Source organism: Pleurodeles waltl, chromosome 4_2 (genome assembly GCF_031143425.1).
Source record: "Pleurodeles waltl isolate 20211129_DDA chromosome 4_2, aPleWal1.hap1.20221129, whole genome shotgun sequence".
Lineage (NCBI taxonomy): Eukaryota > Metazoa > Chordata > Amphibia > Caudata > Salamandridae > Pleurodeles > Pleurodeles waltl.
Genome location: NC_090443.1, coordinates 997,619,761 through 997,763,939, shown reverse-complemented (window position 1 = coordinate 997,763,939; position 144,179 = coordinate 997,619,761).

Genomic DNA, 144,179 nt, shown 5'->3' with positions numbered 1-144,179 from the left:
ACTGTATTCCACCAATAAACTACATATCTCACCTGTAACACTGTCCCCTGTCTTCAATGTTGAACAAAGTGGAGTAATGATGCAACAGGCAGGGATAAACTTTATTGTCAAATTGTGCATGCTGCTGGTACAGTGTGTTTCTAAAAAGTCAATAAGGGAATGCTTATGTTGTCTGTCTGTACTATGCTGAAGAGGTCCATGACTCGCATATCATGACCAAATCCCCCTAGTTGACATGGTACACCTACAGTATCAGTCACTAACCATATATACATGCTGAAGTCCCAGACAGTTATTGGAAGTAGAGTTGTATCAGTTGGTTTCTGGAATTTACATCTTCCCCTTCCTCATCCTCACCATCACTCTCCTCACCTCTCTGAGGTAACAGACCAGGACCTATAGCACCCTACACCTCCAAAAGGGGGATTGAATGTCTCACTGGCACGCTGTGCAGCATGCAGCAAGGCACCACTATCCTACACACCTTATCAGGCCCATAGGCCAGGGAACCCCCAGAGATATGTAGGCACCGGAATCTAGCCTTCAGGAGACCTATAGTATGCTCTATCACCCTCCTAGTACGTCCATGGGCCTCATTGTATTTCCTCTCTGCATCCGTCCTGGGATTCCTCACTGGTGTCAGGAGCCAACGCAAGTTTGGATTGCCAAAATCACCTAGAGAAATGGTCAATACAGAGTCGTCATTGGAATGTCCTAAGTATGACAGGCTGTTTTTCAGCAATGTGTCAGTTTGTGACAGGCACACTTACCTATGATCAACCCTCTGTCCTCTTGGAATTGTTCCATATTTTGTGGCACACTACTGTTCCTCAGCACAAATGAATCATGGACTGAACTAGGAAACATGGCATTCACATTGGAAATGTACTGGTCTGCTGTACATACCAATTGGATGTTCATGGAGTGAAAGTTATTCCTGTTTCTGTACACCTGTTCACTGACTCTTGGGGGGATGATGGGTATGTAGGTTCCATCGATGGCACCAATAACATGGGGAGTGTTTGCAAAGGCATAGAAGTCTGACTTGATGGCAGGGAGCTCAGCACTTTAGGGGAATCGCACATAGGATTGCAGATGTTGTACAAATGCATTTAGAAATCTTGTAAGTACCTGGCTGAACATTGGCTGTGAGAAACCAGCACCCATGCCCACTGTCACTTGAAATGAGCCCATGGCCAGGAAATGGAGTGCGGAGAGCACCTGCACCTCAGTTGGAATGGCATGCTGATTACAATTTCCGGGAGTCAGTGCAGGATCCAGTAATGCACATAGGTCCTGAATAATTCCACATGTGAGTCTGTAAGTGATAATGATCTGACGCTCCACCATGGTCCCCATATCCACAAGTGGTCTGTACACAGAAGGTACCTTCCTCGCCATGAGGGTCTGTATCTGTGAGGGGTAGGAACAAGGAGTCATGTGCACACATACACAGGCATATTTGCTAAACACATTCACTGCATTCTTCATAGTAGTGTCTGTACAATATATGCAACCTGACAGATGTACATTGTCATCACTAAGAGGGAACGGAGTAAATCATGTGTGATAATATACTGTATGGATAGAGACATATGTGATTCATGTGGCTAGTAGGCCCAGCATTGTGACTAAATTGAATTTCGAGATGTGTAGGTGATGGCAAAATGTCTGCCAACTGTAGTTCTGCCCCTGCGTTGTGGAAGTGACCTAAGACCGCTAGCGGTTGACGTCACAGCGTTCAGCGGTTTTTACCGCTGTTCGCACACTCATTGGATAACATGTTTGCCAATGGGGAATCTTGGCGTATCATGATCGCCGCCGCCGGTGACTGTGCATTCCGCCGCGGAACATCCGCACGTTCGTCATCGTGTGGTCACTTGACTCCCTGATCTTGTGCGGAATAGTACTCCACTCTGTGTACTGCTGTGGCCTGCCTCTGGCTATGGATGTTTCACGTGGTGCAGGGGAAAGGGCCCCACCTTCACCCAGGAAGAACTGGAGAAACTGGTGGAAGGGGTCCTGCCCATGTAAGGCAGACTCTACCGCCGGCCAGAGGTACAGGTTACTCCATGTTTGGGGAGCACTGTGTGTGTAATGGATGGAGTGGATTGCTCAGATGTGTGTTCCTGTGAGCCAGGATGGGGCTTGGTGCATGGAATGCTGCGTGCCACTGTCCTGCATGTCTGGGAGTACTGTCTGTCCTATGTCTAACAATCAGCCAGCTATTGCCATTGTGCAGGTGCCTGACCTCTGTGTTTCTTCTCTGTGTCTCCCTACTAGGTCAGCGCCCACCAGAAGAGGGCACATTGGCATGCCATCACCAAGGAGGTACGAACCCTGGGGGTCTACAACCGGCGGAGCACCCACTGTTGGAAGAGGTGGGAGGACCTTCAGCGCTGGGCACGGAAGATCAGTGAGACCCAGCTGGGGAAGTCCTCCCAACGTGGAAGGGGTGCCTGTCGGGCACTGACCCCCTTAATGCGAAGGATCCTGGCGGTGGCGTACCCAGCCTGGATGGGCGCTTGAAGGCTGCACAGCAGTCACAAGGGGGTGAGTACTCACAGCCCATACTTCAGCCTGGAAGGATGAGTGTGTGTGCCATAGGGCTCATGGGGCCTAGAGCGGAGTTTTGACTGGTGTCCAGCTACTGTCTGCTCCCCAAAGGGTGTAGGGGTGTCCCTGTCAGGTTTCACCTACCTCAGCTTCAATGCAATGAACAGGATATGGGTATAGGTCAGTATACTGCTGAGTAGTCAGGGCCATGGTCATGGTACTAGTGCACAGTGCTGCCTGTTGGGTGTGTCTGCTGGGTAAGTGTACGTCTGGCCATTGTGTATCAGCATTCAGCTACTTACAAGTGTCTCTTCTGTTTTGTCTCCCCATACCTGTTCTCTTTTGTGTGTCTGGTACAGCATCAACATCAGGCGAGGGAGCTGAGGCATCGGCTAGTGGGGAGGCAGCGGCCCACAGATCCTTGGAGGCAGAGATAACGGATGCCCAGAGAACAAGTTGGTGGGAGGGGACTTCCATGGGGGAGGCTACTACCACCGGTGGTAGTGACTCTGAAACCTCCTCCGATCGGGGTCCTCCGGCAGTGGCGGACACTAGTGGACAAATCACGACCGTGAGAACTTCCACCACCACCCATACCATCAGTGCCCTCCCTTCTGCTCCCCACAGAGTTGGCCGTGCCTGCCCACCCAGAAAGGTGGGCGTCTCCTTCGCCTCAGGCACCTCCTCCCCTGCCCCAGTCAGCCCTGCTGCCCTCACAGAGGAGGCTATTGACCTCCTGAGAACCGTCTCTGTAGGGCAGACAACCTTTGTCAATGCCATCCAGGGGCTAGCATCAGAGGTGCAGCGGACTAATGCCTATCTCCGATGGCATTCACGGTGCTGTGTCTGCCCTACAGAGATCATTCCAGGCTCTGGCCTCCTCTTGGATGGCAGCCAGTTTCCCTGGCCATTCCGTCCCCCCTCCAACCTCCTCTACCCCTTCCAGCACCCCACTCCCTTCACCCGTCCAAGGCACACATTTAGACATGCAGTCAAGCTCTTCAACACACAAAAACACACTTCCAAACACAAGCACCACACCTCCCACCACAAGCATTCACACAGCCAACATACACCTGCACACATAACAACGTCCACTTCCCCCAGTGTGCCCGCCTCTTCCGCCTCCCGGTCTGTCCCCATTAGTTGCGCACCCTCATTCACTGCACTGTCACTCACTGTTACTGCTCCTCTTCCTGCACTCACCACAATAGCAGACAGCCATACATGCACCCCATACACCACACCTGCACTCACCACCTCCACTGTAGTTGACACATGCAGCACACTCACCCGACTTGCAGACACCCACCCAACATACATCCACACTAGCTGTCTGTCTTCTCCCACTGTGTCCACCCACCCACCTCCCAAAACTCTCAAACGCAGCAAGATACCCACCCATCAGACATCCACCACACCACAGCATACTGAGCAGTCACCGGCACCCACAACACGCACACCTACATCCCATACATCATCTCCCTCTGCCTCCACTCCCACGCCCTCATCCACGCCCACCCCAATTGCTCCCAAGAAACTTTTCCTCTCCTGTGTAGACCTGTTCAAACCCACTGGCCCACCCCATCTTGTCCCGAAACGTGCCCACCTCCTTGCCCTTTCTGCTCCTTCCACATCGCAGCCCACCCCGGTCCAGCCTTCCCATTCCCGTGCCCCTTCTCCACTTAAGAAGAAGGCCCGCTCTGAGCCTAAGGCATCCAGCTCCACCCGTGTGGAAGCAGGTGGATGAGACTGCATCTACTTTTTTCTTCATGGATCGTTGGCTATCTAGAATGATGCTGAGGTTGCGGGCTTGGTCTGTTGGGGCGGGGGAAGTGCCATCATTTGCCAGTCTATGGTGAGGTGGTGTTCTCCAAGATGAGGACGTCAGTTTGTCAGTGTTGACTTTGAGACAGTTGTCTTTCATCCAATACGCTACTTTCATCATGCATCAGAGGAAGTTAGCCTTTGTGGTGGAGGGATCGTTGGACAGTGAAAGGATGAGCTGTGTGTCATCGACGTAGGAGATGATGCTGAATTTGTGTTATCTTACGGTGATGGCCGGGGGTCATGCAGGTGTTGAACAGGGTCGGGCTGAGGGACAATCCTTGGGGGACTCCACAGATTATCTTCTTGGGTCTGAGGTGAACGGTGGAAGACTGATCCTTTGTATTCTCCCAGGGAGATACGAGGCAATCCATTTAAGGGTGTTCCCTTGAATCCCTACCTGGTGGAGTCTGTTGATCAGGATGTGGAGGAAGACGGTGTCAAACAGAGTGGACAGGTCAATGAGGATGAGGGCTACTCATTCCCCAGAGTCCAGGAGTGCTCTGATGTCATCTGTGGCTGCACTCAGGGCTGTCTCAGTGCTGTGGTTAGCTCAAAATCCAGATTGTGAGGGTTCCAGCAGTTTGTGTCTTCCAGGTGTTGGATGAATTGCTGGTTAATCACTTTCTTGAGGACGTTTTCTAGGTGGGAAGCAGAGAGATGGGGCAGTAGTTCTTTAATTCTGCTGTTTTTTTCAGGAGAGGCCTCACTTCAGTGTGCTTCCAAACCTCCAGGAAGGAGGCCATAGTGATAGAGGTATTCAGAACCTCCTGAGCTCATTGCCGATTGTCCTGATTCTGAGTTTGAAGCCCTGGTGGAGGCAAGGGGCCGTGGGTGGTCCTGAGTGTACAGAGCTCATGATGGAGATAGTATTTGGTGTGATGAGGAGTTCCCAGTGGGTGATAAGGTGTTTGTGCATGTGAGCTGGTTGATGCTGTCTGCAGCAGTGAATTGGCATTCAAATGTTTCATAGATAGCCGAGATCATGTCGTGGAAGAAGTCTGCAAGGTTTGCTGCACAGTTCCTGGGAGGGAGTGATGTCATAGTCGGTGGCTGCAGGTTTAGTGAAGTCCTTCACGATAGCGAAGAGTTCTTTGCTGTAGTTTGTGTTGGCTATGATGCTGTCTGCTAGTATGTTCTTCTTGGTTTCTTTCAGGAGGCAGTGTTACTGGTTGGGGGCGGCCCTGATGGTGGTGAGGTCTACTGTTTTTTTGCTTATGCACCACTTCCTTTCAAGTTGTTGGCAGTTGCATTTGGAGGAGTGCAGTTCCTCAGTGAACCAGCTTGCTCTTTTGCTTTGTTCTTTGACCTTCGCTGTCTTGGAGGGGGTGATGCTGTTGGCACATCCTGCGATCCACTGGGAGAAGCTCTTTGCTACTTGTACAGGATTGTGTGTAGAGTCTGGGAGGTGGGAGCGGAGAGTGTCAATCAACTGGTCTTCTGATACCTTTTTTCAATTTCTTAGCGTGGATCTGGGAAGCACGGTGCCAGGCTAAGTGAAACCGGAGATGCTGTGGTGGTCAGGCCAGGTCAGTGGTGTAGTGTAGATGTACCTGACTGTCACTGGAGGTAAAGATGGGGTTGAGCGTGTGTCCTGAGATGTGGGTAGGATCAGTGATGAGCTGCTTGAGGCTGATGTTGCTCAAGCTTTCCAGGAGGTCAGAGGAGTTTGAATCGCTGGGGTCGTCAAGGTGGTCCTTTAGGAATATGTAGTGCTCTGAGCCGATTGCTTCCGGGGCAATGAGTTCCGGAATGGCATTGCAAAAGCTGGGGCATGTTCCAGGTGGTCTGTAGGCAAGGGTCCCTCAGATAGTGCTTTTTTTGTCTGTGTTGGAAGTTGAGGTTTGTCATTACTGGTGTGGGGTCATCAGGGATATCATGCAACAGATGGTGCCCCTGTAGATGATGGCTATTCCGTCTCTATTCATGTTGGTTCGTCCTGGTGTGTAATCTTGTAACCTTGGGGGATGGGAGTGGTGAGGAGGGAGGTGCACTGGGAGGTGGTGGGCAGGGCTAGGTGGGAGGCGGGAAAACAGACGGCAGATAGACTGGGGAAAAAGAAATGAGGGAGAAAACAGTGAAAATGAGGTAGGAGAAAGCACTCAGAAAAACTGAAGGAAAGGGGGAGAAAGTAGTGAACATGAGGCAGAAAGCAAGAGAAAGAAGCCAGAAAAACAGAGCTAAAGGAGTGAGAAGGTAATGAAAATGAGGCAGAAGGCAGGAGAAAGCACTCAGAAATACAGAGGGAAAGGGGAAGGAAGCAGAGAAAACAAGGCAGAAAGCAGGAGAAAACACTAAGAAAAACAGAGGGAGATGAGTAGAAGGGAGTTAAAAAGAGGCAGAAGGCAGGAGAAAGCACTCAGAAAAATAGGCAGAAAGGGGAAAAAGTATAGAAAATTAGGTAGAAGGCAGGAGAAAGCACTCAGAAAATGGAGGTAAAGAGGAAAGAGAGCAATGAAAATAGGCACAATCAGGAGAAAGCACTCAGGAAAACAGTGGGAGAAAAGGATAAGGTATCAAGAGTGAGGCAGCAAACAGGAGAGAGCAATACAGTAGTAGATGAGAACTGGCCTGGTACCTGACAATGTCCTTTGTGCTAAACTCCAATCTGTAACTTCTCTTTAAGGTCTTTGGGCACTGATTTATACTTTCTGACACAAAACTGCGCTAACGCAGTTTTCCGTCAAAAGTTTAGCGCTGACTAGCGCCATAATTTAACGCCACCTGGGCGTAATATTTATACTATGATGCTGGGTGGCGCTAAAAATAGTTTAGAGTCATTTTTCTCAATGTTAACCATTGCGTCTTGTTGTACGGCAAAATGTCTTAATGCAGGCAAATTTACTCTAATCCATTTTACAACATGTAAATATGTTGCAAAACGGAAATGCACCATTTGTACCTGTAAGAGCGTCAAATACAGACGCTAACAGAGAAAACAGTGCAAAGGAGAGGCAAAATGGACCCAGGAAGCCAGGAGAGACCCCAGGGAGACCCCAATCAACCAGCCAGGAGGACACCGACAAGACCCAGGGGAGGGAGAAGAAAAAGAGAAAGTGTTGTTTCAGGGCGGAGGAGCATGAAATACAGGTGAGAAAGGTGACGGAGCATCAAAATCAACTCTTTGTCACCTCAAAATTGCCAATTGGAAGGAGAGAGGCAATTTCCTAGCAGATAGTAGACAAGATTAACAGTGTGGCAGAGATCACAAGAACCATAACAGAGTGCAAGAAACACTGGCATGACTGCAAGCAAGGGACAAAGGAAAAAATGACAGGGAACAGGAAGGCAGCACTGCACACCGGAGTCCAGCACCACAAGCAGACTTGGACGAGATGGAGGAGATGGTTGCAGCTGTCATCCCGGAGGAATTCGTCACAGGAATTGCAGGACAGCACAGACTACAAGAACACACCACAAATTCAGGGTAAGTTGCATGGGGGAAATTTATGCTGAAATGTCAAGTGCAAGAAGGGGGAGGCACATAGGACTCACACAATGCATGTCAAAGGAGTGCAGAGGGACACAATGCGCATGAAGTAAGTTGCACAATGCTGACGTAAACTACACATATACCTACGCCTTGGTAGTGCCATGCACCATTACACATACACAACCTGGACATATGTTGATCACCAGGCCTAAATACCTACATGTACATATGCAGCACAGGGGATGGGTGGCATGGGTAATCACTGTGCCTCTGGTTGTGTCATCACAACATCCCTTGCATGTAGTAATATCAAACCCTACCAACACAACCAAGACTTCAGAGACTAGGTAGTCAGTCAATACCATTCCTGGGGTAACATCATGGTGGTGTCCCTTGCAGTAACACCTTGCAACTGCCTTGCCTCATTGCCCAAAAACATGTGTGCTTCATCTCATACCACACAAGTCATTGCAGCTGTCCGAAACAGTACCCAGATATGTGCCGGTAGCACCACCACCCCACACATTGACAACACGTTCACATAAGGCAACCACCACTTCATCATGCAGTCAGGGGTGCCCCCTGGGTGCAGGGAACAATCAACTAAACAGGCGCTGGGGGAATAGGAGGCTGGTCCTGTATCATTGGTAACATGCCACTACCCAGGCCAACTAAACTGCTGTAGTGTTGAACCACACATCTTGATGCTGAACTGAAATGTGCCACTATAGAAAATATGTACCACAGATAGCAAACAGTATGTCACAACAGTCACAGTCTGAGGCCACGACTACTCTGACACAACCAACACATATGAATGGGGAAATAAACACACACATACAACACATGGGGTATGTCTTTGAACAAAATGGCGTATAATTCCACATCGACAGGTGGGGAATGGTGCATGGGCAAGTCTTATGTTGGTAATATTGCCAGCTCAGTGTACACTTTGCGGTTGGCAGTATGAGTCACACGTTGGGAGGGTGGGTAGAAATCTGTCTGCTCATGGTACCTCTGTGGGGCACTTAGTACAACATTGTTGATAGATGAAATAGACTCAGGGCCTGATTCTAACTTTGGAGGACGGTGTTAAACCGTCCCAAAAGTGGCGGATATACCACCTACCGTATTACGAGTCCATTATATCCTATGGAACTCGTAATATGGTAGGTGGTATATCCGCCACTTTTGGGACGGTTTAACACCGTCCTCCAAAGTTAGAATCAGGCCCTCAGTGTCAGTTTTGGGATGCATTGGGTGTGACAGGACATGCTGCACTGCAAATTAGGCAGTCGGACGGACCGAGGGCCAGGGCATGGTACCCCCTGCACTGCCCATGCAATAGGCTGTGCAGGGGCACCTAGGAGCACACCATACCATGGGGCTTTCACCACCATTCAAAGGCTGGTGGAAATGCTGAAACAGACCTGGAGGATAGAGTTTAACGAAATACTGGTCTGGTGTCACAAGTCAGCTGGCATTACCAGTCTGTAAGCTGCTGGAAACCTGCAAGTGCCATGCATTTGGCCCATATGGCATTCCACATTGACAACAGTTGCCACTACCACCTGTGCTGTTGGGGGTGGTCAAATAGACAATGGCAGTCAGGTACACGCACTTGAAATGAGGGACCAGTATGACTACCTGCAGAATAACCATCAAACTAGCTTCAGGCCCCGACCTAAGTACAACTCCTGTTAATTGACTGTGTCCATAGACTCATATACCATTAGGCACTGTCACATACACAATGATATACACAGCAGAAAGTTCATACCTATGCTGTCCATTCCTGGGTCCAACCCTGTTACTGTGTCAAATTAGCTGCACTGCCACCATGCTGCACTCATGTATCATAGTGCAAGGAGGGCTGCACTGAGGGGGAGGAAATAGATCTGTAGAAAGGCAAACCAACCTGCACAGAAAGAAGATGAAATTGAACTCTGTTAGGTCCATGAGTGCTATGCAATGTAGCACACATACACAAACATCAACATGAGGAGCCATCAATGGTAACAAGAGCATAGTGTCCTTGCAATGCGATCCCTGGGGTGATGCAAGGTCTCAGCATTGCATTGGTGTATGTGAAACATGTAAGACTGGGAGAGGGGGAAATTGCCATGTGTGGTGCTGTGGCATGAGCACAGCAACACCCACTGCAAGGTCTCACCATGCAAATGGATGCATAGAGAGGGTTGACAGCGACAAGATGGTGCCCAGCCACAAAAAGGTTATACATTACACCAAGAAGATATGACACAGCCAATTGTGCCAACTGGGCTTCCCTTCATGTGACACACAGGTGGGGCATAGGGCTGATAGACTGCAGCCATGATGTACTGAAACAATGTTTGAGAACTAAAATGACAATGAGCCTCAAATAGCAAGTCAGTGACGTGACATATCAATGGCCACAACACAGAAAGACTGATTTTACACCATCTCATTGCAGAGGATGATGGCTCTCCTTCGGATCTGCCTGTCCAGGAGTATCCCGAAGAACTGGATGACCAGCTGACAACCATCAGCCAAGAGACCCTCCAAAACACCACACTGAGCTACAGTGTTTGTTTGTTTTTTATTATGGACTATCAGGGAATGCGAGGGATCCCTTAAGGGCCCCCACGTGGCCCCTCCTCATTTATTTGAAAAAAAAGTGGGCTCCCCCACAGTCCCTCCTTATTTGTAATATATCATTATTTTCTTTACAAAACAATATTTTAATAAAATGCCCTCTTTATGGGCTACCTCACATAAATTTGACAGCAGCTCTATGCTTGCTGAAGCCTTTCATCCTTGTCCCCTGCGTGCATGCAGGAGACAGATATGCAAGCTCTGCTGTTTGACAGAGGACCTGCTTTAAAGGTCTCTGTATCAAACAGGAGAGTGTTTGCTGTGACTTGGCTGCAGCTGCAGGTCTGAAGCCAAGCCACAGCAACTATGTCCCAGGGAGGTGGTGGTCCCCAGGGCTATCAGAGGCTCAAGGGCCATGCAGCCCTCTCCAATGGGATTAGCCCTAGATGGTGATGGTCCTCAGGGCTCGGAGGTCCCAAATGAGTGAATTCCACCCACCCCTACTTTCTGTTTTTTGATACTTTGCTCCAGGGAGGTGGTGGTCCCCAGGACGCGGGGGCCTGCAGGCCCCCCTCATGTTTTTAACAAGGCAGTCCTGGGGAGATGGCAGTCCCCAGGGCAGCTGGGGGCTGTGGGACACCCGCATATTTTAGAAGAAAGCCCTTGGGAGGTGTCAGTCAGCAGGGCAGCGGGGGGTCCATGGGCATACCCACATGTATAAAAATGAAAGCCCTGGGGAGGTGGCAGGCCCCAGTCTAGCAGGAGGGTTGCAGGCCCCCCTCATATAAAAAAAAAATTAAAGCTCCGGGAGAGGTGTTGGTCCCCGGATCTGTGGGGAAGGGGCGGTTGAACCCTCACACAAAATGTATAATGCCCCCAGTACCTGGACCACCAGGGGGCCTATAAAAAAACAAGCACAGGAGCACACGCTTGTTTTTTAAAACATTTCTTGCACTGAATTCGCGAAAATCATGAGCTCGCGGCAAAACAATAGTTTAAAAAAAAAAGTTATATTGCTCTGGGGGCTTTCCTCAGGGACCCCACCCACAATTGCTAAGGGATCAGGGTGTCCCAACCCTGGCCCCTTTACTTTATTTTTACTTTATTTCTGAAACTCGCATTAAGCTAAGAACCAAGATGGCTGCCAACACTTCCTGGTTTGAAGTGTTGGCAGCCAGTCAGAGCTTGGCATTTCACTGCACAAGCTCATCTTTATTCACGGATATTTCGCGGACAGAGATAAACACATTTTAATTTCACAAAAATTCTCAAAAACTGCTGAACAGATTCATACCAAATATCCAAAAGTGTGATCTGTGTGCAGACAGGAAGCATTAGGCCACATTTGGTGGAATTCCATCAAGTGCTTCGGCCTCTAGATGGGTCTAAAAAAATTCTAGGGAAATTAACATGGGTAACGCCTCCTTTTTTCAGCTCCCTTTTTCTTGGCCTCAGAGCAGGCGTTAAAATGACGTGCCCATCACTTTCAATGGGCCTCTGTTAGAAATGGGGTCTCTAGTTAGCTGTGTGCACGTATGTCCAAATAGGGACCACAATCTTCAACAGGGTAAGTCACAACACAATCCAAATTAACCATCTGGTAGCTTGGCACTGAGCAGTCAGCCTTAACTTAGAAGGCAATGTGAAAAATATTTGTGCAATAAATCAAACAGTAACACTGTTAAAACACCACAAAAATACACCACACAGGTTTCGGAATAAAATCAGGTTAAAACAACAAAGATCCGATAAGCACAAGTTTAAATATCACTTTTTGGTTAGCAGAGCCTCAGTGATACAGTTAGGCACCACACAGGGAACACATACAGGGCATACATTATGAGCACTGGGGTCCTGCTAGCAGGATCCCACTGACACATGGGCAAAAACAAACATACATACAGTGAAAATGGGGGTAACATGCCAGGCAAGATGGTACTTTCCTACATCTTATGATAGGTCTTGAGTGCACTTTAAGAAAAATTCTAAACAGCTATTTCGAGCTCTTCACACATGTTTGTGCATTTCCCTTATTTAGCGCGCTGCCCGCTCACAATAGGTACATGACCGCTGCTCATCATCACTTTAATTGTCTTCATTTTGCCTGATCCATTTTGGGGTTGTTCTAAGCGTGTTTGTATAGAACCGCAAATGTAAATTCTAAATATAATGTTTCTTTTCTGCCTTATGACAGATCTTGAGTGCCATACGGTATTTTGCATTCATATGATTGATAGTGTAATATCATATTAGTTCAGCCTGTCCGTCCTTTTTTGCCACTCAGCTTAAGCCCTCGGCATGTTTTGCGTTGGCAGTGTGCTTTTTGCATGATGGTTACATGGCTTAATGTGACACTGTAGTGTATCCCAATCAAAGCAATTATATATATATATATATATATATATATATATATATATATATATATATATATATATATATTGTTACTTCTGAAACGTACACCCTCTTGTACAGTGGCCGCTTGTGGCAGGGACTAATGAGAACACCACTGGATGCTGGATAATTTATTCCACGAATGATAGTCCTTACGTTTTGTGTTCACAGCCCATTTCTTTTGGTGGCCAGAAAAGAGAGGCTGCATACTTCAAGAGCACCAGCATGTAAAACTCCAGCCGCTGCACATTGAGGTTGTAGTGCTTAGGAGCTTGTCTATTTTGTGTTTTAGTATTTCCCATTCATTTGTTATATTTAGTCTATTTTATTTATCTGTTCTTATTAAGGTAACATAGCCGAAGGTACTTTAGAGCTTTATATGAGCACGCCCTGTGGCGGTGTGAAGGGATGATTTGTTTTACATATTTTTTTACTTCTGTATAATATTACCACGACAGACAACTGCTTGGATGTAAACATGGCAATGTGATTGCAGCCCATCCCTTCTGCTAATGTAACGGATACATCCAACAAATTCTAAAGAAAGTACCAAGAGGTATATTTATAAGCCCGTAGCGCCACCTTGCACAACATTAGCATCATTTTTGTTTAAGCTAATGTGGCCCAACAAGGCCAAAATCCTAGCACCATAATAATCCTAGCACCATATTTACGAAATGGTGCAATGCATACATTGCGCCACTTTGTAACCCTTTGTAGCCCTTTGTGCTACATTATACCTGCACCAGGCATAATGTATGCAAAGGGGGCATTTCCCCGCTAGGGTGGGGCCGAAAAAATGGCCCTTCTATTCCGCAGGAGTAGCGCCACTATTGTGCCTGCAGAGTACATCAATAGCGTCATGAAAAATGACGCTACTGCCCCCTACCCTGCGCCATGGTGCGCCATAGTTTAGATATGGGGCAACCATTGTGTCCTTAGGTGGGGCGGGGCAACGCAAGAAAAGTGGCGCATATGGAACAATGCGCCACTTTCTTGTAATTGTGCCCCATAGTCTTCAACACCGCTGGACACCGATCAGTTAATTTAATGAACTTCACAGCTCTTCTCTAATGGGCAGCTGGGAGATCCGTTTTGGGTACATAAAGGGCCCCTGACAAGCTCAGGAGAGAACAACAAGGGGAAATCAATCTAGAGTGACTAGAGCGTATCTCCAAATTTACTTGATACAAGTACGTGTGTATCTTATTTAAATTCATATAGGATAAAATGAAATATTCTGGGAACTACACATAACTCTTGAAGCATAGGAATGTAAATTCAAAGATATAAATTTAATATACAAAAATTAAGAATCAATCTCCTTATTTACCTAATATTTGGAATACTGTCTTTTGGAACACATTATTGAAAGGATATAATTACAGTTATTTTCAATTTTTCTACTTTTTGAGTCATAATTTTGATATGATTTTTCTAATTACTGCCACAATGTAGATTATGTGATGTCTATAACTGGTATTTCATTCCTTAGCATATATTGTCTGTTCTGTCTATAATTATTGTGTTTTGTTTATAATCAATTGTTCTTTATGTGTTTATCTAGCTTTTTTCCCACAAAAATAATCCGTCTAGGATGATATGTATAATTTGTACATTGTCTTGTATGAATGATGGAGTGAGTGTTTGTTTTTTGCTCCAAAGGACTGCATATAATGGATTTCCACCTGATTCTTAGGGCCTTATTTATACTTTTTGGTGCAAAACTGCACTAAGGCAATTTTGCCCCAAAAAGTTTTGCACCGGCTTGCACCATTTGTTAGCACCACCTGGGCACCATATTTATGGAATGGTGCAAGCCGGTGCAAAGGGTAGGCTAGCTTAAAAAAAAATGACGTTAGGCAGTTTTGAGTCAAAATAAATGATTCTGACCAGATTAACATCATTTTTTGACGCTAAGGGGCATATTTATACTCTGTTTGCACTGAATTAGCGTCATTTTTGTTTTACTCTAATTCAGTGCAAAACTAACTCCATATTTATACTTTGGTGCTAGACCCGTCTAGCACCAAATTTATGGAGTTAAAGTCATTTTTTGGAAGTGGAAACCTACCTTGCCTTAATGAGATGCAAGGTAGGCGTTCCCGTGCAAAAAAAATGACTCTATGGCCTTAACACCATATTTATACTCCCATGTAAAAATGGTGCAAGGGAGGAAAGAGGGGTCAAAAAATGGGGCAAAGCTTGCTTTGCCCCATTTTTTAAGACCTGGTCAGGGCAGGTGTTAGGGGACCTGTGGCCCTATTTCCATGGTGGAACACCATGGAATAAGCCCAGAGGTGCCCTCATTAGGCCCTAGGGGCACCCCCACCCACACTAGAGGGACTGCGAGGATGGGGGACCCCATCCCAGGTAAGTACAGGTAAGTGTATTTTATTTTTGAAAGTGCCATAGGGGGCCCTGAAATGGGCCCCCATACATGGCACCGGGTGCAATGGCCATGCCCAGGGGAACCCTGTCCTCTGTGCTGGCCACTGGGGTGGTGGGCATGACTCCTGCCTTTTCTAATACAGGAGTCATGTGGCATGGTAGATTAAGCACCATAAAATGACGCTAATCTGGTTAGAGTCATTTTTTTTAACTCTAACCTGCCTAAAGCCATTGTTTGGTGCTAAACCCTCTTCTTCCATGCTGCCAGCCCCACCCGACTAAAGTCATTTTTTTAAACTCTAGCCTACCCTTTGCACCGGCTTGCACCATTCCATAAATATGGTGCCCGGCTGGTGCACAGAAATGGTGCAAGCCGGTGCTAAACTTTTTGGTGCAAAACTGAGTTAGTGCAGTTTTGCAGCAAAAAGTATAAATAAGGGCCAATATTTTGTAAGTTTGCGCCACTTTTGTGTCATAAAATGACGTTAATGCGGTGCAAAAAAAGTTTAAATCAGGGCCTTGGTGCTAGATGGGTCTAGCACCAAAGTATAAATATGGAGTTAGTTTTGCACCGAATTAGAGTAAAAAAAAATGACACTCATTCGGTGTAAACAGAGTATAAATATGCCGCAGAGTATAAATATGCCCCTAAATATGGCGTTAAGGCCATAGAGTCATTTTTTGCACGGGAACGCCTACCATGCATCTCATTAAGGCAAAGTAGGTCTCCACTTTCAAAAAATGACTTTAACTCCATAAATTTGGTGCTAGAGGGGTCTAGCACCAAAGTATAAATATGGAGTTAGTTTTGCACCAAATTAGAGTAAAAAAAAATGACACTAATTCGGTGCAAACAGAGTATAAATATGCCCCTAAGTCTTTGGACTGCCAACCTCCATTAGGAGTGTGAAAACACCCCAGGAGATCGGCATCAGCCTCAGAAACGTTTTTTTTTAGGAGGAGGAGAGCATGGGGGCCGGGTGGGAGCAAAAGTGCCTCATAGGTACTTCTCTGTGACAGGCCCCACCCCTCCTCACACGGTGAGCTTTTTTTAGGTTGAGCATAGCTAGCAGTTCGCCCTTGCATATATTTTTAGAATACTTCTTAAGGATTAAAGCGATTTCATTTGTTGGTTGCAGTGTCCTTTAAAAATTATAGTTCGCTATGGTCAGTTCTGCCTTTTTCTCCCTCTTTTTTCTGTGTCAGAGCACTGTCCAACTACTGTATTATTCCATTTTGGTTTCTTTATCTGTTACTGTGACAGACTTGTTTGTTATTTCTTTGTTGCTGCCTTTTCACTGTGGGTGTTTTAGGCTGGTAGCTACCTGTTTATTGCAGCATTCCGTTACTTCCACCTCCTGCCATGTCCCTGACATTTATTTTGACTTTATTCCAGGTTTACCTCTGGCTCCTAAAATAAGCTTATTTTACAAAATAAACACACAGTCATTTAGCTCACTGCTCACAAAAGCCACAAAATACCCTTTCTGAGAGAATATAGCTAAACCTAGAGCAATCATGTGTAGGAGGCTGGCCTGGCTTATAGTGGGTACCTTGTGGTACTTACACCTTGTGCCAGGTCCAGTTATCCCTTATTAGTAGATTAGTAGTGTTCTAGCAGCTTAGGCTGATATAGGTAGCTATAGCAGGGCAGCTTATTCTGAACTAGGAGACATGCAAAACTCCTACTAGACAACTTATATCACTTAGCACTATATCATAAGAAACACAATACTCAGAGTTACTAAAAATAAAGGTACTTTATTTTAGTGACAATATGCCAAAAGTATCTCAGCGGACATACTCCCTTAGGAGGTAAGAAAAATACACAAAATATACACACAAACCAAAATCAGGTAAGTAAACAGTTAGAAAAGTAGGGCAAACACTGTAGAACACAATAGAAAGCCATAGGAGACAATAGGCCTAGGGGCAACACAAAGCATATACTCCAAAAGTGGAATGCGAACTACAAATGGACCCCAGGCCTAGTGTAGTGTGTGGAGGGTCACTGGGAGTGTAAGAAAACACTAAGGGTGTCCAAGATACCCCACCTCAAGACCCTGAAAAGTAGGAGTAAAGTTACCCTACTACCCCAGAAAGACAGTAAAGTCGAGATAGGGGATTCTGCAAAGACAACAACTGACTGCAAAGCACTGAAGACGGATTCCTGGACCTGAGGACCTGCAAGGGAAGGGGACCAAGTCCAAGAGTCATGCAAGTGTCCAGGGGGGCAGGAGCCCACTAAACCCCGGATGAAGGTGCAAAAGGGCTGCCTCGGGTGGAAGAAGCCAAAGATTCTGCAACAACAGAAGGTGCCAAGAACTTCTCCTTTGGTTAGAAGATGTCCCACAGTGTGCTGCAGGATACAGAGTCGTTTCCATGCAGAAAGACAGCAAACAAGCCTTGCTAGCTGCAAGAGTCGCGGTTGAGGATTTTGGGTGCTGCCAGGGCGAAGGAAGGACCAGGAGGTTGCCCCTTGGAGGAGGAGACAAAGGGGGTGCACAGCAATAGAGAGAGCCCACACAGAAGCAGGCAGCACCCACAGAAGCACCTGAACAGGCATTTAGAAGATCTGAGCACAGCTGTCGTCTCAGCACAACAACAGAGGGTCCCACGAAGTCGGAGTCCAACTCAGCTAGTTGGACAATGCAGGACAGAGTGCTGGGGACCTGGACTAGGCTGTGCACAAATGAAGTCTTTCAAAAGTGCACAGAAGCCCCAGCAGCTGCAGTTCATGCAGTACACAGGATTACTGTCTGGCGTGGGGAGGCAAGGACTTACCTCCACCAAATTTGGACAAAAGGGCCACTGGACTGTCGGGGACACTTGGATCCAGCTGCTGTGTTTCAGGGACCACGCTCGTCAAGATGAGAGGGGACCCAGAGGACCGGTGATGCAGAAGTTTGGTGCCTGCGTTAGCAGGGGTAAGATTCCATCGACTGACAGGAGATTTCTTCTTGGCTTCCAGTGCAGGGTGAAGGCAGACAGCCCTCAGAGCATGCACCACCCGGAAACAGTTGAGAAAGCCATCAGGATTAGGTGCTACAATGTTGCTGGTAGTCTTTTTGCTACTTTGTTGCGGTTTTGCAGGCGTCCTGGAGCAGTCAGCGGTCGATCCTTGGCAGAAGTTGAAGAGAGAAGTGCAGAGGAACTCTGATGAGCTCTTGCATTCGTTATCTGATGAGAAACCCACAGGAGAGACCCTAAATAGCCCTCAGAGGATTGGCTACAGAGAGAGGTAAGCAACTATCAGGAGGGGTCTCTTACGTCACCTGCTGGCACTGGCCACTCAGAGGTCTCCATTGTGCCCTCACACCTCAGCATCCAAGATGGCAGAGGTCTGGGACACACTGGAGGAGCTCTGGGCACCTCCCCTTGGGAGGTGCTGGTCAGGGGAGTGGTCACTCCCTTTTCCTTTGTCCAGTTTCGCGCCAGAGCAGGGCTGGGGGGATCCCTGAACTGGTGTAGACTGGCTTATGCAAGGAGGGCACCATCTGTGCCCTTCAAAGCATTTCCAGAGGCCAGGAGAGGCTACTCCTCTCGGGCCCTTAACACCTATTTCCAAAGGGAGAGTCCTGCCAGCACTCAGCACATCACACATAGGGCATTGCTCATCTCCTTTATTGGGGACATACACCTTCCCAGGCTGCTTCGCTATTAACTTTATTACAGCTTTGTTGAAATGTGAGGCAATAACTTTTGCAAGACTTTTTATTCTTTTAAAATAAAAATAAAATAATTTTCCAGTCTTATTTTCCAATTACTGTTCAGACAATTCTGATATCAGTAGCCGTCAATCACCACCAAAACGTGGCAGGAAAATACAAAATTCTGAGACATGGTTGACCAATTTACGTGGCAAGAAAAGTCCAGTTCTGAATTTATAATGCCAATAGCTCTAACTCAAGAAAATGCGAGACCAATTGCACTGCAAACGCTTGTGTTCAAGTTGGCAGGATTAATGATCTTTCTGCTGAATATGTACATATGGACTTTAATAGTTTAATATATAGTTTATTTTATGATGCAAATGACAAACTCTTGCATCCAGAAAGTATTATCTTTTTTGTATTTAACTGCATGTGTGTATGTGAAAGACTTGTTTAATGTTTAATGCCATTGTTGTACATTTGTTTTTTGTTTAACAGTACGATCAGGTTGTAAGGGCACTAGGCTAGTTCCTTTCCATTTCTGGTGCTTTGCATTTGTTTTAAGATCTTATTAGAGTTTCTGCTTGCTCAAATGGGTGTAAGTTCTAAGATGTATATGTTTCCTTCATCTTCACTGCTTGATTTTACTCTTGAGAGAAAGTGGCACTTTTAGTCGTTGAAATGGCATAATTAAGCTGAAATTATAAAAATGTCACACATACCAATCTGAAACCTATGGCATCTATGGCCACTGTGCAGGCAAAACCTAGGACAAAATACAATCGTGCAACAGTGCTTTTTAGGGTCGAGCCTACGAGTGCATTCGATTGCGCATGCTTCTTGCATGCGAGACACTCTTGTGTTTAGTAAGGGGTTCGTCAAGGCATGCCTGGCATAATTTCCTGTGTGGAGCAGGGATCAAGCACTAATTGATTTCAATGTAATTAGTGCCTGTCCACTGCTCCAGACGTAATCGAGGTACTATTTTGTTCTTACTTCCAGTGCCCTGCAAACAAAAGGCTTCTGAGTGGCAAAAACATGCCGAGCAGGACAAACAAAATTGCAAAGTTTTATTTTTTAAAGTTAGCATTATTTTATTTTGTGAAGTAATCTTTTCTCAGTTTCCACTCATGTTTTTGTTTCTGCTTGCGGGCTCTGTTGTCAAAAGATTACTTTTAGGGGCATATTTATACTCTGTTTGCGCTGAATGTGCGTCCAAACATTTAGACGCACATTCCGTCCAAACCTTTCCCCATATTTATACTTTGACGCTCAACCCCGCGGACGTCAAAAATCCACAGTGTGCGTAATTTTTTGGATGCGGCAAAAAACCGCCTTGCGTCAATGACATGCAAGGTAGGCGGTCCCGTCCTAAAAATGACTTCATTTTGAAGCACAGGAGGGGGCGGGCCTTAAAAAACGGCACCCAGCCTGTTGTGCGCCGTTTTTTAACGCCTGGGTGAGGGCAGGTGTTAAGTATTTTTTTTTTAAGTGGCATAGGGTGGCTTAATTGGGCCCCCTACATGCCACTGTGCCCAATGGCTCTGCCCAGGGGACATAAGTCCCCTGGGCATGGCCATTGGGCAGGGGGGCATGACTCCTGTCTTTGCTAAGACAGGCGTTATTTCAATAGGGATTGTGCGTCAAAAAATGGCGCAAGTCCAGTTTGAGCCATGATTTTTGCCTCATACCTAACTTGCACCATTTTTTGACACACAACCCCCATTTTCCCCTACGCCGGCTAACGTCAGTTTGGATGCAGGAAACTGCCTTGCGTTAATGACATGCAAAGTAGGCGTTCCTGCCCAAAAAATGACTTTAAGGCCTGTGTGCCTTATTTATACTCCTGCATCATTTTGACACACAGGAAGGGGGGGCCTTAATAAAACGGTGCACAGTCTGATGTTAAGGGACCTGTGGGCTCCCTTCCATGATCTCTGACCATGGAAGCAGTCCAGTGGTGCCCTTCCCTGCCCCAGGGACACCCCCTGCCACCCTTGCCCACCCCTGGAGGACACCCTTGGATGGGGGACCCATCCCAGATAAGTACCGGTAAGTTCAGGTAAGTATTAATATTGTTTTTTTATAAAGTGGCATAAGGGGGCCTAATTTGGGCCCCCCTACATGCCACTGTGCCCAATGGCCATGCCCAGGTAAATTTATTTTACGCAAACCAGCGCCAGCGCTGGTTTGCGTCAAAAAGTATAAATATGGGCCTAGGTTTCATATTTATGGATTTTGCTAAAAAAAACTGCAGGTTTGCATCAAAATCCATAGCTCCTGCTAGCGCCATTCCATTCCAGCAGGGCACCATAGTTATGGAATGGCGTACAGTGGCACAAAGGACATGCTAGCATCTAAAGAAAAGAAGCTAGCAGGGTGGGCAGGAGGGCAAAAGGCACTCGGCCAGAAATTACGCTAGGCTGGTTAGCGGCAATAAAAATGTCGCTAACCAGCATAGAGTCATTTTCTGACGCACCACAACAGAAACATCACTCCTGTCTTAGTAAAGATAGGAGGCATGCCCACCACCCCACTAGCCAGCCCTGGGGCCCAATGTCCCCTGGGCACGGCCATAATACCTAGTGCCAGACAGGAGGCCCTATCTAAGGCGCCCCCAATGGCACAGATTTTTTTTTTTTAACTTACCTGTACTTGCCCAGGATAGGGTCCCCATACTATGGTGTCCGTCTGGTGTGGGTGGGGGTGTTCCTGGAGCTTGAGGTGGTCATCTGTGGGCTCATTCCATGGTATTTAACCATGGAAATGGCTCTACAGGTCCCCTAACGCCAGATCACACCCAGGCGTTAAATAATGGCACTAAGCACCATAATTTTGGTCCGCCTACTCCGTGTGCGTCATTTTTGCCATTGGAGTATAAGGCTTTATGGGGTTAGCGTGATATTGTTGACGGGAACGTCTACCTTGCATCTAATTATCACAAGGTAGTTTGCCGCATTCATAATATGACACTAACCCCTATATTTTGGTTAGACAGCGCTAGCATCAAAATATAAATATGGAGTTAGCTATACGCTGTTTTAGCGTCAACATTTTTGACACTAAAATGACCCAAGCCAAGTTTAATATACACCTAGGAGTAAGGTGACGTCTCACTGTGCAGGGGTCTCAGATCCAACAAACATCTCCCAACCTCTGAGAAGGGATGGAGTTGGTGTGTCCATGTGCCTACGGAGCAACAGTACAGTCTGACCGGTGGGTGGATCTGAAATACAAAAGTTTAAGGCCCGTATTTATACTTTTTGACGCTAAACTGCGCTAACGCAGTTTAGGGGCAAAAATTTTTGCGCCGGCTAACGCCATTCTGAAGCGCCATGCGGGCGCCGTATTTATTGAATGGCGTTAGCCGGCGCAAGCAGACCGGCGCTGCCTGGTGTGCGTGGAAAAAAACCACGTACACCAGGCAGCGCCGGCGTTGGGAAAAATGGCGCTAGGGCGTCTTAAAAATGGTGCAAGTCAGGTTGACGCAAAAAATCGCCTCCACCCGATTTGCGCCATTTTTAACGACGCCCAGACGCCATTTACATGACTCCTGTCTTAGTAAAGACAGGAGTCATGCCCCCTTGCCCAATGGCCATGCCCAGGGGACTTCTGTCCCCTGGGCATGGTCATTGGGCATTGTGGCATGTAGGGGGGCACAAATCAGGCCCCCCTATGCCAAAAAAAAATTATAAAAAAAAAAAAATTATACTTACCTGAATGTCCCTGGGGTGGGTCCCTCCAGCCTTGGGTGTCCTCCTGGGGTGGGCAAGGGTGGCAGGGGGGGGTCCCTGGGGGCATGGGAGGGCAGCTGTGGGCTCATTTTGAGCCCACAGGTCCCTTAACGCCTGCCCTCACCCAGGTGCTAAAATCCGGCGCAAATGCGGGGTTTTTTGCCTCGCCGACTCCCGGGCGTCATTTTTGCCCGGGAGTATAAATACGACGCATTTGCGGCGCAGTCATTTTTTTAGACGGGAACGCCTACCTTGCATCTCATTAACGCAAGGAAGGCGTTCACGCAAAAAAATGACGCTCTTTACTCATAGTTTGGCGCTAGACGCGTCTAACGCCAAAGTATAAATATGGCGTTAGTTTTGCGCCGAATTTGCGTCGAAAAAAACGACGCAAATTTGGCGCAAACAGAGTATAAATATGCCCCTAAGTTTCTCCCCTTAAACAAGATATTAAATTTGATATGAGCATCAAGTCGGGTTTAGTGCAATGATTCTTTTAATACTTTGAGGTATCATATTTAGTGGTCCCATTTAGAAGTTAGCATTGCTGGGTTGTCATTATTTAACCATGTACTTGACAATCGGTATATAAGCCTTTGCAAAGTAAAAATGACAATACAGGGTTTTTACAATGAGAACATGTAAATGTTAGAGAACACATGCCCAACCCTTCAATAGATTGCACATCGCCTTTAGGGCTCAGTAGGCCTGCCTTAGGAGTAACTTACAAATATTAAAAGGGAAGGTATGGGCTTTGCAAAGCTCAAACCTTTCCCTTTTAATATTTGCAAGTCACTCCTAAGGTAGGCCAAGCTTATTAATGCAATTTTGAGTGCACCAATCAGACATAAATCTTTTAAGGGTCAGAGTACTGCCACTGAGGCCTCTTTGGCTGGATCTAGTGCATCTTCAGAGTAAAAAAACAGCATCATTAGTGCAAATCCTTGGGGTAATCATGCAAAAGGAGGCATTTGCTTGAGCATGAAGTCAATATTAATATGGTGGAAGGACCAAATGCTTAATATGGCTTATTGAATGCTGTTAGCAAGCCATAAACAATACACCCTCTGGCAAAAATGAGGGGAGACTAGTGAGAAAGTGCTGCTGCTGTAAGTATCACGGAGGAAACAAGAAAAACTACTGCCCACTTATTTTTATTAATGGTGCCAATCAGAAAAGTGAAATTACCTGTGATGCCAGTGAAATAGTGGTCAGGTGGCAACACTATCCGTTGCTCATTTATCGTTACTGCACATCCCTCTTACTTCAACCTCTGTCCCAAATTCCTTCTTCCTCAACTCTCACTCCTGATCCATCACTCATTACCCCTAATACCTTATATGTTTCTCTTAACACATTAATTTTCACTCCTTAACCTTTGTCTCTCACTCATATTCTCTTATTCTGCTTCACTCATATGTTACTCCTCACCCTTCAACTTACTTTCGTCATTCATCATCTTTTACTCCTTATCCTTTTCTCCTCATTTTGCATCCCTCAGTTTTTTTTTTTTTTTTTTTTTTTTTTAAAGTTTCAAAAGTTTTATTAAGAATATATAAGGCGGTACATACAGCATATAAACAAACTGTTTAGCTTTCAAAACATTGTTTTTGTTCGTTTACCACAATTATTTCCATTGTAAGCATATATACATGTACTGTCAGGTAAGTAAAAATTCCCAGTTGCATAGTTGAGTTGTGTACCCTTATTTTGAAGAAGAGTGGAAAACAGGTGGGGGGGGGGTGGTAAAGGGAGGGGGAGCGAGGATAGGGTTGTGTAGGAGGGGTTGGTCTTGGTATAGGGGAGAGGCAAAATAGTCATATGAAATGGGGAGGGGGAGAGAAGGGAAAGAAAGAGGGAGAAAGAGGAAGGGTAATCGCGGGGGAATGTAGAATGAAGAGACTCGAGGTAGGCAGGGGGTCTTTGTATCCTGAGACTAGCTTGTTCAGGCCTAAGAGTAGATCGTTCTGTACTTCTCCGTCTGTAGCAAGTTATTATCTAGGGGTAGATAATATGTATGATAGATATGGTAAGGTCGGTTAGAGAGTGTCTACGTCTTATATGAGTTGATTTCTCAGTCCTTGTTTGTGTTAGGAAGCGACTTGTATTACTATGTTGGGTAGTTCAGGGTCTCGGGCATGTGACAAAATTAGAGGCCTGTGGATTGATAGAGAGAGAGAAAAAAGAGAGAGAGAAGAGAGGATAGCGTAGCTAGGGAGAGAGAGAGGGGGCAGTAGGAGATTAAATGTGTTTCCGGAGTCTAGGATTCTCAGAGGGTGATTGGTAATTAATATTCCCTAATCATTGATCATTGAACATTGATCATCCGTTGGTCATCCACCAGCCGCTTCATGGTCTCTTCAAGAATGGGCGCCAGACCTCCTCAAATTGTTCTGCTTGGTCCTGTAGGTTATAAATCACTCGTTCATGGGTAGCCGTTTGATACATGGCCGTCATCCATTCCATGGGTGTGGGGGCAATGCTAGATCTCCAGTGCCGGAGTATGCATATTTTGGCCGTGGCTAGCGCCGTGTGGATTAATCGTTTATGTGCCCGCGATAGGGAGGGATACGGGCGAATGTCATGTAGAATGATAAATGCTGGTGGGGTCGGTTTTGGTATCTGTATGAAGTCCGATAAGGCGAGGCGTACCGCGTCCCATAGTGACTGTACCGTGGGGCAGTGGCATAAAATATGAAGTTGGTCGCAATATGGCTCTGTGCATCTCCAACAGTTCGCGTGAGGTATCAACCCTGCCCTGAAGAGTTTAACGGGGTTCCAGTACCATCCCTGGAGGATTTTAAATAGGCAAAATTTCAGGCGTGCTTCACGTACGCCCCTGTCGAGGGCTTCTAGTATGTCTGGCCATTCTTCGTCCGTGTAGGTTATCTCTAGTATGTCCTGCCACTTTAAGCGTAGTCGTTCAAGTAAAGGCTGAGAGTAAAGGTGGTTAGTTAATTCGGCATAGAGGCCAGCCAAGACGCCTTTTTGTCGGCCCCATTTCTGAAGATAGGTGACGATGGGTGAGGTTTTGAGCAGCCACGGGGGGGTTCCTAATGTTCTCCGCATACAGTGTTTGAGCTGTAGATATCGCCACTCCTGGTTACTTTGGATACCGAATTCTTCCTGGAGGGAGGCGAATGTGCGGAAGCTATCTCCATCTATTATGTGAGATATATTGTGGATACCTGCCTCGGACCATTGGGGCCGTCTAAGAATAGTCCCTCCTATTTTAATGCTTTTATTCCCTGCTATGGGAGCCTGAGTATGCAGGGAGGGGTGTACTCCTAGTAGTCGATGAGCTCTGCACCACGCTGTGTTTGTAGCCTTGAGGATGGGGTTAGTTAAGGGAACGTGGTCGGCGTATGTTCCTCCCATCTCCGTATACTGTCCATATAGGAGTTTCTCTGTGATCACCCATTGCGGTGGATCGGCTATATCCGGAAGCGTATATATTAGCTGTGAGAGTTGTAGGGCCAGAGAGTATTGTTCTACCGAGGGTAGTCCTAATCCTCCGTAGAGCCGTCGTGCCAGTATTATTGCAGGTTTCAGTCTTGGGCGTGAGGAGCCCCAGACAAAGGCCCTTATGGATGCGTCTATTAATCGGAGTGAGGAAAGAGGTATCTGTAGGGGAAGCATGCCTAACACGTATGTGAAGCGTGGTAAGGTGACCATTCTGACCGCCTGTGTCCTGCCCCACATGGACAGGCCTAGTAGGGACCATTTGGCAAAGTCTTGTTTCATTTTAGATATAAGGGGGTCTATGTTGTCCCTGACCATATGTTCTAGACCTCTGTTAATAAACGTTCCTAAATATTTAAGGCGGGTCGGGGTCCATTTGAATTGAAGGCCATGTATCGCTGCCCTCGTCGTTATGCAGGATAATGGTAGTGCCTCACTTTTATCCCAGTTTACCCGATATCCGGATAGGGATGCAAAGTCTTCTATAGTGGAAAGTAGTGCTGGGAGCGAGGTTTCTAGATCGGACATTGTTAACAGAATGTCGTCTGCGTAGAGATATATTTTGGATATGCCCCCGGTGATATGGATCCCTTTTATTTGATGAGAATTTCGTATGGTGGCAGCTAGGGGTTCCATGGCCAATAAAAATAGAAGTGGCGACAAGGGGCATCCCTGGCGTGTGCCCCTTCCGATAGGGAATGGGTCTGACATGATGCCCCCACAGTTAACCTGTGCTGTGGGGTGGTCATATAATAAACGTATTTTAGAGATAAATTGTTCCCCCAGGCCAAAATGCTTCATGGTTGTGAATAGGTAGGGCCACTCAATGCGGTCGAATGCTTTCTCCGCGTCTAGGGACAGGGCTAGGGCTTCGTCAGGTAATTGTATGGATTCTAACAGTGTATGGCAAAGAGTTCGCATATGATTTCTGGAGGTACGGCCTGGTACAAATCCTACTTGGGTATTGTGAATCAACGATGGTATCACCTTGCGGAGCCGCGCTGCTAGAACACTGGCTAGGAGTTTGACATCCCCATTCAAAAGGGAGATAGGACGGTAACTGCCGCAAAGAAGGGGGTCTCTCCCTGGCTTAGGCAAGATGACAATCGTGGCTTTATTGGATAGAGCGCCCAGGAAGCCTTCTTGACATGCTTCCGTCAGTGCTTCATGTACTGCGGTTATTGCCTCCTCCCCAGCCCATTTATAGAATTCCGCAGGGAATCCGTCCTCTCCTGGTGATTTATGGTAGGGGAGGCTTGTTATAACTTGGGTTATCTCTTCTTTGCTTATGTTACCGTCCAAGAGGGCCCTGCCTGCCTCAGACAGACGGGGTAGATTGGCCGCGGCAAGGAATGTCTCCATTTGTGTTTGATCTGTCTTTGTTTCAGGAGTGTACAAATGTCGGTAGTACTTGGCGAACTCGTTTACAATGTCTTGTGGGCGAGTTAGCACTGCTCCTGAAGAAGATGTTATGGCCGCAATGGCAGAGGCTGCCTCTCTTTGTCGGAGCTGCGCCGCTAGGAGGCGACCTGCTTTTTCCCCTTGTTCGTAATGGCGGCCTCGCAATTTTTGCAGTGCGTATTCCGCCTGAGATGTATAGAGTTCATTGTGTGCCATGCGGGCCTGTTCTAAGGCGTGTCGCAGCCTAGGGGATGGTTGGGCGGTATATTGTTTAGTGAGGTCCTGTATCGTGGTCTCTAAGGTGGTTTGGCGGGCTATTCTGTCTTTGTTGGCCAGTGCTGCATCTCGCATCATATTCCCTCTTAGGGTTGCTTTTGCTGCCGCCCATAGGATCCTTTTTGAGGATACAGTGCCTGAATTCTCGGCCATGTATGTGGTTACATGAGCTTTTAATTGTTCCTTCCCTTGTGGAGAGCGATATCTGTGTACAGCCAATCGCCATGGTTTACGACCAGAGAAGGAGAGTCCCACCTGGATCCGGATTAGTATTGGGGAGTGATCTGAGAGCCCACTGTCTAGGATACAGGTGTCTTGTATATGAGGGATTACAGTGTGTGATACTAAGAAATAATCCAGACGCGATTGGGTGCCATGGACGGTGGATAAGAAAGTATATTCCTTATCTTTCGGGTGTTGTATTCTCCAGCAGTCCACCAGACCGACGTCAGTGGTCAGGTCTGTCAGAAGCGCTCTGTCGTGATTGTTACATACATCGACAGGGCCTGTCCTATCCATTATGGCGTCTTGGACGAGATTCCAGTCTCCCCCGATTATGTATCGAGTAGTTCCGATTTCTGTCAGGAGGCGATTTAGCTGTAGAAGGAATGGGCGTTTTGGGCCGGTTGGTGCGTAAACGGATCCCACGCATAAAACAGTGTCCCCTAGTTTTAATTTAGCAAATATATACCTTCCTTCCGTATCATTCCAGGTTTTAATGATAGTGACCGGGAGGGATTTACGCACTAGTATCGCCACTCCACATTTGCGGGGTCCGTTACTTCCAGATTCCTGACTCGTTGGACGGCAGCTGAAGGCAACCCTCCCTACCCAATCCCGTTTAAGTTTACTGGATTCCAGAGTGTCAAGGTGAGTCTCTTGAATCAGAGCTATATCTGTTTTTTTGGATTGAAGATAGGACAGTATCTTTTTCCGCTTAACATAGCTCGTTATGCCGTGTACATTCCAAGAGAGTATGCGTAATGGTCGCGTTGCTTGAGGGTGGGGCTTCGACATATTGGATAATTGTGAGTAAGGAAGCACCCTCAATCCGGGGTTGGTGTTGGTGGGGGGGTGGAGGGAGGGTGGGAGATATTGACTTAGTAGTTAGAGTGGGAGTTGTGTTTCGATATGATACGGTGATTTATTTTATTTTATTTTATACGGGGGTTAGTAGCTGGTGGAGGCCAAGGGAATCCTCTGGAGAAGAAAGAGAAGAGAGAGGAGAGGGTGAAGGAAGAGAGGTAATATAAGTAGGACGAGAGCCAGATGGAGGGGAAATATGAGGGAAAAAGAAGGCAAGGAGAAATGAGAGGGAGAAGAAAAGAGGGAGAAGGGGGGGAAGGGATGGATGCGTGTGCTGAAGTTGAGATTGAGAGTATAGCAAGAGAGCGTGCAATTTGGGGGAAGAAGTGGAGAAGGGTAGGGATGAGGGAGGTTAGGAGTCCAACCTCCTTCGTTCGTTAGGTCTGTAAACGGCGGGACTGATTTCTCTCGGAGCTCTCGTGCCGTTGGGCGGTCTCGATCGGGGGGCGGCGAAGGGGGGAAACAGCAGACAGCCAGTTATCGATATGTCGGTGATAAGGAGGGGTGGTGGGGGGGCACACAGCAGTGCTTATGTTTATGTATCGGGAAGTGGGTCTGTTCATCGGTGGTTAGTGGCTAGTGTATTAGTTATATAACTAAAGTGTATATTGGCAGAAGTAATGATCGGTTAATAACTATAGTACCTGAGCGGCGCTGGAGAGGAGGGAGGGGGTGTCGGGTGTTGATGGGGTATGGTGTTTAGGATGTTGTGCCTAGTACTTGATGTTGTATGGTATTGTAGGGTGTTTAGGAGTTCATAAGATAGGGTCGTAAATTAAAGTAGGGACTGGGCAGACAGAAAGACCGAGACCGGCTGGCGAGGGGAGGGGGGGGGCAGGGCAGAGGAGGGGGGGAGAGAGCTCAAACAGAGTATTATAGTTCTCGCGTATGCATGGGTACATAAAGATACCAATATACAGTATAATATAATACTTCCTGAGCATTTCTTTTCAACTATAACACTGCCTCGTCTCATCTCGCCTTACAACTGTTCAATGACATATTAGGTTGATCAACATAACATATCCTGGCATCTTATCACATTATCATGTTAGGATCCATTATGCCAAACGTCTCTCTATTAATCGTAGGATAGGTAATGAGTGTAGCTGAGCCCCGGGTTACGCGAGGATAGTGCGTATCTCATCCTATTACTAACTCCTTGCCGTGTATTATTACATCATAATACTGACCTACTAAGGTCTTACTTGGTATGTGCCACCATCATAGTCGTTCTGTTGTTGGTGATAGTTTAAGATAGTAATAATGATTAGGATGGGGGTAGGTACGAACATCTGGGGAAAAGAATAGCTAATAGTTTATAATTTACATTGTGATGTTATAATGTGGTGTGGAGTGGCAGTGTAGAATGTCATAATATTTCGCTTTGTTATGCGGTATTATGTTGTATTATGTCCTCGTGTTCTATTTTTTTTCCCCCAGTTTCTTATTGTAGAATAAGGTAAAGTCAAGTAGTGGGAGCTTTGATATGTTTCAGGTTATATCGTATTGTGTGTCCCTGTATTGGAATTAATTTATCTTTACGTTGTCTAGTCCCATCCCTTGGGGTGATAATGGGGGCTAAACGGTTCTAATGTCGGCGCTGGTCGAGTGTGGTGTGTATTAGGAAAGTTTCACATACTTTGTTGTTTACTACCATGAGATACTTTGTAGTGTGTGGAATGTAAGGTAAGTTCCATGATAGTTAATTAGTGTTTATTTTTTGTTATCTGTTTAATGCCCCTGTTACCTTGTTACCTTGTTATAGGGTTATAGGGTCGGGACCGGGCCCTTATTCAACATACAGTGAGTTGGTGGGGTCTGATCCCTGTTCTAGTAATCATCATCTGTTGTGTACTGAGGGCAAATAACGATTTACTGGTAGTTTCCATTATAGGGCCTCGGCTCTAGTCATAAAGAGCATATATTTTTCATGTATCTGGTTTTAACATTGATACTAGCAGTCTTAGACAATTACAATAGTAATACACATATGATCTGGAAAGGTACTCATCCTTCCGCGGAGTCTATAGTTGTTATTTTCGACTCTCTGGCGATAGTCCCATAAGTCGTCTTGTTGCGTTACCTTCTCAAGAAGACCCAGTTGTAGGCTTTAAAGGGGAGCGGGATTTGTCTCTTTCCGATAATTGGGTGTGGGTTACTACTGCGTGTAAAATCTGACCCCTGTCATCATATGATCTAGTTAGTCTCTCCATGTCTCTTCCTCTATGACTGGCTCCGGTGTCGTGTAGAGCCGTCTTCACCTTTTCTATTCCCGAGTGGGGGGTTTCGGCCCTATCACTGCCTCCTACAATGTCATGCTCACTGTCTGTGTTGTAAGAGTCCATAGGCTGGGATTGGAAAGAGTCAAGGAAGAGTCTCAATTCGTCGGGGTTATAAAAGTCCTTGGATACTCCATTTTTTGTAACCCACATTCTTGCAGGGTCAAAGAGACCGTATTTCATCTCTAGTTTGCGAAGCCGGGGTCGTAGGGCTAGGAAAGCCTTTCTACGTTCGTTGGTTTCCTTGGAGTAATCGGCGGTTATTCGGATCTCGTGCTGGTCTATTCGGAAAGGGCCGTGGTTGCGTGCTACTTGGAGTATTTGTCTGGTTTGATTATGCCGCAGCAAGCATGCGATGATTGGGCGGGGCCTTGAGGAGTTGTCAAAGCGTTTTGGGCCTATCCTGTGTGCCCGTTGGAATTCTAGCGGCGGGTCAAAGTCCAATGAAATCATTTTTGGAAGAGTGGAGGTCAGAAAAGTCTGCATATCCGAGCCTTCTTCGTTTTCCGGGATCCCAAGTATGAGGATATTGTCTCTCCGGCTCCTGTCCTCCATGTCCGTTAGTTTGCTCCTGAGGTAGATGAAGTCTTGTTCTCGCACCTGAGACGTGTTGATCTGCGTCTCTTGTGATCCCATGCGTTGTTCTAGCCCTGTCACTCTAGATTGAAAGCCGGCAATGTCAGATCGCATGGATTTGGTTTCTAGTGTCAATGAAGTTATAGAGGCGTCCATCCCCTCTATGCGGCGCCTGACGGTGGTGATCTCTTGTAGTATCCTGTCCATAGTCGTGGATTGATCTTTATCAGGCATCGTGGTGAACTCGTTTAAAGGTGGCGATGTTTGAGGGTTTATCTTCGTGGGGGTTAGGCGTTTGTGTTGTAGCGCTTCTGAGAATAATAGTTGTCGTGCAGGCTTGCTGACAGGTTTATGGTTCGGTTTGTTGCCGGGCATCGCCTCAATTGTCTACAGAGTCTGACCACGTGGGGCCCGAGATTCCCTCCGTAGATTCCGATAAGGATATAGATGTTCGGTGGCTTACACTGGTGTCAGTCCACTCCCTTCTCCTGTATCTCTGTTCTCTTGGCTCCCTCTGGCTCTCCTCATCCCCGGTGCCCCCCCAGTCGCTCACCCCTCTCGTCCCCTCGCCTCCACGTGCCTCCCGTCGTGCCCCTCTGCCCTCCTCAGTATTAGTTGTCTGGAGGGGGGGGGAGAAAGTTTATTATCTCAGCGGGAGGGTTTTTGTTGTCCCTCTGTGATGGAAAAGAGGGGAGAAGTCGTGCCTCTGCCTCCGGCGATGCCGTTCTTATTTTGAAGAGATTCAATCCTACCTCTCTTTGGGTTTCTCTCCCGGCTGTCGAAGGGGCCGCACCCCTTTGCTGTGTCTTCCCGTCTCCCTGTGGGGGGGGGGAAGGTCCACGGGTGTTTGTTGGCGTTGTAGGGAGATGGATGCGGGTCGTCACGACTCCCGCAGTCCCTGTGGCCTGTTCAGCTTGCTCCTTGCCGCTACGGGCACGCCGTCCGCGGTCTTCCGAAGACGCGACTCCGCCCCCTTTCTCCAGGCCTTATCGGCCTGGGGCGAGTCGCGAGTTTCCTGCCTTGCGTCCCGCTCCTACGGGGTCCCCGGACATGGTTCCGTGTCGCCGCTGTTGTAGGGGTGGAGGGGCACCGAACCCGGTGTGTTGTCCGGCTGTCTTCTCGCCCCCGTCGCCCCTCCGGGACCGCCTCGGCGCGGAGCTCTCGCTCTAAGCGGCCATCTTGTTTCGTGGCCCGGACACGCCCCCGCATCCCTCAGTTTGAGTCTCTCACTTCTTACTCCACACTCATAATTCAATGCTTATTATTATTATCCCTTTCCTCATCCTTTACACCTCATTTTGCCTCGTATCCTTCTTGCCTCATTCCTTATACTTCACTCATCAGTCCCCAGCTTTCACTCCTGATTCTCTCCCCTGACTTCTTATCCTTCACCCACATACATTACTTTCATGGTTAACTCATATCTCACCTTATTTCTTAACTATCACCCCTCATATATCACTCCTCATCCCTCATCTCTCCACATCTTTTACTCCTCGTGTATCCCCCTACTTCACTCCTGACATTTAATCTCTCAGCCTTCTCCTTTTTCTTCATTCCTCATTCTTTACTTCTCTTCTGTCACACTTAATACCCAACTTCTGGTTCCTCACTTTTTAGCCTCACCCCTTCCTACTCTACCCTCACTCCTCATCTCTTACTATCCATCAGCCATCCTCCGTTCCCAATAGGTGTCATCTCTCACCTCTCATCCCTAATCACCCCTTTACATTCCTCACTCTGCATCACTCTGTTTTTTATGTTCATTCTTCAGTTCTCAGTTGTTCCTCCATATCCCTCATCCATTATTCCCTCTCTTTATCTCACACTCTTCTACACTCACTCTTCATCACTTATTTGTCACGCTTCATTCTTCACCTCTCTCTATTTCTCTTTCCTCCTCCATCACTGCTCAAACCTCCCCCTCTGTAAGGTGAGTAAAATGGACAAATATTGATGCTTTAAAGCGTATACCACACTGTCCATTTGATGACATCCTGACCCCTTACTTCTTGTGCCTCAGTTGTCATTATTCATTCTGTATTCTCTTGCACTCCCTCCTTTCTTTGCTTCCTGTCTTTTTTAATCAATCATCATTCATCATTACTCACCCCTCACTTGACAATGCTCAACTCTGACATATAGCTCCTTATCCTTCATTTCTCATTTGTAAACTCTCACCCCTCATTGTAATCACTCTTTCTTGCTGTCTCATTCCTCACTTCTCATCCTTTCTCTCATCCTTCACTCATCTTCTCCTACTATCTCAACCATCATTCTCACCACTCAATCCTCAAACCCCATTCATCTTTCCTAATCCCTCACTTCCTCACCTAATTCTCTCACTCTTCACTCCTAATGCCACAATCTTAACCATGATTTATACTCTACATCCCTCACCAATAATTACTGACTCCCCCTCACTTCAGAAGTAATAATGGAACTAGATGAACGATGATTTCTTAAAACGTCCACCACCCTGAGCACTTTAGGATATCTTTATCACTTCCTCTTCATGACAGAATTCTCAATATTGAATATTTCTCGCTCATCACCCTTCACTGGTCCCTCATTCGTCATCCCTCACTGAAGCCTCACCAATCAACCTTCTGTCCCCAGCCCTCACACTTCATCTCTCAAACCTTAATTCCCATGTCCCACTCTTCATCCATCATTCCTCATTCTTTATCCCCCAAATGTTCAATACCTAAACCCTTTTAAGACATCCTCATTGCTCACTTGTCATCTCACAGTCCTCACCCCTCATTCTTCAGCCACCATCCCTTAGATCATATTAGTCAAACCCTCCTCCTCATGCCTCAGGCTTCATTTGCTACTCTTTTTCCACATAACACATAATTTATTCCTCACCTCTAATCCCTCATCTCTCAGTAATCACTCCTTACCTCATTCTTCTCCTCTCACTCTTCTTTCATTATCCTTCACCCCTTATTGTTCATTTTATATCTCTTGGGGTTCACCCTTTCATGTCATTTTGTGTCATTAATGAAATTGTAAAGTGATGATGTCCTGTCATGTACACAGACCTGTCTATTTTAGGACAATCTAATCGCTCACACCTCATGCCTCTGTTCTGATTCCTTATCATTAATCCCTATCTCTAATTTGACCTCTCCTCAATACTCACTCATCACATATCATTCATCAAACTTCTGTCTTCTTGTCTCTTGCCCTTTACCCCTCATTTCTTATTTTTTACTCCTCGTCCATCATCTTTCACTTTTCATCTTTCCTTTCTCATCCTTCATGCCTCACTACTCATGCCTCATTCATTTCTCTTCACTCGTTTTGCTCTTTGATCCTCAACCCTTGGTCCTCATCCTTCACCTCTCATCACTCACTCTTCGTTCTTTACCTCTCATCTATCACTCATTGTCCAACACTCTGCCTCTCTTGCTCTTCACCCTTCACTCTTTACTCAGTACCCTTTGTCCCGTAATCATCTTTGAAACCTCAGTCTTACTCACTCACATCCTGTAGGAAAGTACCATCTTGCCTGGCATGTTAGCCCCATTTTTACATGTATGTAAGTTTGTTTTTGCCTGTCTAACTGGGATCCTGCTAGCCAGAACCCCAGGGCCCATAGTTTGTGGCCTGAATGTAAGTACCTGTGTAGTGACTAACTGTGTCACGGAGGCTCTGCTAACTAGAACCTCAGTGCTTATGCTCTCTCTGCCTTTACAATTGTCACTATAGGCTAGTGAGCATTTTCACCAATTCTAATTGCCACAATGGAACACTCTTATAATTCCCTAGTATGTGGTACCTAGGTACCCAGGGAATTGGGGTTCCAGGAGATCCCTATGGGCTGCAGCATTTCTTTTGCCACCCATAGGGAGCTCAGATAATGCCCACATTATTTCATAGCCATTTTACACTGCACTTAAGTAACTTATAAGTCACCTATTTGTCTAACCCTCACTTAGTGAAGGTTAGGTGCAATGTTACTAAGTGTGATGGCACCCTTGCACTAGCAAAGGTGCCACTGCATAGTTCAGGGCCATTTCCCCAGACTTTGTGAGTGCGGGGACACCATTACACGCGTGCACTACATATAGGTTAATACCTATATGTAGCTTCACAATGGTAACTCCGAATGTGGCCTTGTAACATGTCTAAGATCATGGAATTGTCCCCCATGCCAAATCTGGTATTGGGGTGCCAATCCCACGCATCCCCGGGGCTCCACTATGGACCCCGGTACTGTCAAACCAGCTCTCTAGGGTTTTCTCTGCAGCTACCTCACCTGCCAATCCACAGACAGGGTTCTGCCCTCCTGGGGTCTGGGCAGCCCAGTCCCAGCAAGGCAGAACAAAGAATTTCCTCTGAGAGAGGGTGTTACACCCTCTCCCTTTGGAAATAGGTGTTAAGGGCTGGGGAGGAGTAGCCTCCCCCAGCCTCTGGAAATGCTTTGAAGGGCACAGATGGTGCCCTCCTTGCATAAGCCAGTCTCCACCGGTTCAGGGATCACCCAGTCCCTGCTGTGTTGCAAAACTGGACAAAAGAAAGGGAAGAGACCACTCCCCTGTCCATCACCACCCCAGGGTTGGTGCCCAGAGCTCCTCCAGTGTGTCTCTGACCTCTGCCATCTTGAATCCAGAGGTGTGAGGGCACACTTGAGGCCTCTGAGTGGCCAGTGCCAGCAGGTGACGTCAGAGACCCCTCCTGATAGGTGCTTACCTGACTAGGTGGCCAATCCTCCTCTGGGGCTATTCAGGGTCTCTCCAGTGGGCTTTTCCTCTGATAACGACTTGCAAGAATTCACCCGAGTTCCTCTGCACCTCTCTCTTCAACTTCTGCCAAAGATCAACCGCTGACTGCTCCAGGACGCCTGCAAAACCGCAACAAAGTAACAAGAATACTACCAGCAGCATTGTAGTGCCTAATTCTGCCGGCTTTCTCGACTGTTTCCTAGTGGTGCATGCTTTGGGGGCTGCCTGCTTTCATCCTGCACTGGAAGCCACGAAGAAATCTCACGTGGGTTGACAGAATCTTCCCCCTGCTCCAGCAGGCACCAAACTTCAGCGTCACTGGTACTTTGGGACCCCTCTCATCCGTTCGAGCGTGGCCCCTGGAACACAGGTGGTGGACCCAAGTGACCCAGACTGTCCAGTGGCCCAACTGTCCAAATTTGGAGGAGGTAAGTCTTTGCCTCCCCTCTCCAGACAGTAATCCTGTGCACAGTGTGAACTGCAGCTGCTAGGGCTTCTGTGCACTTTTGCAAGGAATCATTCATGCACAGCCTAGCCCAGGTCCCCAGCACTCTGTCCTGCATTGCTCAACTCCCTGAGTTGACCTCCAGTTTCGTGGGACCCTCTTTTGTGGTGTTGAGACGACCGCTGTGCTCAGTCATCTTGAACCCGTGTTCAATGACTTCTGCAGGTGCTGCCTTCTTCTGTGTGGGCTCTCTGTGTTGCTGAGGGCCCCCTCTGTCTCCTCTCCCAAGTGGCGACATCCTGGTCCTGCCTGGGCCCGGGCAACACCCTTTTCCTTCAACGCAACCTTTTTAGCTAGCAAGGCTTGTTTGCGGTCTTTCTACAAAGGAACAACTTTGTATCCTCCAGCAAGGGCAGCCATTTTGCACCTTAAACTGGGGTTTAGTGTGCTCCTGCCCCCCTTGGACACTTTCACGACTCTTGGACTTGGTCCCCTTCCTTTGCATGTCCTCTGGTCCAGGAATCCGTCTTCAGTGCTTTGCAGTCTGTTGTGGTCTTTGTAGAATCCATTTTCATGAGTTTAGTGTGTTTCTGGGCAAGTAGTAGCACTTTACTCCTACTTTTCAGGGTCTTGGGTTGGGGTATCTTGGACACCCTTAGTGTTTTCTTACACTCCCAGCGACCCTCTACACACTACACTAGCCTAGGGGTCCATTTGTGGTTCGCATTCCACTTTCAGAGCATATGGTTTGTGTGCCCCCTAGGCCTATTGCATCCTATTGTATTCTACAGTGTTTGCACCATTTTCTGACTGTTTTACTTACCTGATTTTGGTTTGTGTGTATATGTTGTGTATTTTACTTACCTCCTAAGGGAGTATATTCTCTGAGATATTTTTGGCGGGTTGTCACTAAAATAAAGTACCTTTATTTTTAGTAACCCTCAGTATTGTGTTTCTTGTGATATAGTACCTATATGAGATAAGTGGTATATTAGGAGCTTTGCATGTCTCCTAGTTCAGCCTAAGCTGCTCTGCTATAGCTACCTCTGTCAGCCTAAGCTGCTAGAATATTACTAATCTACTAATAAGGGATAACTGGTCCTGGCACAAGGTGTAAGTACCATCAGGTACCCACCATCAGCCATGCCAGCCTCCTACACATCCAGTGCCTCACTCGTTAATTCTCATCCCTCTCTCCTCACTTATGATTCCTCACGCTTCATCTTTAGTTCCAATGGGCATATTTAAGAAAAGTGGCACTGCACACTTTAAATATGATCCTAAGTTTTTACTCTTCAGCCTCCATTCCTTGGCCTCAACTACTAATCACTCATTTCCCATCCTGCACTTGTTATCTCATCTACGTTATAGCTCATTCAGCACTCCACATCTCTCACTGGTTAATCCTCATGCCTCACTCCCAGTCCTTTTCCACATCCATCACTGCTTCACTTCTGTTACCTGTCGACTCATCCTTCACTAATCTTCCCTAACATTTCATCTCCACACTGTGCATCTATTACCTATGATAAATTAAAGAGTTTTGTGTTCCTTTTGGTGTTTTTATGGTTACAACACATGCCTTTACCACAGATGTAATACCACACGCTGACCTTTATAACACAACATATAGCATTATATCATAGGCCTTTACCACACATTTTTGTGGCATGCATTTGTTTATACGTTCACATTTATACGTTCACATACACACACATATTTATATATGTTTGTGCATAAATATATTTATATCTATGAGTGTGTTTGTATGTGTGTATGTGTATGAATGTGTATGTCTTCTTTGTTATTTTCTGAGTGGGAGCACCCTTTTTTAATTCCTTAGCTCCCTTTACCTTTTCAAACTCCCCGAACCCTAAAATCTCCATTCCTCCCTTTACCTCCACCCACCCCTGTACCGTAAAGTTTCCCTTACCTCCCTTTACTGCTACCCACCTCTAAACCCAAACATTTTCCCTACCTCATTTAACTTTACCCACCCCTAACTCTAAAGTTACACTACCTCTTGCCTCTATCCACCTTTAAACCCTAAAATGGCCCTTACCTTCCTTTACTTCTACTCACATCATAAAAAATGTTATTTAAGTAAACTGTTTACCTGTGTAGTACAGTACTGTGTTCTAAAGGTTTACCTCTACCCACCTTTACCCCTATACTCACCTCTACCTCCCTTTTCCTCTACTCACATCCTAAAAAATGTTATTTAAATAAATATTATACCTGTGTAGTACAGTACTTTGTGGTACAGGTAAAAGTATTTACCTGTGTGATATATACCTGTGTGATACACACTTCTGTGGTAATCTGTGCATTATAAAGGTTGTTTCCTTTTTAGGTAGAGGGTAAGAGTTTGCCCTGGTGTATACGTTAAGTATTCTTCTTATGGCTTAAAGCAATTTCATTAGTCAGTTGCAGTGTCCTTTAAAAATTATTGCTCTCTAGTAGTTAGTTCTGCCTTTTTCTCCCTCCTTTTTCTTTTTCTGAGCAGTGACCAACTACTGTATTACTCCACTTTGGTTTCTTTATCTTTTGCTGTGACAGATTATTTATGTTATTTCTTTGGTGCCCTCTTTTCACTGTGGGTGTTTTAGGCAGACAGCTGCCTGCGTTTTATTGCAGCATTTCTTTCCTCCCACCTCCTCCCATGTCGCTGACATTTGTTTTGGCTTTATTCCAGTGCTGTCCTTGTTACCTCTGGCTCCTAAAATAACCTTATTTTACAAATGAAACACCTGGTTGTTTAGCTCACTGCTCAGGAAAGCCAAAAAATGCCCTTTCTGGTAGAAAGTAGCTAATCCTAGAAGCAATGATGTGAAACTAGCTGGATTCTCCCTCTCTCCAGGGCCCCTCCTTGCCAGCATTCAGGACATCGCACACAGAGCATTGCTTCTCTCCTTTATTGAGGCAATAAATCTTCTCAGGCTGCTCTGCTCAGTGAAATGTGAGGCAAGAATGCTTGCAAGACTTTTCATTCTGTTAAAATAAAAAGAAAATACTTTTCCAGCCTTATTTTCCGATTTCTGTTCAAATGGCAGGAAAAGTCCAAGGGGTAGTTTATACTCTGTTTGTGCCGAATTGTTTACACAAATTCAGAGCAAACTTAACTCCATATTTCTATTTTGAAGTAAGATATGTCTAACGTCAAAATACAGGAGTTTGTACCATTTTTTGGATGCGTGCACTTACCTTGTATCAATGAGATTCAAGGTAGGCGTTCCCATCTAAAAGAATGGTGCAATCCCATTAGCCCCATATTTATGCCTCTGTGCTAAAATGACACATGGGTGGTAGGAGGGGCCAAATAATGGTGCAAAGCTTTCTTTGCACCCTCATTTAACGCTTGGGTCAGACCAGGCTTTAGGGCACCTATGGACCCATTTCCATGGTTAAACACCATGAAATGGGTCCACAGGTGCCCTCCCCAAGCCCCAGGAACACCCCCAGCCCCACCAGAGGGACACCAGAGGATGGGGGACCCCATCCCAGGTAAGTCTGGGTAAAGATTTTTAATTTCTATTTTTTTTTGCCATCGGGCCCTTACTTGGGTCCCCTGCATGGCACAGACTACAATGGCCATGGCCAGGGGACACTTGTCCCCTGTGCTGGTCATTGGGGTGGTGGGCATGACTTCTCTGTTTTCTAACACTGGAGTCATGTTTTTGGTGGGTGTGCGCCAGGAAATTGTGCTAGTCTGGTTGAAGGAATTTTTTGCCTCAAACCAGGAAACCGTCAGTTTTTGATGAACAAGCCCCTCCTTCCCTACCGTCAATGCCACCGACTAGCGTCTTCTTTTAAGATGCTAGCCCAGGTTTAGCATTGGCTTGCACCATTTCTTTAATATGGTTCCCGGCTGGCGCTGTGGAATGGCGCAAGCCAGCGATATAATTTTTGCCTCAGAACTGCATAGTTTTGTGCAAAATGTGTAAATCAGGCCTTACGGTGCATATTTATAATGCTCTAACGTCACCTTGTGCCACATTAACATAATTATTTATGACTTTAATGTGGCCCAATGTGGCGGAAATCCCCAAGCCATATTTACAGGGTGGCGCACTGCATGCATTGCGCCACCCTGTAACCCTTTGCACTACATTATGCCTGCGCCAGGCATAATGTATGCAAAGGGGGCGTTCTCCCGTTAGGGGAGCCAGAGAAATGGCGTAAGAAAATCTATGAGATTTCCTTGCAGATCTATGAGATTTCCTTGCGCTATTTTTTACTGCACTTTTAACGCCTGCTCAAGAGCAGGCGTTAAAAGGGGGCTTCCATTCTTTAGAATGGGGCCCTATCTACTCTGCAGGAGTAGTGCCAATATTTTGGCGCTACTCCTGTAGAGTACATCAATAGCGTCATAAGAAATGACGCTAATGCCCCCTACCCTGCGCCATGGTGTAAATCTTGTTCTTATCTTGTCACATTTACTGTGCATTCAAAGACCAGGCCAGATGCCAGGTGCTGTCTTCCAAGGGCGCTGTCTTGCTGGATAGTGTGAGTACAAAAGAGTTTTCTTCTAGTACACAAGAAATTTCAATGAACTGTGTAAGTATTTCTACACATTTTCGGTTGTGCACTGTATAGTTTTATTAGTAAAATTGTATGTCTGTGCAAATGCAATTGTCATTTCAATGAAAAATGCGTTGTCTGTAATTGCTACCACACCATGAACACACCACTCCACACCACTGCACTCTACTCTGTACTACTCTATGTCCCTACACTCTGCGCCAATCCACTGAATGCCATCATAATCTACTCTGCACCTAATCTAGCCTGCAGGTTCTATTCTACACCACTTCACTCTACTCTGAGACAATCTACTTTACACCACTTCACTTTACATCACTCTACTCCACTCTGTACCACTCCACTCAATACCACTGCACTCTACGTCATTCTAGCCTTAACCACGGCACTCAATGCCAATGCACTCTCCACAACTGCACTCTGTCACTGCACTCTACTCCAGGTAATTATACTTTACACCACTTCTTTTTATGCCACTCTACTACACTCTTCTTCACTGCACTCTGACACTCTACTCTGCAACACTGTACTCTCTGCCACTGAACTCCACACCTCTAATCTGCACCTCTCCACTCCACGTTATGCTACTCTTTTCTACGCCAATGCACTCTATGCCTTGCACTGTATGGCACTGTAGTCTACTCTGCATCACTCTATGCCACTGCACTCTATGCCACTCAACTCTACTCTGCACTCTGTGTCACTTGACTCTACTCTATGCCACTGCCCTCTGCATCAATCAGTTCTACACTACTCTACTTTGCACTACTTTATGCCATTGTACTCTACCCCACCGCACTCTGTGCTACTCTACTCTGCACCACTCTACTCGGCATCCCTCTACTCTGTGCCACTCTACTCTGTCAACACAAAAGGGTGATGGATGGAGTGCTGAACAATGCAAACACTCACCCCCAGTCACAGATCTGAGTTTAATCCATCATTCTTTTGCTTACCATGCCACCCCTGTTTGGACCCAGACATATGCAAATCAGTCTTGACCCTGTTCATCATGGAAACAGTCCAGCCCGAACTGCCAAGCCAGGTCCTCCCTGGACCAGAAGCAAGCATCCTGGAACCAGTTTCAGGGTCTCAAGGAGCTGGGGGGTGGGGGAGGTGGGTGTTCAGACCGAGCCTCAATCGAAGAGCCACGTCTTGAGGCTCTTCCTGAAGATTGTGAGCGATCGGTTTTGTCTGAGGTGCAGGAGTAGGTTGTTCCAGCTCTTTGCTGCAAGGTAGGTGAAGGACCTTCCTCCGGTGGTGTTTTTCCGTGCCCGTGGCATGGTGGCCAGTGCTGGCTGGTTGGAGCGGAGGGATCTGGCGGGTTGTGGAAGGAAACGCAATGGTTCAGGTGGGCTGGTCCACCGTTGTGTATGGCTTTGTACGTGTGGGTGAGTACCTTGAAGGTGATTCGTTTTTCTAACGGGAGCCAGTGGAGGCCCCTCAGGTGCTGGGAGATATGTTCTTGGCGTGAGGGGTTGAGGACAAGTCTGGCGGTGGCATTCTGGATGAGTTGCAGCTTTTTGATGTTTCTCGTTGTGGTGCCGACGTAGAGAGCGTTGCTGTAGTCAACCTTGCTTATGACTAAGGCGTGGGGGACTGTCCTGCAGCAGTTTGCTGGGATCCATTTGAATATTTTCCGGAGATTGCAGAAGGTGTGCCAGCAAGAGGAGGTGAATGAGTTTACCTGACTGGTCATACAGAGGGAGGAGTCAAGGATGATGCCTAGGTTGCGGGCGTGCTCAGTTGGTGAGGGCGGGGTGCTGACAGATGTGAGCCACCAGGAGTCGTACCATGCTGAGGTGGCTTTTTCCGAAGATGATGAGCTCTGTCTTGTTAGAGCTAAGATTTAGGGAGCTTTCTTTCATCAAGGTGGCAACGGGTTCCATTCCTGAGTGGAAATTACTTTTGGCTGTGTCCGGGTTTTCGGTGAGGGAAATGATGAGTTGTGTGTGATCGACATATGACACAATGTTCATTCCGCGGCTTCTAATGATGGCTGCTAGAGGGGTCATGTATTTGTTGAAAAGAGTTGGATTCAGAGAGGATCCTTGGGGAACTCCGCAGCTGACTCCTGTGGGTTTAGATGTATTGCCAATCCTTATCATTGTACTGTCCAACTCTCCATGCCACTCTTCTCCATGTCACTATCTTAGAGCCATACGGAACACCAGCCACCCTGGTTTACAGCATGGCTAAAACACATTGCCATAGCCATGTGGTCTGGTACTGTTGATGTCTCAACCCCCACCCCACAGTTAGTTTATCCAACATCAGTTTCAGAACAGGCAATGATACACACAATCTTTGTTCTAGGGGTCATCAACCCCCAGCCATATTTTATTTGGACAAACAAAACAAAACCGTGAGTCAATCAACATTCCAATATTATGTGCAGTAACCCTTGATATTTACGGTTTTATTTCTATGTGTAAATGTCTAGCCTTTACAGAGACGTTAATACATCTGGGGGGCATTTAAAATACAGTGCTCCATGGTGCAGGGCAGGCGGCAATAGCATAAATTGTTTGACACTATTGATCTACTCTGCAGGACTAATGTCGGCACTACCTCTGCAGAGTACATAGGGGTCCATTGTATTTAATGGCATGCCCCCTTTTAACGTTTGCTCTGAGTAGTGGGGTATGGCTGCCAACCTAGGCAGTCTGAATAGCTTGGCAATTTTATTATTTATTCGCTTTATCAAGTTGTTCAGAACCCTGACCGATTAATCACCCCTCCACTATAGCCGAGGGATGATATTGGACCATGCTAGCACCGCCTGAGGAAATTTCTTGGACAGCCCACTGAGCTCTGAGCACACCAGTTCAAATAGAAGTCGCCAGCCAATATGCACTGTCATTACCACCTAGCTGCAGAATGATGACAGAAGAGGGCGAGCATCCCTTAGGCAGCATTGTCTTCAGCACAGACCTCAATTGAGCAAGCTACAATCCTCTATGACTGCAGAAGGTGAGGCAGTAACCCGTCTGCTGAGCCCGGGACACAAAACAACTTCTTGAAGACAGCTGGCATGCTTGACACACATAGGAACGGCCGAGATGACCCAGACATCTGTTAAACTGTTTGCTCCTGCAGGAACTGGAGCCTCCAGAACTTCCAACTGATCATTTCGCTCTCTACACATAACGCCTGCATTTGGAGAAAGAGAAGATGAGGAAAAGGAAAAACAAGGGATAAGACAGAGAGCTTATAACATATGTTATCTCACATAATACTTATAACAGTCAGAAGGCCACCTGCCTATTCTTTGCACAGCCACACCCGAAAGCCCCATTGCAATGGCTGCAGACACTGCCCTAATTTGAAAGGAATGGGTACCAAACTCAGAAGAGGTCAAACCTACCACCTGCAGAGCACCCTTCAGTATCCTGCAGAACTACTACTTGGTCAGGAGGGTGCCATCAGAGTGGATTAGTAAGGGATCCCCCATTCCCTGTGGCCAACGAGCCATGAAGACCTCTAAATTATGGACAGGACATCACTTTTTACCGGGGGGTCCTATGTAATAGGTCATGGTCACCCCTCCCTACCTGATCAACCTTAAAACCAGGAATGTCAATTGCCAGGGATCGACCCATCATATAGCCATTGAACATCGGTCAGCTGCAGGCCCTCCCTAGTATCCTTCCTGCTCCTGTCCAACAGCTCACTTGAGCCTGGGAGCTCCATAAAAGGGAAGAGTAAATGCTGCCCTAATTAAGCTATCCTCCCCCAGGGGGCTACATATGCCCTAAAGAGACTGAAGAAGAGCAGCCAGCTTGACCATGTCAATGGGGCACCTAAAGGCTAGTCTAGACCCTTCAAGTAGCTGCCAAACTTCAAAGCCCTCCTCACTAAGAAAGCTTTTGGGTCTCATTTATGAAGCCCGTGGTGCAGGGTGGCACAGCAAGTGCCTTGCTTCACCCCCCTTCGTTACTGGGAAAGGGCAGAAATGTACCATATCTACAAGATACAGTGCATTTCTGTCCTCTCCCCATGTGCTGGCGCACAACTTGCTGCATAGCACCAATGCAGGAACCCTTGCACCATGGTGCAAGGATGCCTGCATTGCAGAGATGATTGTTTTTGTGCAGGAAGGTGTCCATTCCTCTTTCTAAGAGGAGAAAAATGGGAGAAATAAAGACATTTTCCCGGTTGCATCATTCTTACGCTATCCCTGAAGTGGCATAGGAATCTGATGCATTCCCGGACTTTGTAAATCTGGGACAGCATCAGATTCCTTTGGGTACCCTGGGTGATGCGTGGGAACACCGCAAGCAACACCAATGGAACACCCCTTTGACCAGTATTATGCATGAAAGGGATCCATATTTAGAAGGTAATGAAAAGCCACACAAGGTGGCTTTGCTTGTCCTTGTAAATATGAGTTCGCACACTGCAACACCGGAGCACCAAAAATAATTTTGTTCGGGTGGCGCAGTGTGATGCTAGGGCATAACAAATGAGGCCCTTAGGTCCAGATTTATGAGGGCCTAGCGCCATTCCAACACCACATAAGCATCACTTTTTTTATGCTAATGTGGCGTGGGAAGGCCAAAAACGCACCACCATGTTTAGAAAGTGGCACAAAGCTTTCCTTGCGCCACTTTGTAACCCCCTGTGCCACATTATGGGCCTGATTACAACTTTGGCGGAGGGGCTAATTTGTCCCAAATATGACGGATATCCCGCCCACCATATTACAAGTCCATTATATCCTATGGAACTCGTAATACGGTGGGCGGGATATCCGTCACATTTGGGACAGATTAACCCCCTCCTCCAAAGTTGTAATCAGGCCCTATCTCTGCGTCAGGCTTAACCCCTTCGCTGCCAGGCCTTTTCCCCCTCCTGTGCCAGGCCTTTTTTTGCCTATTTGGAACAGTTCTCGCTTAGGCCCTCATAACTTTTTTTCCACATAAGCTACCCACGCCAAATTTGTGTCCTCTTTTTCCAACATCCTGGGGATTCTAGAGGTACCCAGACTTTGTAGGTTCCCCAGACAGAGGCCAAGAAATTAGCCAAAATACAGTGAAAATTTCATTTTTTTAAAAAAAATGGGAAAAAGGGTCTGCAGAAGAAGGCTTATGGTTTTTCCCCTGAAAATGGCATCAACAAAGGGTTTGCGGTGCTAAAATTATCAGCTTCCCAGCTTTCAGGAACAGGCAGACTTGAATCAGAAAACCCAATTTTCCAACACAATTTTGGCATTTTACTGGGACATACCCCATTTTTACGATTTTTTTGTGCTTTCGGCCTCCTTCCAGTCAGTGATAGAAATTCTGGATCCCAGAAACCTAAACATTTCTGAAAAGTAGACAAAATTCTGAATTCCGCAAGGGGTAATTTGTGTAGATCCTACAAGGGTTTCCTCAAGAAAGTAACAACTGAAAAAAAAAAATATTGAAATTGAGGTAAAAGAACAGCAGTGTTTCTCGACGTTTTACTCTGTAACTTTTTCCTGCAATGTCAGATTTGTGAAAGCAATATACCGTTACGTCTGCTGGACTCTTCTTGTTGGGGGATATATAGGGCTTGTTAGTTCACAAAGAACCCTAGGTACCCAGAGCCAATAAATGAGCTGCACCCAGCAGTGGGTTTTCATTCTCTACCGGGCATGCAGCAATTCATTTGCTGAAATATAAAGAGTGAAAAATAGCTATCAAGAAAACCTTTGTATTTCCAAAATGGGCACAAGATAAGGTGTTGAAGAGCAGTGGTTATTTGCACATCTCTGAATTCCGGGGTGCCCATACTAGCATGTGAATTACAGGGCATTTCTCAAATAGAAATCTTTTTTACACACTCTCTTATATTTGGAAGGAAACAATGTAGAGAAAGACAAGGGGCAATCACACTTGTTTTCCTATTCTGTGTTCCCCTAAGTCTCTCAATAAGAATGATACCTCACTTGTGTGGGTAGGCCTACCGCCCGCAACAGGAAATGCCCCAAAACACAACCTGGACACATCCCATTTTTTTACAAAAAACAGAGGTGTTTTTTGCAAAGTGCCTACCTGTAGATTTGGGCCCCTAGCTCAGCCCGGCACCTAGGGAAACCTACCAAACCTGTGCATTTATTAAAACTAGAGACCTAGAGGAATCCAAGATGGGGTGACTTGTGGGGCTCTGACCAGGTTCTGTTACCCAGAATCCTTTGCAAACCTCAAAATTTGGCTAAATAAACAGGTTTTTCTCACATTTCGGTGACAGAAAGTTCTATAATCTGAGAGGCGCCACAAACTTCCTTACACCCAGCATTCCCCCAAGTCTCCCGAAAAAAATAATACCTCACTTGTGTGGGTAGGCCTAGTGCCCGCGACAAGAAATGTCCCAAAACACAACGTGGACACATCCCATTTTTTGACAGAAAACAGAGGTGTTTTTTGCAAAGTGCCTACCTGTAGATTTTGGCCTCTAGCTCAGCCTGCACCTAGGGAAACCTACCAAACCTGTGCATTTTTGAAAACTAGAGACCTAGGGGAATCCAAGATGGGGTGACTTGTGGGGCTCTGACCAGGTTCTGTTACTCAGAATCCTTTGCAAACCTCAAAATGTGGCCAAAAACAGGTTTTCCTCACATTTTGGTGACAGAAAGATCTGGAATCTGAGAGGAGCCACAAATTTCCTTCCACCCAGCGTTCCCCCAAGTCTCCCTATAAAAATGATACCTCACTTGTGTGGGTGGGCCAGGTGCCTGCAACAGAAAAAGGCCACACACTTGTAGAGATTATGGAGATAGCACAGCGAGTTAATAAGCACATATTCTTCTTTAATACATCTTTAGGCTGACTCTGCTTTGGGGACCCACACAAGTGAGGTGTAATTTTACTTGGGAGGCTGGAGCAGTGATCGTACAAACGAAAGTCAGGAAAATATGCTTTTTTAAGCAAATTTTGAGGTTTGCAGAGGAGTCTGGGTAAGAAAATGTTGGGGGATCCACGCAAGCCACACCTCCCTGGGCTCCTTGGGGTGTCTAGTTTTAATAAATGTCTGGGTTTGGTAGGTTTCCCTAGATGAAGGCCGCACCCAGGACCAAAAACATAGGTGCCCCCTCCCCACCAAACACAGATAGTTTTGTAATATATCATTTTAATGTGTCCACATATGTCTGATGTGCCAAACACTAGAAAATTGTGAAAAGAAACGTACTTAGGTTATGTGAAAAAGACCCCTCACCCACCAACCAAGTTGGTGGCATGCTTCATCATTGGGGTCCCACCTGAGACACCTAGCGTGTCACAATTGTGCTGTGACGCCTGATTACAGCGGGCAGGTTTTGTCATTTGTACCACACATACTGGTTGGGTTTGGCACGAGGGTGAGTGATGGTTCAGTAGATCAAATTTTATTACCAAGAGATGTCACAAAAGTGAAATGCACTGGTAATAACTGAAAGGCCAAAAAACTGAACCAATGACTCACAGCTTGTGAGCTGTAAAGCCACGGCAAGGCACCAACTGCTTTACAGTCCATTCACACCCCTTTCATACATGACATGCACAAGACCATTCATGCCGCCAGCCACGGGCCCAGCACATTACAACACTCGCATCGACAGACAGTGCCAGTCAAGGGCCTATCACTTTCATACGCCCACATGCCTGATGCAGGAATCACACCAGCTGATGAGTGTGTGGACTGGCGTTTGGCTGGCACCGCTAGCCAAGTGCCACCCCACCCATACCGCCAGCCAAGCGCCACCCCAAGCACAGCACCAGCCAAGCGCCACCCCATCCATACCGCGAGCCAAGCGCCACCCCAAGCACACCGCCAGCCAAGTGCCACCCCACCCATACCGCCAGCCAAGCGTCACCCCAAGCACACCGCCAGCCAAGCGCCACCCCACCCATACCGCCAGCCAAGCGCCACCCCAAGCACACCGCCAGCCAAGCGCCACCCCAAGCACCGCCAGCCAAGCGCCACCCCACCCATACCACCAGCCAAGCGCCACCCCAAGCACACCGCCAGCCAAGCGCCACCCCACCCATACCGCCAGCCAAGCGCCACCCCAAGCACACTGTCATCCAAGCACCACCCCACCCATACCGCCAGCCAAGCGCCACCCCAAGCACACCGCCAGCCAAGCGCCACCCCACCCATACCGCCAGCCAAGCGCCACCCCAAGCACACCACCAGCCAAGTGCCACCCCACCCATACCGCCAGCCAAGCGCCACCCCATGCACACCGCCAGCCAAGCGCCACCCCACGCACACTGGCATCACTTTTTTTTTGTTTATAAACAACAAAGAAACCACTAACTAATTATAAAATAAGTACAAAACTACAAACACAAAAGCTCTAACTAAATACATGACAGTAATGCCAACCATGAAACTGAACATATGAAAATATAAAACAGGCAGTTTACGCTCATGGTATTTCCCAAAACTTTTTCCTTGGGTGGTAACTTCTAAAACAGCCGGGCACACACAGCACAGGCTTTGAAGGGCAATCTGGGCAGTACATCCGGCTCTCCCTCCGGATTGATCTCCGGGCACATACTCTACATTTCTTTGTGGGCAAGTCTTTTTTGGGAGTGGGAGGAATGTGATCTAGAAAGTGGCGATCTTTCAATCTAGCCACTTCCTCCACCACTTCTACTCTAGGAACTCGTGCCCGTTCCACCACAATAAGGCTCTCTATCACTGACTCCTGAAATTTAACAAATGTCATCCTTGACTCAGGTGAACAATCCTTGAACACAATAAAAGCATTAAAAGTTGCCAAATGAAATAAATGTTGGGCCAACTTTTTATACCACACTAAAGACTTACGAAGAGCAGTGTAAGGTTCCAACCTCTGATCTACTCTATCAACACCACCCATGTGCCTAAGGTAGTCCAAAATGCACGCAGGTTTGCGCACTTCCGCAACCTGACCCCAAGCAGTCACATGGGAAGTACTCTCATCATGGATGGTAGATAGAATGTACACATCCCTCCTGTCTGAAAATTTAAGAGCTAGCAGCTCATTATTCAGCAAAGCACTGCACTGTCCCCAATCAAGTTTTTCACAGACAAGCTCCCTTGGATAGCCTTTCTGGTTAGAACGGATTGTGCCACAAGCAACAGTGTCGTCTCTAAACAACTCCTTGAACAACTGCACTCCAGTGTAGAAATTATCTACGTACAAATGGTGACCTTTGTTAAACAGTCGTCTACCAAGATCCCACACAATTTTTTCGCTAACTCCAAAAGTGGCCGGACAACCAGGAGGGTCAATACTGGAATCCCTACCAGTGTAGACCCGGAAATTATACACATATACTGTACTGCTTTCTGACAGCATATACAATTTAATCCCATACCGTGCCCTCTTACTAGGAATGTACTGCTTAAAAACTAAACGCCCCTTGAAAAGGACCAAAGACTCGTCCAAACTTATCTCTTTGCCTAGAACATAGACCTCTGAAAACCGATCTACAAAATGATCAAGGACAGGCCTAATCTTAAAAAGACGGTCACAATGAGGGTGATCTTGTGGCAAGGCTAAAGCATTGTCTACAAAATGCAGCATACGAAGAAGAAGCAGATAGCGATTACGTATCATAGTTGCAGGAAATATTGCCGTTGCCATCAAGGGACTAGTAGACCAATAAGAAGCCAGTGACGGCTTCCTGATCAACCCCATCAAAAAAGTCAAACCTAAAAACTTTTTCATCTCTTCCAGATATGTGGGAACCCACTGAGTAGCTCTAGACTGAGACCTAAGTATGGCAGCGTTGTCCCTCAAATATTGCTCTGCATACAAATTAGTCTGCTCTACAATCTCTTCCAAAAATACATTGTCCATAAACAAATGAAAGAAATGGACAGGCAAAAAGTTTTCCGTATTGACTCGACACCCTGGGAGACCAGTAAATGCAGTTAACTGTGGCTGTTCCATGTTTGGGGCAATCCAGGTGACAGGTCTTCTAATGGGAAACCCTTCAGCCCCAAGCTGCTGCACTCTTGGCACACCAATGTCCTCCTCTACAACAGGCCCTTCACGTGCACTGAGAGTAGCTTCTTCATCAGAAGAATAGTCTTGGACAGAAAACTCAATGCCAGAATCTCTCACTTCCTCCTCTGCCTCAGATGCAGAGTCAGTCTCGTAATCATGGTCTGAAGATGACTCAAAGAGCATGCCAACAACCTGCCGAGCAGTCACTCTGTGGCTAGCCATGATCCTCACTAACAACAAATGGATTGCCAATAACACCTAGCACTACAATGAGTAATAAACAAAGTGTAGCTTTATAACAAAGAGTTATGTACTAAAAAAACTATACTACTCACTTGCCTGAAAAAGCTACTCACCAGCAACTACTCTGCACAGACACAGCAATCACTAATGATATCCCACTAAAAAGAAAAAAGGAAAAAGCAAATTAGACATATGACAACACAAATATCATTGTGCTCATATCTAAGGACAATTTCACACACAATACTGCATTTAGTACACCACCTACAAACATGTCATTTGTGCATGTCAACAATATTCCTTTGGAGTAAATTGCTTTCACTTACCTAAAACCGCAAGGATCCACAGCAAAGGAAGCAAAAGCTTTGAACTAGAACAAAAAGAAGAAATAAACTATTATAATCACAAATACAGATACTTCGCCAGTTAACAAACACCCCGCCACCAAGAACTTAGAAATTGTCCCTGGTGCCTAAGTGGCTTCTGCCCAACTAGGAGGCAGATGGGCCTAAGAAAAATAGGCTGATCTGCCCCCAAGTGGGGCAGATATTGCCAATAGCGCTGTACCCTGTTTGGGGGCGGCTCTTGCCAAAGGGGGCAAATGGGGGTGCCCCCAGCACAAAAAAATCAAAGGGAACCAAAAAAACAAATCTCTGACATCTTGGTGCCTTCTGCCCCCCTTGGGGGCAGATGGGCCTAACAAAAATAGGCTGATCTGCCTCCAAGGTGGGCAGAAATGGCCATCACTAATGTGCCCCTTGCCAAAGGTGCCGCCCCATCCTCCACACACACAAAACACACACGAATCCTGGGGCCTAAGTGGATTCTGCCCCCTTTGGGCCCCCTTGGGGGCAGATGGGCGTAAAAGAAATTGGCTGATCTGCCCCCAAGGGGGGCAGAAATTGGCAACAGCTCTGTGCCCCCTTTAGAGGGCGACCCTTGCCAAAGGGGGCACCCCAGCACAAAACAAAAAAAGGGGAAAAAAAAATCCCTGGCGGTTTCTGCCCTCCTTGGGGGCAGATGGGCCTACAAAAATAGGCCCATCTGCCCCAAGGGGGGCAGAGATAGCCAATACGAAATTTACCCACTTTGGGGGGGCGACCCTTGCCCAAGGGGTGCCCCCAAACACACAAAACACACACACCACAGAATCCCTGGCGCCTAGTGTGTTTCGACCCCCCCAGGGGCCAGAACGTCCAAAAACATGCCCGATCTGCCCCCGGGGGGGGCAAAATAGGATAAAAAAATAGCCCCCCGTGGGAGCGACCCTTGCCCAAGGGGTCGTTCCCAAAATGATCATAAAATCTAAATCCCTGGTGTCTAGTGGATTTCGTCACCGTCCACTCCCAGGGGCAGATCGGCCGATTTTTTGGCCGATCTGCCCCCAGGGGGACGAAATATGGAATAAAATAGCCCCCCAGGGGTCGCTCCCAAAATCTTACAAAATAAAAAATCCCTGGTGGCTAGTGGGGATTCCTGCTCGACGATCGCGGGCCCTGCCCGCGATCGTGGAGCAGGAATCCAGTGAAAACAGGCACAGGGGGAAAGGAAAAACCCTTTCCTTTCCCTCCCGTGTCTGTTTTCCCCCCCAAACCCAAAAAGTGAAGGACTTTCCTGAAGGAAGTCCTCTTCCCTCTACGCGCTGAAAGCAAATGGCTTCCAGCGCATCCCGGCAATACTTGATCACGTTGGCGCACTGTGAGCGCGCTGACGTCATCAGATTGCCGCGGGGGGGGTCGGGGTGGAAGGGGAAGGGATTCCCCTTCCATCCACAACCAAGGGGTGTGGGTGGGGGGCCCCTGGGAGGAGCGCTAGCGCTCCCCCCGTTTCCCGGGTGCAGGACGAGGTGATCTTGTCCAAGGCACCCAGGAACTGGTGCCTTGTCCGAGATCACCTCGTCCAAGGCACTCTACGGGTTAATGTATGCAAGGGGGGTGTCTGGCTCTAGGGGGCCGAAAAAATGTCGCAAAGAAATCTAAGAGATTTTTTAACGAAATTTTTAGCACCATTTTTAACACCTGCTAAGAGCAGGCATTAAAAAGAGCCTCCTATTGTTTTCAATGGGCCTCTGGATGCTTTGCAGGATTAGTGTCATCATGTTTTTCGCTAATCTTGCAAAGCGCTTGACTACCTTCAAAAATTCTGATGCTAGTCACCCTGACTACCGTCATGGTGCCTCATATGTTAAATATGGCTTGCACATGATGTCATTAGGGGAGGGCTAGGGGGTGCAAGAAAAGCTGCACTGCACTATGTACAGTGCTACCTTTCATAAATCTGCCCCTTAGTTCCATCAGTGTGCCCAAACTCTGCACAAAAAAGGATATTGCTGCTGTCTGGCGTCTGACGTAAGCAACCGACCAGCCCTCATCGCTGGGAGACTCCAGGAATGCCATGACCAAGTGTGGAGCAAACCAATCCTTGGCCCACTTGAGCCCCGGGAATTCTGAATAAGCACTAAAGGTCCCCTCATAGGCCCTCCTGGTCTGGGGCACTAAGTTCGCTGCCACAGGGTCTGGTAATCTTGGGCACCAATCTGCCACATATGCTCCATAAAAGGTGTGGAGAATTTGTCCACTCCTGGATGGTGATACCTGAAAACCTGCATCCTACAATGAGACAAGGAGTCAGCAGCATTGTTCAACACACCAGGTACATGTTCACCTTTAAAGAGTATGTTCAATGGCAAACACAGGAGCACAATTCCCTTCAGAACCCTCAAAATAATTTTCAATTTCGCAGCTTGCTGGTTGGTACAGTCCACCACTGTCATATTATCCGACCAGAAGACCACAGACAGATTGCGAAATGCTCAGGCCAAACTGACAATACCATGAGGATCAGGAAAGCTCTAGAAAACCAATGTTCGCAACCATTCCTTGAGCCACCCCTGTGCACACCATGCATCTCCAAAAAAGGCACCGACCCTTTGCTGCCCGCTGCATCTGTAAAAAGACCCAGCTCCACATTGGTCCTAGGCTGCCCTAGATCATAACATGAGGAGAAATGAAAGCATTTCTCATTGTTGTACCATGCCAACGCCCCCCCCGGGGGTGGTGCTAGATTCGGGCACTGCCTCAGGTTTTACAAAACCCATGAATCTTGGGCTGTGTCAAAATGCAATGGTTGTTGCTGTGGCACGCCCACAGCAAAACCCATTGCACCCTTCATCTACACAAAGTGCTGCATGTAAAGAGGCTGTATTTACAAGGTGGTCTTAAGCCATAAAAAGTGGCTTAACGGCACCTTGTAAATCTGGCCCATAGTTTTCTGCTGGGATCCTGAATCCTTTCTTAAGACTCAAATTCAAAGTCTGAGCCGCTGACTGGGTAGAGTAAGTGAAAAGCTAAGGAACCATTGGCATCAATTTGACTAGGGAGGAAGCTTTGAAGAAACCAAAATGGTCATTCCTGTTTCTTAGTGCCCTTCTCTCTGTTTTTTTTTAAACATCTAGCTTCCGGGTGGGTCACCTAACCATAGAACGAACAACAATGTTTGAATCTGTAAGTTCCTGGTGGTCGGATGCAGATACATCGGTTGAAATCCCATCAAGCCTCCTTCCTTATTCCCCATGCCAGGCCACCAGCGGGCCCAGTCCCCACCCGAAAGGGCTGGCTGCTGCTACCGTCTGGACGGTTCATATAATGCAACCATGTGATGATGTCAATCTTATCCCATACCAGGGTGGGCCTGTTGGCTTTAATCCTCCTGAACTCCTCATCATAGTCCTTCCAAGCTGTCCCACCATACTCGTCATGAGCCCTCACTGTTTTGTTCTGATTACAAGCCAACTGTACCCTCAGATCATTAAAATACTCTGTTATAATGGCCTGATTGATCGAAAAAAAACCGAATCTAATTTACAAGAGTCTTGTCAACTTTTTCTTAAGTCCAATTATCACGGTCCCTAGGGTGTGAACATTCCTTACAATGCTTAGGGGCATATTTACAAGAAAGTGGCACATCAGTACTGATACGCCACTTTTCTTGCGTTGCCCCTGCCCCACCAAACGACACCATGTGTGCGTCATATTTATCATACGGCACACCATAGTGGTTGTTAGGCCAATAGCATCAAAAAATTTTACGCAATTGTGGAGCTTTGCTACATTAGCGCCAAATATTTTTATGCTAGTGCAGCAAGGTGCAGAGAGGCCTGTAGGTTTCTATGGGTGCGTAATTTTAATACCTGCTTTGAGCTTTGAGGAAAAATGATGCACTTTTTGGGGGCCTCCCAACGCCAGAATGCTCACCCTCGCTGGACACAGGCATAATGTGGCACAAGGGGGGCAAAGTAGCACAATCTATATTTTGCGCCACTTTGAAAATCGGGTGCAGCAGAAATTGCCTCCTTGTGCCACATTAGCGTGAACAAATTATGCTAATATGGCACAAGGAGGTCCTAGGGGCTTGCAAAAATGCCCCTTAGCCTCTTCTTTCCTAGACGTATCTACTGATAATGCAAAAAGATTACACCCCCTTCCAAATTTTTTCCTTCACCTCTATTGACACATGCAAACCCAGTTGCTCGTGCTCAGAGCAAATATTGTTCAAACCCATAGGCGGTAACGAGGGTGCAGTACCTAAAGTTGTTGTTCCCTGAGCATGGGAAGACATCACTCTAGTAGTGCTGGCACTCAACAAGGTACCAGGCAGGGTAGGAGTAGTGGAGGAGGCTCCCTGATGCCCCCAGTGGGCCTTGGTTTAGTCACCACCTGTGATCCTTCACTGCTCTTGGCATTACCGAGGTGATCCACTAAGCGTCTCACCACTTCTAAAACATCATTGTCTCCAACCCCAGCCAAGGCGCCCACACTTGGGGCTGCTGGCGCATCTGACCTTAATAAGTAAACTTACAAGGGGACATGAGTAGGCTGATGAACCTTTTCACTGCACTGAAGATGTTCCCACCATGTATCCAGCACATGCAGATCAATAATCAATGACAATCAGTAACATTAGCAATCAATAGGAGTCAGTAAATTCTCATGCACCATGACCTTGCAGTCATGAACAACCACGTCTTTATGTAAAAGTTAGAACATTTATTTTCCTTTATTAATAATGCTAATGTCACGTAAAATAATCTCAGAATCAAATGGTAAACATACAGAAACAACACTGGCTGACCAAAGCGACAAAAGAATTGCAATCTACTCAAGGCTTGGATTACTATACACGCTAAGTTTACAGTGCAAATTAATAGCAAGAATAACTGTGCAAACGATATTACATACATTTAGACTCAGCAAAGAAAAGACATCAAGGCCCATATTTATACTTTTTTAGCACCGCTTTTGCGTAATTTTTTGACACAAACTTACAAAATACAATTGTATTTTGTAAGTTTGTGCCATTTTTGCATCAAAATGCGGCGCAAATGCAGCACTAAAAAAGTATAAATATTGGCCCAAATGTTACTCCATGTATTAAACTTCATTAGTGAAAATCCTAAATAACACCAGATTACAATTAGCATGTTGGGCTTCATGCAAAACAATTTAGTCAACACAAATTTGAAAAACATCTATTTATGGCTCTATCAAAGTAGCGCGGTTAGTACCTAGAAAGAAAATCAAATAGACATAGCAAACAATCTCATAGTCAATATACCTATCCTCAGTTTGGATCTGCAAGCTGTGACTGTCTTCGTCATCAGGACATCAGTCTGGTCAGCAAGGCATCAGGATTCAGCATCAAAGTTCAGAAAAGGCAAAGGGACATATTTATACTTTTCAACGCACAACTGCGCCAACGCAGTTGTGCGTCAAAAAATCTAACGCCGGCTAACGCCATTCTGAAGCGCCATGCGGGCGCCGTATTTATTCAATGACGTTAGCCGGCGTTAGCCGGCGGAGCTGCCTGGTGTGCATTAAAAAAAATGACTTACACCAGGCAGCGCCGGCGTAGGGGAATATGGAGCTTGGGCATCAAAAAATGGGGCAAGTCAGGCTGAGGCAAAATTTTTGCCTCAACCCGATTTGCGCCATTTTTTTTTACTCCCAACCCCCATTGAAATGACTCCTGTCTTAGCAAAGACAGGAGTCATGCCCCCTTGCCCAATGGCCATGCCCAGGGGACTTATGTCCCCTGGGCATGGCCATTGGGCACAGTGGCATGTAGGGGGGCACAAATCAGGCCCCCCTATGCCACCAAAAAAAAAAATTACTTACCTGAACTTACCTTAAGTTCCCTGGGATGGGTCCCTCCATCCTTGGGCGTCCTCCTGGGGTGGGCAAGGGTGACAGGGGGTGTCCCTGGGGGCATGGGAGGGCACCTCTGGGCTCCTTCCGAGCTCACAGGTCCCTTAACGCCTGCCCTGACCAGGCGCTAAAAAACGACGTAAAAGCGGCTGGACTCCCGCCCGGGAGTGTAAATACGACGCACATGCCTCGGAGTCATTTTTTAGACGGGAACGCCTACCTTGCATATCATTAACGCAAAGTAGGTGTCCACGCTAAAAAATGACGCAAACTCCATGAACTTTGGCGCTAGACGCGTCTAACGCCAGAGTATAAATATGGAGTTCGTTTTGCGTCGAATTTGCGTTAAAAAAAACCGACGCAAATCCGGCGCAAACGGAGTGTAAATATGGCCCAAAGTCTTTTAAGCATTAAAGTTAAGCATGTCTCTTCTCAAGATGAAAACTGGGCAAACGCCTCTAAACTCTCAAGAAAAATGGGGAAAATAGCTAATGGCAAAAGGTGGCTTCTTCTCAGTGCAGTCCTGGCTAAGTTAGATTTCCTAAAACTCCTTCCCAAGTCCCTCTTAGTCAAGGGATTGTATGTTCACGCTTTGTCTAATAAAACTAAAACTTCAAATCCACATTTTTACTAGTACATGGTTCACATGTCGATGATTGTCTCCTTCCGTCCTGTTCTCATCATCCAGCTCATCAGATAACAATATTGTTGTAGTTTGTACTCTAGTCAGAGTTTCCATTGTATTCTCCTGAGAAAGTAAGACTTACACACACTACATTTACAATGTTGCATTAGCTAGAACAGTATCTTCTAGGAAGCAGTTCTCATGAAAAACACTTTTAGCTACGAGCACATTAGGTCAGCACAGTGGAAAATCACAATTTAATTCTCTAAGCAGACATTCTATTAAATGCCTAAGAAATACAGCTTGACATGTGGCCGTGTAACTAGGCCAAGACCTCCGCTAAGTTTAGGCTTTCAATTAATAAAGTTAATATATAATCTAAAACCCTCAATATGACATATTACTACATTAATCAAACATAAACTCGTAATTTCATATTAATAAGCCATTAAGAAGTACACTTCGTGAATAATGGTGAATAATGGTGGCCATTCATGTGGTCGCACTTTCAAAAGAGTGCATTATTTTTGCCTATGTTATTCATTTTCTACACAAATTCAACACTTGGGATACATGAATAATCATTAATAATTTTGTTAAAACATCAGTGTTAGCAATCCCTCCTCTGATGACTAAGGCCCTCATTTTGAACACAGTGGGATTTCCCGCCGTGTTCAGGCTGGCAATCTTTTCATCAACTGCCAGCCTCCTGGAAAACCCGCCGGCCGTATAATGTTTTCCCCGCCAGGCCAGCGGGCGGAAACAGTGTCTCCACCCGCCCGCCTGGCGGGGAACACGGCTGCAACATTGAGGGCGGCTCCATTAGGAGCCGCCGTCAATGTTGGTGTGCGGCGGGTGCAGCAGCATCCGTCACGCATATCACTGCCCGTAAATTGGGAAGTGACATGCGCGATGGGGGCCTCCACGGAGGCCCCTGCACTGCCCATGCAAAGTGCATGGGCAGTGCAGGGGCACCCCCTCCACCAGCCTTTTCCTGGCGGGATATCCCACCAGGAAAAGGCTGGCGGCATATGAAACATTATCCGCCAGATGGCGCAGCATAGCGGTGGGTGACGGCTGCCGCTGGCGGCCATCATCCTGTTCATTATGTGGCGGTTCGGCCCGCCATGCCGGGTGGCGGCTTTAGCCAGGTTCATAATGACCACCTAAATGTGTCATCACACTAAACTTTCATTCACAAATTTTGCGTTCATTTCAATCCCTTCAAATTTTTGTCACCCTTTTCGAATTTTCCTAAACATTTTTCCCTTTTCTTCCCTCCTCTGATCATTCTTTGTCTTCTTCAATTTGAAACCCTTTATACAATTTACATATTACCAATGTTCCCGGTAAGGCGCACGCGCACCTTTCCTTTCCCCATCGCGCAGGCCCCTTTGGCAAGCGCGCACGTTGTGCTGTTATCGAATGTTCCACCATTCCTATACTTTGTGGTAGTTTATATGCGTTATCACTTTCTAAGCCTAAATAAGCCTTTTAGAGCAATATATGTGCTCCCCTAAGGCAGATAATGCTCATATTTGAATCTGGATTGAAGTCAATGAAAACAGCGTTTAAATGCCGCGGGGAGTGTTTTAAACATCATTTGGCGTACTTTAGCATACAAGCGAGCAAGTGATATTTGTCTTGGAAATTAATGGTTAATGAGCTAGGAAATGCTTCAGAACAGTAGAAAATGTGCTGTTATCGAATGTTCCACCATTCCTATACTTTGTGGTGGTTTATATGCGTTATCACTTTCTAAGCCTAAATAAACCTTTTAGAGCGATATACGTGCTCCCCTAAGGCAGATAATGCTCATATTTGAATCTGGATTGAAGTCAATGAAAACAGCGTTTAAATGCCGCGGGGAGTATTTTAAACATCATTTGGGGTACTTTAGCATACAAGCGAGCAAGTGATATTTGTCTTGGAAATTAATGGTTAATGAGCTAGGAAATGCTTCAGAACAGTAGAAAATGTGCTGTTATCGAATGTTCCACCATTCCTATACTTTGTGGTAGTTTATATGCGTTATCACTTTCTACGCCTAAATAAGCCTTTTAGAGCGATATACGTGCTCCTCCAAGGCAGATAATGCTCATATTTGAATCTGGATTGAAGTCAATGAAAACAGCGTTTAAATGCCGCGGGAGTGTTTTAAACATCATTTGGGGTACTTTAGCATACAATCGAGCAAGTGATATTTGTCTTGGAAATTAATGGTTAATGAGCTAGGAAATGCTTCAGAACAGTAGAAAATGTGCTGTTATCGAATGTTCCACCATTCCTATACTTTGTGGTAGTTTATATGCGTTATCACTTTCTAAGCCTAAATAAGCCTTTTAGAGTGATATACATGCTCCCCTAAGGCAGATAATGCTCATATTTGAATCGGGATTTAAGTCAATGAAAACAGCGTTTAAATGCCGCGGGGAGTGTTTTAAACATCATTTGGCGTACTTTAGCATACAAGCGAGCAAGTGATATTTGTCTTGGAAATTAATGGTTAATGAGCTAGGAAATGCTTCAGAACAGTAGAAAATGTGCTGTTATCAAATGTTCCACCATTCCTATACTTTTTGGTAGTTTATATGCGTTATCACTTTCTAAGCCTAAATAAGCCTTTTAGAGCAATATACGTGCTCCCCTAACAGGTCATGTCCTTGGGGTGTGCAACCAGGTCACAAAACTGCCTTGATGCCCTATTGCATGGAGCAATGATATCCCTTTTTTGCTTTAGTGGTATGGAGAGGCTAATGCCAAAGATCTTGGCTAGTTATGCACTGCGCGCGCGTGAATGGTCAATTTCTTGGCGCAAGTATCCTTGGCTGCAGCGCACAGAGACCGCACACTGCCGCACACAGTGGAAAAAAATTAGAGGGAACATTGCATATTACTCATATTCTAGTTAGGCAAACCACAATAATCAATATCCCATGTATTATTTTTTAATAAGATCCCTTTCCCAATGTTGCTGAGCCATTTTCCCACTGAAGCAAATCCCTTGCCAACTTTCTCCCAAACACCTGGGGCCTTATTTATACTTTTTGGTGCAAAACTGCACTAAGGCAGTTTTGCCCCAAAAAGTTTTGCACTGGCTTGCACCATTTTTTAGCACCAGCTGGGCACCATATTTATGGAATGGTACAAGCCGGTGCAAAGGGTAGGCTAGCTTAAAACAAAATGACGTTAGGCAGTTTTGAGTCAAAATAAATGATTCTGACCAGATTAGCATCATTTTTTGACGCTAAGGGGCATATTTATACTCTGCACTGAATTAGCGTAATTGTTTTTTTACTCTAATTCAGTGCAAATCTAGCTCCATATTTATACTTTGGTGCTAGACCCGTCTAGCACCAAATTTATGGAGTTAAAGTCATTTTTTAGAAGTGGAAACCTACCTTGCCTTAATGAGATGCAAGGTAGGCGTTCCCGTGCCAAAAAATGACTCTATGGCCTTAACACCATATTTATACTCCCATGTAAAAATGGTGCAAGGGAGGGAGGAGGGGTCAAAAAATGGGGCAAAGCTTGCTTTGCCCCATTTTTTAAGACCTGGGTCAGGGCAGGCGTTAGGGGACCTGTGACCCTATTTCCATGGTGGAACACCATGGAATAAGCCCAGAGGTGCCCTCCCTAGGCCTTAGGGGCACCCCCACCCACACTAGAGGGACTGCGAGGATGGGGGACCCCATCCCAGGTAAGTACAGGTAAGTGCATTTTATTTTTGAAAGTGCCATAGGGGGCCCTGAAATGGGTCCCCATACATGGCACAGGGTGCAATGGCCATGCCCAGGGGACCCCTGTCCTCTGTGCTGGCCACTGGGGTGGTGGGCATGACTCCTGCCTTTTCTAAGGCAGGAGTCATGTGGCATGGTAGGTTTAGCACCATAAAATGACGCTAATCTGGTTAGAGTCATTTTTTTTTACGCTAACCTGCCTAAAGCCATTTTTTGGTGCTAAACCCTCTTCTTCTATACTGCCAGCCCCACCCAACTAAAGTCATTTTTTAAAACTCTAGCCTTCCCTTTGCACCGGTTTGCACCATTCCATAAATATGGTGCCCGGCTGGTGCACAGAAATGGTGCAAGCTGGTGCTAAACTTTTTGGTGCAAAACTGAGTTAGTGCAGTTTTGCAGCAAAAAGTATAAATAAGGGCCAATATTTTGTAAGTTTGCGCCACTTTTGCGTCATAAAATGACGTTAATGCGGTGCAAAAAAAGTTTAAAACAGGGCTTTGGTGCTAGATGGGTCTAGCACCAAAGTATAAATATGGAGTTCGTTTTGCACCGAATTAGAGTAAAAAAAAATTACACTACTTCAGTGCAAACAGAGTATAAATATGCTGCAGAGTATAAATATGCCCCTAAATATGGCGTTAAGGCCATAGAGTCATTTTTTGCACGGGAACGCCTACCTTGCATCTCATTAAAGCAAAGTAGGTCTCCACTTTCAAAAAATGACTTTAACTCCATAAATTTGGTGCTAGAGGGGTCTAGCACCAAAGTATAAATATGGAGTTAGTCTTGCACCGAATTAGAGTTAAAAAAAAATGACACTAATTCGGTGCAAACAGAGTATAAATATGCCCCTGAATGTACTCCTGGTTATAGAACCTTGTTGGTAACAGACTACAATTTATCCCATAAGTTAGAGGCAAGCTATAATAGGTGACCACTTCTTCAACTGATGAAGGAATCTGCATACACACAAAACAATTATTCGCATCCTTCGAACATACTCAATCAATAAGCAATAGAAAACATTAGATGAAAGTTCCCCTTGTGCAGTAGTACCCTCATGCAGATACTTTTCATCTAACCTAAACTTCTCTACAGCTGTTGATGTAGTGGTTGTCTCTAAAGCTGCAGTATGGTAAGGGCTTTACCCTTGTCAAGAACAGTCATACCCACAATCAATATCACAAACAATATCCCACACACAATAGCCAAACCAATGCTCATGTATTTACAGCACCTATTCTTCAATGAATTTCGAAAACCTACATGCATGGAAGGAAGTCATCCCACTACTCAAGATTTCACAAACAAATTGGCAACTCACTACACAACCAAGGCAGGCACATTGGACTCCTATTTAAAACAGAAGAAAAACATCAGCACCAACCCTTTTCCTAAAATACCCTCTAAGAATAAACCAACCCAACCTCTACAGTCCTTCAAAAAATATCCCAGGATGAATTTATGGATTTGGTCAAAGCAAGCAGACCTTCTGGTTGCCCTTCTGACCCTTGCCCACCACAAATCTTCAAAAACATTATTCTATCTACTTCTGCTGCCACACCTGTAAGAAGAATCATCAACAACTCTTTAACTTCAGGAACTTTTCCTGTAGACCTGAAAAAGGCATATATACGACCTTTATTAAAGAAAACAAACCTAGACTCGCAAGACCCCAACAACTACAGACCAATCACAAATGGACCTTTCCTGGGCAAATTGATAGAAAGAGCAGCATTCGCCCAGATGTCACAATTCATTGAAGACAGTTCTATACTTTCAGACTTCCAAACTGGATTCCGCCCAGGAAGAAGCACTGAATCGGCACTCGTAGCAATCTGGGATGATCTTAAAAACACAGTCGACCGAAATGGAGTTGCTGCACTACTTCTCTTGGACCTCTCGGCTGCCTTTGATACGGTTGACCATGACACCCTAACTCAAAGACTCCACAAAGCCGGCATACAAGGGATTGCTCTAGACTGGATTACTTCCTATCTTCAAAAAAGATCTAATATCATCCACTCGCCCCCTTTTTCATCCGAACCCTACCTCACAAAAGCAGGGGTCTCCCAGGGGTCAATAATCTCACCTTTGCTTTTCAACATCTACATGATATCTTTACCAGAACTGATCAATGATTTCCATCTCACATGCTACAACTATGCAGATGACACACAAATACTACTTAAATTAGAATGCCCCGAAAACATTGAAAACTGACAAATCTTTAGTTGCCTCAGATGCGTTGATCAGTGGATGAACCGGAGCCATCTCAAACTAAATACCTCCAAAACAGAAATACTTATATGTGGTGACTGGAAAAATTATGACCCTCTGTGCGTCTGGCCTGTCGATCTCGGACCACCTCCTCAATTATCCAAGGAAGTTAAAAACCTAGGAATCACCATGGATTCCAAGTTAACTATGAATGCCCAAGTGGACAAATTAGCACGAACAAGCTTCATCACCTTGAAGACTCTACGACGCATCTTCAGTCCACCTCGGATTTCCACACAAGGTGCAAGCTACTATCTCGCTTGTACTATCCAAACTGGATTATGCCAATGGCCTCTACTATGGGTCATCTCTATCTGTTATGAAAAAACTACAACGTATCCAGAATTCCGCAGCCAGGCTACTATTACATGTAAAGCCGCAAGCCCACATCTCCCCTGCCTTGAGAGCACTACACTGGTTACCCGTTGCCAGAAGATGTACTTTAAGGCTGCTTTGTATCACCCACAAAGCTATACATGGAACAGGACCACTTTTTATCAGAAACAAAATTACCAAATACATCCAACAAAGAAACATCCGCTCAAGATTGGCACCCGCCTTAGAACACCACCATACAAGAAAAAGACTATAGGTGGTACATCCTTCTCCGTTCAAGCAGCCAAACTATGTAATTCATTACCCCCAACTATAAGAGCCACAGATAACTTTCTTGTCTTCAGAAAACTACTCAAGAGTTGGCTCTTTCCTTCATAACCACAATATTCAAACACCTATGGACTGCATGTGCCTATGTTGATAAATATTTTTTTCAGATTATGTGTATGTAGGAGGCTGGACTGGCTTGTAGTGAGTACCAAGGGGTACTTACACCTTGCACCAGGCCCAGGTATCCCTTATTAGTGTATAGGGTGTCTAGCAGCTTAGGCTGATAGATAATGGTAGCGTAGCAGAGCAGCTTAGGCTGAACTAGGAGACGAGTGAAGCTCCTACAGTACCACTAGTGTCACTTGCACAATATCATAAGAAAACACAATACACAGATATACTAAAAATAAAGGTACTTTATTTTTATGACAATATGCCAAAGTATCTCAGTGAGTACCCTCAGTATGAGGATAGCAAATATACACAAGATATATGTACACAATACCAAAAATATGCAGTATAGTCTTAGAAAACAGTGCAAACAATGTATAGTTACAATAGGATGCAATGGGGACACATAGGGATAGGGGCAACACAAACCATATACTCCAAAAGTGGAATGCGAACCACGAATGGACCCCAAACCTATGTGACCTTGTAGAGGGTCGCTGGGACTGTAAGAAAACAGTGAGGGTTAGAAAAATAGCCCACCCCAAGACCCTGAAAAGTGAGTACAAAGTGCACTAAAGTTCCCCAAAGAGCACAGAAGTCGTGATAGGGGAATTCTGCAGGAAAGACACAAACCAGCAATGCAACAACAATGGATTTCCAAATGAGGGTACCTGTGGAACAAGGGGACCAAGTCCAAAAGTCACAAGCAAGTCGGAGATGGGCAGATGCCCAGGAAATGCCAGCTGTGGGTGCAAAGAAGCTACTACTAGGCATTAGAAGCTGAGGATTCTGCAGGAACGACAAGGGCTAGAAACTTTCCCTTTGGAGGATGGATGTCCCACGTTGAGAAGAGTCGTGCAAAAGTATTTTCCCGCCGAAAGATCGCCAACAAGCCTTGCTAGCTGCAAATCATGCAGTTAGGGTTTTTGGATGCTGCTGTGACCCAGGAGGGACCAGGATGTCGCCAATTGCGTCAGGGGACAGAGGGGGCATCCAGCAGGACAAGGAACCCTCTCAGAAGCAGGCAGCACCCACAGAAGTGCCAGAACAGGCACTACAAAGAGGAGTGAAACGGTGCTCACCCGAAGTTACACAACGGAGTCCCACGCCGCCGGAGGACAACTTAGGAGGTCGTGCAATGCAGGTTAGAGTGCCGTGGACCCAGGCTTGGCAGTGCACAAAGGATTTCCGCCGGAAGTGCACAGAGGCCGGAGTAGCTGCAAAAGACACGGTTCCCAGCAATGCAGTCTGGTGTGGGGAGGCAAGGACTTACCTCCACCAAACTTGGACTGAAGAGTCACTGGACTGTGGGAGTCACTTGGACACAGTTGCTGGATTCAAGTGACCTCGCTCGTTGTGCTGAGAGGAGACCCAGGGGACCGGTGATGCAGTTCTTTGGTGCCTGCGGTAGTAGGGGGAAGATTCCTTCGACCCACGGGAGATTTCTTCGGAGCTTCTAGTGCAGAGAGGAGGCAGACTACCCCCACAGCATGCACCACCAGGAAAGCAGTCGAGAAGGTGGCTGGATCAGCGTTACAGAGTTGCAGTAGTCGTCTTTGCTACTTTGTTGCAGTTTTGCAGGCTTCCAGCGCGGTCAGCAGTCGATTCCTTGGCAGAAGGTGAAGAGAGAGATGCAGAGGAACTTGGATGAGCTCTTGCATTCGTTATCTAAGGAAATCCCCTAAGCAGAGACCCTAAATAGCCAGAAAAGAGGGTTTGGCTACTTAGGAGAGAAGATAGGCTAGCAACACCTGAAGGAGCCTATCAGAAGGAGTCTCTGACGTCACCTGCTGGCCCTGGCCACTCAGAGCAGTCCAGTGTGCCAGCAGCACCTCTGTTTCCAAGATGGCAGAGGTCTGGAGCACACTAGAGGAGCTCTAGGCACCTCCCAGGGGAGGTGCAGGTCAGGGGAGTGGTCACTCCCCTTTCCTTTGTCCAGTTTCGCCCCAGAGCAGGGCTGAGAGGTCCCTGAACCGGTGTAGACTGGCTTATGCAGAAATGGGCACCATCTGTGCCCCTGAAAGCATTTCCAGAGGCTGGGGGAGGCTACTCCTCCCCTGCCTTAACACGTTTTTCCAAAGGGAGAGGGTGTAACACCCTCTCTCTGAGGAAGTCCTTTGTTCTGCCTTCCTGGGCCAAGCCTGGCTGGACCCCAGAAGGGCAGAAACCTGTCTGAGGGGTTGGCAGCAGCAGCAGTTGCAGTGAAACCCCTGAAAAGGCAGTTTGGCAGTACCAGGGTCTGTGCTACAGACTCGTGGGATCATGGGATTGTGCCAACAATGCCAGGATGGCATAGAGGGGGCAATTCCATGATCTTAGACATGTTACATGGCCATATTCCGAGTTACCATTGTGAAGCTACACATAGGTAGTGACCTATGTGTAGTGCACACGTGTAATGGTGTCCCCGCACTCACAAAGTCTGGGGAATTTGCCCTGAACTATGTGGGAACACCTTGGCTAGTGCCAGGGTGCCCACACAGTAAGTAACTTTGCACCTAACCTTTACCAGGTAAAGGTTAGACATATAGGTGACTTATAAGTTACTTAAGTACAGTGAAAATGGCTGTGAAATAATGTGTGCATTATTTCGCTCAGGCTGCAGTGGCAGGCCTGTGTAAGATTTGTCAGAGCTCCCTATGGGTGGCAAAAGAAATGCTGCAGCCCATAGGGATCTCCTGGAACCCCAATACCCTGGGTACCTCAGTACCATATATTAGGGAATTATAAGGGTGTTCCAGTATGCCAATGTAAATTGGTGAAATTGGTCACTAGCCTGTTAGTGACAATTTTGAAAGAAATGAGAGAGAATAACCACTGAGGTTCTGATTAGCAGAGCCTCAGTGAGACAGTTAGGCATCACACAGGGAACACATACATATAGGTCACAGACTTATGAGCACTGGGGTCCTGGCTAGCAGGGTCCCAGTGACACATAACAAACATACTGAAAACATAGGGTTTTCACTATGAGCACTGGGCCCTGGCTAGCAGGATCCCAGTGAGACAGTGAAAACACCCTGACATACACTCACAAACAGGCCAAAAGTGGGGGTAACAAGGCTAGAAAGAGGCTACTTTCTCACACAACCCCCCCCCCAAATGGAGGACAATAAGGCTAACCTTGGCCAGTTGAGACTTTATTGTCTAAGTGGTGATAAGTAGAGAGTAGCTCTGCAATAGGCTGGTTACTCCCTTTATCATCCACTATATGGTTACTTCCCTGTGGGGATGTAAACCACCCTGTTTGAAGTTTTTTAGCTAAGCAACAATGTGAAGATGTATTTTCAGAGTTTCTATCAGTAAGTTTTAGTTTAGAGCAGTGGGAGTTATCCACTGAACCTATTTCTAGTGATGAGAATGCCAGACAGGGATGCTGTCTCAGTAAAGCTATAGCTGGGCAAAAACTTTGTCCATATGGCTGGAAGAGAGAACAGGGATGCTGTCTCTCTTGATTTGGAGGAGGGCAGGGATGCTGTCCTATGAGCTCCACACTAGGGCAGGGATGCTGTCCTAAGTGTTGTGAGGCAGTGCAGGGTTTCTGCACTAACGTTTCTCTGGGAGGGTTGGAGGGATGCTCCATGTTAACCAAAATGGTGCTCTTTTTCTCACCAATGTTAGTTATCCCACAAAGAGGTACTTCCACCTCAGGGAGTACAGCTTTGCCAGCTGAGGATTCCCTTGGAACAGGTGCCACCCCAGGAGAGGTTTCTCCCACCACAGGAATGGTATCCTGAATGGTAGGGTGGTTAGGGGATACTGTGATACCCTTTTTACTTGTTGTTGGAGAGGGATCCTGAGTTTTCCGGCCTTCTCTCCTTTGCTTTTTCATTTCAGTAAAAATTAGAGGGAACAATTCCTCTGGGATGCCCAGCATGGCTGCATGGGCATAAAACTCTACATCAGCCCAACCTGAAGCCTCTAGGTCATTACCTAAGAGACAGTCTACAGGTAAGCTAGGTGATACTACCACCTGCTTAGGGCCAGTAACTCCACCCCAACTAAACTGAATTATAGCTAAGGGAAGAAACTTAGTGGAGTTATGGACATCAATAATCTTGTACTGTTGTCCAATGATGTGTTGTTCAGGATGCACTAGGGCCCGTATTTATACTTTTTAACGCTAATCTGCGCTAACGCAGTTTAGCGTCAAAAAAATTTACGCCGGCTAACGCCATTCTGAAGCGCCATGCGGGCGCCGTGTTTATAGAATGGCGTTAGCCGACCGGCGCTGCCTGGTGTGCGTGAAAAAAAAACACGTACACCAGGCAGCGCCGGCGTAGGGGAAAATGGCGTATGGGCGTCTAAAAATGGGGCAAGTCAGGTCGAGGCAAAAAAATCGTCTTAACCCGATTTGCGCCATTTTTTTACGACGCCCATCCCCCATCAACATGACTCCTGTCTTAGCAAAGACAGGAGTCATGCCCCCTTGCCCAATGGCCATGCCCAGGGGACTTATGTCCCCTGGGCATGGTCAATGGGCATAGTGGCATGTAGGGGGGCACAAATCAGGCCCCCCTATGCCACAAAAAAAAATTAAAAAAAATACTTACCCCAACTTACCTTTGCTTCCCTGGGATGGGTCCCTCCATCCTTGGGTGTCCTCCTGGGGTGGGCAAGGGTGGCAGGGGGTGTCCCTGGGGGCAGGGGAGGGCACCTCTGGGCTCCTTCAGAGCCCACAGGTCCCTTAACGCCTGCCCTGACCCAGGTGTTAAAAAGAGGCTCAAATGCAGGGTTTTTTGCCCCGCCCACTCCCGGGCGTCATTTTTGCCCGGGAGTATAAATACCACGCACATGCCTCGGAGTAATTTTTTAAGACGGGAACGCCTCCCTTGCATATCATTAACGCAAGGGAGGTGTTCACGCCAAAAAATGACGCTAACTCCATGAACTTTGGCGCTCGACGCGTCAAACGCCAAAGTATAAATATGGAGTTAGTTTTGCGTCGAATTTGCGTCGAAAAAAACGACGCAAATTCGGCGCAAACGGAGTATAAATATGCCCCTAGGTTTTCAGTCACCAAAGTGATACTGGCACCTGTGTTCCTGTAGGCCAAGGCCTCAACACCATTTATTGAAACTGTCTGCCTGTACTTATCCATTGTAAGGGGACAAGCAGCCAGTGTGGCAAGGCCAATGGCACTAGGTGTGACAGAAACTGTCTTGGGACTAACTACCCCAGTTTCTATTATGGAGCCATAAGTGAACCCAACTACACCCTTAACTTGACTGTTGCCAGCAGTCCCACCACTAGTACCACTACTGCTAGGGGCACTAGAGCTTGATGTATTAGTGGTGGTAGGCTCAGGGGGTTTACCTGGACAGGACTTATCCCCTGGCCTATGGCCTCTGTTTTTACACACAAAGCACCAAGGCTTTTTAAATTGTGTAGGTTGAGAAGAAGAGGAAGAATTTGTATTATCCCCACCCCCTGAAGAGTGTTTAAGATTTGAAGTGGGTTCTTTGGTTTTACCCTTATCCCCATGCTTATCTTGAGATTTCTCACCATCTTTCTTCTTGCCATCCTTGTCACCACCTGTATGAACTTTTCTGTTCACTCTTGTTCTGACCCATTTGTCTGCCTTCTTTCCCAATTCTTGGGGAGAGGTTAGATCTGAGTCCACTAGATACTGGTGCAACAAATCAGACACACAAATATTAAGAATATGCTCTCTCAGGATTAAGTTATACAGGCTTGCATAGTGAGAAACTTTACTGCCATGTAACCACCCCTCCAAGGCCTTCACTGAATGGTCAACAAAGTCTACCCAGTCTTGTGAAGACTCCTTTTTGGTCTCTCTGAACTTCATCCTGTACTGTTCAGTGGTTAAGCCATAACCATCCAGGAGTGCATTCTTAAGAACTGTAAAATTATTGGCATCACTTTCTTTCACAGTAAGGAGCCTATCCCTACATTTTCCACTAAATGATAGCCATAGGATAGCAGCCCACTGCCTTTGAGGGACATCCTGTACAACACAGGCCCTCTCAAGTGCAGCAAACCACTTGTTAATGTCATCCCCCTCCTTATAAGGGGGAACTATCTTGTGCAGATTCCTGGAATCATGCTCTCTTGCAGGATGACTATGGGGAATACTGCTGCTGCCACCATGGGTTTCAAACCCAATTTTCTGTCTTTCTCTTTCTATCTCTAAGGACTGCCTATCTAAATCCAGCTGTTGCTTCTTGAGCTTCAGCCTGGATTCCTCCACTCTTAATCTATTGAGCTCCCTTTCTAACACTCTGTCATCAGGGTGGGTGGGAAGGACATGCCTTGAAACAGAGGTATGGTGAGAATGAACAGAAGGAGACCTGTCCCTAACTGATGGCACCCTAACGGCTTGGCTAACAGAAACAGCACTTCTACTATGATGAGAAGGAATACTCTTACTGTGATGTGAGACCACACTATCTGTATGATGTGACTCAACATCAGTACCAACTATGCTAGGTTGTCTGCTAATGGGCAGGCTAGGAAGTTTCCTTTCTAAATATTTTGCTAGGGGTGCCCCAGGATCAGATTGGGAACCATCAGCTAACTTTTCAACAGAAGTGCCACCTCTGGCCTTATCCTGTTCAACAAGCATGTTAACCAACAGTTCTCTAGAGGGATTCTTCCCTACACTTAAACCTCTTTCTATGCAGAGACTCCTTGCTCCTTTCCAGCTAAGGTGATCATAAGCAAGTTTGGACAGATCAACAGTTTGGCCTGTGCCAGACATTTTAGAAAGTGTTTAAGTGACAGAAAAAGTGAGAAAAAAGTTATTCAGAACTTTTGGAAAGACAGAAAAAAACTTTTTTAACTTTTTAAGAACTTTTTTGTAAGTTTAGAAGTACTTTTCAGCACTTTAGTAAAGAAGTGAAAGGAGAAAAGCAAAACTTTTTGGTTAGGTGTACATACACTGAACTTGTTTTGTATATTTTTCTCTTATGAAAAGTACAGTGACAAAAGTGGTAAGTAGTTGCAAAGTACTTATCCCACCGCTGCACAACTAATGTAGGAGGCTGGACTAGCTTGTAGTGAGTACCAAGGGGTACTTACACCTTGCACCAGGCCCAGGTATCCCTTATTAGTGTATAGGGTGTCTAGCAGCTTACGCTGATAGATAATGGTAGCTTAGCAGAGCAGTTTAGGCTGAACTAGGAGACGAGTGAAGCTCCTACAGTACCACTAGTGTCACTTGCACAATATCATAAGAAAACACAATACACAGATATACTAAAAATAAAGGTACTTTATTTTTATGACAAGATGCCAAAGTATCTCAGTGAGTACCCTCAGTATGAGGATAGCAAATATACACAAGATATATGTACACAATACCAAAAATATGCAGTATAGTCTTAGAAAACAGTGCAAACAATGTATAGTTACAATAGGATGCAATGGGGACACATAAGGATAGGGGCAACACAAACCATATACTCCAAAAGTGGAATGCGAACCACGAATGGACCCCAAACCTATGTGACCTTGTAGAGGGTCGCTGGGACTGTAAGAAAACAGTGAGGGTTAGAAAAATAGCCCACCCCAAGACCCTGAAAAGTGAGTGCAAAGTGCACTGAAGTTCCCCAAAGAGCACAGAAGTCGTGATAGGGGAATTCTGCAGGAAAGACACAAACCAGCAATCCAACAACGATGGATTTCCAAACAAGGGTACCTGTGGAACAAGGGGACCAAGTCCAAAAGTCACAAGCAAGTCGGAGATGGGCAGATGCCCAGGAAATGCCAGCTGTGGGTGCAAAGAAGCTACTACTAGGCAGTAGAAGCTGAGGATTCTGCAGGAACGACAAGGGATAGAAACTTTCCCTTTGAAGGATGCATGTCCCACGTCGTGAAGAGTCGTGCAATAGTATTTTCCCGTCGAAAGACCGCCAACAAGCCTTGCTAGCTGCAAATTGTGCGGTTAGGGTTTTTGGATGGTGCTGTGGCCCAGGAGGGACCAGGATGTCGCCAATTACGTCAGGGGACAGAGGGGGCATCCAGCAGGACGGACAAGGAGCCCTCTCAGAAGCAGGCAGCACCCGCAGAAGTGCCAGAACAGGCACTACAAAGAGGAGTGAAACAGTGCTCACCCGAAGTTACACAACGGAGTCCCATGCCGACGGAGGACAACTTAGGAGGTCGTGCAATGCAGGTTAGAGTGCCGTGGACCCAGGCTTGGCTGTGCACAAAGGATTGCCGCCGGAAGTGCACAGAGGCTGGAGTAGCTGCAAAAGACGCGGTTCCCAGCAATGCAGTCTGGCTTGGGGAGGCAAGGACTTACCTCCACCAAACTTGGACTGAAGAGTCACTGGACTGTGGGAGTCACTTGGACACAGTTGCTGGATTCAAGTGACCTCGCTCGTCGTGCTGAGAGGAGACCCAGGGGACCGGTGATGCAGTTCTTTGGTGCCTGCGGTAGTAGGGGGAAGATTCCGTCGACCCACGGGAGATTTCTTTGGAGCCTCTAGTGCAGAGAGGAGGCAGACTACCCCCACAGCATGCACCACCAGGAAAGCAGTCGAGAAGGTGGCTGGATCAGCGTTACAGAGTTGCAGTAGTCGTCTTTGCTACTTTGTTGCAGTTTTGCAGGCTTCCAGCGCGGTCAGCAGTCGATTCCGTGGCAGGAGGTGAAGAGAGAGATGCAGAGGAACTCGGATGAGCTCTTGCATTCGTTATCTAAGGAAATCCCCAAAGCAGAGACCCTAAATAGCCAGAAAAGAGGGTTTGGCTACTTAGGAGAGAAGATAGGCTAGCAACACCTGAAGGAGCCTATCAGAAGGAGTCTCTGACGTCACCTGCTGGCCCTGGCCACTCAGAGCAGTCCAGTGTGCCAGCAGCACCTCTGTTTCCAAGATAGCAGAGGTCTGGAGCACACTGGAGGAGCTCTGGGCAACTCCCAGGGGAGGTGCAAGTCAGGGGAGTGGTCACTCCCCTTTCCTTTGTCCAGTTTCGCGCCAGAGCAGGGCTGAGAGGTCCCTGAACCGGTGTAGACTGGCTTATGCAGAAATGGGCACCATCTGTGCCCATGAAAGCATTTCCAGAGGCTGGGGGAGGCTATTCCTCCCCTGCCTTAACACGTTTTTCCAAAGGGAGAGGGTGTAACACCCTCTCTCTGAGGAAGTCCTTTGTTCTGCCTTCCTGGGCCAAGCCTGGCTGGACCCCAGAAGGGCAGAAACCTGTCTGAGGGGTTGGCAGCAGCAGCAGCTGCAGTGAAACCCCTGAAAAGGCAGTTTGGCAGTACCAGGGTCTGTGCTACAGACTTGTGGGATCATGGGATTGTGCCAACAATGCCAGGATGGCATAGAGGGGGCAATTCCATGATCTTAGACATGTTACATGGCCATATTCGGAGTTACCATTGTGAAGCTACACATAGGTAGTGACCTATGTGTAGTGCACACGTGTAATGGTGTCCCCGCACTCACAAAGTCCGGGGAATTTGCCCTGAACTATGTGGGAACACCTTGGCTAGTGCCAGGGTGCCCACACAGTAAGTAACTTTGCACCTAACCTTTACCAGGTAAAGGTTAGACATATAGGTGACTTATAAGTTACTTAAGTGCAGTGAAAATGGCTGTGAAATAATGTGTGCATTATTTCACTCAGGCTGCAGTGGCAGGCCTGTGTAAGATTTGTCAGAGCTCCCTATGGGTGGCAAAAGAAATGCTGCAGCCCATAGGGATCTCCTGGAACCCCAATACCCTGGGTACCTCAGTACCATATACTAGGGAATTATAAGGGTGTTCCAGTATGCCAATGTAAATTGGTGAAATTGGTCACTAGCCTGTTAGTGACAATTTTGAAAGAAATGAGAGAGCATAACCACTGAGGTTCTGGTTAGCAGAGCCTCAGTGAGACAGTTAGGCATCACACAGGGAACACATACATATAGGTCACAGACTTATGAGCACTGGGGTCCTGGCTAGCAGGGTCCCAGTGACACATAACAAACATACTGAAAACATAGGGTTTTCACTATGAGCACTGGGCCCTGGCTAGCAGGATCCCAGTGAGACAGTGAAAACACCCTGGCATACACTCACAAACAGGCCAAAAGTGGGAGTAACAAGGCTAGAAAGAGGCTACTTTCTCACACAACCCCCCCCCAAACGGAGGACAATAAGGCTAACCTTGGCCAGTTGAGACTTTATTGTCTAAGTGGTGATAAGTAGAGAGTAGCTCTGCAATAGGCTGGTTACTCCCTTTATCATCCACTATATGGTTACTTCCCTGTGGGGATGTAAACCACCCTGTTTGAAGTTTTTTAGCTAAGCAACAATGTGAAGATGTATTTTCAGAGTTTCTATCAGTAAGTTTTAGTTTAGAGCAGTGGGAGTTATCCACTGAACCTATTTCTAGTGATGAGAATGCCAGACAGGGATGCTGTCTCAGTAAAGCTATAGCTGGGCAAAAACTTTGTCCATATGGCTGGAAGAGAGAACAGGGATGCTGTCTCTCTTGATTTGGAGCAGGGCAGGGATGCTGTCCTATGAGCTCCACACTAGGGCAGGGATGCTGTCCTAAGTGTTGTGAGGCAGTGCAGGGTTTCTGTACTAAAGTTTTTCTGGGAGGGTTGGAGGGATGCTCCATGTTAACCAAAATGGTGCTCTTTTTCTCACCAATGTTAGTTATCCCACAAAGAGGTACTTCCACCTCAGGGAGTACAGCTTTGCCAGCTGAGGATTCCCTTGGAACAGGTGCCACCCCAGGATAGGTTTCTCCCACCACAGGAATGGTATCCTGAATGGTAGGGTGGTTAGGGGATACTGTGATACCCTTTTTACTTGTTGTTGGAGAGGGATCCTGAGTTTTCAGGCCTTCTCTCCTTTGCTTTTCCATTTCAGTAAAAATGAGAGGGAACAATTCCTCTGGGATGCCCAGCATGGCTGCATGGGCATAAAACTCTAGATCAGCCCAACCTGAGGCCTCTAGGTCATTACCTAAGAGACAGTCTACAGGTAAGCTAGGTGATACTACCACCTGCTTAGGGCCAGTAACTCCACCCCAACTAAACTGAATTATAGCTAAGGGAAGAAACTTAGTGGAGTTATGGACATCAATAATCTTGTACTGTTGTCCAATGATGTGTTGTTCAGGATGCACTAGGTTTTCAGTCACCAAAGTGATACTGGCACCTGTGTTCCTGTAGGCCAAGGCCTCAACACCATTTATTGAAACTGTCTGCCTGTACTTATCCATTGTAAGGGGACAAGCAGCCAGTGTGGCAAGGCCAATGGCACTAGGTGTGACAGAACCTGTCTTGGGACTAACCACCCCAGTTTCTATTATGGACCCATAAGTGAACCCAACTATACCCTTAACTTGACTGTTGCCAGCAGTCCCACCACTAGTACCACTACTGCTAGGGGCACTAGAGCTTGATGTATTAGTGGTGGTAGGCTCAGGGGGTTTACCTGGACAGGACTTATCCCCTGGCCTATGGCCTCTGTTTTTACACACAAAGCACCAAGGCTTTTTAAATTGTGTAGGTTGAGAAGAAGAGGAAGAATTTGTATTATCCCCACCCCCTGAAGAGTGTTTAAGATTTGAAGTGGGTTCTTTGGTTTTACCCTTATCCCCATGCTTATCTTGAGATTTCTCACCATCTTTCTTCTTGCCATCCTTGTCACCACCTGTATGAACTTTTCTGTTCACTCTTGTTCTGACCCATTTGTCTGCCTTCTTTCCCAATTCTTGGGGAGAGGTTAGATCTGAGTCCACTAGATACTGGTGCAACAAATCAGACACACAATTATTAAGAATATGCTCTCTCAGGATTAAGTTATACAGGCTTGCATCGTGAGAAACTTTACTGCCATGTAACCACCCCTCCAAGGCCTTCACTGAATGGTCAACAAAGTCTACCCAGTCTTGTGAAGACTCCTTTTTGGTCTCTCTGAACTTCATCCTGTACTGTTCAGTGGTTAAGCCATAACCATCCAGGAGTGCATTCTTAAGAACTGTAAAATTATTGGCATCACTTTCTTTCACAGTAAGGTGCCTATCCCTACATTTTCCACTAAATGATAGCCATAGGATAGCAGCCCACTGCCTTTGAGGGACATCCTGTACAACACAGGCCCTCTCAAGTGCAGCAAACCACTTGTTAATGTCATCCCCCTCCTTATAAGGGGGAACTATCTTGTGCAGATTCCTGGAATCATGCTCTCTTGCAGGATGACTATGGGGAATACTGCTGCTGCCACCATGGGTTTCAAACCCAATTTTCTGTCTTTCTCTTTCTATCTCTAAGGACTGCCTATCTAAATCCAGCTGTTGCTTCTTGAGCTTTAGCCTGGATTCCTCCACTCTCAATCTATTGAGCTCCCTTTCTAACACTCTGTCATCAGGGTGGGTGGGAGGGACATGCCTTGAAACAGAAGTATGGTGAGAATGAACAGAAGGAGACCTGTCCCTAACAGATGGCACCCTAACAGCTTGGCTAACAGAAACAGCACTTCTACTATGATGAGAAGGAATACTCTTACTGTGATGTGAGACCACACTATCTGTATGATGTGACTCAACATCAGTACCAACTATGCTAGGTTGTCTGCTAATGGGCAGGCTAGGAAGTTTCCTTTCTAAATCTTTTGCTAGGTGTGCCCCAGGATCAGATTGGGAACCATCAGCTAACTTTTCAACAGAAGTGCCACCTCTGGCCTTATCCTGTTCAACAAGCATGTTAACCAACAGTTCTCTAGAGGGATTCTTCCCTACACTTAAACCTCTTTCTATGCAGAGACTCCTTGCTCCTTTCCAGCTAAGGTGATCATAAGCAAGTTTGGACAGATCAACAGTTTGGCCTGTGCCAGACATTTTAGAAAGTGTTTAAGTGACAGAAAAAGTGAGAAAAAGGTTTTTCAGAACTTTTGGAAAGACAGAAAAAAACTTTTTAAACTTTTAAAGAACTTTTTAGTAAGTTTAGAAGTACTTTTCAGCACTTTAGTAAAGAAGTGAAAGGAGAAAAGCAAAACGTTTTGGTTAGATGTACATATACTGAACTTGTTTTGTATATTTTTCTCTTATGAAAAGTACAGTGACAAAAGTGGTAAGTAGTTGCAAAGTACTTATCCCACCGCTGCACAACTAATGTAGGAGGCTGGACTAGCTTGTAGTGAGTACCAAGGGGTACTTACACCTTGCACCAGGCCCAGGTATCCCTTATAAGTGTATAGGGTGTCTAGAAGCTTAGGCTGATAGATAATGGTAGCTTAGCAGAGCAGCTTAGGCTGAACTAGGAGACGAGTGAAGCTGCTACAGTACCACTAGTGTCACTTGCACAATATCATAAGAAAACACAATACACAGATATACTAAAAATAAAGGTACTTTATTTTTATGACAAGATGCCAAAGTATCTCAGTGAGTACCCTCAGTATGAGGATAGCAAATATACACAAGATATATGTACACAATACCAAAAATATGCAGTATAGTCTTAGAAAACAGTGCAAACAATGTATAGTTACAATAGGATGCAATGGGGACACATAGGGATAGGGGCAACACAAACCATATACTCCAAAAGTGGAATGCGAACCACGAATGGACCCCAAACCTATGTGACCTTGTAGAGGGTCGCTGGGACTGTAAGAGAACAGTGAGGGTTAGAAAAATAGCACACCCCAAGACCCTGAAAAGTGAGTGCAAAGTGCACTAAAGTTCCCCAAAGAGCACAGAAGTCGTGATAGGGGAATTCTGCAGGAAAAACACAAACCAGCAATGAAACAACGATGGATTTCCAAACGAGGGTACCTGTGGAATAAGGGGACCAAGTCCAAAAGTCACAAGCAAGTCGGAGATGGGCAGATGCCCAGGAAATGCCAGCTGTGGGTGCAAAGAAGCTACTACTAGGCAGTAGAAGCTGAGGATTCTGCAGGAACGACAAGGGCTAGAAACTTCCCCTTTGAAGGATGGATGTCCCACGTCGTGAAGAGTTGTGCAGAAGTGTTTTCCCACCGAAAGACTGCCAACAAGCCTTGCTAGCTGCAAATCGTGCAGTTAGAGTTTTTGGATGCTGCTGTGGCCCAGGAGTGACCAGGATGTTGCCAATTGCGTCAGGGGACAGAGGGGGCGTCCAGCAGGACAAGGAGCCCTCTCAGAAGCAGGCAGCACCCACAGAAGTGCTGGAACAGGCACTACAAAGAGGAGTAAAATGGTGCTCACCTGAAGTTACACAACGGAGTCCCACGCCGCCGGAGGACATCTTAGGAGGTCGTGCAATGCAGGTTAGAGTGCCGTGGACCCAGGCTTGGCTGTTTACAAAGGATTTCTGCAGGAAGTGCACAGAGGCCGGAGTAGCTGCAAAAGACGCGGTTCCCAGCAATGCAGTCTGGCTTGGGGAGGCAAGGACTTACCTCCACCAAACTTGGACTGAAGAGTCACTGGACTGTGGGAGTCACTTGGACACAGTTGCTGGATTCAAGGGATCTCGCTCGTCGTGCTGAGAGGAGACCCAGGGGACCGGTGATGCAGTTCTTTGGTGCCTGCGGTAGCAGGGGGAAGATTCCGTCGACCCACAGGAGATTTCTTCAGAGCTTCTAGTGCAGAGAGGAGGCAGACTACCCCCACAGCATGCACCAGCAGGAAAACAGTCGAGAAGGCGGCAGGATCAGCGTTACAAGGTCACAGTAGTCGTCTTTGCTACTTTGTTGCAGTTTTGCAGGCTTCCAGCGCAGTCAGCAGTCGATTCCGTGGCAGAAGGTGAAGAGAGAGATGCAGAGGAACTCTGATGAGCTCTTGCATTCGTTATCTAAGGAATTCCCCAAAGCAGAGACCCTAAATAGCCAGAAAAGAGGGTTTGGCTACTTAGGATAGAGGATAGGCCAGCAACACCTGAAGGAGCCTATCAGAAGGAGTCTCTGACGTCACCTGCTGGCCCTGGCCACTCAGAGCAGTCCAGTGTGCCAGCAGCACCTCTGTTTCCAAGATGGCAGAGGTCTGGAGCACACTGGAGGCGCTCTGGACACCTCCCAGGGGAGGTGCAGGTCAGGGGAGTGGTCACTCTCCTTTCCTTTGTCCAGTTACGCGCCAGAGCAGGGCTGAGGGGTCCCTGAACCGGTGTAGAGTGGCTTATGCAGAAATGGGCACCATCTGTGCCCATGAAAGCATTTCCAGAGGCTGGGGGAGGCTACTCCTCCCCTGCCTTAACACCTTTTTCCAAAGGGAGAGCGTGTAACACCCTCTCTCTGAGGAAGTCCTTTGTTCTGCCTTCCTGGGCCAAGCCTGGCTGGACCCCAGGAGGGCAGAAACCTGTCTGAGGGGTTGGCAGCAGCAGCAGCTGCAGTGAAACCCCTGAAAAGGCAGTTTGGCAGTACCAGGGTCTGTGCTACAGACTTGTGGGATCATGGGATTGTGCCAACAATGCCAGGATGGCATAGAGGGGGCAATTCCATGATCTTAGACATGTTACATGGCCATATTCAGAGTTACCATTGTGAAGCTACACATAGGTAGTGGCCTATGTGTAGTGCACACGTGTAATGGTGTTCCCGCACTCACAAAGTCCGGGGAATTTGCCCTGAACTAGGTGGGAGCACCTTGGCTAGTGCCAGGGTGTCCACACACTAAGTAACTTTACACCTAACCTTTACCAGGTAAAGGTTAGACATATAGGTGACTTATAAGTTACTTAAGTGCAGTGAAAATGGCTGTGAAATAATGTGTGCATTATTTCACTCAGGCTGCAGAGGCAGGCCTGTGTAAGATTTGTCAGAGCTCCCTATGGGTGGCAAAAGAAATGCTGCAGCCCATAGGGATCTCCTGGAACCCCAATACCCTGGGTACCTCAGTACCATATATTAGGGAATTATAAGGGTGTTCCAGTATGCCAATGTAAATTGGTGAAATTGGTCACTAGCCTGTTAGTGACAATTTTGAAAGAAATGAGAGAGCATAACCACTGAGGTTCTGGTTAGTAGAGCCTCAGTGAGACAGTTAGGCATCACACAGGGAACACATACATATAGGTCACAAACTTATGAGCACTGGGGTCCTGGCTAGCAGGGTCCCAGTGACACATAACAAACATACTGAAAACATAGGGTTTTCACTATGAGCACTGGGCCCTGGCTAGCAGGATCCCAGTGAGACAGTGAAAACACCCTGACATACACTCACAAACAGGCCAAAAGTGGGGGTAACAAGGCTAGAAAGAGGCTACTTTCTCACAGTGTACATTTCTAGTTATTTATAGTTTCTTTAGAAAATATGTATCGCTACTATGTCATAACAATAAAATACCCCCACACTCTTTAAACCTGTTTGACTAAGTATATTTTACCCCTGGTTCTAATTATGTATTGCATGTGCATATGTGTGTGTATTCATGTGTGTGTGTGTGTGTGTATGTATACATATACTGTATGTATGTATCTCTGTGTATATGTTGTTTCTGTGCTTGGCATGTTCGTGGGTCATTGCATGGCTCCTGGGTGGGTTGTTATACTAGATATCTATGAATTCCTGCTCTCATCTTATCACACTTATCTACCCATCATCACATGTCATGTCTCTATCAAACTATCCTCCATTCTCACTCTGACTCATCCCAAATCCTTTCTACTACTTTCATCTCCTAAATAACTCTGCCTAAGCTCTTCCCTCCGCTTCCACATCTAACTCACCAAACCTCACTCTGCTACCGTGACCTCCCACACAACCCTACTAAATTCTCCCGCATTCATCTCACCCTGCTACTATGCTCTCCCTAACCCTTCCACATACTCTTCCCTCCTCCAACCCCCTTTACTCAGCCAAAGCCTTTGGCTTGAGTAAATTAAGGATATACTCCCAATTAGCACTTCTGGATTTCTTTCCTCCTCCACCCTCCATTACTCCAGTCAATCTAACTAACAAACTCTCATATCCACGGCTCAAATTAACTCATAATAATACTAAAACTGTACTCATTATTTCCTGATACTAATCCATCACTAATTCTTGTTGGGTTCCAGAGAAGCGTGCTACTCACTGAAAAGCGCTTTGACGCCTCTTCAGGGGTAGTAAGCGCTATATAAATACGATTACAATACAATACAATACAATACCCTGCTGCCTAATGTTACTCATTATCTGTAAAGAATCAGAAAACAGAAGAGAAAATTTAGAAAAATTTCAGCAAAAATCAATCCAAAAATCTTCTTTTAGTATTTATGTACCTTTTTCAGTCTCTCTCAAGGGTCCTTTGTCAAAATCTGTTAAGCAGCTCATCAAAATGAGGTTTTCAAAAAGTCTAATCAGGTTATCAAAGTCTTATCTGGATACTTTCAACAGTTTTTTATTATCTTTGCACTTTTCTCAATTTGTTTCAACAGTTCGGTTCATTAGCTTCATTCAAGTGCCAAAATATTGACCTGAAATGTCTCGATCAAAATAAAAAGGCAAAAATTATTTTTGCCATTCACTTGTAGTTGCATACGCCCATTCAGGACCTGCGTATCTTCGACTTGCTATTCTCTTTCTTTTCAACTTTCGATCACTATTCAATTCTCCTTCACTTAGATCTCTCCTTGTCGTATCCACTTCCTCCTCGATTGTTGTCAGAACAACTGCCTCCTTCCTCTTTGCTTGTGACTCCGCCCACTTATCGCCTTTCAGTGGACCCTTGGTCAAAGCTCCTTTCAGTGTTGAACTTGTAACTTCTCCTTTCTCTGTAGTGTTTTCTCTTGACGGACCTGCAACTGGTTCAGGAGGAGTCAGATCACAATGGCTTTGATCTGACGCAACTCCTTCCCCCTCGGGATCTGGCAACTGCTCTGTTTATCTCTCAAGATCGTCTGTTTCTGGGAAAGCCCTCCTCTCACTAGGCTCGCTTGCTGCCTCAATTGAGATAGGCTCACTGTCACCTTCCTGGAGTTTTTCTTCACATGGCTGGCGTGGATCCAGTTCAGAACTCCAGCGCACTTTACAGCTGTGGTAGTCGGCAGAACTACCTGTAACAGACACTTCCAACAGGGCTCCAGGCATGTTTTTCCCATGTGTTTCCAGACCACAACCCAGTCACAGGCTCTCAGGTTGTGCAGTGAGTCATGGATCGGGGGCAGTATGGTGGCTTCCACCTGATGAGTGAAAGAGCAAACCACATCAGCCAGACGTTTGCAGTAATCCAACACCATATCATCTATAATGTTGACCTGCATTTGCAGCCACCGCTGGCAAACTAATGGCTCGGCCATAAGGATCTTATGCGGTGACAATCCTGTCTTCCTTTTGGGTGTGTTTCCCATTGTCATCAGAATTAAAGGCAGCGCGCCAGGCCATTTCAGATTTGTGGACGCACACATCTATGCAACTCTTGACTTCAAGGTACCATTCATCTGTTACACTAGTCCTGATGCTTCAGGGCAGTAACTACAATGCAACTTCTGCACAATGTTCAATGCTGCACACATTAATTTAATTACTTCATTGTTGAAGTCACTTCCCCTATCTGATTCTAAAGCGGAATCCCAAAACGTGGTATCAGTTCCCTAAGCAGTAGTTCCGCTAATGTGAGGCTGTCATTTCTTCGTGTAGGGTATGCTCTAATCCAATGATTAAAGATGCAGACAATCACCAACACACATCTCAAACTTCCACACACAAGCATCTCAATAAAATCCATTTGCTTTCTGCTGAATGGACCTCCTGCTCTTCCAATGTGGCTCAAGTTAACCACTGTCCCTTTTCCCGTGTTCATTTGTTGGCAATAGGAAACTGCTTGAGCAACCTGTCTAAACTTTGAGTTAAACCAAATGTGCTGGAGCAAACAAATCATGGCATCCCTTCCAACATGTGCTTGACCATGATAATACCTAGCCATTTGAGACAAAGGCTATTAGGCAAAATCAGTTGACCCTCTTCTGAAACCGACAATTCATCTTGGCTCTGTACACATTTCATTTTGCTCCAAGAATGTTTTTCCTCTTCAATGTATCAATCACTTTCAATGCAAAACTCGGACATGTTTCATCTTCTTCAGGTAATAAATCCCACTTATCTTTGAACGATTTACAGCTCAATGAACAAAACATGCAACTTGATCTGCATATCCGTTTCCCATTCACACGAAGTCTTGTGACTTTAGATGTGCACTGTATTTCACCATGACAATCTTTTCAGGCATTTGGATGGCATGCAATAGTTCTTTATTTCTCTCTCCATTTCTCACTGGTGAATCAGAAGAGGTCATAAAACCACTCTGTGACCACAATTGGCCAAAGTCATGGACTATCCCTAATCCATACTGGCTATCCGTATAAATGGTAACTTTCAGGTGAGTAGAAACATGGTGCGCTCTAGTAAGAGCTGCCAGTTCTGTTACTTGAGCAGAATACACTCCAGAAGCCAAGAAGTTTCCAGGATACCAGTAATTGTGCACACATCATATCCTGCTCTCAGTGTCCCTGTATTGTCTATTAGACAAGAGCCATCAACAAAGATAATTTGGTCATTCTCCTCCAATCAGGTGTCTCTCATATCAGATCTCTGTTTTGTGCACAAGTCAGTTACTTCAAGACAATCAGGCTCAATGTCCTCCAATGTTTAAATTTCAACATTTTCATTTGGAAGTAAGGTTGCCGGGTTAAGCACTGTACATCTTTTCAATGACACATTTAGTGACCCTAGAATATTCGTCTCATATCTGGTCATCCTTGCACCTGTTAGGTATTTGGTCTTCGTCTTTGTAAGTAGGATTTCAATGGAGTGAGGGACCATGATATTTAAGGGTTGTCCCATCACAATTCCTTCACAAAGTGTGAGGTTCTGTCCAACCGCTGCAACTGGGTCCAAAGTTGCTAAAATACACTAGTGGGCGGTTTACACCTCCATTTACCTGTGTCAAGTAAAACAAAGAACATGTATCACGCTCATGACAAAACAACATGAAAGGTTTAGTGTAGTCAGGCATACCCAAAGCTGGAGCTTTGCACAAACTCTCTCTCAATTCAGTGAACGCTTTCATACCAGCTGGTCTAACACTATGGGATAGGTGACCACCTTGTGGGGCAGCTTCGGCAAAGGCTTGGAAATGACTGAGTAATTGGGAATCCATTGGCGGCAGTAGCCTACCATCCCTAGAAACATCCTGACATCTCTCTGTGTGGTCAGGGGATTCATCTGCAAAATGGTTGTGACCCTTTCTCTGGATATTTTTTCTTGACCCCTTCTCAATCTGGTGACCCAAACACTTCTTTCTGACAGTATTGAAATGTGAGTGGAGAGACTTTATGACCATTCTTTCCCAAAAGGTTCAGCAAGGCAATGGTGTCATACTTGCACTCGTCCCTCGTTTTGGACGTATTCAATAAGTCATCAATGTTCTGTACCACGGTCGATTGGAAAGGAAATTCCAACAACTCCAAATTCTTCTTCAAGATCTGATTGAATATGGAAGGTGACTCTGAAAACCCTTGAGAAATTGAACACCAACAGTAAACTCAGTATAAAAATTTGAAACAAAATATAAATTGGCTGTCCTCATGAAGAGGCACAGAAAAGAAGGCTTGGGACAGGTCTATGACAGTGAACCACTCAGCATCCCATGGAATCTGAAACATTATCACAGCTGGATTTGGTTACACGGGGCAACATTTATTCACAATATTGTTTATTTTTTTCAACTCCTGGACAACACGAACCTTCACATAGGGTTTTTTCAATCCCATTATCAGAGAATTTAATGGGCTGTTAAACACTTCTTTTACAACCCCTTGGTTTACAAACTCTGCAATTATCTAGGCAACCTCTATTAGAATATCCTGTGGCATATGGTACTGGGGAATTTGAGGGAAAATCGCATTCAGCATTACAAAAACCTTGACTGGCTCAACTCCCTTTATCAGACCCATCTCTTTCTCTGTCAGGTCCCACACTTTCTCTTTAACCATTGCCTGTAAATCAGGGTGAAGCTCCTTCACTGTGAACATTGGAAAGAAATCAGTCAGGGGGCATTCCTCATTTGTGGTTTCACACTCTGTCCCTGGCTTTGGGTCGTCCTCATCATCAATATTCGTCTGTATCTCGATTCCATCATTTGAACAAGTAATCAAGCACCTGGTTTTGCACAACAAGTATCTTCCCAGTAGGGATACTGGACTTGAATCACAGACTAAGAATTTGTGCAATCCCTGAAAGTTGCCAATTTTAACCTGAACTAGATCTGTAATCGGGTTGGTCAAATACTGATTTGCTACTCCTATAATCTGGACTGTTTTTCCTGAAAGGGGCAAATTCAGAACTTCTGCACTTCGTACTGTGGAGCAGGTAGCTCCTGTGTCAACCCAGGATACTATGTGACCCATGACTTTTCCCTTCACATAGGGACCTTTCTGATCTACTTCTCAGGAAGCTGCAAGCACACATTCCTCCTCATCCAAACTCTCGCTCACCTAATCATCGTTTATTCCATTCTCACTGCGTAATGGGAATTGGTGAACTGTGTTATTACTTTGGTTGGATCGCTGATCTGCGACATGTTGAGGAAGCATCACCTGCTGCTGTTCCATTGGGGCTTGCAGTCTTTGGATTTGCTGTCTAAGTCCCATGGGAACTTTATGTTGTATCGGCTGCAACTGTGTCATTTGTACATGTGGCATTTGCACCTGCTGCATGGACTGAAAATTCTGCATTTGATTCACATTACCTTGAAAATTCGGATTAGGACCTCTCATTCTCGGTCCTCTCATGTTTTGGAATGTGTTGATATCATTAGTTTGCTTAACAACACCTTCCTGCACCATCATCAGACCCCCCCCCCCCCCGTTTCCAATGTCCGACCACTCCGCAAGCGTGACAAGGCAACAGCTTCTTCATTCTCTGCACATCATTCTGAACCACTACAGTACTCATGTCTGGACCACGATTCACATTACCTCCGCAACCTCTACCTTTCATTTGATTTTTAAATACCATGTTTGCCTGCTGTACCTGTGGCAACTGTCGTGGAAAACTTCCCTGCATTCCTGTTTGTGCAGCTTTAATCTGCATTACCATGGCCTTCTCTTTCCCTTTTCTCTGCTTCAATTCAATCTCATTACTAAAGTGCTTTGCATACTGCAACACGTCATCAATCGGCTTGGTGTGTCAGCAAATCAAATGATTCTTAATCATGTGGCTAACTTCAGGTCTTAATTCTTCCACAAATCTGAACACAAAATGAATCATGTCTTTCAACTCAATTGTTTCTATACCACTGTACTGCTTGAACACCTGCAACAATCTCTCATAGTATGCATGTATTTTTGGGCGAAATTCTCATTTTCAAAAATTCAATCACCCTGTAGTAGTATTTCATTACCTCAGGAGACAGCGAACCCATAACCTGATCTCTCTCTGGTTCTTTTGTTAGCCAAACTTATACTCCTCTTACACTCCATCGACAGATCAGCTGGAACTATTATCTCTAAAAGAGTGTTCAAACCCTCCCACAGGCACTTTGCAAGTTTCACAGACCTATCTGTCTGCTGGTACCATTCTACTAGCTTTTCTCTCAATCTAGGATAGTCATTTGTAAACAACAGAATATCATATCTGCTCCAAGGGTCATGAACAAAATTCCCTCCTGGAATCTCTCTCATTGGTAAAATTCTCACTGGATCTTTGTCCTGCTACACATTTGCAGTCAGTTCCACAGAATCCCTTTTTATCTTATCTCTTTTCTTCACACATCTGCCTTCCCATTTGTCTAATGCTCCCGAAGTCTGGGCGCTTTGAAGTAGCTCCCTAAGGTCTGCCTTCATGTCTGCAGATCTCATGTGCTCAAAGTCTTTTGTGTCGAAATCTTACCTGTAACTCCTTTTCAAATGTTTTCTTTTCTCTATTTCTATGCCGTATTTCTCTGCCAAGTCTGCTAGCTTTTGATGCACATTGCTCACTTCCCTCGTAATCTTTGGGCACACGTATCTCAATTTTGCTTCTGTGTAGGACTCTGATCTATTTACCCCCATAAGCTCACCCACTTCCATGCTTAGTCAAGTGTAATTCAAGTACTCCTCTCCCTTTGGAGCACTCTGCGGGGTATTCAGCTTGTCCGACCATTCAGTCAGTTGCTGGGCAGTCAAACCTTGCAATGAAATATTGCTGTCCTGGACAGGTGGTACCTGCTGCACAACTGCATCCGGGGTCTGCGGTGTCAGTAATTTCAGGCTCTAACATTCGGCTGTATCGCGGTATCTGGAGGAACTCCAAATGCACTAAGGTCTAGCAGTGACCTCGATCCGTCGAAGGTCTGTCCCACAGGAGAGGCTGATCGCATATACTCGTTACATCCTAACCTCATTGAATTCTGACTTTGGACTCCCAGTCCATTTTGCACTGGGTTTTTCTTGTGCAAACAGTGGCACAATCGGACCTATAGTAACAGGTTACACATACAGTATCTGGGCTTGTTCTAGCACCTAGGTTCTGTGGTTGCGTAGCTCCCATATGTTGGCTCATCAGTACAGACATATCTGTCTGGGTCCCTGTTATCGGAGTGTATCTTGTCATTACCTGTGGCTACACTTGCGGCAGTAAAAGTGGAGTCGGCTCTGTCTGAACCAACGTCGGTCTCGGGAAGACCTGTTCTGTAGGCACTATTAGATTTGTTGCAGTTTCCACAATGGGCACATCATAGTAAATTCTCTGGACATTTGGCTGTGGCACTGGTGTTTGTACTATTGGAGTGGTAGGTACGTTAACACTACTCTGCATCAAACTCTGTGTCAGGCTAGGATTAACCTGCACCGGGCTTGCTGTCACTTCAGCCTGTGTCCGAGCTGAAGGGTCAGCACTGGTGCTTGGCCCCTCTAATGTGCTGCATAAGGTGGTGGACGATTTCTCAGAAACTGTAAAAGGAATTCATCATCATCTGATTCTTCCTAATATGTCAAAGATTTTCTAGCTTCCCTACTCTCAGAAGGGCTCTTGTTAGTCTTTCTAGTCGCTTTCTTTCCTTCTCTCTAACTGTCCTGTGCAAACGCAGGAAAAAACGTAATATACTGTAAAATCTTGGATATCCAAAATTTCTGAGCATGGTCCCATCTAGCCTCCGCTAGTGTCTTTTCTGCCTTTCTTATTCTTCTTTTGAATTTTTGTTGCTGTTGCTCTCTGGCTACCACATCGCTAATGCCTCAAACTGTGCTGGTCTTGGAGGGGGTTTCAGATCATACAGCACCCTTCTCAAATACCTCAAAACTCCTGAGATTTAATGTTCTGTAGCAGGAAACATGAAGCTCCCATCCATCTCTGTTACTTTGCACCATTGCTTTAGCAAAAGACAAGGCACAGCGCCCTTTTCGTCAAATACAATGTAAGCTGGTATACCTTCTGGCGGTGCAAATCCCCTTCGTTGTACTGTACGTATCTCCCCTTAAAGCACTCTTGAAAGCTTTGAAAAATTTCATTTTAATTTGACCCACTTTGACTTACACCCTGACTTGTCGACCACGCCCGATCGACCTATTAAACCAGACAAATTACAACAAAAACAAGGCACTCATTATGACATTGGCAGTAAGTGCCGCTTACCACCATGCTGACTGCCGCCAACATACCGTGACCGCAGCGGTATACCGCTACGCGTATTATGACCCACACATAGAAATCCGCCACTATACAGACACACACAAAAGTCCACCAGCCTAAAGGTCAGTGATAAAATGGAGGTACCAAAACCCACACCGTTACGCCAACAGAAATACGCCCACAGCATTATGACCCACGAATCACTGCGGTGGACATTCAACTGCGGTAAACCATTGGCGATACATACTGTGCAGCTCAAAATACACACACACATACAAAACAACAGCACATTGGACAATTCAAACTACACACACCTGACACACATACACACACCACACCCAAAGATGCACAACACTATAAAACACACACCCATACTACCCACAGCCCTTTACAAGAAAAGAAAATTGACAACTGAGAGAGCGGCACGCCAGGAACACCCACTGAATCAGAACCACAGAACACCATCACCCATACACCATTCACGCACCTCACAGTACACACCCCAACTCATCACCCCACACACACTCACACACACCACACACACTGCACCCATGGCACCACAAAGACACCCCAGGTTCTCAGCGGAGGAGCTAAGGGTAATGGAGGAGGACATCATCCGGGTAGAGCCACAGCTATTCGGATCACAGGTGCAGCAGACGTCCATTGCTAGGAAGATAGAGCTATGGTGGAGAATCGTGGACAGGGTCAACGCTGTGTGACAGCACCCCAGAACAAGTGATGACATCAGGAAGAGGTGGAACAACCTACGGGGGAAGGTGCGTTCCATTGCAGCAAGACACCAACTGGCTGTACAGAGGACTGGCGGTGGACCGCCATCTCCTCCCCCACAACTAACAACATGGAGCAAGTCTTGGCAATCATGCATCCCGAGGGCCTGGCAGGAGTAGCAGGAGCACCGGACTCTAGTCAGTCAAATCTTTACTACTTCCCCACCCTCTACCTGCATGCTATCACAAACTCTTATCCCTACCCTCACCCCCATCACTCCACCACCTCACATATACCCCACCATCACAACCCATCCATCCCAATCCCAATCCATGCATGCAACACCAATGCATGGACCCCCATCACAGACCTGCATGGACACCCATCACCACAGCATGCACACTAGTGACAATCACTTAGCCAACCAAATCACAACTCACACAAGCCAAAGCTGCCTTCGTAATTACAACCATAGAGGGAAACATACCCATGCACAACATGTGACACGCATAAACAATAACACTGCATTTACATCCCCACAGGACCCCCATACAACATCACCGGAGAGGAGGTGCAAACAACATCCAGTCCCCCCCCAGAAGAGGCCCACAGTGATGACAGCAGCTCTGCACACCTGGATCAGGATGACCAACCTGGCCCATCACGGACCTCTGGACAGTCAGTGACCCATCCACAGTCCCAAACCACCACAGAGCCTTCCCACTCAGGAAACACCACCACAGCACACACCCAGCAGGCCCATACCTTTATCCCCAGGACACTTCAATCAGCAGTGTGTCCACCACTACAGGGACACCAGGCAACCCCGCAAACACAAGATGATAAGGGACCTGGGATCAGTGGCAGTGGGACATGGTTCAGGGGACAGAGGCACAGAACAACAGGGAAGCTGGGAGGACTGCTGTGCAACAGTGGGAGGACAGGCCAAGGGAACTGACTCTTCATGAGGCACTCACCAACATCCTGGGAGCATACCACTATTTCCAGGAGACCATGGGCCACGTACTGGCCAAGTTTCAGGAGACCCAACGACTGCAGGAGGGACAGTACCTGGGGATCAGGGAGGACCTGAAGTACATCCACACCCCCCTGGTCACCATTGCAGGGGTGCTGGCAGACATGGCCAACACCAAGAGGGAGGCAGTGGCACACCAACGGGCCCCTGACGCTAGCCACATTGATGAGCAGCCCTCCGCTGACCCTAGTGGGCAGGAGGCCCCACCACAGAAACAACAGGCCACCAGCACCCCTCCCCCTGCAGAAGGAGAACCACCATGCAAAAGGTCCCTACAATCCAGGCAGAAGCCAGAGAACATTGACAAGACCCCTGCCAGGAAATAAGAGTACCCTGAATGTCACCTTGTGTCCCACTCTGTCACCCTGGCCACCTTGAACTGCCATTGCCCCACTCCCAAAGCCCCCTTGGACAATGCACCTGTGATACCAATAGACTGGACTCTATCCTGGACATTTCTCCACCATCAACCCAGCCCATTGCCATACCCTCTACACTTATCACAGAAATGAACACCCTTGGAACTATTACAAGTATGGAATCTGCCAATTGATTGAAAAATGTATTGGTTTAACAAGTTGTAAACATTGCAATTCAAATGTACAGTTATATATACATAGGTATGACCTGTAGTGGGCAGCAGTAAACACACCAGGAGCCAGAGTGGGGCACAGATATCTGAAAACAGAGATGCCAAAGGGTACAGTAAGTGGCCATAGATTTTGGAAAATCAGTCTGCCATGTACAATGTCCAACACAAAACTGAAATGGAGGGTGAAGTTACAGTATCTTACCTGTGTGTCACTGGAAGTACTGTTGAATTATAGTAGTTCTGTTGTCCACATCCTCTTCCTCTGTCTCCTCTTCATCACTGACCACAGGCTCCACCGCTGCCACATGACCATCTCCAGCCTCATCCTCCTGCAGAAAAGTCACCTGGCATCTCAAGGCCAGGTTGTGCAACATGCAACATGCAGCGATGATCTGGCACACCTTCTTGGGTGAGTAGCATAGAGATCCACCTGTTAGATGGAGGCGCCGGAATCTGGCCTTCAGGAGGCCAAGGGTGCACTCAATGATCCTCCTTGTTCACCCATGTGCCTCATTGTAACGTTCCTCTGCCCTTGTCCTGGCATTTCTCACTGGGGTCAGTAGCCATGAGAGGTTGGGGTAACCAGTCACCTGTAAATATCAAGGGATATTTGTTAGCCAGACACTCACCCTTAGGGCCAACCCCACACCCATATAACAGACACTGGGTGGGGACCATGGGCTCACCTATTAGCCACACCCTGTGCCTCTGGAGCTGAGACATCACATATGGGATGCTGCTATTCCTCTAGATAAAAGCTTCATGCAGAGAGCCAGGATACTTTGCATTGACATGGGAGATGTACTGGTCCGCCAGGCACACTATCTGCACATTCAGAGAGTGAAAGCTCTTTCGATTTCTGAACACCTGTTCATTTTTCTGGGGTGGGACAAAGGCAATATGTGTACTATCAATAGCACCAATGATGTTGGGGATTGGTCCCATCGCATAAAAGTCAGCATTCACTGTGGCCAAATCCTCCACCTGGGGGAATACAATGTAGCTGCGCATGTGTTTCATCAGGGCAGACAACACTCTGGTCAGCACGTTTGAGAACATTGGCTGTGACATCCCTGATTCCATGGCCATTGTCGCATGGAAGGAACCACTTGCCAAGAAATGGAGCACTGACAGGACCTGCACTAGAGGGGGGGATACCTGTGGGGTGGCGGGTAGCTGAAATCAGGTCTGGCTCCAACTGGGCACACAGGTCTTGGATTGTGGCCCTATCAAGTCTGTAGGTTAGGATAATGTGCCTGTCCTCCATTGTCGCCAGGTCCACCAGGGGTCTGTACACAGGGGTATGTCTCCATCTCCTATTCATCCTCAGCGCCTGAACTCCAGGGTGAAAAACGGTGAGCAGATGGTCATTGTAGGAAGTTGGCTCTGTATGCACTATTTCAAAGTAAGGAATAGTATGCACAGAGTCCAAGAGTTCCCCTTAGAGGTAAGATAGTGGCAAAAAGAGATAATTCTAATGCTCGCATTTTGTGGTAGTGTGGTCGAGCAGTAGGCTTATCAAAGGAGTAGTGTTAAGCATTTGTTGTACATACACAAGCAATAAATGAGGAACACACATTCAGAGACAATTCCAGGCCAATAGGTTTTTGTATAGAAAAATATATTTTCTTAGTTTATTTTAAGAACCACAGGTTCAAGATTTACATGTAATACTTCAAATGAATGGTATTGCAGGTAGGTACTTTAGGAACTTTGAATTAGTAAAATAGCATGTACACTTTTCACATAAATCACATATAGCTATTTTAAAACTAGACTGCAATTTTCAATAGTTCCTGGGGGGAGTAAGAGTTTGTTAGTTTTTGCAGGTAAGTAAACCACCTATGGGGTTCAAGTTTGGGTCCAAGGTAGCCCACCGTTGGGGGTTCAGAGCAACCCCAAAGTTACCACACCAGCAGCTCAGGGCCGGTCAGGTGCAGAGGTCAAAGTGGTGCCCAAAACGCATTGCCTTCAATGGAGAAGGGGGTGCCCCGGTTCCAGTCTGCCAGCAGGTAAGTACCCGCGTCTTCAGAGGGCAGACCAGGGGGGTTTTGTAGGGTACCGGGGGGGACACAAGTCCACACAGAAAGTACACCCTCAGCAGCACGGGGGCGGCCGGGTGCAGTGTGCAAACATGCGTCGGGTTTTCAATAGGTTTCAATGGGAGACCAAGGGGTCTCTTCAGCGATGCAGGCAGGCAAGAGGGGGGGGGCTCCTCGGGGTAGCCACCACCTGGGCAAGGGAGAGGGCCTCCTGGGGGTCACTCCTGCACTGGAGTTCGGATCTTTCAGGTCCTGGGGGCTGCGGGTGCAGTGTCCCTACCAGGCGTCGGGTTCTTAGAAGCAGGCAGTCGCGGTCAGGGGGAGCCTCGGGATTCCCTCTGCAGGCGTCGCTGTGGGGGCTCAGGGGGGTTAACTCTGGCTACTCACGGTCTCGCAGTCACGGGGGAGTCCTCCCTGAAGTGATTGTTCTCCATAAGTCGAGACGGGGGCGTCGGGTGCAGAGTGTCAAGTCTCACGCTTCCGGCGGGAAACGCAAGTTGTTGCAAAGTTGCTTCTTTATTTCAAAGTTGCAGTCTTTGGTGAACAGAGCCGCTGTCCTCTGAAGTTCGTGGTCCTTCTAGATGCAGGGCAGTCCTCTGAGGCTTCAGAGGTCGCTGGTCCCTGGGGAGAGCGTCGCTGGAGCAGTGTCTTTAGAAGTGGGGAGACAGGCCGGTAGAGCTGGGGCCAAAGCAGTTGGTGTCTCCGTCTTCTCTGCAGGGTTTTTCAGCTTAGCAGTCCTCTTCTTCTTAGGTTGCAGGAATCTCAGTTCCTAGGTTCTGGGGAGCCCCTAAATACAGAATTAAGGGGTGTGTTTAGGTCTGGGGGGTTAGTAGCCAATGGCTACTAGCCCTGAGGGTGGCTACACCCTCTTTGTGCCTCCTCCCGAGGGGAGGGGGGCACATTCCTATCACTACTGGGGGAATCCTCCATCTGCAAGATGGAGGATTTCTGAAAGTCAGAGTCACCTCAGCTCAGGTTGCCTTAGGGGCTGTCCTGACTGGCCAGTGACTCCTCCTTGTTTTTCTCATTAACTCCTCCGGTCGTGCCGCCAAAAGTGGGGCTTTGGCCAGAGGGGGCGGGCAACTCCACTAGCTGGAATGCCCTGGGGTGCTGTAAAAAAGGGAGTGAGCCTTTGAGGCTCACCGCTAGGTGTTAAAGTTCCTGCAGGGGGAGGTGATAAGCATCTCCACCCAGTACAGGCTTTGTTACTAGCCACAGAGTGACAAAGGCACTCTCCCCATGTGGCCAGCAACATGTCTGGAGTGTGGCAGGCTGCTAAAACCAGTCAGCCTACACGGGTAGTCGGTTAAGGTTTCAGGGGGCACCTCTAAGGTGCCCTCTGGGGTGTATGTTACAATAAAATGTACACTGGCATCAGTGTGCATTTATTGTGCTGAGAAGTTTGATACCAAACTTCACAGTTTTCAGTGTAGCCATTATGGTGCTGTGGAGATCGTGCATGACAGACTCCCAGACCATATACTCTTATGGCTACCCTGCACTTACAATGTCAAAGGTCTTGCTTAGACACTGTAGGGGCATGGTGCTCATGCACTTATGCCCTCACCTATGGTATAGTGCACCCTGCCTTAGGGCTGTAAGGCCTGCTAGAGGGGTGACTTATCTATAACTGTAGGCAGTGTGAGGTTAGAACGGCACCCTGAGGGGAGTGCCATGTCGACTTAGTCGTTTTATCCCCACTAGCACACACAAGCTGGCAGGCAGTGTGTCTGTGCTGAGTGAGGGGTCCCCAGGGTGGCATAAAACATGCTGCAGCCATTAGAGACCTTCCCTGGCATCAGGGCCCTTGGTACGTGGGGTACCAGTTACAAGGGACTTACCTGGATGCCAGGGTGTGCCAATTGTGGAAACAAAAGTACAGGTTAGGGAAAGAACACTGGTGCTGGGGCCTGGTTAGCAGGCCTCAGCACACTTTCAAATCAAAACTTAGCATCAGCAAAGGCAAAAAGTCAGGGGGTAACCATGCCAAGGAGGCATTTCCTTACAGTCATATTCAAACATATACTCAGATTAATATGCCTTGCTTTTTTAACAGAAACTTAATGTGAACGTGTAGGTCCATTGATGTGCCTATGTCTGCTGTGATGAAGTTAGTGTAACGCCACGCTCTGACGCGGCGTCTCTTTCTGTCCTCGCTGGTGGAACGCGCTACCAATATTCGGAGCGCTGTTCCCCGTGTTTTTTGACTATGCTTTCTGGGAAGCATATATTTTGCTCCCGGTCGCGCTACACTTACTTGTAGCCTTTTTTCTTCTTTTGTTGTTGGTGGTGGGTTTTTTGTTGGTCCTTTTGCCTGTCTCTATCCATGTTGTGTCCATCTTGTCTTCTTCGTGTTTTTGTCCCAGCATGCTCTGTTTTTCTTTTATACTACTTCCTTTTTTCTATACTGGTCTATGTGTTTTTCCCAATCCAAGATGGTGTTACTTCCCTTTCCTGTGATGTCACTTCCCTTTTCTCAGTATATAAGTCAGTCAGTCTTGTTCCTCCTTGCGTTGCAAACACTTCCTTCTGGTTGTGCTGTTCGCTCCTGTTCTTTGTTCCTGCTTTTTGCCTTGGGAGATTTTTTGCCTGTTCTTTGTTCCTGCTTTGGCTTGGGAGATTTTTGCCTGTTATTTGCTCCTGCTTTTGCCTTGGGATATTTTTCCCTGTTCCTTTTTTCCTGCCTTTTACTCTGGACATTGCCTATTTTTGTTTCCTGTTGTCCAGTCCTGTTTTTTCTTGTTTTCCTTCAGGAGTTCCTGTTAGAGGTTTTTTCCCCAGTGTTGGGGTTTTTTCCCTCTGGGACTCCTTCTGGAGGGTACGGTCTGCTTTGGCGTAGCCTGTCAAGCGGCACCATGGCTACTTGAAGGGGTTGCCCTTATCTGGGAGTATCCAGGACCTGTAGAAGACTCGGTGTATTCGCCAATCCGAAATCCAGAGGTGAGAAGTCCAGCACAGTACGTGACAGATTGCAACGCCAAAAGATTCTGCGTTGCGATAGCGCCATGGAAGATCCACAGGGAGAGGCGTCAGAAAATGCTCAAGCTATGTTACAGACTGTCCAACAACAAGCCCAAGAGTTACAACAGTTAAGGGCAGAGAACACTGTGCTACGACAGGTCTTGTTTCCCGATCAATGGACATACCACCCGTATCTGCTACTATTCCTCGATATTCCGGAGATCCTTTAAAGATGAAGGAATTTTTGGACGCCCTGACGGTTTTCTTTGCCTTTCGTCCACTCCAGTTTTCTTGGGATAAGGCTAAGGTGGGCTATCTGATCAGCACCTTGTCTGGTCCAGCGCTTACTTGGGCGACTCCTCTGGTTTCTGCAGATGACCCAGTCCTGGCTAACTATTCTGCCTTCCTGATTGTTTTCAAACAAATGTTTGAGAGACCTGGGGTAGAAACAGCAGCTGAAGAAGCCTTATGTGACATTCAGCAGGGTAATCAGGATGTACTGCAGTATATAACCCGCTTCAAACAGCTGGCAGCTGAAACCTCCTGGGTAGAACGCATCTTTGTAACCCTTTTCCGCCGAGGCCTGCGTGAAGAAATTAAAGATGAGCTTGTACACTCTTCTCCAGCTTGTTCTTTGAAAGAATTAATGGATCAATCTATGAACATCGAGTACAGACTTCGAGAGCGCAAGATGGAAAGACGTAGAACTAGAGCTCGATACCAGTCCGGTACCTTCCGTGCTAGCATTCGGCGAACGGAAGATAGTCAATCTGAAGCCTCTCCACCTCCCCAGGAAGAGCCCATGCAGATAGATCTGGTTCGTGGGCCATTGACGGAGTCAGAAAGGGAGGAACGACGACAAAGTGGACTTTGCCTATACTGTGGTAAGGCTGGCCACCTGATCCGTAGTTGTCCAGTACGTCCCTCCAGGCCTGTGGGAAAGGCCAGCTCCCGTCCCCTGTAAGGAGGAAGGAGACGGTAGGAGCTGAAGTACCATCAATGTGTTCCACCAAAGAAAGCATGTCCACCCTGTTTATCCTCTCGGTCAAGTTACAAAGTTCACAAGATCAAGAAGAACATCTTCTGGCTCTCCTTGATTGTGGAGCCAGTGGACTCTATCTGGATGAGACCTGGGCTACGAGTAAAGGAATTCCCCGCATTCCTAAAGAAACTCCTGAGCAGTGTCACATGGTGGATGGCTCTCCGTTAACCTCAGGATCTGTGGTGGCCTCAACTCATACTCTTTGTTTGACATTTGGGGGGCATCAAGAACACGTTGCCTTTGATCTCATAACCTCACTAAATCACATCATGATTTTAGGAATTCCCTGGTTAGCCCGACACAACCCCTATATCAATTGGGAAACACAAACTATGGGGGTCATTCTAACCCTGGCGGTTGGTGATAAAGCGGCGGCCAACCCGCCAACAGGCCGGCGGTCGAAAAAATGGAATTTTGACCCTTGCGGGAACCGCCAACACAGCCCGCCACATTAACACTCCGACCGCCACGGCGGTACAGACAAACAGCGCGGCGGTCACCGCCAACAGGCAGGCGGCAGACAATGTACCGCCCACACTGTCATAACTCACCAATCCGCCACCTTTTCCGGGGCGGGAGCCCCGCCGATAAAAACACGGCGGAAACAGACTACGAACGGGAAAACGCTCACCAAAACACACTCCACGAGTACGGAGGACAGCATGGAACCCAAATTAAACATCCTACCTGCTCTCGTCTACCTTCTCATCTACCACGAGTACGAACGCCGGCGCAGACGACAACGGTGAGTACTGCACCTACGACACACGGGAGGGGGGAGGAGGAAAGGTTACGGCCACACACATATGCGACCCCCACCCCCCCAAACAATGTACACACCAATGCAGAGCAACAATGCACAGTGACACCACCCAAACCCCCCTGAAAAATGCAAAGACATAATTAAATTGTGAAGAAAAATTTATATAAAAAATAGGCTCTGATAAATATAGGTCAACTATGCAAAATATCCATACCAAAATAATACTATATACACTGCCATGGAGAACCGAGGCAATTAGTCCTCTACATCAAAATTAAATAGAACAGTCCGTGGGCCACAGTGTAGCGACACAAGGGCAAAGCCCACACAGGAGACCTGAGTCCTTTGGAGAGAACACTGCAGGGGCATCTGATGAAAAAACTACAGGCACCTCAGGGGAAAGGGAAGGGGGGGGCACCACAGCCACATGAGTCCACGACGCCAGATCCATGAAGGGGCCACCATGCCCATTGATGTATCCTGGGGAGTGCAAAGCCACAGTCTCTCAAGTCTCTACAGTGGGTGGGTTGCCCACTGTGCCATCCTGGGGAGTGCAAAGCCACAGTCTCTCAAGTCTCTACAGTGGGTGGCTTGCCCACTGTGCCATCCTGGGGAGTGCAAAGCCACAGTCTCTCAAGTCTCTACAGTGGGTGGCTTGCCCACTGTGCCATCCTGGGGAGTGCAAAGCCACAGTCCATCAGGTGGATGACAGTCTCCACTGGTCAAGGAGGAGGCATGGTGGGCACAGTGAACCATAAACAGTGCTTGACAGGAAGGGCCCAGCGGAGCGGTGCTTGAGACGGCGGTGCCCAGCGGAGCGGTGCTTGATACGGCGGTGCCCAGCGGAGCGGTGCTTGAGACGGCGGTGCCCAGCGGAGCGGTGCTTGACAGGAAGGGCCCAGCGGAGCGGTGCTTGAGACGGCGGTGCCCAGCGGAGCGGTGCTTGAGACGGCGGTGCCCAGCAGAGCGGTGCTTGACACGAAGGGCCCAGCGGAGCGGTGCTTGAGACGGTGGTGCCCAGCGGAGCGGTGCTTGACAGGAAGGGCCCAGCGGAACGGTGCTTGACAGGAAGGGCCCAGCGGAGCGGTGCTTGAGACGGCGGGGCCCAGCGGAGCGGTGCTTGACAGGAAGGGCCAAGCGGAGCGGTGCTTGAGACGGCTGTGCCCAGCGGAGCGGTGCTTGAGACGGCGGTGCCCAGCGGAGCGGTGCTTGACAGGAAGGGCCCAGCGGAGCGGTGCTTGAGACGGCGGTGCCCAGCGGAGCGGTGCTTGAGACGGCGGTGCCCAGCAGAGCGGTGCTTGACACGAAGGGCCCAGCGGAGCGGTGCTTGAGACGGTGGTGCCCAGCGGAGCGGTGCTTGACAGGAAGGGCCCAGCGGAGCGGTGCTTGACAGGAAGGGCCCAGCGGAGCGGTGCTTGAGACGGCGGGGCCCAGCGGAGCGGTGCTTGACAGGAAGGGCCAAGCGGAGCGGTGCTTGAGACGGCTGTGCCCAGCGGAGCGGTGCTTGACAGGAAGGGCCCAGCGGAGCGGTGCTTCAGACGGCGGTGCCCAGCGGAGCGGTGCTTGACAGGAAGGGCCCAGCGGAGCGGTGCTTGACAGGAAGGGCCCAGCGGAGCGGTGCTTGACAGGAAGGGCCCAGCGGAGCGGTGCTTGAGATGGCGGGGCCCAGCGGAGCGGTGCTTGACAGGAAGGGCCCAGCGGAGCGGTGCTTGAGACGGCGGGGGAATTCTGCAGGAAAGACACAAACCAGCAATCCAACAACGATGGATTTCCAAACAAGGGTACCTGTGGAACAAGGGGACCAAGTCCAAAAGTCACAAGCAAGTCGGAGATGGGCAGATGCCCAGGAAATGCCAGCTGTGGGTGCAAAGAAGCTACTACTAGGCAGTAGAAGCTGAGGATTCTGCGGGAACGACAAGGGATAGAAACTTTCCCTTTGAAGGATGCATGTCCCACGTCGTGAAGAGTCGTGCAATAGTATTTTCCCGTCGAAAGACCGCCAACAAGCCTTGCTAGCTGCAAATCGTGCGGTTAGGGTTTTTGGATGCTGCTGTGGCCCAGGAGGGACCAGGATGTTGCCAATTGCGTCAGGGGACAGAGGGGGCATCCAGCAGGACAAGGAGCCCTCTCAGAAGCAGGCAGCACCCGCAGAAGTGCCAGAACAGGCACTACAAAGAGGAGTGAAACAGTGCTCACCCGAAGTTACACAACGGAGTCCCATGCCGACGGAGGACAACTTAGGAGGTCGTGCAATGCAGGTTAGAGTGCCGTGGACCCAGGCTTGGCTGTGCACAAAGGATTGCCGCCGGAAGTGCACAGAGGCTGGAGTAGCTGCAAAAGACGCGGTTCCCAGCAATGCAGTCTGGCTTGGGGAGGCAAGGACTTACCTCCACCAAACTTGGACTGAAGAGTCACTGGACTGTGGGAGTCACTTGGACACAGTTGCTGGATTCAAGTGACCTCGCTCGTCGTGCTGAGAGGAGACCCAGGGGACCGGTGATGCAGTTCTTTGGTGCCTGCGGTAGTAGGGGGAAGATTCCGTCGACCCACGGGAGATTTCTTCGGAGCCTCTAGTGCAGAGAGGAGGCAGACTACCCCCACAGCATGCACCACCAGGAAAGCAGTCGAGAAGGTGGCTGGATCAGCGTTACAGAGTTGCAGTAGTCGTCTTTGCTACTTTGTTGCAGTTTTGCAGGCTTCCAGCGCGGTCAGCAGTCGATTCCGTGGCAGGAGGTGAAGAGAGAGATGCAGAGGAACTCGGATGAGCTCTTGCATTCGTTATCTAAGGAAATCCCCAAAGCAGAGACCCTAAATAGCCAGAAAAGAGGGTTTGGCTACTTAGGAGAGAAGATAGGCTAGCAACACCTGAAGGAGCCTATCAGAAGGAGTCTCTGACGTCACCTGCTGGCCCTGGCCACTCAGAGCAGTCCAGTGTGCCAGCAGCACCTCTGTTTCCAAGATAGCAGAGGTCTGGAGCACACTGGAGGAGCTCTGGGCACCTCCCAGGGGAGGTGCAAGTCAGGGGAGTGGTCACTCCCCTTTCCTTTGTCCAGTTTCGCGCCAGAGCAGGGCTGAGAGGTCCCTGAACCGGTGTAGACTGGCTTATGCAGAAATGGGCACCATCTGTGCCCATGAAAGCATTTCCAGAGGCTGGGGGAGGCTATTCCTCCCCTGCCTTAACACGTTTTTCCAAAGGGAGAGGGTGTAACACCCTCTCTCTGAGGAAGTCCTTTGTTCTGCCTTCCTGGGCCAAGCCTGGCTGGACCCCAGAAGGGCAGAAACCTGTCTGAGGGGTTGGCAGCAGCAGCAGCTGCAGTGAAACCCCTGAAAAGGCAGTTTGGCAGTACCAGGGTCTGTGCTACAGACTTGTGGGATCATGGGATTGTGCCAACAATGCCAGGATGGCATAGAGGGGGCAATTCCATGATCTTAGACATGTTACATGGCCATATTCGGAGTTACCATTGTGAAGCTACACATAGGTAGTGACCTATGTGTAGTGCACACGTGTAATGGTGTCCCCGCACTCACAAAGTCCGGGGAATTTGCCCTGAACTATGTGGGAACACCTTGGCTAGTGCCAGGGTGCCCACACAGTAAGTAACTTTGCACCTAACCTTTACCAGGTAAAGGTTAGACATATAGGTGACTTATAAGTTACTTAAGTGCAGTGAAAATGGCTGTGAAATAATGTGTGCATTATTTCACTCAGGCTGCAGTGGCAGGCCTGTGTAAGATTTGTCAGAGCTCCCTATGGGTGGCAAAAGAAATGCTGCAGCCCATAGGGATCTCCTGGAACCCCAATTATAAGGGTGTTCCAGTATGCCAATGTAAATTGGTGAAATTGGTCACTAGCCTGTTAGTGACAATTTTGAAAGAAATGAGAGAGCATAACCACTGAGGTTCTGGTTAGCAGAGCCTCAGTGAGACAGTTAGGCATCACACAGGGAACACATACATATAGGTCACAGACTTATGAGCACTGGGGTCCTGGCTAGCAGGGTCCCAGTGACACATAACAAACATACTGAAAACATAGGGTTTTCACTATGAGCACTGGGCCCTGGCTAGCAGGATCCCAGTGAGACAGTGAAAACACCCTGGCATACACTCACAAACAGGCCAAAAGTGGGGGTAACAAGGCTAGAAAGAGGCTACTTTCTCACACAACCCCCCCCAAACGGAGGAGAATAAGGCTAACCTTGGCCAGTTGAGACTTTATTGTCTAAGTGGTGATAAGTAGAGAGTAGCTCTGCAATAGGCTGGTTACTCCCTTTATCATCCACTATATGGTTACTTCCCTGTGGGGATGTAAACCACCCTGTTTGAAGTTTTTTAGCTAAGCAACAATGTGAAGATGTATTTTCAGAGTTTCTATCAGTAAGTTTTAGTTTAGAGCAGTGGGAGTTATCCACTGAACCTATTTCTAGTGATGAGAATGCCAGACAGGGATGCTGTCTCAGTAAAGCTATAGCTGGGCAAAAACTTTGTCCATATGGCTGGAAGAGAGAACAGGGATGCTGTCTCTCTTGATTTGGAGCAGGGCAGGGATGCTGTCCTATGAGCTCCACACTAGGGCAGGGATGCTGTCCTAAGTGTTGTGAGGCAGTGCAGGGTTTCTGCACTAAAGTTTTTCTGGGAGGGTTGGAGGGATGCTCCATGTTAACCAAAATGGTGCTCTTTTTCTCACCAATGTTAGTTATCCCACAAAGAGGTACTTCCACCTCAGGGAGTACAGCTTTGCCAGCTGAGGATTCCCTTGGAACAGGTGCCACACCAGGAGAGGTTTCTCCCACCACAGGAATGGTATCCTGAATGGTAGGGTGGTTAGGGGATACTGTGATACCCTTTTTATTTGTTGTTGGAGAGGGATCCTGAGTTTTCAGGCCTTCTCTCCTTTGCTTTTCCATTTCAGTAAAAATGAGAGGGAACAATTCCTCTGGGATGCCCAGCATGGCTGCATGGGCATAAAACTCTAGATCAGCCCAACCTGAGGCCTCTAGGTCATTACCTAAGAGACAGTCTACAGGTAAGCTAGGTGATACTACCACCTGCTTAGGGCCAGTAACTCCACCCCAACTAAACTGAATTATAGCTAAGGGAAGAAACTTAGTGGAGTTATGGACATCAATAATCTTGTACTGTTGTCCAATGATGTGTTGTTCAGGATGCACTAGGTTTTCAGTCACCAAAGTGATACTGGCACCTGTGTTCCTGTAGGCCAAGGCCTCAACACCATTTATTGAAACTGTCTGCCTGTACTTATCCATTGTAAGGGGACAAGCAGCCAGTGTGGCAAGGCCAATGGCACTAGGTGTGACAGAACCTGTCTTGGGACTAACTACCCCAGTTTCTATTATGGACCCATAAGTGAACCCAACTATACCCTTAACTTGACTGTTGCCAGCAGTCCCACCACTAGTACCACTACTGCTAGGGGCACTAGAGCTTGATGTATTAGTGGTGGTAGGCTCAGGGGGTTTACCTGGACAGGACTTATCCCCTGGCCTATGGCCTCTGTTTTTACACACAAAGCACCAAGGCTTTTTAAATTGTGTAGGTTGAGAAGAAGAGGAAGAATTTGTATTATCCCCACCCCCTGAAGAGTGTTTAAGATTTGAAGTGGGTTCTTTGGTTTTACCCTTATCCCCATGCTTATCTTGAGATTTCTCACCATCTTTCTTCTTGCCATCCTTGTCACCACCTGTATGAACTTTTCTGTTCACTCTTGTTCTGACCCATTTGTCTGCCTTCTTTCCCAATTCTTGGGGAGAGGTTAGATCTGAGTCCACTAGATACTGGTGCAACAAATCAGACACACAATTATTAAGAATATGCTCTCTCAGGATTAAGTTATACAGGCTTGCATAGTGAGAAACTTTACTGCCATGTAACCACCCCTCCAAGGCCTTCACTGAATGGTCAACAAAGTCTACCCAGTCTTGTGAAGACTCCTTTTTGGTCTCTCTGAACTTCATCCTGTACTGTTCAGTGGTTAAGCCATTACCATCCAGGAGTGCATTCTTAAGAACTGTAAAATTATTGGCATCACTTTCTTTCACAGTAAGGAGCCTATCCCTACATTTTCCACTAAATGATAGCCATAGGATAGCAGCCCACTGCCTTTGAGGGACATCCTGTACAACACAGGCCCTCTCAAGTGCAGCAAACCACTTGTTAATGTCATCCCCCTCCTTATAAGGGGGAACTATCTTGTGCAGATTCCTGGAATCATGCTCTCTTGCAGGATGACTATGGGGAATACTGCTGCTGCCACCATGGGTTTCAAACCCAATTTTCTGTCTTTCTCTTTCTATCTCTAAGGACTGCCTATCTAAATCCAGCTGTTGCTTCTTGAGCTTTAGCCTGGATTCCTCCACTCTCAATCTATTGAGCTCCCTTTCTAACACTCTGTCATCAGGGTGGGTGGGAGGGACATGCCTTGAAACAGAAGTATGGTGAGAATGAACAGAAGGAGACCTGTCCCTAACAGATGGCACCCTAACAGCTTGGCTAACAGAAACAGCACTTCTACTATGATGAGAAGGAATACTCTTACTGTGATGTGAGACCACACTATCTGTATGATGTGACTCAACATCAGTACCAACTATGCTAGGTTGTCTGCTAATGGGCAGGCTAGGAAGTTTCCTTTCTAAATCTTTTGCTAGGTGTGCCCCAGGATCAGATTGGGAACCATCAGCTAACTTTTCAACAGAAGTGCCACCTCTGGCCTTATCCTGTTCAACAAGCATGTTAACCAACAGTTCTCTAGAGGGATTCTTCCCTACACTTAAACCTCTTTCTATGCAGAGACTCCTTGCTCCTTTCCAGCTAAGGTGATCATAAGCAAGTTTGGACAGATTAACAGTTTGGCCTGTGCCAGACATTTTAGAAAGTGTTTAAGTGACAGAAAAAGTGAGAAAAAAGTTTTTCAGAACTTTTGGAAAGACAGAAAAAAACTTTTTAAACTTTTAAAGAACTTTTTAGTAAGTTTAGAAGTACTTTTCAGCACTTTAGTAAAGAAGTGAAAGGAGAAAAGCAAAACGTTTTGGTTAGATGTACATACACTGAACTTGTTTTGTATATTTTTCTCTTATGAAAAGTACAGTGACAAAAGTGGTAAGTAGTTGCAAAGTACTTATCCCACCGCTGCACAACTAATGTAGGAGGCTGGACTAGCTTGTAGTGAGTACCAAGGGGTACTTACACCTTGCACCAGGCCCAGGTATCCCTTATAAGTGTATAGGGTGTCTAGCAGCTTAGGCTGATAGATAATGGTAGCTTAGCAGAGCAGCTTAGGCTGAACTAGGAGACGAGTGAAGCTGCTACAGTACCACTAGTGTCACTTGCACAATATCATAAGAAAACACAATACACAGATATACTAAAAATAAAGGTACTTTATTTTTATGACAAGATGCCAAAGTATCTCAGTGAGTACCCTCAGTATGAGGATAGCAAATATACACAAGATATATGTACACAATACCAAAAATATGCAGTATAGTCTTAGAAAACAGTGCAAACAATGTATAGTTACAATAGGATGCAATGGGGACACATAGGGATAGGGGCAACACAAACCATATACTCCAAAAGTGGAATGCGAACCACAAATGGACCCCAAACCTATGTGACCTTGTAGAGGGTCGCTGGGACTGTAAGAGAACAGTGAGGGTTAGAAAAATAGCACACCCCAAGACCCTGAAAAGTGAGTGCAAAGTGCACTAAAGTTCCCCAAAGAGCACAGAAGTCGTGATAGGGGAATTCTGCAGGAAAAACACAAACCAGCAATGAAACAACGATGGATTTCCAAACGAGGGTACCGGTGGAAAAAGGGGACCAAGTCCAAAAGTCACAAGCAAGTCGGAGATGGGCAGATGCCCAGGAAATGCCAGCTGTGGGTGCAAAGAAGCTACTACTAGGCAGTAGAAGCTGAGGATTCTGCAGGAACGACAAGGGCTAGAAACTTCCCCTTTGGAGGATGGATGTCCCACGTCGTGAAGAGTTGTGCAGAAGTGTTTTCCCACCGAAAGACTGCCAACAAGCCTTGCTAGCTGCAAATCGTGCAGTTAGAGTTTTTGGATGCTGCTGTGGCCCAGGAGTGACCAGGATGTTGCCAATTGCGTCAGGGGACAGAGGGGGCGTCCAGCAGGACAAGGAGCCCTCTCAAAAGCAGGCAGCACCCACAGAAGTGCTGGAACAGGCACTACAAAGAGGAGTAAAATGGTGCTCACCTGAAGTTACACAACGGAGTCCCACGCCGCCGGAGGACAACTTAGGAGGTCGTGCAATGCAGGTTAGAGTGCCGTGGACCCAGGCTTGGCTGTTTACAAAGGATTTCTGCAGGAAGTGCACAGAGGCCGGAGTAGCTGCAAAAGACGTGGTTCCCAGCAATGCAGTCTGGCTTGGGGAGGCAAGGACTTACCTCCACCAAACTTGGACTGAAGAGTCACTGGACTGTGGGAGTCACTTGGACACAGTTGCTGGATTCAAGGGATCTCGCTCGTCGTGCTGAGAGGAGACCCAGGGGACCGGTGATGCAGTTCTTTGGTGCCTGCGGTAGCAGGGGGAAGATTCCGTCGACCCACAGGAGATTTCTTCAGAGCTTCTAGTGCAGAGAGGAGGCAGACTACCCCCACAGCATGCACCAGCAGGAAAACAGTCGAGAAGGCGGCAGGATCAGCGTTACAAGGTCACAGTAGTCGTCTTTGCTACTTTGTTGCAGTTTTGCAGGCTTCCAGCGCAGTCAGCAGTCGATTCCGTGGCAGAAGGTGAAGAGAGAGATGCAGAGGAACTCTGATGAGCTCTTGCATTCGTTATCTAAGGAATTCCCCAAAGCAGAGACCCTAAATAGCCAGAAAAGAGGGTTTGGCTACTTAGGAGAGAGGATAGGCCAGCAACACCTGAAGGAGCCTATCAGAAGGAGTCTCTGACGTCACCTGCTGGCCCTGGCCACTCAGAGCAGTCCAGTGTGCCAGCAGCACCTCTGTTTCCAAGATGGCAGAGGTCTGGAGCACACTGGAGGCGCTCTGGACACCTCCCAGGGGAGGTGCAGGTCAGGGGAGTGGTCACTCTCCTTTCCTTTGTCCAGTTTCGCGCCAGAGCAGGGCTGAGGGGTCCCTGAACCGGTGTAGAGTGGCTTATGCAGAAATGGGCACCATCTGTGCCCATGAAAGCATTTCCAGAGGCTGGGGGAGGCTACTCCTCCCCTGCCTTAACACCTTTTTCCAAAGGGAGAGGGTGTAACACCCTCTCTCTAAGGAAGTCCTTTGTTCTGCCTTCCTGGGCCAAGCCTGGCTGGACCCCAGGAGGGCAGAAACCTGTCTGAGGGGTTGGCAGCAGCAGCAGCTGCAGTGAAACCCCTGAAAAGGCAGTTTGGCAGTACCAGGGTCTGTGCTACAGACTCGTGGGATCATGGGATTGTGCCAACAATGCCAGGATGGCATAGAGGGGGCAATTCCATGATCTTAGACATGTTACATGGCCATATTCAGAGTTACCATTGTGAAGCTACACATAGGTAGTGGCCTATGTGTAGTGCACACGTGTAATGGTGTTCCCGCACTCACAAAGTCCGGGGAATTTGCCCTGAACTAGGTGGGAGCACCTTGGCTAGTGCCAGGGTGTCCACACACTAAGTAACTTTACACCTAACCTTTACCAGGTAAAGGTTAGACATATAGGTGACTTATAAGTTACTTAAGTGCAGTGAAAATGGCTGTGAAATAATGTGTGCATTATTTCACTCAGGCTGCAGTGGCAGGCCTGTGTAAGATTTGTCAGAGCTCCCTATGGGTGGCAAAAGAAATGCTGCAGCCCATAGGGATCTCCTGGAACCCCAATACCCTGGGTACCTCAGTACCATATATTAGGGAATTATAAGGGTGTTCCAGTATGCCAATGTAAATTGGTGAAATTGGTCACTGGCCTGTTAGTGACAATTTTGAAAGAAATGAGAGAGCATAACCACTGAGGTTCTGGTTAGCAGAGCCTCAGTGAGACAGTTAGGCATCACACAGGGAACACATACATATAGGTCACAAACTTATGAGCACTGGGGTCCTGGCTAGCAGGGTCCCAGTGACACATAACAAACATACTGAAAACATAGGGTTTTCACTATGAGCACTGGGCCCTGGCTAGCAGGATCCCAGTGAGACAGTGAAAACACCCTGACATACACTCACAAACAGGCCAAAAGTGGGGGTAACAAGGCTAGAAAGAGGCTACTTTCTCACAGTGTACATTTCTAGTTATTTATAGTTTCTTTAGAAAATATGTATCGCTACTATGTCATAACAATAAAATACCCCCACACTCTTTAAACCTGTTTGACTAAGTATATTTTACCCCTGGTTCTAATTATGTATTGCATGTGCATATGTGTGTGTATTCATGTGTGTGTGTGTGTGTGTGTGTATGTATACATATATGTATGTATCTCTGTGTATATGTTGTTTCTGTGCTTGGCATGTTCGTGGGTCATTGCATGGCTCCTGGGTGGGTTGTTATACTAGATATCTATGAATTCCTGCTCTCATCTTATCACACTTATCTACCCATCATCACATGTCATGTCTCTATCAAACTATCCTCCATTCTCACTCTGACTCATCCCAAATCCTTTCTACTACTTTCATCTCCTAAATAACTCTGCCTAAGCTCTTCCCTCCGCTTCCACATCTAACTCACCAAACCTCACTCTGCTACCGTGACCTCCCACACAACCCTACTAAATTCTCCCGCATTCATCTCACCCTGCTACTATGCTCTCCCTAACCCTTCCACATACTCTTCCCTCCTCCAACCCCCTTTACTCATCCAAAGCCTTTGGCTTGAGTAAATTAAGGATATACTCCCAATTAGCACTTCTGGATTTCTTTCCTCCTCCACCCTCCATTACTCCAGTCAATCTAACTAACAAACTCTCATATCCACGGCTCAAATTAACTCATAATAATACTAAAACTGTACTCATTATTTCCTGATACTAATCCATCACTAATTCTTGTTGGGTTCCAGAGAAGCGTGCTACTCACTGAAAAGCGCTTTGACGCCTCTTCAGGGGTAGTAAGCGCTATATAAATACGATTACAATACAATACAATACAATACCCTGCTGCCTAATGTTACTCATTATCTGTAAAGAATCAGAAAACAGAAGAGAAAATTTAGAAAAATTTCAGCAAAAATCAATCCAAAAATCTTCTTTTAGTATTTATGTACCTTTTTCAGTCTCTCTCAAGGGTCCTTTGTCAAAATCTGTTAAGCAGCTCATCAAAATGAGGTTTTCAAAAAGTCTAATCAGGTTATCAAAGTCTTATCTGGATACTTTCAACAGTTTTTTATTATCTTTGCACTTTTCTCAATTTGTTTCAACAGTTCGGTTCATTAGCTTCATTCAAGTGCCAAAATATTGACCTGAAATGTCTCGATCAAAATAAAAAGGCAAAAATTATTTTTGCCATTCACTTGTAGTTGCATACGCCCATTCAGGACCTGCGTATCTTCGACTTGCTATTCTCTTTCTTTTCAACTTTCGATCACTATTCAATTCTCCTTCACTTAGATCTCTCCTTGTCGTATCCACTTCCTCCTCGATTGTTGTCAGAACAACTGCCTCCTTCCTCTTTGCTTGTGACTCCGCCCACTTATCGCCTTTCAGTGGACCCTTGGTCAAAGCTCCTTTCAGTGTTGAACTTGTAACTTCTCCTTTCTCTGTAGTGTTTTCTCTTGACGGACCTGCAACTGGTTCAGGAGGAGTCAGATCACAATGGCTTTGATCTGACGCAACTCCTTCCCCCTCGGGATCTGGCAACTGCTCTGTTTATCTCTCAAGATCGTCTGTTTCTGGGAAAGCCCTCCTCTCACTAGGCTCGCTTGCTGCCTCAATTGAGATAGGCTCACTGTCACCTTCCTGGAGTTTTTCTTCACATGGCTGGCGTGGATCCAGTTCAGAACTCCAGCGCACTTTACAGCTGTGGTAGTCGGCAGAACTACCTGGAACAGACACTTCCAACAGGGCTCCAGGCATGTTTTTCCCATGTGTTTCCAGACCACAACCCAGTCACAGGCTCTCAGGTTGTGCAGTGAGTCATGGATCGGGGGCAGTATGGTGGCTTCCACCTGATGAGTGAAAGAGCAAACCACATCAGCCAGACGTTTGCAGTAATCCAACACCATATCATCTATAATGTTGACCTGCATTTGCAGCCACCGCTGGCAAACTAATGGCTCGGCCATAAGGATCTTATGCGGTGACAATCCTGTCTTCCTTTTGGGTGTGTTTCCCATTGTCATCAGAATTAAAGGCAGCGCGCCAGGCCATTTCAGATTTGTGGACGCACACATCTATGCAACTCTTGACTTCAAGGTACCATTCATCTGTTACACTAGTCCTGATGCTTCAGGGCAGTAACTACAATGCAACTTCTGCACAATGTTCAATGCTGCACACATTAATTTAATTACTTCATTGTTGAAGTCACTTCCCCTATCTGATTCTAAAGCGGAATCCCAAAACGTGGTATCAGTTCCCTAAGCAGTAGTTCCGCTAATGTGAGGCTGTCATTTCTTCGTGTAGGGTATGCTCTAATCCAATGATTAAAGATGCAGACAATCACCAACACACATCTCAAACTTCCACACACAAGCATCTCAATAAAATCCATTTGCTTTCTGCTGAATGGACCTCCTGCTCTTCCAATGTGGCTCAAGTTAACCACTGTCCCTTTTCCCGTGTTCATTTGTTGGCAATAGGAAACTGCTTGAGCAACCTGTCTAAACTTTGAGTTAAACCAAATGTGCTGGAGCAAACAAATCATGGCATCCCTTCCAACATGTGCTTGACCATGATAATACCTAGCCATTTGAGACAAAGGCTATTAGGCAAAATCAGTTGACCCTCTTCTGAAACCGACAATTCATCTTGGCTCTGTACACATTTCATTTTGCTCCAAGAATGTTTTTCCTCTTCAATGTATCAATCACTTTCAATGCAAAACTCGGACATGTTTCATCTTCTTCAGGTAATAAATCCCACTTATCTTTGAACGATTTACAGCTCAATGAACAAAACATGCAACTTGATCTGCATATCCGTTTCCCATTCACACGAAGTCTTGTGACTTTAGATGTGCACTGTATTTCACCATGACAATCTTTTCAGGCATTTGGATGGCATGCAATAGTTCTTTATTTCTCTCTCCATTTCTCACTGGTGAATCAGAAGAGGTCATAAAACCACTCTGTGACCACAATTGGCCAAAGTCATGGACTATCCCTAATCCATACTGGCTATCCGTATAAATGGTAACTTTCAGGTGAGTAGAAACATGGTGCGCTCTAGTAAGAGCTGCCAGTTCTGTTACTTGAGCAGAATACACTCCAGAAGCCAAGAAGTTTCCAGGATACCAGTAATTGTGCACACATCATATCCTGCTCTCAGTGTCCCTGTATTGTCTATTAGACAAGAGCCATCAACAAAGATAATTTGGTCATTCTCCTCCAATCAGGTGTCTCTCATATCAGATCTCTGTTTTGTGCACAAGTCAGTTACTTCAAGACAATCATGCTCAATGTCCTCCAATGTTTAAATTTCAACATTTTCATTTGGAAGTAAGGTTGCCGGGTTAAGCACTGTACATCTTTTCAATGACACATTTAGTGACCCTAGAATATTCGTCTCATATCTGGTCATCCTTGCACCTGTTAGGTATTTGGTCTTCGTCTTTGTAAGTAGGATTTCAATGGAGTGAGGGACCATGATATTTAAGGGTTGTCCCATCACAATTCCTTCACAAAGTGTGAGGTTCTGTCCAACCGCTGCAACTGGGTCCAAAGTTGCTAAAATACACTAGTGGGCGGTTTACACCTCCATTTACCTGTGTCAAGTAAAACAAAGAACATGTATCACGCTCATGACAAAACAACATGAAAGGTTTAGTGTAGTCAGGCATACCCAAAGCTGGAGCTTTGCACAAACTCTCTCTCAATTCAGTGAACGCTTTCATACCAGCTGGTCTAACACTATGGGATAGGTGACCACCTTGTGGGGCAGCTTCGGCAAAGGCTTGGAAATGACTGAGTAATTGGGAATCCATTGGCGGCAGTAGCCTACCATCCCTAGAAACATCCTGACATCTCTCTGTGTGGTCAGGGGATTCATCTGCAAAATGGTTGTGACCCTTTCTCTGGATATTTTTTCTTGACCCCTTCTCAATCTGGTGACCCAAACACTTCTTTCTGACAGTATTGAAATGTGAGTGGAGAGACTTTATGACCATTCTTTCCCAAAAGGTTCAGCAAGGCAATGGTGTCATACTTGCACTCGTCCCTCGTTTTGGACGTATTCAATAAGTCATCAATGTTCTGTACCACGGTCGATTGGAAAGGAAATTCCAACAACTCCAAATTCTTCTTCAAGATCTGATTGAATATGGAAGGTGACTCTGAAAACCCTTGAGAAATTGAACACCAACAGTAAACTCAGTATAAAAATTTGAAACAAAATATAAATTGGCTGTCCTCATGAAGAGGCACAGAAAAGAAGGCTTGGGACAGGTCTATGACAGTGAACCACTCAGCATCCCATGGAATCTGAAACATTATCACAGCTGGATTTGGTTACACGGGGCAACATTTATTCACAATATTGTTTATTTTTTTCAACTCCTGGACAACACGAACCTTCACATAGGGTTTTTTCAATCCCATTATCAGAGAATTTAATGGGCTGTTAAACACTTCTTTTACAACCCCTTGGTTTACAAACTCTGCAATTATCTAGGCAACCTCTATTAGAATATCCTGTGGCATATGGTACTGGGGAATTTGAGGGAAAATCGCATTCAGCATTACAAAAACCTTGACTGGCTCAACTCCCTTTATCAGACCCATCTCTTTCTCTGTCAGGTCCCACACTTTCTCTTTAACCATTGCCTGTAAATCAGGGTGAAGCTCCTTCACTGTGAACATTGGAAAGAAATCAGTCAGGGGGCATTCCTCATTTGTGGTTTCACACTCTGTCCCTGGCTTTGGGTCGTCCTCATCATCAATATTCGTCTGTATCTCGATTCCATCATTTGAACAAGTAATCAAGCACCTGGTTTTGCACAACAAGTATCTTCCCAGTAGGGATACTGGACTTGAATCACAGACTAAGAATTTGTGCAATCCCTGAAAGTTGCCAATTTTAACCTGAACTAGATCTGTAATCGGGTTGGTCAAATACTGATTTGCTACTCCTATAATCTGGACTGTTTTTCCTGAAAGGGGCAAATTCAGAACTTCTGCACTTCGTACTGTGGAGCAGGTAGCTCCTGTGTCAACCCAGGATACTATGTGACCCATGACTTTTCCCTTCACATAGGGACCTTTCTGATCTACTTCTCAGGAAGCTGCAAGCACACATTCCTCCTCATCCAAACTCTCGCTCACCTAATCATCGTTTATTCCATTCTCACTGCGTAATGGGAATTGGTGAACTGTGTTATTACTTTGGTTGGATCGCTGATCTGCGACATGTTGAGGAAGCATCACCTGCTGCTGTTCCATTGGGGCTTGCAGTCTTTGGATTTGCTGTCTAAGTCCCATGGGAACTTTATGTTGTATCGGCTGCAACTGTGTCATTTGTACATGTGGCATTTGCACCTGCTGCATGGACTGAAAATTCTGCATTTGATTCACATTACCTTGAAAATTCGGATTAGGACCTCTCATTCTCGGTCCTCTCATGTTTTGGAATGTGTTGATATCATTAGTTTGCTTAACAACACCTTCCTGCACCATCATCAGACCCCCCCCCCCCGTTTCCAATGTCCGACCACTCCGCAAGCGTGACAAGGCAACAGCTTCTTCATTCTCTGCACATCATTCTGAACCACTACAGTACTCATGTCTGGACCACGATTCACATTACCTCCGCAACCTCTACCTTTCATTTGATTTTTAAATACCATGTTTGCCTGCTGTACCTGTGGCAACTGTCGTGGAAAACTTCCCTGCATTCCTGTTTGTGCAGCTTTAATCTGCATTACCATGGCCTTCTCTTTCCCTTTTCTCTGCTTCAATTCAATCTCATTACTAAAGTGCTTTGCATACTGCAACACGTCATCAATCGGCTTGGTGTGTCAGCAAATCAAATGATTCTTAATCATGTGGCTAACTTCAGGTCTTAATTCTTCCACAAATCTGAACACAAAATGAATCATGTCTTTCAACTCAATTGTTTCTATACCACTGTACTGCTTGAACACCTGCAACAATCTCTCATAGTATGCATGTATTTTTGGGCGAAATTCTCATTTTCAAAAATTCAATCACCCTGTAGTAGTATTTCATTACCTCAGGAGACAGCGAACCCATAACCTGATCTCTCTCTGGTTCTTTTGTTAGCCAAACTTATACTCCTCTTACACTCCATCGACAGATCAGCTGGAACTATTATCTCTAAAAGAGTGTTCAAACCCTCCCACAGGCACTTTGCAAGTTTCACAGACCTATCTGTCTGCTGGTACCATTCTACTAGCTTTTCTCTCAATCTAGGATAGTCATTTGTAAACAACAGAATATCATATCTGCTCCAAGGGTCATGAACAAAATTCCCTCCTGGAATCTCTCTCATTGGTAAAATTCTCACTGGATCTTTGTCCTGCTACACATTTGCAGTCAGTTCCACAGAATCCCTTTTTATCTTATCTCTTTTCTTCACACATCTGCCTTCCCATTTGTCTAATGCTCCCGAAGTCTGGGCGCTTTGAAGTAGCTCCCTAAGGTCTGCCTTCATGTCTGCAGATCTCATGTGCTCAAAGTCTTTTGTGTCGAAATCTTACCTGTAACTCCTTTTCAAATGTTTTCTTTTCTCTATTTCTATGCCGTATTTCTCTGCCAAGTCTGCTAGCTTTTGATGCACATTGCTCACTTCCCTCGTAATCTTTGGGCACACGTATCTCAATTTTGCTTCTGTGTAGGACTCTGATCTATTTACCCCCATAAGCTCACCCACTTCCATGCTTAGTCAAGTGTAATTCAAGTACTCCTCTCCCTTTGGAGCACTCTGCGGGGTATTCAGCTTGTCCGACCATTCAGTCAGTTGCTGGGCAGTCAAACCTTGCAATGAAATATTGCTGTCCTGGACAGGTGGTACCTGCTGCACAACTGCATCCGGGGTCTGCGGTGTCAGTAATTTCAGGCTCTAACATTCGGCTGTATCGCGGTATCTGGAGGAACTCCAAATGCACTAAGGTCTAGCAGTGACCTCGATCCGTCGAAGGTCTGTCCCACAGGAGAGGCTGATCGCATATACTCGTTACATCCTAACCTCATTGAATTCTGACTTTGGACTCCCAGTCCATTTTGCACTGGGTTTTTCTTGTGCAAACAGTGGCACAATCGGACCTATAGTAACAGGTTACACATACAGTATCTGGGCTTGTTCTAGCACCTAGGTTCTGTGGTTGCGTAGCTCCCATATGTTGGCTCATCAGTACAGACATATCTGTCTGGGTCCCTGTTATCGGAGTGTATCTTGTCATTACCTGTGGCTGCACTTGCGGCAGTAAAAGTGGAGTCGGCTCTGTCTGAACCAACGTCGGTCTCGGGAAGACCTGTTCTGTAGGCACTATTAGATTTGTTGCAATTTCCACAATGGGCACATCATAGTAAATTCTCTGGACATTTGGCTGTGGCACTGGTGTTTGTACTATTGGAGTGGTAGGTACGTTAACACTACTCTGCATCAAACTCTGTGTCAGGCTAGGATTAACCTGCACCGGGCTTGCTGTCACTTCAGCCTGTGTCCGAGCTGAAGGGTCAGCACTGGTGCTTGGCCCCTCTAATGTGCTGCATAAGGTGGTGGACGATTTCTCAGAAACTGTAAAAGGAATTCATCATCATCTGATTCTTCCTAATATGTCAAAGATTTTCTAGCTTCCCTACTCTCAGAAGGGCTCTTGTTAGTCTTTCTAGTCGCTTTCTTTCCTTCTCTCTAACTGTCCTGTGCAAACGCAGGAAAAAACGTAATATACTGTAAAATCTTGGATATCCAAAATTTCTGAGCATGGTCCCATCTAGCCTCCGCTAGTGTCTTTTCTGCCTTTCTTATTCTTCTTTTGAATTTTTGTTGCTGTTGCTCTCTGGCTACCACATCGCTAATGCCTCAAACTGTGCTGGTCTTGGAGGGGGTTTCAGATCATACAGCACCCTTCTCAAATACCTCAAAACTCCTGAGATTTAATGTTCTGTAGCAGGAAACATGAAGCTCCCATCCATCTCTGTTACTTTGCACCATTGCTTTAGCAAAAGACAAGGCACAGCGCCCTTTTCGTCAAATACAATGTAAGCTGGTATACCTTCTGGCGGTGCAAATCCCCTTCGTTGTACTGTACGTATCTCCCCTTAAAGCACTCTTGAAAGCTTTGAAAAATTTCATTTTAATTTGACCCACTTTGACTTACACCCTGACTTGTCGACCACGCCCGATCGACCTATTAAACCAGACAAATTACAACAAAAACAAGGCACTCATTATGACATTGGCAGTAAGTGCCGCTTACCACCATGCTGACTGCCGCCAACATACCGTGACCGCAGCGGTATACCGCTACGCGTATTATGACCCACACATAGAAATCCGCCACTATACAGACACACACAAAAGTCCACCAGCCTAAAGGTCAGTGATAAAATGGAGGTACCAAAACCCACACCGTTACGCCAACAGAAATACGCCCACAGCATTATGACCCACGAATCACTGCGGTGGACATTCAACTGCGGTAAACCATTGGCGATACATACTGTGCAGCTCAAAATACACACACACATACAAAACAACAGCACATTGGACAATTCAAACTACACACACCTGACACACATACACACACCACACCCAAAGATGCACAACACTATAAAACACACACCCATACTACCCACAGCCCTTTACAAGAAAAGAAAATTGACAACTGAGAGAGCGGCACGCCAGGAACACCCACTGAATCAGAACCACAGAACACCATCACCCATACACCATTCACGCACCTCACAGTACACACCCCAACTCATCACCCCACACACACTCACACACACCACACACACTGCACCCATGGCACCACAAAGACACCCCAGGTTCTCAGCGGAGGAGCTAAGGGTAATGGAGGAGGACATCATCCGGGTAGAGCCACAGCTATTCGGATCACAGGTGCAGCAGACGTCCATTGCTAGGAAGATAGAGCTATGGTGGAGAATCGTGGACAGGGTCAACGCTGTGTGACAGCACCCCAGAACAAGTGATGACATCAGGAAGAGGTGGAACAACCTACGGGGGAAGGTGCGTTCCATTGCAGCAAGACACCAACTGGCTGTACAGAGGACTGGCGGTGGACCGCCATCTCCTCCCCCACAACTAACAACATGGAGCAAGTCTTGGCAATCATGCATCCCGAGGGCCTGGCAGGAGTAGCAGGAGCACCGGACTCTAGTCAGTCAAATCTTTACTACTTCCCCACCCTCTACCTGCATGCTATCACAAACTCTTATCCCTACCCTCACCCCCATCACTCCACCACCTCACATATACCCCACCATCACAACCCATCCATCCCAATCCCAATCCATGCATGCAACACCAATGCATGGACCCCCATCACAGACCTGCATGGACACCCATCACCACAGCATGCACACTAGTGACAATCACTTAGCCAACCAAATCACAACTCACACAAGCCAAAGCTGCCTTCGTAATTACAACCATAGAGGGAAACATAGCCATGCACAACATGTGACACGCATAAACAATAACACTGCATTTACATCCCCACAGGACCCCCATACAACATCACCGGAGAGGAGGTGCAAACAACATCCAGTCCCCCCCCAGAAGAGGCCCACAGTGATGACAGCAGCTCTGCACACCTGGATCAGGATGACCAACCTGGCCCATCACGGACCTCTGGACAGTCAGTGACCCAGCCACAGTCCCAAACCACCACAGAGCCTTCCCACTCAGGAAACACCACCACAGCACACACCCAGCAGGCCCATACCTTTATCCCCAGGACACTTCAATCAGCAGTGTGTCCACCACTACAGGGACACCAGGCAACCCCGCAAACACAAGATGATAAGGGACCTGGGATCAGTGGCAGTGGGACATGGTTCAGGGGACAGAGGCACAGAACAACAGGGAAGCTGGGAGGACTGCTGTGCAACAGTGGGAGGACAGGCCAAGGGAACTGACTCTTCATGAGGCACTCACCAACATCCTGGGAGCATACCACTATTTCCAGGAGACCATGGGCCACGTACTGGCCAAGTTTCAGGAGACCCAACGACTGCAGGAGGGACAGTACCTGGGGATCAGGGAGGACCTGAAGTACATCCACACCCCCCTGGTCACCATTGCAGGGGTGCTGGCAGACATGGCCAACACCAAGAGGGAGGCAGTGGCACACCAACGGGCCCCTGACGCTAGCCACATTGATGAACAGCCCTCCGCTGACCCTAGTGGGCAGGAGGCCCCACCACAGAAACAACAGTCCACCAGCACCCCTCCCCCTGCAGAAGGAGAACCACCATGCAAAAGGTCCCTACAATCCAGGCAGAAGCCAGAGAACATTGACAAGACCCCTGCCAGGAAATAAGAGTCCCCTGAATGTCACCTTGTGTCCCACTCTGTCACCCTGGCCACCTTGAACTGCCATTGCCCCACTCCCAAAGCCCCCTTGGACAATGCACCTGTGATACCAATAGACTGGACTCTATCCTGGACATTTCTCCACCATCAACCCAGCCCATTGCCATACCCTCTACACTTATCACAGAAATGAACACCCTTGGAACTATTACAAGTATGGAATCTGCCAATTGATTGAAAAATGTATTGGTTTAACAAGTTGTAAACATTGCAATTCAAATGTACAGTTATATATACATAGGTATGACCTGTAGTGGGCAGCAGTAAACACACCAGGAGCCAGAGTGGGGCACAGATATCTGAAAACAGAGATGCCAAAGGGTACAGTAAGTGGCCATAGATTTTGGAAAATCAGTCTGCCATGTACAATGTCCAACACAAAACTGAAATGGAGGGTGAAGTTACAGTATCTTACCTGTGTGTCACTGGAAGTACTGTTGAATTATAGTAGTTCTGTTGTCCACATCCTCTTCCTCTGTCTCCTCTTCATCACTGACCACAGGCTCCACCGCTGCCACATGACCATCTCCAGCCTCATCCTCCTGCAGAAAAGTCACCTGGCATCTCAAGGCCAGGTTGTGCAACATGCAACATGCAGCGATGATCTGGCACACCTTCTTGGGTGAGTAGCATAGGGATCCACCTGTTAGATGGAGGCGCCGGAATCTGGCCTTCAGGAGGCCAAGGGTGCACTCAATGATCCTCCTTGTTCACCCATGTGCCTCATTGTAACGTTCCTCTGCCCTTGTCCTGGCATTTCTCACTGGGGTCAGTAGCCATGAGAGGTTGGGGTAACCAGTCACCTGTAAATATCAAGGGATATTTGTTAGCCAGACACTCACCCTTAGGGCCAACCCCACACCCATATAACAGACACTGGGTGGGGACCATGGGCTCACCTATTAGCCACACCCTGTGCCTCTGGAGCTGAGACATCACATATGGGATGCTGCTATTCCTCTAGATAAAAGCTTCATGCAGAGAGCCAGGATACTTTGCATTGACATGGGAGATGTACTGGTCCGCCAGGCACACTATCTGCACATTCAGAGAGTGAAAGCTCTTTCGATTTCTGAACACCTGTTCATTTTTCTGGGGTGGGACAAAGGCAATATGTGTACTATCAATAGCACCAATGATGTTGGGGATTGGTCCCATCGCATAAAAGTCAGCATTCACTGTGGCCAAATCCTCCACCTGGGGGAATACAATGTAGCTGCGCATGTGTTTCATCAGGGCAGACAACACTCTGGTCAGCACGTTTGAGAACATTGGCTGTGACATCCCTGATTCCATGGCCATTGTCGCTTGGAAGGAACCACTTGCCAAGAAATGGAGCACTGACAGGACCTGCACTAGAGGGGGGGATACCTGTGGGGTGGCGGGTAGCTGAAATCAGGTCTGGCTCCAACTGGGCACACAGGTCTTGGATTGTGGCCCTATCAAGTCTGTAGGTTAGGATAATGTGCCTGTCCTCCATTGTCGCCAGGTCCACCAGGGGTCTGTACACAGGGGTATGTCTCCATCTCCTATTCATCCTCAGCGCCTGAACTCCAGGGTGAAAAACGGTGAGCAGATGGTCATTGTAGGAAGTTGGCTCTGTATGCACTATTTCAAAGTAAGGAATAGTATGCACAGAGTCCAAGAGTTCCCCTTAGAGGTAAGATAGTGGCAAAAAGAGATAATTCTAATGCTCGCATTTTGTGGTAGTGTGGTCGAGCAGTAGGCTTATCAAAGGAGTAGTGTTAAGCATTTGTTGTACATACACAAGCAATAAATGAGGAACACACATTCAGAGACAATTCCAGGCCAATAGGTTTTTGTATAGAAAAATATATTTTCTTAGTTTATTTTAAGAACCACAGGTTCAAGATTTACATGTAATACTTCAAATGAATGATATTGCAGGTAGGTACTTTAGGAACTTTGAATTAGCAAAATAGCATATACACTTTTCACATAAATCACATATAGCTATTTTAAAACTAGACTGCAATTTTCAATAGTTCCTGGGGGGAGTAAGAGTTTGTTAGTTTTTGCAGGTAAGTAAACCACCTATGGGGTTCAAGTTTGGGTCCAAGGTAGCCCACCGTTGGGGGTTCAGAGCAACCCCAAAGTTACCACACCAGCAGCTCAGGGCCGGTCAGCTGCAGAGGTCAAAGTGGTGCCCAAAACGCATTGGCTTCAATGGAGAAGGGGGTGCCCCAGTTCCAGTCTGCCAGCAGGTAAGTACCCGCGTCTTCAGAGGGCAGACCAGGGGGGTTTTGTAGGGTACCGGGGGGGACACAAGTCCACACAGAAAGTACACCCTCAGCAGCACGGGGGCGGCCGGGTGCAGTGTGCAAACATGCGTCGGGTTTTCAATAGGTTTCAATGGGAGACCAAGGGGTCTCTTCAGCGATGCAGGCAGGCAAGGGGGGGGGGCTCCTCGGGGTAGCCACCACCTGGGCAAGGGAGAGGGCCTCCTGGGGGTCACTCCTGCACTGGAGTTCGGATCTTTCAGGTCCTGGGGGCTGCGGGTGCAGTGTCCCTACCAGGCGTCGGGTTCTTAGAAGCAGGCAGTCGCGGTCAGGGGGAGCCTCGGGATTCCCTCTGCAGGCGTCGCTGTGGGGGCTCAGGGGGGTTAACTCTGGCTACTCACGGTCTCGCAGTCACGGGGGAGTCCTCCCTGAAGTGATTGTTCTCCACAAGTCGAGACGGGGGCGTCGGGTGCAGAGTGTCAAGTCTCACGCTTCCGGCGGGAAACGCAAGTTGTTGCAAAGTTGCTTCTTTATTTCAAAGTTGCAGTCTTTGGTGAACAGAGCCGCTGTCCTCTGAAGTTCGTGGTCCTTCTAGATGCAGGGCAGTCCTCTGAGGCTTCAGAGGTCGCTGGTCCCTGGGGAGAGCGTCGCTGGAGCAGTGTCTTTAGAAGTGGGGAGACAGGCCGGTAGAGCTGGGGCCAAAGCAGTTGGTGTCTCCGTCTTCTCTGCAGGGTTTTTCAGCTTAGCAGTCCTCTTCTTCTTAGGTTGCAGGAATCTCAGTTCCTAGGTTCTGGGGAGCCCCTAAATACAGAATTAAGGGGTGTGTTTAGGTCTGGGGGGTTAGTAGCCAATGGCTACTAGCCCTGAGGGTGGCTACACCCTCTTTGTGCCTCCTCCCGAGGGGAGGGGGGCACATTCCTATCACTACTGGGGGAATCCTCCATCTGCAAGATGGAGGATTTCTGAAAGTCAGAGTCACCTCAGCTCAGGTTGCCTTAGGGGCTGTCCTGACTGGCCAGTGACTCCTCCTTGTTTTTCTCATTAACTCCTCCGGTCGTGCCGCCAAAAGTGGGGCTTTGGCCAGAGGGGGCGGGCAACTCCACTAGCTGGAATGCCCTGGGGTGCTGTAAAAAAGGGAGTGAGCCTTTGAGGCTCACCGCTAGGTGTTAAAGTTCCTGCAGGGGGAGGTGATAAGCATCTCCACCCAGTACAGGCTTTGTTACTAGCCACAGAGTGACAAAGGCACTCTCCCCATGTGGCCAGCAACATGTCTGGAGTGTGGCAGGCTGCTAAAACCAGTCAGCCTACACGGGTAGTCGGTTAAGGTTTCAGGGGGCACCTCTAAGGTGCCCTCTGGGGTGTATGTTACAATAAAATGTACACTGGCATCAGTGTGCATTTATTGTGCTGAGAAGTTTGATACCAAACTTCACAGTTTTCAGTGTAGCCATTATGGTGCTGTGGAGATCGTGCATGACAGACTCCCAGACCATATACTCTTATGGCTACCCTGCACTTACAATGTCAAAGGTCTTGCTTAGACACTGTAGGGGCATGGTGCTCATGCACTTATGCCCTCACCTATGGTATAGTGCACCCTGCCTTAGGGCTGTAAGGCCTGCTAGAGGGGTGACTTATCTATAACTGTAGGCAGTGTGAGGTTAGAACGGCACCCTGAGGGGAGTGCCATGTCGACTTAGTCGTTTTATCCAAACTAGCACACACAAGCTGGCAGGCAGTGTGTCTGTGCTGAGTGAGGGGTCCCCAGGGTGGCATAAAACATGCTGCAGCCATTAGAGACCTTCCCTGGCATCAGGGCCCTTGGTACCAGGGGTACCAGTTACAAGGGACTTACCTGGATGCCAGGGTGTGCCAATTGTGGAAACAAAAGTACAGGTTAGGGAAAGAACACTGGTGCTGGGGCCTGGTTAGCAGGCCTCAGCACACTTTCAAATCAAAACTTAGCATCAGCAAAGGCAAAAAGTCAGGGGGTAACCATGCCAAGGAGGCATTTCCTTACAGTCATATTCAAACATATACTCAGATTAATATGCCTTGCTTTTTTAACAGAAACTTAATGTGAACGTGTAGGTCCATTGATGTGCCTATGTCTGCTGTGATGAAGTTAGTGTAACGCCACGCTCTGACGCGGCGTCTCTTTCTGTCCTCGCTGGTGGAACGCGCTACCAATATTCGGAGCGCTGTTCCCCGTGTTTTTTGACTATGCTTTCTGGGAAGCATATATTTTGCTCCCGGTCGCGCTACACTTACTTGTAGCCTTTTTTCTTCTTTTGTTGTTGGTGGTGGGTTTTTTGTTGGTCCTTTTGCCTGTCTCTATCCATGTTGTGTCCATCTTGTCTTCTTCGTGTTTTTGTCCCAGCATGCTCTGTTTTTCTTTTATACTACTTCCTTTTTTCTATACTGGTCTATGTGTTTTTCCCAATCCAAGATGGTGTTACTTCCCTTTCCTGTGATGTCACTTCCCTTTTCTCAGTATATAAGTCAGTCAGTCTTGTTCCTCCTTGCGTTGCAAACACTTCCTTCTGGTTGTGCTGTTCGCTCCTGTTCTTTGTTCCTGCTTTTTGCCTTGGGAGATTTTTTGCCTGTTCTTTGTTCCTGCTTTGGCTTGGGAGATTTTTGCCTGTTCTTTGCTCCTGCCTTTGCCTTGGGATATTTTTCCCTGTTCCTTTTTTCCTGCCTTTTACTCTGGACATTGCCTATTTTTGTTTCCTGTTGTCCAGTCCTGTTTTTTCTTGTTTTCCTTCAGGAGTTCCTGTTAGAGGTTTTTTCCCCAGTGTTGGGGTTTTTTCCCTCTGGGACTCCTTCTGGAGGGTACGGTCTGCTTTGGCGTAGCCTGTCAAGCGGCACCATGGCTACTTGAAGGGGTTGCCCTTATCTGGGAGTATCCAGGACCTGTAGAAGACTCGGTGTATTCGCCAATCCGAAATCCAGAGGTGAGAAGTCCAGCACAGTACGTGACAGATTGCAACGCCAAAAGATTCTGCGTTGCGATAGCGCCATGGAAGATCCACAGGGAGAGGCGTCAGAAAATGCTCAAGCTATGTTACAGACTGTCCAACAACAAGCCCAAGAGTTACAACAGTTAAGGGCAGAGAACACTGTGCTACGACAGGTCTTGTTTCCCGATCAATGGACATACCACCCGTATCTGCTACTATTCCTCGATATTCCGGAGATCCTTTAAAGATGAAGGAATTTTTGGACGCCCTGACGGTTTTCTTTGCCTTTCGTCCACTCCAGTTTTCTTGGGATAAGGCTAAGGTGGGCTATCTGATCAGCGCCTTGTCTGGTCCAGCGCTTACTTGGGCGACTCCTCTGGTTTCTGCAGATGACCCAGTCCTGGCTAACTATTCTGCCTTCCTGATTGTTTTCAAACAAATGTTTGAGAGACCTGGGGTAGAAACAGCAGCTGAAGAAGCCTTATGTGACATTCAGCAGGGTAATCAGGATGTACTGCAGTATATAACCCGCTTCAAACAGCTGGCAGCTGAAACCTCCTGGGTAGAACGCACCTTTGTAACCCTTTTCCGCCGAGGCCTGCGTGAAGAAATTAAAGATGAGCTTGTACACTCTTCTCCAGCTTGTTCTTTGAAAGAATTAATGGATCAATCTATGAACATCGAGTACAGACTTCGAGAGCGCAAGATGGAAAGACGTAGAACTAGAGCTCGATACCAGTCCGGTACCTTCCGTGCTAGCATTCGGCGAACGGAAGATAGTCAATCTGAAGCCTCTCCACCTCCCCAGGAAGAGCCCATGCAGATAGATCTGGTTCGTGGGCCATTGACGGAGTCAGAAAGGGAGGAACGACGACAAAGTGGACTTTGCCTATACTGTGGTAAGGCTGGCCACCTGATCCGTAGTTGTCCAGTACGTCCCTCCAGGCCTGTGGGAAAGGCCAGCTCCCGTCCCCTGTAAGGAGGAAGGAGACGGTAGGAGCTGAAGTACCATCAATGTGTTCCACCAAAGAAAGCATGTCCACCCTGTTTATCCTCTCGGTCAAGTTACAAAGTTCACAAGATCAAGAAGAACATCTTCTGGCTCTCCTTGATTGTGGAGCCAGTGGACTCTATCTGGATGAGACCTGGGCTACGAGTAAAGGAATTCCCCGCATTCCTAAAGAAACTCCTGAGCAGTGTCACATGGTGGATGGCTCTCCGTTAACCTCAGGATCTGTGGTGGCCTCAACTCATACTCTTTGTTTGACATTTGGGGGGCATCAAGAACACGTTGCCTTTGATCTCATAACCTCACTAAATCACATCATGATTTTAGGAATTCCCTGGTTAGCCCGACACAACCCCTATATCAATTGGGAAACACAAACTATGGGGGTCATTCTAACCCTGGCGGTTGGTGATAAAGCGGCGGCCAACCCGCCAACAGGCCGGCGGTCGAAAAAATGGAATTTTGACCCTTGCGGGAACCGCCAACACAGCCCGCCACATTAACACTCCGACCGCCACGGCGGTACAGACAAACAGCGCGGCGGTCACCGCCAACAGGCAGGCGGCAGACAATGTACCGCCCACACTGTCATAACTCACCAATCCGCCACCTTTTCCGGGGCGGGAGCCCCGCCGATAAAAACACGGCGGAAACAGACTACGAACGGGAAAACGCTCACCAAAACACACTCCACGAGTACGGAGGACAGCATGGAACCCAAATTAAACATCCTACCTGCTCTCGTCTACCTTCTCATCTACCACGAGTACGAACGCCGGCGCAGACGACAACGGTGAGTACTGCACCTACGACACACGGGAGGGGGGAGGAGGAAAGGTTACGGCCACACACATATGCGACCCCCACCCCCCCAAACAATGTACACACCAATGCAGAGCAACAATGCACAGTGACACCACCCAAACCCCCCTGAAAAATGCAAAGACATAATTAAATTGTGAAGAAAAATTTATATAAAAAATAGGCTCTGATAAATATAGGTCAACTATGCAAAATATCCATACCAAAATAATACTATATACACTGCCATGGAGAACCGAGGCAATTAGTCCTCTACATCAAAATTAAATAGAACAGTCCGTGGGCCACAGTGTAGCGACACAAGGGCAAAGCCCACACAGGAGACCTGAGTCCTTTGGAGAGAACACTGCAGGGGCATCTGATGAAAAAACTACAGGCACCTCAGGGGAAAGGGAAGGGGGGGGCACCACAGCCACATGAGTCCACGACGCCAGATCCATGAAGGGGCCACCATGCCCATTGATGTATCCTGGGGAGTGCAAAGCCACAGTCTCTCAAGTCTCTACAGTGGGTGGGTTGCCCACTGTGCCATCCTGGGGAGTGCAAAGCCACAGTCTCTCAAGTCTCTACAGTGGGTGGCTTGCCCACTGTGCCATCCTGGGGAGTGCAAAGCCACAGTCTCTCAAGTCTCTACAGTGGGTGGCTTGCCCACTGTGCCATCCTGGGGAGTGCAAAGCCACAGTCCATCAGGTGGATGACAGTCTCCACTGGTCAAGGAGGAGGCATGGTGGGCACAGTGAACCATAAACAGTGCTTGACAGGAAGGGCCCAGCGGAGCGGTGCTTGAGACGGCGGTGCCCAGCGGAGCGGTGCTTGATACGGCGGTGCCCAGCGGAGCGGTGCTTGAGACGGCGGTGCCCAGCGGAGCGGTGCTTGACAGGAAGGGCCCAGCGGAGCGGTGCTTGAGACGGCGGTGCCCAGCGGAGCGGTGCTTGAGACGGCGGTGCCCAGCAGAGCGGTGCTTGACACGAAGGGCCCAGCGGAGCGGTGCTTGAGACGGTGGTGCCCAGCGGAGCGGTGCTTGACAGGAAGGGCCCAGCGGAACGGTGCTTGACAGGAAGGGCCCAGCGGAGCGGTGCTTGAGACGGCGGGGCCCAGCGGAGCGGTGCTTGACAGGAAGGGCCAAGCGGAGCGGTGCTTGAGACGGCTGTGCCCCTCGGAGCGGTGCTTGAGACGGCGGTGCCCAGCGGAGCGGTGCTTGACAGGAAGGGCCCAGCGGAGCGGTGCTTGAGACGGCGGTGCCCAGCGGAGCGGTGCTTGAGACGGCGGTGCCCAGCAGAGCGGTGCTTGACACGAAGGGCCCAGCGGAGCGGTGCTTGAGACGGTGGTGCCCAGCGGAGCGGTGCTTGACAGGAAGGGCCCAGCGGAGCGGTGCTTGACAGGAAGGGCCCAGCGGAGCGGTGCTTGAGACGGCGGGGCCCAGCGGAGCGGTGCTTGACAGGAAGGGCCAAGCGGAGCGGTGCTTGAGACGGCTGTGCCCAGCGGAGCGGTGCTTGACAGGAAGGGCCCAGCGGAGCGGTGCTTCAGACGGCGGTGCCCAGCGGAGCGGTGCTTGACAGGAAGGGCCCAGCGGAGCGGTGCTTGACAGGAAGGGCCCAGCGGAGCGGTGCTTGACAGGAAGGGCCCAGCGGAGCGGTGCTTGAGATGGCGGGGCCCAGCTGAGCGGTGCTTGACAGGAAGGGCCCAGCGGAGCGGTGCTTGAGACGGCGGGGGAATTCTGCAGGAAAGACACAAACCAGCAATCCAACAACGATGGATTTCCAAACAAGGGTACCTGTGGAACAAGGGGACCAAGTCCAAAAGTCACAAGCAAGTCGGAGATGGGCAGATGCCCAGGAAATGCCAGCTGTGGGTGCAAAGAAGCTACTACTAGGCAGTAGAAGCTGAGGATTCTGCGGGAACGACAAGGGATAGAAACTTTCCCTTTGAAGGATGCATGTCCCACGTCGTGAAGAGTCGTGCAATAGTATTTTCCCGTCGAAAGACCGCCAACAAGCCTTGCTAGCTGCAAATCGTGCGGTTAGGGTTTTTGGATGCTGCTGTGGCCCAGGAGGGACCAGGATGTTGCCAATTGCGTCAGGGGACAGAGGGGGCATCCAGCAGGACAAGGAGCCCTCTCAGAAGCAGGCAGCACCCGCAGAAGTGCCAGAACAGGCACTACAAAGAGGAGTGAAACAGTGCTCACCCGAAGTTACACAACGGAGTCCCATGCCGACGGAGGACAACTTAGGAGGTCGTGCAATGCAGGTTAGAGTGCCGTGGACCCAGGCTTGGCTGTGCACAAAGGATTGCCGCCGGAAGTGCACAGAGGCTGGAGTAGCTGCAAAAGACGCGGATCCCAGCAATGCAGTCTGGCTTGGGGAGGCAAGGACTTACCTCCACCAAACTTGGACTGAAGAGTCACTGGACTGTGGGAGTCACTTGGACACAGTTGCTGGATTCAAGTGACCTCGCTCGTCGTGCTGAGAGGAGACCCAGGGGACCGGTGATGCAGTTCTTTGGTGCCTGCAGTAGTAGGGGGAAGATTCCGTCGACCCACGGGAGATTTCTTCGGAGCCTCTAGTGCAGAGAGGAGGCAGACTACCCCCACAGCATGCACCACCAGGAAAGCAGTCGAGAAGGTGGCTGGATCAGCGTTACAGAGTTGCAGTAGTCGTCTTTGCTACTTTGTTGCAGTTTTGCAGGCTTCCAGCGCGGTCAGCAGTCGATTCCGTGGCAGGAGGTGAAGAGAGAGATGCAGAGGAACTCGGATGAGCTCTTGCATTCGTTATCTAAGGAAATCCCCAAAGCAGAGACCCTAAATAGCCAGAAAAGAGGGTTTGGCTACTTAGGAGAGAAGATAGGCTAGCAACACCTGAAGGAGCCTATCAGAAGGAGTCTCTGACGTCACCTGCTGGCCCTGGCCACTCAGAGCAGTCCAGTGTGCCAGCAGCACCTCTGTTTCCAAGATAGCAGAGGTCTGGAGCACACTGGAGGAGCTCTGGGCACCTCCCAGGGGAGGTGCAAGTCAGGGGAGTGGTCACTCCCCTTTCCTTTGTCCAGTTTCGCGCCAGAGCAGGGCTGAGAGGTCCCTGAACCGGTGTAGACTGGCTTATGCAGAAATGGGCACCATCTGTGCCCATGAAAGCATTTCCAGAGGCTGGGGGAGGCTATTCCTCCCCTGCCTTAACACGTTTTTCCAAAGGGAGAGGGTGTAACACCCTCTCTCTGAGGAAGTCCTTTGTTCTGCCTTCCTGGGCCAAGCCTGGCTGGACCCCAGAAGGGCAGAAACCTGTCTGAGGGGTTGGCAGCAGCAGCAGCTGCAGTGAAACCCCTGAAAAGGCAGTTTGGCAGTACCAGGGTCTGTGCTACAGACTTGTGGGATCATGGGATTGTGCCAACAATGCCAGGATGGCATAGAGGGGGCAATTCCATGATCTTAGACATGTTACATGGCCATATTCGGAGTTACCATTGTGAAGCTACACATAGGTAGTGACCTATGTGTAGTGCACACGTGTAATGGTGTCCCCGCACTCACAAAGTCCGGGGAATTTGCCCTGAACTATGTGGGAACACCTTGGCTAGTGCCAGGGTGCCCACACAGTAAGTAACTTTGCACCTAACCTTTACCAGGTAAAGGTTAGACATATAGGTGACTTATAAGTTACTTAAGTGCAGTGAAAATGGCTGTGAAATAATGTGTGCATTATTTCACTCAGGCTGCAGTGGCAGGCCTGTGTAAGATTTGTCAGAGCTCCCTATGGGTGGCAAAAGAAATGCTGCAGCCCATAGGGATCTCCTGGAACCCCAATTATAAGGGTGTTCCAGTATGCCAATGTAAATTGGTGAAATTGGTCACTAGCCTGTTAGTGACAATTTTGAAAGAAATGAGAGAGCATAACCACTGAGGTTCTGGTTAGCAGAGCCTCAGTGAGACAGTTAGGCATCACACAGGGAACACATACATATAGGTCACAGACTTATGAGCACTGGGGTCCTGGCTAGCAGGGTCCCAGTGACACATAACAAACATACTGAAAACATAGGGTTTTCACTATGAGCACTGGGCCCTGGCTAGCAGGATCCCAGTGAGACAGTGAAAACACCCTGGCATACACTCACAAACAGGCCAAAAGTGGGGGTAACAAGGCTAGAAAGAGGCTACTTTCTCACACAACCCCCCCCCAAACGGAGGACAATAAGGCTAACCTTGGCCAGTTGAGACTTTATTGTCTAAGTGGTGATAAGTAGAGAGTAGCTCTGCAATAGGCTGGTTACTCCCTTTATCATCCACTATATGGTTACTTCCCTGTGGGGATGTAAACCACCCTGTTTGAAGTTTTTTAGCTAAGCAACAATGTGAAGATGTATTTTCAGAGTTTCTATCAGTAAGTTTTAGTTTAGAGCAGTGGGAGTTATCCACTGAACCTATTTCTAGTGATGAGAATGCCAGACAGGGATGCTGTCTCAGTAAAGCTATAGCTGGGCAAAAACTTTGTCCATATGGCTGGAAGAGAGAACAGGGATGCTGTCTCTCTTGATTTGGAGCAGGGCAGGGATGCTGTCCTATGAGCTCCACACTAGGGCAGGGATGCTGTCCTAAGTGTTGTGAGGCAGTGCAGGGTTTCTGCACTAAAGTTTTTCTGGGAGGGTTGGAGGGATGCTCCATGTTAACCAAAATGGTGCTCTTTTTCTCACCAATGTTAGTTATCCCACAAAGAGGTACTTCCACCTCAGGGAGTACAGCTTTGCCAGCTGAGGATTCCCTTGGAACAGGTGCCACCCCAGGAGAGGTTTCTCCCACCACAGGAATGGTATCCTGAATGGTAGGGTGGTTAGGGGATACTGTGATACCCTTTTTACTTGTTGTTGGAGAGGGATCCTGAGTTTTCAGGCCTTCTCTCCTTTGCTTTTCCATTTCAGTAAAAATGAGAGGGAACAATTCCTCTGGGATGCCCAGCATGGCTGCATGGGCATAAAACTCTAGATCAGCCCAACCTGAGGCCTCTAGGTCATTACCTAAGAGACAGTCTACAGGTAAGCTAGGTGATACTACCACCTGCTTAGGGCCAGTAACTCCACCCCAACTAAACTGAATTATAGCTAAGGGAAGAAACTTAGTGGAGTTATGGACATCAATAATCTTGTACTGTTGTCCAATGATGTGTTGTTCAGGATGCACTAGGTTTTCAGTCACCAAAGTGATACTGGCACCTGTGTTCCTGTAGGCCAAGGCCTCAACACCATTTATTGAAACTGTCTGCCTGTACTTATCCATTGTAAGGGGACAAGCAGCCAGTGTGGCAAGGCCAATGGCACTAGGTGTGACAGAACCTGTCTTGGGACTAACTACCCCAGTTTCTATTATGGACCCATAAGTGAACCCAACTATACCCTTAACTTGACTGTTGCCAGCAGTCCCACCACTAGTACCACTACTGCTAGGGGCACTAGAGCTTGATGTATTAGTGGTGGTAGGCTCAGGGGGTTTACCTGGACAGGACTTATCCCCTGGCCTATGGCCTCTGTTTTTACACACAAAGCACCAAGGCTTTTTAAATTGTGTAGGTTGAGAAGAAGAGGAAGAATTTGTATTATCCCCACCCCCTGAAGAGTGTTTAAGATTTGAAGTGGGTTCTTTGGTTTTACCCTTATCCCCATGCTTATCTTGAGATTTCTCACCATCTTTCTTCTTGCCATCCTTGTCACCACCTGTATGAACTTTTCTGTTCACTCTTGTTCTGACCCATTTGTCTGCCTTCTTTCCCAATTCTTGGGGAGAGGTTAGATCTGAGTCCACTAGATACTGGTGCAACAAATCAGACACACAATTATTAAGAATATGCTCTCTCAGGATTAAGTTATACAGGCTTGCATAGTGAGAAACTTTACTGCCATGTAACCACCCCTCCAAGGCCTTCACTGAATGGTCAACAAAGTCTACCCAGTCTTGTGAAGACTCCTTTTTGGTCTCTCTGAACTTCATCCTGTACTGTTCAGTGGTTAAGCCATTACCATCCAGGAGTGCATTCTTAAGAACTGTAAAATTATTGGCATCACTTTCTTTCACAGTAAGGAGCCTATCCCTACATTTTCCACTAAATGATAGCCATAGGATAGCAGCCCACTGCCTTTGAGGGACATCCTGTACAACACAGGCCCTCTCAAGTGCAGCAAACCACTTGTTAATGTCATCCCCCTCCTTATAAGGGGGAACTATCTTGTGCAGATTCCTGGAATCATGCTCTCTTGCAGGATGACTATGGGGAATACTGCTGCTGCCACCATGGGTTTCAAACCCAATTTTCTGTCTTTCTCTTTCTATCTCTAAGGACTGCCTATCTAAATCCAGCTGTTGCTTCTTGAGCTTTAGCCTGGATTCCTCCACTCTCAATCTATTGAGCTCCCTTTCTAACACTCTGTCATCAGGGTGGGTGGGAGGGACATGCCTTGAAACAGAAGTATGGTGAGAATGAACAGAAGGAGACCTGTCCCTAACAGATGGCACCCTAACAGCTTGGCTAACAGAAACAGCACTTCTACTATGATGAGAAGGAATACTCTTACTGTGATGTGAGACCACACTATCTGTATGATGTGACTCAACATCAGTACCAACTATGCTAGGTTGTCTGCTAATGGGCAGGCTAGGAAGTTTCCTTTCTAAATCTTTTGCTAGGTGTGCCCCAGGATCAGATTGGGAACCATCAGCTAACTTTTCAACAGAAGTGCCACCTCTGGCCTTATCCTGTTCAACAAGCATGTTAACCAACAGTTCTCTAGAGGGATTCTTCCCTACACTTAAACCTCTTTCTATGCAGAGACTCCTTGCTCCTTTCCAGCTAAGGTGATCATAAGCAAGTTTGGACAGATTAACAGTTTGGCCTGTGCCAGACATTTTAGAAAGTGTTTAAGTGACAGAAAAAGTGAGAAAAAAGTTTTTCAGAACTTTTGGAAAGACAGAAAAAAACTTTTTAAACTTTTAAAGAACTTTTTAGTAAGTTTAGAAGTACTTTTCAGCACTTTAGTAAAGAAGTGAAAGGAGAAAAGCAAAACGTTTTGGTTAGATGTACATACACTGAACTTGTTTTGTATATTTTTCTCTTATGAAAAGTACAGTGACAAAAGTGGTAAGTAGTTGCAAAGTACTTATCCCACCGCTGCACAACTAATGTAGGAGGCTGGACTAGCTTGTAGTGAGTACCAAGGGGTACTTACACCTTGCACCAGGCCCAGGTATCCCTTATAAGTGTATAGGGTGTCTAGCAGCTTAGGCTGATAGATAATGGTAGCTTAGCAGAGCAGCTTAGGCTGAACTAGGAGACGAGTGAAGCTGCTACAGTACCACTAGTGTCACTTGCACAATATCATAAGAAAACACAATACACAGATATACTAAAAATAAAGGTACTTTATTTTTATGACAAGATGCCAAAGTATCTCAGTGAGTACCCTCAGTATGAGGATAGCAAATATACACAAGATATATGTACACAATACCAAAAATATGCAGTATAGTCTTAGAAAACAGTGCAAACAATGTATAGTTACAATAGGATGCAATGGGGACACATAGGGATAGGGGCAACACAAACCATATACTCCAAAAGTGGAATGCGAACCACGAATGGACCCCAAACCTATGTGACCTTGTAGAGGGTCGCTGGGACTGTAAGAGAACAGTGAGGGTTAGAAAAATAGCACACCCCAAGACCCTGAAAAGTGAGTGCAAAGTGCACTAAAGTTCCCCAAAGAGCACAGAAGTCGTGATAGGGGAATTCTGCAGGAAAAACACAAACCAGCAATGAAACAACGATGGATTTCCAAACGAGGGTACCGGTGGAAAAAGGGGACCAAGTCCAAAAGTCACAAGCAAGTCGGAGATGGGCAGATGCCCAGGAAATGCCAGCTGTGGGTGCAAAGAAGCTACTACTAGGCAGTAGAAGCTGAGGATTCTGCAGGAACGACAAGGGCTAGAAACTTCCCCTTTGGAGGATGGATGTCCCACGTCGTGAAGAGTTGTGCAGAAGTGTTTTCCCACCGAAAGACTGCCAACAAGCCTTGCTAGCTGCAAATCGTGCAGTTAGAGTTTTTGGATGCTGCTGTGGCCCAGGAGTGACCAGGATGTTGCCAATTGCGTCAGGGGACAGAGGGGGCGTCCAGCAGGACAAGGAGCCCTCTCAAAAGCAGGCAGCACCCACAGAAGTGCTGGAACAGGCACTACAAAGAGGAGTAAAATGGTGCTCACCTGAAGTTACACAACGGAGTCCCACGCCGCCGGAGGACAACTTAGGAGGTCGTGCAATGCAGGTTAGAGTGCCGTGGACCCAGGCTTGGCTGTTTACAAAGGATTTCTGCAGGAAGTGCACAGAGGCCGGAGTAGCTGCAAAAGACGCGGTTCCCAGCAATGCAGTCTGGCTTGGGGAGGCAAGGACTTACCTCCACCAAACTTGGACTGAAGAGTCACTGGACTGTGGGAGTCACTTGGACACAGTTGCTGGATTCAAGGGATCTCGCTCGTCGTGCTGAGAGGAGACCCAGGGGACCGGTGATGCAGTTCTTTGGTGCCTGCGGTAGCAGGGGGAAGATTCCGTCGACCCACAGGAGATTTCTTCAGAGCTTCTAGTGCAGAGAGGAGGCAGACTACCCCCACAGCATGCACCAGCAGGAAAACAGTCGAGAAGGCGGCAGGATCAGCGTTACAAGGTCACAGTAGTCGTCTTTGCTACTTTGTTGCAGTTTTGCAGGCTTCCAGCGCAGTCAGCAGTCGATTCCGTGGCAGAAGGTGAAGAGAGAGATGCAGAGGAACTCTGATGAGCTCTTGCATTCGTTATCTAAGGAATTCCCCAAAGCAGAGACCCTAAATAGCCAGAAAAGAGGGTTTGGCTACTTAGGAGAGAGGATAGGCCAGCAACACCTGAAGGAGCCTATCAGAAGGAGTCTCTGACGTCACCTGCTGGCCCTGGCCACTCAGAGCAGTCCAGTGTGCCAGCAGCACCTCTGTTTCCAAGATGGCAGAGGTCTGGAGCACACTGGAGGCGCTCTGGACACCTCCCAGGGGAGGTGCAGGTCAGGGGAGTGGTCACTCTCCTTTCCTTTGTCCAGTTTCGCGCCAGAGCAGGGCTGAGGGGTCCCTGAACCGGTGTAGAGTGGCTTATGCAGAAATGGGCACCATCTGTGCCCATGAAAGCATTTCCAGAGGCTGGGGGAGGCTACTCCTCCCCTGCCTTAACACCTTTTTCCAAAGGGAGAGGGTGTAACACCCTCTCTCTAAGGAAGTCCTTTGTTCTGCCTTCCTGGGCCAAGCCTGGCTGGACCCCAGGAGGGCAGAAACCTGTCTGAGGGGTTGGCAGCAGCAGCAGCTGCAGTGAAACCCCTGAAAAGGCAGTTTGGCAGTACCAGGGTCTGTGCTACAGACTCGTGGGATCATGGGATTGTGCCAACAATGCCAGGATGGCATAGAGGGGGCAATTCCATGATCTTAGACATGTTACATGGCCATATTCAGAGTTACCATTGTGAAGCTACACATAGGTAGTGGCCTATGTGTAGTGCACACGTGTAATGGTGTTCCCGCACTCACAAAGTCCGGGGAATTTGCCCTGAACTAGGTGGGAGCACCTTGGCTAGTGCCAGGGTGTCCACACACTAAGTAACTTTACACCTAACCTTTACCAGGTAAAGGTTAGACATATAGGTGACTTATAAGTTACTTAAGTGCAGTGAAAATGGCTGTGAAATAATGTGTGCATTATTTCACTCAGGCTGCAGTGGCAGGCCTGTGTAAGATTTGTCAGAGCTCCCTATGGGTGGCAAAATAAATGCTGCAGCCCATAGGGATCTCCTGGAACCCCAATACCCTGGGTACCTCAGTACCATATATTAGGGAATTATAAGGGTGTTCCAGTATGCCAATGTAAATTGGTGAAATTGGTCACTGGCCTGTTAGTGACAATTTTGAAAGAAATGAGAGAGCATAACCACTGAGGTTCTGGTTAGCAGAGCCTCAGTGAGACAGTTAGGCATCACACAGGGAACACATACATATAGGTCACAAACTTATGAGCACTGGGGTCCTGGCTAGCAGGGTCCCAGTGACACATAACAAACATACTGAAAACATAGGGTTTTCACTATGAGCACTGGGCCCTGGCTAGCAGGATCCCAGTGAGACAGTGAAAACACCCTGACATACACTCACAAACAGGCCAAAAGTGGGGGTAACAAGGCTAGAAAGAGGCTACTTTCTCACAGTGTACATTTCTAGTTATTTATAGTTTCTTTAGAAAATATGTATCGCTACTATGTCATAACAATAAAATACCCCCACACTCTTTAAACCTGTTTGACTAAGTATATTTTACCCCTGGTTCTAATTATGTATTGCATGTGCATATGTGTGTGTATTCATGTGTGTGTGTGTGTGTGTGTGTATGTATACATATATGTATGTATCTCTGTGTATATGTTGTTTCTGTGCTTGGCATGTTCGTGGGTCATTGCATGGCTCCTGGGTGGGTTGTTATACTAGATATCTATGAATTCCTGCTCTCATCTTATCACACTTATCTACCCATCATCACATGTCATGTCTCTATCAAACTATCCTCCATTCTCACTCTGACTCATCCCAAATCCTTTCTACTACTTTCATCTCCTAAATAACTCTGCCTAAGCTCTTCCCTCCGCTTCCACATCTAACTCACCAAACCTCACTCTGCTACCGTGACCTCCCACACAACCCTACTAAATTCTCCCGCATTCATCTCACCCTGCTACTATGCTCTCCCTAACCCTTCCACATACTCTTCCCTCCTCCAACCCCCTTTACTCATCCAAAGCCTTTGGCTTGAGTAAATTAAGGATATACTCCCAATTAGCACTTCTGGATTTCTTTCCTCCTCCACCCTCCATTACTCCAGTCAATCTAACTAACAAACTCTCATATCCACGGCTCAAATTAACTCATAATAATACTAAAACTGTACTCATTATTTCCTGATACTAATCCATCACTAATTCTTGTTGGGTTCCAGAGAAGCGTGCTACTCACTGAAAAGCGCTTTGACGCCTCTTCAGGGGTAGTAAGCGCTATATAAATACGATTACAATACAATACAATACAATACCCTGCTGCCTAATGTTACTCATTATCTGTAAAGAATCAGAAAACAGAAGAGAAAATTTAGAAAAATTTCAGCAAAAATCAATCCAAAAATCTTCTTTTAGTATTTATGTACCTTTTTCAGTCTCTCTCAAGGGTCCTTTGTCAAAATCTGTTAAGCAGCTCATCAAAATGAGGTTTTCAAAAAGTCTAATCAGGTTATCAAAGTCTTATCTGGATACTTTCAACAGTTTTTTATTATCTTTGCACTTTTCTCAATTTGTTTCAACAGTTCGGTTCATTAGCTTCATTCAAGTGCCAAAATATTGACCTGAAATGTCTCGATCAAAATAAAAAGGCAAAAATTATTTTTGCCATTCACTTGTAGTTGCATACGCCCATTCAGGACCTGCGTATCTTCGACTTGCTATTCTCTTTCTTTTCAACTTTCGATCACTATTCAATTCTCCTTCACTTAGATCTCTCCTTGTCGTATCCACTTCCTCCTCGATTGTTGTCAGAACAACTGCCTCCTTCCTCTTTGCTTGTGACTCCGCCCACTTATCGCCTTTCAGTGGACCCTTGGTCAAAGCTCCTTTCAGTGTTGAACTTGTAACTTCTCCTTTCTCTGTAGTGTTTTCTCTTGACGGACCTGCAACTGGTTCAGGAGGAGTCAGATCACAATGGCTTTGATCTGACGCAACTCCTTCCCCCTCGGGATCTGGCAACTGCTCTGTTTATCTCTCAAGATCGTCTGTTTCTGGGAAAGCCCTCCTCTCACTAGGCTCGCTTGCTGCCTCAATTGAGATAGGCTCACTGTCACCTTCCTGGAGTTTTTCTTCACATGGCTGGCGTGGATCCAGTTCAGAACTCCAGCGCACTTTACAGCTGTGGTAGTCGGCAGAACTACCTGGAACAGACACTTCCAACAGGGCTCCAGGCATGTTTTTCCCATGTGTTTCCAGACCACAACCCAGTCACAGGCTCTCAGGTTGTGCAGTGAGTCATGGATCGGGGGCAGTATGGTGGCTTCCACCTGATGAGTGAAAGAGCAAACCACATCAGCCAGACGTTTGCAGTAATCCAACACCATATCATCTATAATGTTGACCTGCATTTGCAGCCACCGCTGGCAAACTAATGGCTCGGCCATAAGGATCTTATGCGGTGACAATCCTGTCTTCCTTTTGGGTGTGTTTCCCATTGTCATCAGAATTAAAGGCAGCGCGCCAGGCCATTTCAGATTTGTGGACGCACACATCTATGCAACTCTTGACTTCAAGGTACCATTCATCTGTTACACTAGTCCTGATGCTTCAGGGCAGTAACTACAATGCAACTTCTGCACAATGTTCAATGCTGCACACATTAATTTAATTACTTCATTGTTGAAGTCACTTCCCCTATCTGATTCTAAAGCGGAATCCCAAAACGTGGTATCAGTTCCCTAAGCAGTAGTTCCGCTAATGTGAGGCTGTCATTTCTTCGTGTAGGGTATGCTCTAATCCAATGATTAAAGATGCAGACAATCACCAACACACATCTCAAACTTCCACACACAAGCATCTCAATAAAATCAATTTGCTTTCTGCTGAATGGACCTCCTGCTCTTCCAATGTGGCTCAAGTTAACCACTGTCCCTTTTCCCGTGTTCATTTGTTGGCAATAGGAAACTGCTTGAGCAACCTGTCTAAACTTTGAGTTAAACCAAATGTGCTGGAGCAAACAAATCATGGCATCCCTTCCAACATGTGCTTGACCATGATAATACCTAGCCATTTGAGACAAAGGCTATTAGGCAAAATCAGTTGACCCTCTTCTGAAACCGACAATTCATCTTGGCTCTGTACACATTTCATTTTGCTCCAAGAATGTTTTTCCTCTTCAATGTATCAATCACTTTCAATGCAAAACTCGGACATGTTTCATCTTCTTCAGGTAATAAATCCCACTTATCTTTGAACGATTTACAGCTCAATGAACAAAACATGCAACTTGATCTGCATATCCGTTTCCCATTCACACGAAGTCTTGTGACTTTAGATGTGCACTGTATTTCACCATGACAATCTTTTCAGGCATTTGGATGGCATGCAATAGTTCTTTATTTCTCTCTCCATTTCTCACTGGTGAATCAGAAGAGGTCATAAAACCACTCTGTGACCACAATTGGCCAAAGTCATGGACTATCCCTAATCCATACTGGCTATCCGTATAAATGGTAACTTTCAGGTGAGTAGAAACATGGTGCGCTCTAGTAAGAGCTGCCAGTTCTGTTACTTGAGCAGAATACACTCCAGAAGCCAAGAAGTTTCCAGGATACCAGTAATTGTGCACACATCATATCCTGCTCTCAGTGTCCCTGTATTGTCTATTAGACAAGAGCCATCAACAAAGATAATTTGGTCATTCTCCTCCAATCAGGTGTCTCTCATATCAGATCTCTGTTTTGTGCACAAGTCAGTTACTTCAAGACAATCATGCTCAATGTCCTCCAATGTTTAAATTTCAACATTTTCATTTGGAAGTAAGGTTGCCGGGTTAAGCACTGTACATCTTTTCAATGACACATTTAGTGACCCTAGAATATTCGTCTCATATCTGGTCATCCTTGCACCTGTTAGGTATTTGGTCTTCGTCTTTGTAAGTAGGATTTCAATGGAGTGAGGGACCATGATATTTAAGGGTTGTCCCATCACAATTCCTTCACAAAGTGTGAGGTTCTGTCCAACCGCTGCAACTGGGTCCAAAGTTGCTAAAATACACTAGTGGGCGGTTTACACCTCCATTTACCTGTGTCAAGTAAAACAAAGAACATGTATCACGCTCATGACAAAACAACATGAAAGGTTTAGTGTAGTCAGGCATACCCAAAGCTGGAGCTTTGCACAAACTCTCTCTCAATTCAGTGAACGCTTTCATACCAGCTGGTCTAACACTATGGGATAGGTGACCACCTTGTGGGGCAGCTTCGGCAAAGGCTTGGAAATGACTGAGTAATTGGGAATCCATTGGCGGCAGTAGCCTACCATCCCTAGAAACATCCTGACATCTCTCTGTGTGGTCAGGGGATTCATCTGCAAAATGGTTGTGACCCTTTCTCTGGATATTTTTTCTTGACCCCTTCTCAATCTGGTGACCCAAACACTTCTTTCTGACAGTATTGAAATGTGAGTGGAGAGACTTTATGACCATTCTTTCCCAAAAGGTTCAGCAAGGCAATGGTGTCATACTTGCACTCGTCCCTCGTTTTGGACGTATTCAATAAGTCATCAATGTTCTGTACCACGGTCGATTGGAAAGGAAATTCCAACAACTCCAAATTCTTCTTCAAGATCTGATTGAATATGGAAGGTGACTCTGAAAACCCTTGAGAAATTGAACACCAACAGTAAACTCAGTATAAAAATTTGAAACAAAATATAAATTGGCTGTCCTCATGAAGAGGCACAGAAAAGAAGGCTTGGGACAGGTCTATGACAGTGAACCACTCAGCATCCCATGGAATCTGAAACATTATCACAGCTGGATTTGGTTACACGGGGCAACATTTATTCACAATATTGTTTATTTTTTTCAACTCCTGGACAACACGAACCTTCACATAGGGTTTTTTCAATCCCATTATCAGAGAATTTAATGGGCTGTTAAACACTTCTTTTACAACCCCTTGGTTTACAAACTCTGCAATTATCTAGGCAACCTCTATTAGAATATCCTGTGGCATATGGTACTGGGGAATTTGAGGGAAAATCGCATTCAGCATTACAAAAACCTTGACTGGCTCAACTCCCTTTATCAGACCCATCTCTTTCTCTGTCAGGTCCCACACTTTCTCTTTAACCATTGCCTGTAAATCAGGGTGAAGCTCCTTCACTGTGAACATTGGAAAGAAATCAGTCAGGGGGCATTCCTCATTTGTGGTTTCACACTCTGTCCCTGGCTTTGGGTCGTCCTCATCATCAATATTCGTCTGTATCTCGATTCCATCATTTGAACAAGTAATCAAGCACCTGGTTTTGCACAACAAGTATCTTCCCAGTAGGGATACTGGACTTGAATCACAGACTAAGAATTTGTGCAATCCCTGAAAGTTGCCAATTTTAACCTGAACTAGATCTGTAATCGGGTTGGTCAAATACTGATTTGCTACTCCTATAATCTGGACTGTTTTTCCTGAAAGGGGCAAATTCAGAACTTCTGCACTTCGTACTGTGGAGCAGGTAGCTCCTGTGTCAACCCAGGATACTATGTGACCCATGACTTTTCCCTTCACATAGGGACCTTTCTGATCTACTTCTCAGGAAGCTGCAAGCACACATTCCTCCTCATCCAAACTCTCGCTCACCTAATCATCGTTTATTCCATTCTCACTGCGTAATGGGAATTGGTGAACTGTGTTATTACTTTGGTTGGATCGCTGATCTGCGACATGTTGAGGAAGCATCACCTGCTGCTGTTCCATTGGGGCTTGCAGTCTTTGGATTTGCTGTCTAAGTCCCATGGGAACTTTATGTTGTATCGGCTGCAACTGTGTCATTTGTACATGTGGCATTTGCACCTGCTGCATGGACTGAAAATTCTGCATTTGATTCACATTACCTTGAAAATTCGGATTAGGACCTCTCATTCTCGGTCCTCTCATGTTTTGGAATGTGTTGATATCATTAGTTTGCTTAACAACACCTTCCTGCACCATCATCAGACCCCCCCCCCCGTTTCCAATGTCCGACCACTCCGCAAGCGTGACAAGGCAACAGCTTCTTCATTCTCTGCACATCATTCTGAACCACTACAGTACTCATGTCTGGACCACGATTCACATTACCTCCGCAACCTCTACCTTTCATTTGATTTTTAAATACCATGTTTGCCTGCTGTACCTGTGGCAACTGTCGTGGAAAACTTCCCTGCATTCCTGTTTGTGCAGCTTTAATCTGCATTACCATGGCCTTCTCTTTCCCTTTTCTCTGCTTCAATTCAATCTCATTACTAAAGTGCTTTGCATACTGCAACACGTCATCAATCGGCTTGGTGTGTCAGCAAATCAAATGATTCTTAATCATGTGGCTAACTTCAGGTCTTAATTCTTCCACAAATCTGAACACAAAATGAATCATGTCTTTCAACTCAATTGTTTCTATACCACTGTACTGCTTGAACACCTGCAACAATCTCTCATAGTATGCATGTATTTTTGGGCGAAATTCTCATTTTCAAAAATTCAATCACCCTGTAGTAGTATTTCATTACCTCAGGAGACAGCGAACCCATAACCTGATCTCTCTCTGGTTCTTTTGTTAGCCAAACTTATACTCCTCTTACACTCCATCGACAGATCAGCTGGAACTATTATCTCTAAAAGAGTGTTCAAACCCTCCCACAGGCACTTTGCAAGTTTCACAGACCTATCTGTCTGCTGGTACCATTCTACTAGCTTTTCTCTCAATCTAGGATAGTCATTTGTAAACAACAGAATATCATATCTGCTCCAAGGGTCATGAACAAAATTCCCTCCTGGAATCTCTCTCATTGGTAAAATTCTCACTGGATCTTTGTCCTGCTACACATTTGCAGTCAGTTCCACAGAATCCCTTTTTATCTTATCTCTTTTCTTCACACATCTGCCTTCCCATTTGTCTAATGCTCCCGAAGTCTGGGCGCTTTGAAGTAGCTCCCTAAGGTCTGCCTTCATGTCTGCAGATCTCATGTGCTCAAAGTCTTTTGTGTCGAAATCTTACCTGTAACTCCTTTTCAAATGTTTTCTTTTCTCTATTTCTATGCCGTATTTCTCTGCCAAGTCTGCTAGCTTTTGATGCACATTGCTCACTTCCCTCGTAATCTTTGGGCACACGTATCTCAATTTTGCTTCTGTGTAGGACTCTGATCTATTTACCCCCATAAGCTCACCCACTTCCATGCTTAGTCAAGTGTAATTCAAGTACTCCTCTCCCTTTGGAGCACTCTGCGGGGTATTCAGCTTGTCCGACCATTCAGTCAGTTGCTGGGCAGTCAAACCTTGCAATGAAATATTGCTGTCCTGGACAGGTGGTACCTGCTGCACAACTGCATCCGGGGTCTGCGGTGTCAGTAATTTCAGGCTCTAACATTCGGCTGTATCGCGGTATCTGGAGGAACTCCAAATGCACTAAGGTCTAGCAGTGACCTCGATCCGTCGAAGGTCTGTCCCACAGGAGAGGCTGATCGCATATACTCGTTACATCCTAACCTCATTGAATTCTGACTTTGGACTCCCAGTCCATTTTGCACTGGGTTTTTCTTGTGCAAACAGTGGCACAATCGGACCTATAGTAACAGGTTACACATACAGTATCTGGGCTTGTTCTAGCACCTAGGTTCTGTGGTTGCGTAGCTCCCATATGTTGGCTCATCAGTACAGACATATCTGTCTGGGTCCCTGTTATCGGAGTGTATCTTGTCATTACCTGTGGCTGCACTTGCGGCAGTAAAAGTGGAGTCGGCTCTGTCTGAACCAACGTCGGTCTCGGGAAGACCTGTTCTGTAGGCACTATTAGATTT